The 138,017-nt window shown below is 54.0% G+C and overlaps 5 protein-coding genes and 7 long non-coding RNA genes across 18 annotated transcripts; 4 read left to right on the top strand and 8 right to left on the bottom strand.

Moving 5' to 3' along the window:
• The first annotated feature begins 20,338 nt into the window (after positions 1-20,338).
• LOC140844580 (uncharacterized) lies at positions 20,339-23,233 on the top strand. Its single transcript, XR_012123118.1, has 3 exons — positions 20,339-20,622; positions 21,374-21,985; positions 23,079-23,233. It is a non-coding gene; the product is annotated as an uncharacterized lncRNA (long non-coding RNA).
• An 11,202-nt stretch (positions 23,234-34,435) lies between these two features.
• LOC140844581 (uncharacterized) lies at positions 34,436-35,374 on the bottom strand. Its single transcript, XR_012123119.1, has 3 exons — positions 34,842-35,374; positions 34,698-34,731; positions 34,436-34,504 (listed from the first exon to the last, which is right to left on the bottom strand). It is a non-coding gene; the product is annotated as an uncharacterized lncRNA (long non-coding RNA).
• Positions 35,375-35,443: 69 nt separating this feature from the next.
• On the bottom strand, positions 35,444-42,025 carry LOC140844577 (anthrax toxin receptor 2-like). Of its 2 annotated transcripts, XM_073217473.1 has the most exons (5): positions 41,618-42,025; positions 40,263-40,360; positions 38,861-39,710; positions 36,850-36,918; positions 35,444-36,153 (listed from the first exon to the last, which is right to left on the bottom strand). In XM_073217473.1, exons 3-5 carry the CDS (start codon positions 39,043-39,045, stop codon positions 36,078-36,080), a joined length of 330 nt encoding a protein of 109 aa, XP_073073574.1. In that variant the 5' UTR covers positions 39,046-39,710; positions 40,263-40,360; positions 41,618-42,025; the 3' UTR covers positions 35,444-36,077. The 2 variants fall into 2 exon arrangements, with proteins under 2 accessions (XP_073073574.1, XP_073073573.1); XM_073217472.1 differs by lacking the exon at positions 41,618-42,025 and having other exon boundaries at positions 40,263-41,277.
• A 5,006-nt stretch (positions 42,026-47,031) lies between these two features.
• On the top strand, positions 47,032-51,703 carry LOC140844579 (uncharacterized). The gene is made up of 5 exons (XR_012123117.1): positions 47,032-47,139; positions 48,918-49,163; positions 49,321-49,529; positions 50,623-50,804; positions 51,567-51,703. It is a non-coding gene; the product is annotated as an uncharacterized lncRNA (long non-coding RNA).
• Positions 51,704-52,949: 1,246 nt separating this feature from the next.
• On the bottom strand, positions 52,950-62,910 carry LOC140844578 (anthrax toxin receptor-like). The gene is made up of 12 exons (XM_073217474.1): positions 62,385-62,910; positions 62,241-62,274; positions 61,168-61,247; positions 61,017-61,085; positions 60,569-60,649; positions 60,420-60,480; positions 59,789-59,881; positions 58,612-58,681; positions 57,939-58,029; positions 56,189-56,413; positions 54,656-54,742; positions 52,950-53,175 (listed from the first exon to the last, which is right to left on the bottom strand). Exons 1-12 carry the CDS (start codon positions 62,403-62,405, stop codon positions 52,957-52,959), a joined length of 1,131 nt encoding a protein of 376 aa, XP_073073575.1. The 5' UTR covers positions 62,406-62,910; the 3' UTR covers positions 52,950-52,956.
• Positions 62,911-62,986: 76 nt separating this feature from the next.
• On the bottom strand, positions 62,987-77,647 carry LOC140844576 (anthrax toxin receptor 2-like). 2 transcript variants are annotated; one of them, XR_012123116.1, is made up of 5 exons: positions 77,008-77,647; positions 67,808-67,905; positions 66,406-67,255; positions 64,395-64,463; positions 62,987-63,696 (listed from the first exon to the last, which is right to left on the bottom strand). XR_012123116.1 is itself a non-coding variant. In XM_073217471.1 (4 exons), exons 2-4 carry the CDS (start codon positions 66,588-66,590, stop codon positions 63,621-63,623), a joined length of 330 nt encoding a protein of 109 aa, XP_073073572.1. In that variant the 5' UTR covers positions 66,591-67,255; positions 67,808-68,573; the 3' UTR covers positions 62,987-63,620. The 2 variants fall into 2 exon arrangements, 1 of the variants encoding a protein (XP_073073572.1); XM_073217471.1 differs by lacking the exon at positions 77,008-77,647 and having other exon boundaries at positions 67,808-68,573.
• Positions 69,670-74,638, bottom strand: LOC140844575 (uncharacterized). Its single transcript, XR_012123115.1, has 2 exons — positions 74,048-74,638; positions 69,670-71,175 (listed from the first exon to the last, which is right to left on the bottom strand). It is a non-coding gene; the product is annotated as an uncharacterized lncRNA (long non-coding RNA).
• Positions 77,648-82,425: 4,778 nt separating the features above from the next.
• LOC140844574 (uncharacterized) lies at positions 82,426-88,318 on the top strand. 3 transcript variants are annotated; one of them, XR_012123114.1, is made up of 5 exons: positions 82,426-82,533; positions 84,316-84,561; positions 84,719-84,927; positions 86,021-86,202; positions 86,965-88,318. It is a non-coding gene; the product is annotated as an uncharacterized lncRNA (long non-coding RNA). The 3 variants fall into 3 exon arrangements; XR_012123112.1 differs by having other exon boundaries at positions 86,021-88,316; XR_012123113.1 differs by having other exon boundaries at positions 85,917-87,162.
• Positions 88,319-88,347: 29 nt separating this feature from the next.
• LOC140844573 (anthrax toxin receptor-like) lies at positions 88,348-137,669 on the bottom strand. Its single transcript, XM_073217470.1, has 15 exons — positions 137,226-137,669; positions 135,229-135,297; positions 99,032-99,103; positions 97,792-97,873; positions 97,648-97,681; positions 96,575-96,654; positions 96,424-96,492; positions 95,976-96,056; positions 95,827-95,887; positions 95,187-95,279; positions 94,010-94,079; positions 93,337-93,427; positions 91,587-91,811; positions 90,054-90,140; positions 88,348-88,573 (listed from the first exon to the last, which is right to left on the bottom strand). The coding sequence occupies exons 1-15, from the start codon at positions 137,408-137,410 to the stop codon at positions 88,355-88,357; spliced, it is 1,518 nt and encodes a 505-aa protein (XP_073073571.1). The 5' UTR covers positions 137,411-137,669; the 3' UTR covers positions 88,348-88,354.
• Positions 105,110-110,078, bottom strand: LOC140844572 (uncharacterized). The gene is made up of 2 exons (XR_012123111.1): positions 109,488-110,078; positions 105,110-106,615 (listed from the first exon to the last, which is right to left on the bottom strand). It is a non-coding gene; the product is annotated as an uncharacterized lncRNA (long non-coding RNA).
• Positions 117,866-123,754, top strand: LOC140844571 (uncharacterized). 3 transcript variants are annotated; one of them, XR_012123110.1, is made up of 5 exons: positions 117,866-117,973; positions 119,752-119,997; positions 120,155-120,363; positions 121,457-121,638; positions 122,401-123,754. It is a non-coding gene; the product is annotated as an uncharacterized lncRNA (long non-coding RNA). The 3 variants fall into 3 exon arrangements; XR_012123108.1 differs by having other exon boundaries at positions 121,457-123,752; XR_012123109.1 differs by having other exon boundaries at positions 121,353-122,598.
• On the bottom strand, positions 123,784-133,744 carry LOC140844570 (uncharacterized). The gene is made up of 11 exons (XM_073217469.1): positions 133,219-133,744; positions 133,075-133,108; positions 132,002-132,081; positions 131,851-131,919; positions 131,254-131,314; positions 130,623-130,715; positions 129,446-129,515; positions 128,773-128,863; positions 127,023-127,247; positions 125,490-125,576; positions 123,784-124,009 (listed from the first exon to the last, which is right to left on the bottom strand). The coding sequence occupies exons 1-11, from the start codon at positions 133,237-133,239 to the stop codon at positions 123,791-123,793; spliced, it is 1,050 nt and encodes a 349-aa protein (XP_073073570.1). The 5' UTR covers positions 133,240-133,744; the 3' UTR covers positions 123,784-123,790.
• Positions 137,670-138,017: the final 348 nt, after the last annotated feature.

Raw genomic sequence — 138,017 nt, 5'->3', positions numbered from 1 at the left:
TTGCTGGGAAGCCCCTTGACGCACATGCAAAGTAGTAACAAAGTGGAGCCTCCAAAGAGTCCCCTTCAGCCCTGGCCTGCTTGGGTTGGGCATCTTTATTCAAGACAAGATTTCTCAAACTCAGCACTTTTGCTCTTTTAGACTGGAAAGGTCTCTGCTGGGGGCAGGGAGGAGGCTGGGTACTGTAGGGTGTTTATCACAAGCATCCCTTGTCTCCATCCACTGGATTTTTAGCAGCAAACTCCCACCCAATTATGATAACCAAAAATGTCTCAACATTACAGAACATCCCTTAGGGGGCAAATGCTCTGGTTTGAGAACCACTTGCTCAAGGGAGCAGCCAGACAGGGCTGCTTACGTGTGGATTTCCATGATTTCCTCAGCAGTCACGTGACCTATTTTTCCTGCCCCCACCCTGGTTCCCCCTGGAGCCCCTGGAACAGCAGCGTGGGTCCTCTTTGCGCCACCTACAGGAAAGGAATCTGAGGGTGGGAGGGGAAAACCAAGGAAGAAATGCCATTATGTGCTACAACCAGGTCGTCCCATGATCCCCTGGAAGTTCAGCCTGAGGGCTGTGCCTTGAGGGAACATTAGAGCCAGAGCTTGGCAGGAAGAGCCCTTCCAGCAGGAAAAGGCTGACGTCCCCTCCAGGACCAGAGGCTAAATCTTTGACCTGATACACCTAATTCCCCTCACACACTCCATGTGTGTTTCACGAATACCACTGCGCTTTGATCCAGGGTCAGAGAGATAAGCCAGCACCCCTGTCCCCAAGGAGCTCACAGTCTAACAGGGAGACAGATGAGGTGAACACTGTCTACAGCAAAGCGTGCTAAGGTTGGCAGGTAAGCACAAAGCACCCGGCTCGTCCAGTCTGAGGGGAGTATAAATCAGCCTGGCAGAGAGGTAAGGGGGCGAGTGCATTCCAGGCACGGCAACCAGTATATGCAAGGGCCCTGAGGCAGGACAAAACCTGGGAGACCACTCTGAGAGCTTCCTCATGAATGATGATGGGGTGACAGGGGGAAGTGGGAAGGCAGAACCACTCCCATCATGAAGGCCCTGGGTACCCACAGGCTTGGGCAGCACCCAGCAGGGGTTAAGGAGCCCAGAGAACTTTACATAGAAAGGCATGGACGTAGCGCTGGGTTTAGAGAGTCCCCCGCATGGAGGAGGGGCGCGAGGGGGAGCATGGAGGTGGGAAGGGGAAGAGGGAGACCAGGGCCGAGAAGCTCTCTGCAGCAATCCAGGCAACAACGAGGGGGGCAAGGTGACAGTGGCGACGGAGAGGTTAGAGAGGGAAGGGACAGGATTTCATGCGTAGACGTAGCGGGAGAGAGGTAGGAGTCAGGCTCCCGGCTTGGCCCACCAGCTGTGGCCGAGCAGAGACTCGGCTTGGATATGCTGGATTCCAGGTGCCTTTTGACCTGCAGGTGGCGCTGCCTAGGCAGTTGGAGAGACAGATCTGGGGCGCCAGAGAGAGACTGGGGGGTGGGGGGGTCGTGGATGGAGCGAGGCAGGGGCTGAAGCCGCGCAGGCAGAGGCCGTCCTGAGGAAGGACGGGTCACGTGCAGAGCCGGTCCGAGGCTGAGCCCGGCGGGAGCTGCGCCGGGTGTGGCGCCCAGCCCAGGCTGGCAGGCACCCTCCTCCCACCACAGGAGGCAGCGGCAGGCCCCAAACAGCACTGCACAGCACAGCCGCTGGGCAACACAGAGGCAAGGAAACAGAGGAGCAAGGAATTCTCTATTTCAAGGGCTTCCGGGTCCAGGCAGCCTCAGGAGAGGCAGAAATGAGCTCCCAGCATTCCCGGCTTAACAGGGAAAGTGAGACCCTGGCATCCTCAGAGCTCGGCCCCTTGAGGCCCCCCTGGTCACACAGAATGTGGTGGCTCGGGGAGGGCATGTGGGCCCCAAGCACCTACTCCTGGGCAAGCCCCAGTGCCCCTGCAGGACATAGTTACCGTCCCCGGAGGGCAGCATGCTGTCCGTGCTGCGGGGGACGCTGTGGGCTGTGGGAAGGTTGGGTCCCCGCCTTCCAGGACGTTGGCTCTGTGGGCATCCCAGCAATAAGGAGACGTGAGTCAGGCCTGCTCAGAACTGAGCACCTTTCACCTTGGCGAAGGTGTCCGGTATCTACTCTGGACCTGGGCAGGCCAGAAAATGAAGTGTCTGAGAGGCTCAATGGGTCTCCTCGCTGTTTGGTAACAGGACTCACTGCCTCCCAGTCTCTGGCCTCACCACCTGCCTGGACCTTCCTGGTCACGTGGAGCGCAGCCCAGCAGAGGTGGGGACTGCAGCAGCCCCCTGCCACAAGGCCTCCTCTTCTGCTGGTCTGCTGTGCACCCTGCCCTAGCTCCTCTCTCAGCTCGGCCACAGGTGGGGCTTTGGACACCATGGGGGAGGAGATGTGGGGAGCAGGCCCGGCCAAAGAGGGGGTCCTTCCCTTCCCTGCTCAACTAGCAGGTAACAACCTTTCAGAAAACATTCCAGCTGCCAGTGCTCAGGCCACCAGCCTGGTGGGCATGGACACCCACCCAGCCTCAGCCAAGGCCAGTGGGAGCCTTTAACGGATTGTCAACCCTTCCCTCCACTGCAGGACCGATGCATGCCCAGTATGCAGCGCCTGAAGGATTCAAAGGTTGATTGCTTTACTGGGAAGGAAATGTTCCTGTTTCCTGGAGCAATTCCACAAGGAGCCTGCGCGATATGAGCACTGAATCTTGTCCTTTGAGAACCACCTTTTGGCTTCCCCCGACCCGGGGATTCCCGGGATACTAACACGGTGACATCAAAGGGTATGACGCTGCTGTTGCCTGCACCCCCTTTCCCAGGGAAGGAGCCCGAGGCGTTTCTCTTTGAAGCCAAGGAGCCTCTGATACAGGAAAAACACTTACAAAACAACAGTGTTGGTTGAGACAGTGGGTTCTGCTTCCCCGGTCCATGCGTTCAGGGGCCTGACCCACCGACGTCGTAGTGTAATGAAAGAGCCCTCTTTGATTTTAAACCGAGAGCAGTTAGTTGTAATCTTTTCTCTGTAAAACTGAAAATGCAAAGAAATTATGAACATTTTTGTTTATTCGGACTAATATATTAAACTAACCAACTCCTGAAGCGTGTTCAGGCTCCTGTGCATCGCTCTTTAATAAGCCAAGGGACCGGGCACTTCAGAGAACAGGCTGCGTCTCAGGGTCTAATTCAGAGCCTTTCAATTCATCTGTGAACCTGCTGCTACTTTTCAGAGTGAAATGAAGGCTCTAGGGGATAAGTGACTGCAGGGCAGACTTCTAACCGGGGTCAGCCTTGAAGGGAACACCCTAAACAAGAACGCACCGCCCCAAAGGGCCCACGTTCCTTCTCCATCGCCAAGCCCGAGGGCAGGACAGCATTTTTAGGACATCCAAATCCAGAGATGTCCCGCTCACCTATTCAAACCTCATTCTTTTATGCAACAAACATGTCACGAGCCCTTTCATGTGCCAGGCACTGAAGATGAAAGAGGAGACAGGAGTGACCCCTGCCCTCAGGATAAGAATGAGAAGCAGCTATGAAGAGCAAGACATGAGAGCCTTGAGGGGTGAACACAAGTTTGCCAAGAGGAGAGAGGGAAGCCCTCGGCAGTTCCTGAAGAGTGATGGGGCCTCGGGCGGGGCGGGAGTGGCGGGCGAGCGGGAGTGGACAGGCGGTCAGAGTGGCCACAGCACGGGGCCTCCGTAGGCACGGAGGAGGGATGAGGCTGAGCGGGTGGCTCAGGGCCAGGAGGCGGAGGGTCTTGAGGGCCCATCAGAGGCATGTGGGCTCAAATGTAAAGTCAGGAGGTTTTGAGCGGGGACATGACATTATCAGGCTTGAGCTATTGCAGCATAAATGGGGTAACTATGGAACACGGCCTCGGATCACAGAGGAGCACAGGGGCCTGCTGGGGGCCTGTCATGGTCATTAGGCACAAGGGCCTGGCGCAGGGGTGTGTCAGCGGAGGCGGCGAAAGGGGCTGCTTTGGAAATCCATGTCTGAGGTACATGAACAGGACTTGGGGACCATGATGCAGGGGAAGGGGCGGGTGTTGGTTTCCTTCTAGGAGGCTGTGTACGTGACTGTGCCCTTGGTCAGGAGGAAAACACAGGAGGCAGTGTAGGATTTTACGAAAAAGAGAATTAGGTCTGTTTGGGCCGTACTGAGTCTTTACAGGGTCTGGGTAAATCCTCTGAACAAAAGGTGCTTTCCAGAAGTTGCCCTGGCCTGTGTACAGACAGCTGCCCTGGCTGGGGCACCTGTGGGAGGACGAGCAGGCACCGGGGGCAGCAGCCTCCTCTCACAGGCATCTGCACCTGAGGACCTGTGCCGGTGCCCCCCACGTCGCCTGGGGTGGGTGTCGCTCGTCTGGAAGCAGGGGATTCTTTACAGTTGAGGCCTTTTGTACAGCCCAGCTTACCTTGCCTGTGACTGCAAGATGCCCTGTGTTGCCTTGGTGAAAATATTCATGACATGATGTGCCTAGAAGTTCTTGTGGTAAATATGCCAAAATAGCTGTTGCTCTAGAAGGGAATTATTTAAAAAAAGAAAAAGCCATTCAGACAAATGCATCTCCGTGCTGGATGAACCCCATTACAGCCACTGAGAATGAGGCCAAAGCTGGGTGATTTTCAGAGGCCTTACTAGGTGGATTATTTTTTAATGCAAAAAAAATTAACCAAGGCTATAGAAACAGAGCAAAGATGCCTTCCAAGGGGCTGTTATCACAAGAACTCAAATTTCAGGTTTAAAAATGGGAACTCTATTAGCTGTATAAAAATGTGGTAGAATCTAAACCCCAGTGCAAAACCTCCGTTTCACTGCCTACTTCTTATCACGATAACCGAACACCAAATGCGCCAGCGGTGGGGGCCGCGAGGGCCTTGAAAATCAGCTGTCTCGTTGTCTAGCATTTAGTGACTATTTCTAATAGCAGGAAAAACTACTGGCCTGTGAATATTCTTAAAGAGGAAGTAGAGAGCAGTGGAACACTTGCGGCATCTGGGTTCTTAGCTCAGGTCTACTACCAGTCAGCTGGGAGTCCTGGAGGAGGCCAGTTTCCAGCCAGGCCTCAGTTCCCCATCCGTAAAAAATGAGATTGGACTAGAACAGAGCTGTCCAACAGAACTTCCTGCTATGACGGAAATGTCCTATATTTACGTCATTAGCCACATGTGCTGTGGAGTACTTGAAATGTGGCTAGTGAGCCTGAGGAATTGAATTTTTAACTTTATTAAGTTAAAACTGAATAGCCATATGAGATTACTATAGCCAATGAATACTGCATTGGGCAGCCTGGGGCTAGATATTCCTGAATTCTTATGGGAATTTAAGTCCTACAGCCAGAATTCTAATCACAGTAATGGTCCCGGAACATTCTATATGCTCAGCACGCTATGCCTGCTATTTCTCTTTTGGCCATGGACATCAAGCCACCCTACTTAATTGTCTCTACATTTTTACTTATATTAAGAATGATAGAGAAAATCCCTGTATTTATGATGATCTTCTTATGGGTCTCATTTTTTAGTACAGATTCCCATTACTTCCTTCTCTCTCTCTTTTTTTAATTGAAGTATAGTTGAAAAACAATATATTGGATTCAGGTACACAATATAGTGATTTGACAATTATACATGTCACTAAATGTTCACCATAATAAGGGTGGTTACCACCTGTCACCATACAAAGACTTTACAATATTACTAATATTCCCTACACTGTCCTTTCATCCCCATGATTATTTTATGATTGGAAGCTCTCTTTCTCTATACTTAGGCAAGCCAGCTGATGGCCCAGTCTTCTCTGCTCTACAGGGCTGAGAATCCTCTGTCATCATTGTTTGAGGGAAACATGGAGGCTCTTACCCCTCGTCTACAAAAACGAACTTCCCGTCTATTGGGCGCCGAGAAGCGTATTCCATAGATTTCACCCTGATGTCCCCGTTCACCGGTTGTGGGACCACGTGAGAATGCAGTCGTCCAATTGCGATGAGGCAGCTGAGATTACACCCCTCGTTGTCTGGCTCGTTGTCCTTGTCCAGGCCCATCTTTGTGGGTGGCCAGCTTTTCAGGTAGCCTGTGCTGTGGATTGTGCAGAAGCGTTTCCGATCTGCTGGAAAGCAAAGTCTGCAGTGAGTGCCAGGGTGACTTTGGGGCATGAGGCATAGGCAGCTTCTGGTGAGTGTGGGGCAGGTAGGAATTTAAAACACAAGAAGCAGCTTTACTCTCCAGAGCTGAGCATCTCCTGAGAGAGGAAGACAGAAAATCGGTAACGATCCGCAGCGTCCTTTGTGCTGAGAGGAGCCAGTGGTACTAAGGGCTTCGCATGTACCGAAGGAGGGAACACATCTACCTGGGCAGAGGAGCGCTGCCCGGAAACACGCACGGGGAGCAGGAAGGACGAGGACTGGCCGAGGGACCAGAACGTGCAGAGGCTGAGAACGTGCAAGGGCACAGGGCCATGTCCCACGCAAGGAACAGCAGAGCGCTCTGTGGGGCTGAGTGGGAGGGGAGGGGCTGGGGGAGGGGAGGCAGGCCCGGAGCAGGTGCAGGGGCCCTGGGTCATCTGCCAGCAAGTGTGCTCGCGTCCCTCAGATGGGAAAAGGAGAGCTTCCGAAGGTGTGCAGGGCGGGAAGCAGCGAGGCCGGCATGTGGACGCTCTCCGACCAGGAGGATGGGTGAACTGGCAGATTAAAGCCCAGCAGAGGGACCACAGTCAGCAATAGGGAATGAGGACTGTACTGGGGCGGTGCAGGGAGATGCCGGGGCAGGGGGGGAGGCGGGAGGAGTTTCTGAGAGCTGTCGGGGTTTGTACGAACATCAAACTGGGGTATGAAGGACAGACAATGCAACCGTCTGGACAGAGTGGCTGCTGACGCTCACTCGGGGCAGCAGGGCACAGAGTGTGTTTCAGGAGAAGGAGAGACGATTTCAGCTGGAACAGGGCAGGTGTAGGACACCTGTGCGCTTCGGCAGTAAATAAATCCTTATGGACTATTTCTGGAGCATCGAGTCTGCTCCAGTTACTGGGGAACAGTGGGAAACAAACCAGATATGGCTTTGTGGACTTTAACCAGCTAAAGGGCGAGATAGACTTTAAATAAGTACATAACTGCAACTATAAGAATGTGCTGAAAAGAAAACCTGCAGGGTGCTATTAGGACATTAGGGGCCTGAGGTGGGCAGCGACAGACATTGACGTCCAGCTCTAAGGATGAGTTGTGGTGAGCCAGTGAGGGGAGCTGGTGGCAAGGGAGGGGCGGATTCCAACTGGAGATGACAGTGGGCAGAGAGGCCTTGGATGGCAAGGGGGCTGAGGCAGTGAAAAGCAGTTGGCATGGTTCAGATGTCCATAGTGGTTCAGGGTGTCAGGGGATGGCTGCACGGTCAGGTTAAGGATTTTGAACTTCTCTGCAAGAGCGATGGAGAACATTGAAGGGTTTTAAACAGAAGACTGATGCAAAGATTTCCATCTAAAAAGATCACTTTGGCTGTTGTGTGGAGGGATGGATATTCATGAGATCTGGTGAGAACCAAAGGTTGCTTAGATCTGAGTAATAGAAGTAAACATGGAGATGGATAAATGTTTCAGGTAACTTCTGCAGGAGGAATTCCCTGGCGTGCAGGACTTCCCACTGGATCAGGAGGTGCCTCCCAGGGTCCTAGTATGTGCAATGAGATAATGGTGGTGCCATTAACGTCAGAGAAGCTTGCTTGTACGTATATCACATTTGAGATGCCCTTCACTTATCTAATGGGCAGTTAATTAATGGATCTGGAGTTCAAAAGAGAAGTCTGGGCCAGAAAAAGAAACCAGAAAGGTATTGGCTTGTAAATGGCACTGAAAGCTAAGGGAGTAGATGACGTTACCTGTGGGTCAAGTGTAGGCAGAGTAGAGAAGGCAGCTCAGGACAGAAGAGTAAGAGGGGTCAGAAGGACCCAAGGAGAGCCTGGGGTGGCAGAAGACGGGGGAGACAGGAATGTGGTCATGGAATCCTCAGGAAGAAAGCACTTCACGACACGGGGAAAATGAAGGCACGTGCTGCTTTCAGCATGAAGGTCATTGGTAAACTTCGTGACAGTAACTTTGGTGGACTGGTGGGCTGCTCGGGGAGGAGGGGGAACCGTGGCCGGGAGTCATCTGTCCCAACCACATTAACACCAGCAGAACTGAAACAGGAAATCTTCCCATGAATCTGTCATCATGACAACCATCAGGACGTTCCCCCCTCTGGGTATCCTGACAGCCCTGGTCCGGGACTGCCCCACACTGCAGGGGAAGGAGGGGACCGGGGGCTCCTGGCTGGGGTACCACGGTCTGCTGCCCTGGCCGGTTAGGAACCAGTGAACCAGCACCCTGCTCAGAGCTCCACTGCAGGAAGCCAACCTGACCTGTAACGGGGCTTCAAAGAACTATTAAACAGTTACTTTTTTTCTTTGAGCAGGTGGAGGGGAAATGCTTGTTTTCAGTCTTTACTGAAGGCCTGTTACTCTTCATCTTGCAGAGGAAAGAACGCTGTGCTCCAGAACATGGCCGAGACGGCCCAGGGGTTGCATCCGTCTTAACTGGAAGTCCGGCTGCAAATCAACACACAAAACGTGATGAACTGAGGGCGATGTTGCCTGTCAGGAGGGTGAGCGTGACCTTGCAGGAGGCCTTCTCCCTGCCTCATGTTTACGACGACGACATTAGAACCACATTTCTCCTCAGTTTAGGCCTTAGAAGATGCAAAGGCGCAGGCGCACTGCCAATCTCAAATGTTTCTGGATCACATAGAAAGAGGCTGCTGAACGAATGGACTAGATGATCTGGGGTAGGGGGAGGAATCACCGCGTGGGGCTCCTGCGGAGCAGGCGCTTATGGCTGAGAAGGGAAGATGGAAATTCACCATGAAAAGATTAATAATGATACCAGGTGATGTATAATTGGATCCAAATGAATGGCAGAGACCGTCTGTGCTTCCCAGAGGAGGAAGAACTTGGGCTGGGACCTGAAGGATGGGTAAGATTTAGACATCAGAATGGGAAGGAGGAGGCAGGATCGCCTTAAGTTCTCAGACCTGGCTGTACGCTCGAACCCCGGGGATGATTTATCAGCCCTCATTCTGGGTGTGTGCTGTCCAGTGCAGGGGCCACTGGCTATCGGCAGCATGGGACACCTGGAATGTGGCTATTCTGGCTGGAAGTGTCTGTAAGCGCGAATACACACAGGATTTCAAGGATTTAGTACAAAAAAGAAAAGAATGTAAAACTTCATTTTGGATATCAGATGTAATAAAGTAGAATATTAAAATCAATTTAATATTTGTTTTTACTTTTTTTTAATGGGGCTACAAGAAAATTTAAACTCTAACAGTGGCTTTTATCTGTGGCTTGCATCATGTTTCCACTGGACTATGCTGTTCTAGACCAACTGCCTTAGCCCGTCTGGAGGAGGAGCAGGGCTGTGATTCCCGTGGAAACACTAGCTACTTGTCGGCGCAGAGGCCGGGCGGCAGATCACGTCCGGGGGGAACAAGAACCCCCGGCCCACCACAGGACCAACCATCACGGGAGCGCTGCTGCCCAGGGCTCCTTCTGGGTCTCCTCTCCGACCCAACCCCTCACTGCCATGCCGGTGCCAACTCACTCCTGCAGTGCCAGGCAGCCTGCGGCCCAGGGCGGAGTCCGTCACTGTGTTCCCACGGACGGGCGGAAGGAGTGGGACCCGTGGCCCAGCCCTGCACTGCCCTGACATTTCACTCCAGCAGCACCTGGCAGGCCCCACCGCACCACCCCTCTGCACCTGGCCACAGATCGGGTCCCTCCCTCTCCTCCTCTGTCACCTGTCAAACATTAACCATCTTTTCAAACCTACCTCCCCCATCACCTACTTGGGGAGGCCTGTCATTGCACCCACAAGAACTGGTCAGCAGATCCCTGTGTCCTGTATTATTTCCGCGGCTGCATCTGTTATGCAGGGTGCTGTCTGTCTCCTGGTCATCCTGACTACATGGCCAGAGCCTTAAAGGCAAGGCCACATGTCATTCACCTTTTCCCCCTCAGGTCACTAGAAAAGTACCAGGGCCTAGGTACCAGGGAACACACTAAGCTCCTTGGAAGAAAAGGAGCGCCTTAATGAAAAGGCTGGTTTAAAGGAGATTATTCTGGTGATGTTCTCCTCTGGGGATTAAAATGGAAGCTGGAAACGCCCAGGGCCTTGACGGCACTGGTCCACAATATCACAACGTTGATACTGTGCTTACTGTGTACGAGAAACTGTCTCATGTGCTTTATTTATTTTAATATATTTTATCCAACAACCCGATGAAATAGGTACTATTTTGTAGATAGGGAAGCTGAGGCACAGAGAGCTCATACACTTGCTAAGGTCGTTCAGCTGGTAAGTGGTGAGCCAGGACACAGCCCGGCAATCTGACCCCAGAGGTCACCCTGGTACCTGTGGAGCCCACAGCTGCCCATGGAACCAGAGGAGAGCCAGGAATGGACGCAGGGGCAGGATGCCGCAGGCAAGGCTGTGGATGGTGGTCCCGCTTCTGCGAGGAGGAGGCCAGGAGGCGGGGGCCAGTCTAACGAGGACCCACTCTGGTCACAGAAATGTCATTTATATTCAAGTCCTCTTACTTTTAGGAAGCTGCGTGTGTGCAACTCCCATAAACACAGGTGGTTTTGGGTGGGGAGGTGAGGTGCAAATCAAATTGTGGGAGCCCTTTAAACTCAGGAGCATACCAGTAAGAATTTCTAGATTCTGAAAAAAAAAAATCACTGAAAATCAAAAAGAATCAAAGTAGCTATCTTTCCTTTCAACAAATTTGGACATTGAACTTTCCCTTGTTTATGTAAAAAAAAGCAAAAACACCTGCAAAGGGAGGCAGGTAACTCCATTTAGCTTAAGACAGCACCTGTGACCCCAACGAAGGGCAGAGAGGCTGCCGCGCACGCGCTGCCCTGCTGGCCGGTGCCCAGCACTCTGAGCGGCTGCGGAGGACCCCCTCCGTGCTCACTGTTGGCGTCCGTGAGCCGCTCCCCGGGTGCGGTGCTGACGAGGGGCGCTGCTCCTTGACTTTGGCTGTATCTTTTGGAGGTAGGTAGTCAAACAAACTCTGACCAATCAGATCATTCTGTGGGGAGGAAGCATTAACAATGGCAAGTCACTCACAGGTGGAATATTCCAACAAGGGCTTTGCCTTTAGTTTGTGTTTTTAGTCTTGAGAATTTCAAATATTTTCTATGTGAGCACATACACACGTGCAATCACTGCCTAGAGACAGACACAGCGGGCAAGGCACTGGGAACGCGGTTTTGAGAACGCATGAGGGAAAAGGGGCTCAGGTATATAAATAACCCATGTGCCTCTAAGGCAAGGCTCTCAGCTTGTGAGTTCGTTGTTTATTTCTGATGCCCACAGATTCCCCTCTAAGACCTCAGGAGGAGGAATGCGGTGTGTGGGCTCTGTTTATAGCTCCCCTAAGCTTTCTGTTCATAAGCAAGTTGTGTTACCCTATAGGCCTCAATAGCCTGATCTGTCAGCACATATAGTAAAATTTCCTCCAAAACTTTGCTTGAATACTAAGAAGAACAAAACACTTTGAAAATATTAAATTCACATTAATTTTGATGTGCATAAATGTTATTTTGACTCTTTAATTCTTTTGCCTTACCAAGTTTCCATGCAAAGCATATGAAGGAATGAATAAGTGAATGAGTGGTGAATGAAAACTCTAGGGACATCACAGGTGAAAAGGTGTGCTCTAGAAGCTTCCATAAATGTTGATCCTGGTTGATCCTATAAACAATCATAAAAGATGGATTACTACAGTCCTTTCTTTAGAGGAAGCTGAGGTTCAATAGAGCTAAGAAATGACATACCAATGCAAACACAGTATGGGTAGATTTCCAATTTCCAATTCCCTAGTATTGTATTCTTTACCTACCTCTTCTCCTCGTCAGATAGCACCTCACCCCCGACCCCCACCCCACAGTTGTGCAATATTTATTTTGTAGCAAAAGAAAGTTATAAAGCTGCGGCTGAGATCAGTCAGACCTTCCAATGGGGAAACATGGGGCACATAAAATTTTTTTTCTAAGTTTAAAGTCGTTTCTCTGTTAAGAAATTAAGAATTTTCTAGAAGAAAGATTGGGTGGGGGAACATCACAAGTCTTTCCCATGTGACTTGAATACTCAAATCATTCTGAAATGTGGGGTGACCTTTGTGGCTGCTGTGAGGCTGCCCAGCACTAATAGGAACGTGAACAATTGAGGATCTTGAAGACAGACTCAGAGACAAAGAAGATCTTTCCTCGATCACATCCTATGACACAAAAACCCACCTGCTGCCTAATCAGGAGAAATGAATAATCAATCTATCACCCTTAAGGAAACACGATTTGTAGTCATTGTGACAGCAAATAAGGATTTGTTCTCTAAGTAGCCAGTGCACAGGGATGCACTCATTGACAGCTTCACAAGTATCCAGAAAACGTGCTTCAACCAGATGCCTTAGGAGAATAAGAAGATTATTTCAAGGTGGACATATACATATATATCATCTAATGATTGCAGGCAAAAGCCCTTAATTTGTGACTGTCCCCCTCAGGAGGGGCATCAACAATGGAAATGTAATTTGCTGCCACCGCTGTAGCAACAGAGCCACAGGAGCTCCCACCAGGCTTCTCTGCAAGAGAAAAGCTAGAAAAGCCTTGAGTCAGCCAAATTCTGCAGCCCCCAGTTCTGTCATAATACAGCCTTGGGTGGCTTTGGAACTAAGGTCAGGAGGGCTGAGAACTCACGTGGAAGTGACAGTGTGGCTGGAGGCAGGAAGGACCGACTTAGAGAATCTGCTCCAGGGAGCAGAGCATTCCACATGTCCAGCCTTCAGCGGCAACCTGCACTGCAGTCAGGGTCCCTCTAAGAGGCCGGGCACAGCCCAAGAAGGAATCACCAAGCCAGGTCTCCTATGTAGGGCCCGCGAGTCTGGGGAGGGCAAGCTGTTAAAAACTGGGCAAAAACTGTAGCCTTGATTTGCTTTCTAATACCTCCAAAGTTCCCTTCAGGTTAAGTGCAGTCAGCGGAAAGCTGAAAGCCCGCTGAGCCTGAGAGAGCCAGGGCCAGAGGCCACACCAGGCTAAGGCCCCCCTTCCCTTTCCTTAGGATGCGGTGGTGTTGAGACGACTGCTAGACAGGGGCCAGCCTCGCAGAGCCTCTTCCAGACCCGGGACTCTAAGCAGGCTGAGCCCGAACCCAAGCTCAGCCGGACCAGAAACAGGACGGCTCAGAGGCACAATGAGGCCCAGGCTCACCTTGCATTTTCCATCCTTCCTTGGTGCTCTGTGGATTCTAACCGGCGGGGGGGTGGGGGGGGAAGAAAAAGATAAAAACGCAATGCCCTGGAGAGTAACTGCTAAGTTATACATTTATTTTCTTTCCTGTTTAAATAATTGCCCCGTTTCAGCCCTGCCAACTATGACACCCAAAAGCCGTTAGTGTGAGCCGCCCTGGGGGCTGGGGGCCAATCCTGAGCCAGGTTCACGGCCTCCTAGCTTGTCCCCATTGAGGACAAGGGTGGCACCTGCTTCAAGTAACAGCGTGTAATTAGGCCAAGAAAATGGCCGTAAGGACACAGAAGCTCAGATGACCAGTTTCCTGGTCCCTTCCATGGGGGTCATCTTTGTCTGTGTCCATGCTTTCTCTGAAAAACCAAGAGAGAATGTGACTGTTAAGAAGGGCACACAGAATCGCTTCTTACCGTAATGCAGAGGCTCTCAGTTATCCAGAAACGGAACAGAAAGCTCAAATAGCCACAGTACTGGTCACTGACGTATTAGTCAAACAAGCACAACTTGAGCCTACTGTAAAACTATGACTGGTTTTCCAGATTATGCAAAATTCTATATAGTCTCAGTTAGGCTTGTGTGTTACCGTATATTTCACCACAGTTTGTTTGAAAATTGAGAACCCAGAGCATTTCTGGAGGCCCTGGTTAACCAAAGTATCCAAATAACTAGCATCTCCCCGCCTCCCTCACCCGGCACGAGTCGAGCTTATCCACCCGCAGGACACGTCAGGCATCCGGCACGCGTGTGCGCACACAGGCCTGTAGGGGAGGGAGAGCCTGTGTTCCTGCAGACAAGAACCAAAAGGCAGAGGCCTTAGCCTACCCGAGGCACGGCGGCCCACGTTCTGGTTCGCAGCCAGGGGGGAGACCCCAGGCCCGAGAAGCTGGGACAGAGGAGCGGAGGGGGGCTGAGGGTCCTGAGCTCACAGCAGGGATCTGCCTCATTCTCACAGACCCCAGAACTCCAGCTTTCACAGCCCCTGTGGTGCAGTAGGAACTAGCCTGTGATGCTCACAGGAGGGGACTCCAACCTCCCTGGAGTCGGCGTGCACCCTTCTCCAGCCCCTAAAATAGCAGAAGGTCTCTGCCCCCTGGGCCTGTCTCCTTTCTCCTGTACCCCATTAGAAAGCAGGGATTATGGCTCTTCAAACAATGTCATCCCAAGGGCACCAACAACTTTCCCAGAAGCACTGTCATATCATGGAAATTCTAGAATGGCAGTTCCCAGCCAGGCACCCTTGATTTCCTCCCAGGCAAAGAGTTTCTCTACCTAGTCCTAAAGTAGAGAGGAAGTCATGCAGGCCACAGAGGAAAATGAGGACTCCCAGTTTGTGTTGTGTCTGCCCTCTGAGGTCAAGGTCATCACTTTAGGTGAAGGGAACTTCCACCTAACAAGTATGACTCAACACATTAAAATGATAGGGACAGGGATTATGGCTGCTGAATTAACAAGGTCTCCACGAGTTACATAAGAGTGACAAACTGGGATGCATGAGGGAAACCTGAAAGTCTTCTGTGGTGACAAGGTTGGAAACCATAGCTCCAGACAGCAGAGGTCTTAGAGTATGTCCGCAGCTCCACTAGCACTTGCCCGAAACACGGGGTCCGTGGGAAACAGCCCCTGGATCCCTGCTGGGGAGCTATTGCTGTGGAAGAGCACCCTCTCTGCCCTCACACCTGTTCTCCATCCCCAGGGCACTGGCTCTCTCAATCCTCTGGGATAACTTACACGGCGATCATAGTGTCTCCTAGTGGGCACCTGACCTCCAGCCGCTGGGCTCCCCAAGTCTGACCTGTGACCTTCGGCAGGAAGGACACCTGCTGAGGGGGGCACCTCCTTGGAGATTCTCCCTCACTGAACAAAAGAAACATCTTCACTCCTCACTCTTAAATGGACATTTGAATAAGATTCCACACAGTTGCCTCCACAAAACCAAACATACCTTTGAATGTTCTACACAGCCTTGTTCCCTAGGTGTGCGTACAGATACAGATGAGCTGACTGTAAGTGTGAACATTTACTCACTCAAAAGAGAAGTCATCAAGTTTAAAAAGAAATGAAGGTACTATGTAATATAACGGGCACACACTAATTTACATAATGTTCAAGGCCAATATGAATGTTGCCCTTTTGCTCTCAGAGACCTGAGGCTCATTCCACCACCATGACGAAGCAACCGCTGTCTTCCTCCGACAGAGGCCCCCAGGCAAAGCTCTTGTCACCACTGAAATCACATCCAGAGGCTTACCCATCTTGCCGAAAGGACCAAAGAAAGATAAAGAAAGGGGTAAAAGGCAGAACTGGGCTTTAAGGCTCTTCTTTTTCCCTTGAGGTGGGACAGTTTGGGGGCAAGAGGGGAGAGTGAGCACCTTAGCCGTGCTGGAGGTTCCCTCCGCTTGCGGGCAGGGAGATGATCAGCGCAGCCCCTAGAGCCCGAGTGTTCACACCCACCCCTTCGTCCAGGAGAAACAGGAGCGGGCCCCTCAGAGCTCATGCCCGGGACTGACGCCGAGCCCAAGCAGAGGCGGGTGACCCGCACAGGCCTTATTGGCAGTCCGTAGAGCTGCCCTTCCATTTGCGGCTGCAATCCATGCCACTGGTGCCCAGGGGGCCAGACAGGAGGTCGGTGGTGCCCGGCGACATGAAATCACTGATTGTTGAGGAAATGTCCATTCTCTGGACCGCCCTTGGAGGTCTGGGGTCAGTACGAGGAACACAGAGGCGTGTGTGTTTATGTCTACCTCTCTCCTAAGGTGGTGGAGGCTGGGGTGCTGTGGAGGGACAGGGTGCTCATTTACTGCACCCCCACATCCCCCACCCAGCCAACCAGAACAGGGACAAGGTCAAACAGGAGCGTCATAGCTTTAGTATACGTTACTTCCGCTCGCCAGCTTGCTTATCTGATGAAGACTTGAGGCTCAGAGAGTCAGAGCGGCTTCTGCTCAGCCCCGGCTAGACTGTGGGCGAGCTAAGCAGGACCCCAGGCTCCTGGCGGCCCAGCCCCATGCTCCTTCCAGTGAGGGGACCAGCTGTCCCAGGTGTTCTGACAGGCTTAACTTTCTTTTCTTCTAATCAATACATCTGACCAATGAAATAAATTTGACTTACTTGTGATCTTTGTATTTTTGTTACGACTTTTGTAAAAGTTGTAGGAAGGCAGAAAATAATCCTTTCCCAAACGAAGTCACACTTGGGAGTCAAGAAAATAGAGTCCCTCTCTCTCACCCACCCAGGCAGAGTCTGTCCTGTCTTCCCCAGCTGTCCTGTACCCGGCATCCCCTGCAAGGAGATCCTGGCACATGGGCTGAAAACACTGTAGGTAAACTGGCTGGACACTTTGAGAATTCACATTTCAAAAGCACGAAGCCAGCCCCGGGAGGCTGACGAGTACCAGGCGAGGGCCTCCAACGCCAAGCCGAAGAGGACCGTGTACTGCCCAGTCGGGTCCACGCTCCACACTGAGTAACTGCGGCTGTCACTCCCTCTCTCTGGGCCCGACTTTAGGTCTTGTTATCACTTCTATGCTCACAGGTTCGTGAACCAGGCCCTCCTGGTCAGGTGGGTGCCAATATTTCACTTTCACAACCATTGTCAGAGTAAACATCATCCTGCATAAAACTCTGTGTATTTGAGCTTTTATCTCTCACAAGTTTCTAAAAGTAGGACTGAAGTTCAAAAAGGGACACACATTGTACATTTGTTCCCATAATTGCAGAAGGACAGCCCCTGCTGGGTGGCCAGGGACCTCCCCGTCGCTAAATCCAGGGCGGGCCCTCCCCTCCCTTCTTGCTCCCTGCCCTGCCGGCAGCCCCTGAGAGAGCTTGTGCCCCTCCTGGTCTCCAGGCCTGGGGAGGCCGTCATCTCACCGTTCTCCCCCTGCTTCAGTGGCCGGCCACTCCTCTCTGGTCTACTTTGCTGGTTCCCCCTCATCTCTGTCCCCTCTAACTGCAAGTCCCACGGATGTCCTAGGACCTCCTCTCCGCTTATACTCCCTCCTTCCACAAACGCCCTGTCTAGTGTCACTGCTTCAAATACTATCCGTGCTGACGACTCCCAGACTTACATCTCTAGCTGGACCTCTCCCCGAATTCCAAACTTGTATGGCTCACATCTCCCTGACACCTCCCTTCGCATATACAACAGACACCTCAAACTGCAGCGCCCTTGACCAAAGCCTTGGTGCCCCCACGCCGCGCCTCAGAGTCACGCTCGCTAAGTGGTGCTTCATTCCTGGAAGTCCGCCCGACTGCTTCCTTTCACAGCCTGCGCCCAACCCATCAGCAATCCTGTCAGCTCAACGTTCAAAATCAAAAACCAAAAATTCATTTGTATTTTTTTCCTTTCTATTTCTTTTGCCTTTATATTTCTGCTCGAAGGTCCTCTCATCAGTGAAGCTTCCCTGAATATCCATAGAATGCAGCTGCCCCTTCAGCACTCTCTAAGCATCCCTACCCCACTGAATTTTTTTCTATAGCCCTTACCAATCTGGCCAACACTGACCAGCCTCTTTCTCTAGTGCTGGCCGTCCTCCCCATCAGACTCGGCATCAGAGGAGCAGGGACTTCGTTTTGGTTTATTGCTTGTACCCTTAGTGCCTAGAACTTCCTAGTACGTAATAAGTACTCAAATAGATGTTGAACGAATGAATGAGTGAACTTGTACGTCAGGAATATTAACTCTTTGTTCATCACAGATGTTGATGTTGCAAATACTCCACCTCCTTGTGCCTTTTGCTTATGATATTTGTATGAACTACTAAAACTGATGTTTTAAAAAGCATTTTCTCAACCCAAATAAAGATAGTCTTCTCTTCACTGATATTTTTATAAGTTTCTTATTTATGAAATTTAATCCATTTGGAAGTTATTTGGGGTTCATTATCTAAAGTTGGGAATTTCTTAATTTCCCTCCAATAGATAGGCAACTGTCCCCACAACATTTACTAGACCATACATCCTGTCACCAGTCATCTGAAATGCCACGGTGATGTATTGTCTACTTTTGGACATTCTGTTCTGTCCCTTTGATCTAGTTATTTCCCTCAGGCCTTATATTTAGGACCAAGAAATCTTGATTTTTAGAATAGACTTGAAGACTGATGGCTTGGGTCTGCTATTTGCTCAATTTCCTTCCTATTGGAGGTGCTTGAGAAGGCTTGTTTTAAGAGTGCTGGTTGAGCAAATTGTGGAGTGGGTCCACCACCATGTGACAGTTCTCCCTGCATAAAACTCAGGGCAGCCCCAGGGCCAGCTCTTTATCTGAGTGGGGGCATCTGGAAACCTGGTCCTGACTCTTCTCTGAGTTGTATAGACACAGAGCTAGACCGAGGCCATGCGGGTATTTTCTTTAGTGCCCATATATTCCACTTGTTCACCATGGGGGCATTTAACTGCATATTCTGTGAATCAAGTGACAGGTACATAAGAGATTTCAGCCTCATGCAGGATTCGGAAGGCAAGATACTACAGTAGGCAAAAGATGTGATCTGGAGACAAAGCCTGAGTTCAAATCCAACGTCCAACACTTACTTGCTGGGCCTCACGGAAAAATAGGGCTAATAAGAGACCTGTGTCAGTTGGATGCATTCAGCTGAAAGCAACACAAAACTCAACTAACAGTAAAGACATTAAATTATTTTATATTTCAGAAAGGTCTAGAGGTAGGCAGCTGGTAAAGCCCCTCAACTCTACCACCTGAGACCTAGGCTCTCTCCATTTTGCCCCCTCTTCTGTGTGCCGGCCTTCGGGCGCTCTGTGACACCCCACCGATACTCCTGACGCTTGGGACCTTTGCTCCTGGGCTTCTGACCGCCCCAGATCAATCTGGAGCTGTCACTGCTCGGAGGACGGGCAGGCGCCCGTGGCCCATAGTAGTCTGAACTGCCCTTCCCTATTCTTTGCTCCCTCACTGTGTAAATGTACATCCAAGCCCTCTGTTGTGTGACTTTCTGGGGTCAATAGAAGGTCAGAGGGCATAATGCAAGCCTGTGTTTTAAATGTGCTTTTGTGATTGACTCACATCTTGCACTCCACTGACTTGACAAGAGAAAAGCAACTTCCACATACGGAATTCTTCCTCAGTCTGGGCCCCAGAGCAAGGACACTGGACCAGAACTGAACACAATGAGAAGACTGGAGCCCTGCCAATCCCTGTCGAGGCCGACCTGGATCAGCCAGACCAGAGCCAACTTCCAGCTCCAAAGAATGAAAATAAGTGGTGGTGATTGTAGAGCATTGAGATCTTGGGGATGTTGTTACACAGCAAAAACTGATGATCGCAGGACGTTTTTTAGGTCTTCACCAATGTGGGATTATATCAGTCTTTAGCAGGATCAATGATCTTTTACCAAAATTCAGAAGTGTGAGGAAATGTAGTTTATCTGTAAGCAATGTTGTCTTTCTGACAACCCTCATCCACTGGGCAGGAGTGAAAGCTGGAGCTGTTCAGCCCAGTGCAATCGAAGAAACGGGCTGTTCAGATGCTTTTCAGTCTCTCTAGTCATAAATGCTCATGGTCTCAGACATCTCAGAAGTCTTCCCTGCTCCCAGGCTTCCTGCCAAGTAGCTGCTGAAGTTTCATGGAGAGAAAGAAGAGGTCTACCTGATGTCCTAGGGGACAGGCATTAGAGAGGAACTGGGTTGTCATGCCTTTAGTGTCCTTGGCTCCTCTGGCTCATGGGTCGATGTGTATTTGGTTACAGTCACCCTGCTGGCCTTTGGTTCATCTCAATAGCTGGAGTATTTCTTGGGTCTCCCTTGGCTGGTTCTGATCTCATTGCTACTTACGAGCAGAAGCAACCTCCCTGTGGTTCTGGAAAGCCCAGTGGACCCCCTAAATGTCCACCACGTCCTTCATCTAGTCCCTGACCCAAGCTGTCCCAACCACATGCTGTCCATTCGTTATCTTCTTGTCACACTGTGCCCCATGCTAGGTCCATGGCTCAGCTCAGTAACTACCTGGGGAAGGACTAGAGGGGGAGGCCTTACCTCCTTGCCAGGTCACCCTAATTTGCCCACTCATCTAAATTAGACACAAGTTTGTGCCAATTTAGGAAAGTTCTTCCATTTTCTAGATGTTTTTGAAGCCGTTTCCCCAATTCCACGTTAAGCCTCTATGATTCCAGCTTTGCTCTCCTGACTCCTCCCGGCTTTCCTCTTCTTCGATCCCCACGCCAAGAAGGGGCAGGATTCTCGTTCCTCTTACATCCTATCCTTGACCTCATGACACTAGTTGCCACATTAGAACATCGGAGTTCCTTTCAGAAGCATTCCTTTGAGGTAGGTGTGATTATCACCATTATAGTCAGATGAGGATATTAGACAAGAAATTGAATTACCTCCTTCTTTAGTAGAATGTTGACTCTAGATCTGGATCTTGATTATGTTAAACGGGAGCTAAGCGAATATTATTCTTCCCTTAGAGTCCAGATTTCAAGCCTATTGCATTGCTAGAAAATCCTTTTGAATTTCAGTAGATGCATAATAAATGCATAATTAGCTCTTTTCTTCTCTTTATATTCCTGCTGAAACAATCCTAACCTCCTCACAAGCAGCTTGATGCCACAACCAAAAAAGGGGGAAGTCACTTCGTTTCTGAGGGCAGAGATCAAAGGACATCAGTAGTTTCTCCATACATTACCTGTTCCAGCTCCCAGCTTCCACCCGACTTACCTACTCCAAAGTCTAGTGAATTTTTATCTAGTTCTTTGAATGTGTACATGCAGATGTGAGTCAGTGTGTGTGTCTGTTTGTGCACACATGTATCAGTGTTTATGTATATATGTGACAGTGTTGAAAAAAATCAACTCTTGAATTATTCTTCCAAAGCTGTTTTTTTTATCATGCCTCGAGTCTTTGGATTTTAACATCCCAAAGAAAAAATTTTGACTCATTTATAATTGGTGTTCTACGGTCATTCATTTCTAGAGATAATAAACCCAGAACCCCCTTTTTTTGTGATTGGCATAGGGACAGGGGTTACCAGAATATAGGATAGTAAGTTCATGTTTTTAAAATCTTGTATCTGCAGGATCCAAGGCAATGGCAATAGGGATGAAAGAGAGGACAGTGGAGGTGTGGCCCAACCAAACTGCCCCTGAGCCGCCCAGCCTGCTGTCTACCTCGCTGTCTTCCTTGAGTCATCACCCTGGTTCCCCAACCTCCAAATGCAGGAAAATGAAGCCAAGATATTTTTGAGTCGCAACCCTACGCTCAACAATATGTTTTGTACTTTCCTGTATGTGTCCTCATTTTTTCCTCAGAGCAATCCTCTGAGGTAGGTAGCAGCATTCTCATTTTTTAATGATGAAGGAGCACAGACCAAAAGAGGTTGGATACCTCATCCAAAGCTCCACAGCTAAAACACGAAAGAGGTGGAGTCCAAACCCTGCCCCCTGGGCCTGCTGACCTCACCATCCATTCCCTACGTATAGGTAAGGGCGCCTCATGAGGGCATGCACTGACACCACACGGGGCGGAGCGGAGACACTAGAGGCGGCGGCAGCAGCTGCAACATGTTTGGGACTCTGAAATCTGAGAAGTAAATTGTGACTAGTTTAGCCGATTGGGGAAAGCAGAGAAGCAATCAGATTTACATCACAAAAGCTGCAAAAGGAATCAGTGACACTAGTCACCTATGGAGGTGAGTATGGGGCTAAAAACAGAATGTTTGGTTGAAAGTCCACTTAACCCGATACCTCTCCTCTGAGAGCAAGTGTGTGACTTCCCTGCCTCGACCAGCACAGGTCTGAGAATTTATACCATGAAAAGCACCAATTATAGAGTCTCTGGTCAGGGGGACCCCAGAAGTCAAGGGTGTCATCCTGAAATAGGAAGATTAAGTGAAAGTTTAGTCTCCCACTGAATGTCAAGACTCCCAGCCGGTCCTCCCCTGGAACCCTGGTTAATCTTCTGGTAATCCTTGAACCAGAGAGCTCAGAACTCAGGCAGCCAGGCTGGAACCCTCCAGACAAGAGATGTCCAGAAAAATATGGACAAAAGGAAAAAACAAAAGAATACAGATGGGAGTTCCCAAGTAACAGCCCAGCCAGGTCGCCACAGCAGACATCACTGCCCGCCCCCCGCTAACGGCCTGGGCAGCCCCGCTTCAGTGAACTGCTGCTGACGTCTAACTGCCAGTATCTGGCTCTCTTTTGCCTGATAGTCTCTCCAAAGCCAGGGAAGGCTGCTCTGTGGGGTTCATAGCAGGCCAGAAGTGCTGGGGAATTACTACCCTCCTCCCTGGGAGCAGCTGCCAGCCGCTGACTGTGAGGATGTCACGTGCACACACACACAGTTTCCTTGTCCTTGCACACATGAACTCTGACATGTATGTTTGCCACCATTTCCCCAAAATCTCTATGCAGAGCTAAGCCTTAGACATGCTCAGTCCCTCAGTCACAGTCAGCATGGTGACCGCCTTCTCTCCCCTGATCCCTTCCCTGCTCCCCTCTGCGTGTCTCCACTGAGTGACTCCATGTGCACACATGACTCAGGGTCTCTTGGGGAACCCGAACTAAGAGGAAAAACAGGTTTTATGCCAAGATCAAGAGCTAGAATGTCATCCACTGGAGGAAAGAACACAGTGAAGCAATGACTTCAAATTTCTGAGGGAATATTTTTCCAATATAGGACTCTGTAAGCAACTAAGCAATGACTTACGTGTGAGAACGGCATACATACATTTTCAGACATGCAAGACCTCGAAGCTTTGCTTCCCATGCCCCTTTTCTCAGGAAACTTTTAGAAGCGGTTTCCTGCTCCACCAGGACAAGGAAATAAAGATGACTTGGTACGTATGAAACAGGAGATCCAACACAGGAGAGGAGGGAGCGGTCTCCCAGGAAGGCCGTGAGGGGCGTGCCGAAGCCCACAGCTGTTCAGCAGGGCTGGAGGGGAGCCGGTCCCACTGGAGCAGGTGAGGACTGAGAGAAGGGATGTCATTCAGAGTACGTGACAGGCTACTGAGTGTGTCTGCGCAAACTGGGGAATATTTGGGGGTTATAGAGTAATGAACGGTAAGCACATGCAAACAGTACACAAAAGGACATTTATTAGATCAAGGGGAACGGAGAGGTTATGCAGCGAGTCACGCCTGTGCAGTCGTAACAGCTGTATTGGACGGATGGGATGAGACAAGAGCCGATGAGGTTGGGGGAGGGGGTTTCTACAACAAGCCCCAGAGAACTGTTTGGACCTTTACACCGTGTGCATGAATAACTTTGATAACAATAAATAAAACTATGAAATTAGTAACAAAACAAACAGCTCAAGTAAAATAAAGACCGGGACCTCTAAACAGGAATGGAGGTGAAACTAGGGATCAGCGACCTGTTGTTTTTTGTGAAAGTCTCAAAAAATAATGGGATTTTTTTGTTTTTGCTTCTTCCTTAACATTTTTGATTGACGTAGAACATACATACCCAAAGTGCACATATCATAAATATACTGCTTGACTTTTTTTCACAGTGTGAGCACAACTTTGCAACTACCACTCAGATCAGGGGACAGTTACAGTATATTCTTATCAGACAGCCCCATGGACCCCCATCCAATCACTGTCCCCAAGGGTGAGACCCTCCTGACTCTGACATCATAGATTAACATCCACTATTTTGTATTTTATACAAATAAGAGCCACACAGTGTGTCATCCTTCGTGTCTGACTTCCTCCATTCAGTGTCATGTCAGTGAGACTCACCCATGGTGTGTGTGCGGTTGCAGAGTCGTGGTCCACCCGGTTTCATTCCGTGATACCCCGTAGTGAGAATACGCCACGATTCACCTGTTCTCCTGTTAATGGCGTCCGTACGGTTTCCAGTCTGGAGCCACTGCGGTGCTTCTACTGGTGCAGCTATAAACATTTTAGTGAATGTTTTTGCTCGACATTATATATGTATTTCTGTGGGATATATATACCTCAGAATGGAATTGCTTGGCCATGGGATTCATGTATGCTCAGTTTGGACATTGCCAGACAATCTTCCAAAGTGATTCACCAATTTGCATTCCCACCAACGGTGTAAAAGAGTTCCAGTTGCTCCACGTCCTGGCCAACTCTTGCTGCTGGTGATGTTTTTCATATCAGTCATTCTGGGGACATGTGGTGGTATTGCATTGTGGTTTTAGTAAACATCTCTCTGATGACTAATGAAACTGAGTACTTTTTCATCGATGTATTGGCCACTTGAATGTCATCCTTCATGAAGTGTCTCTGCAAGTTTTTTGCTCATTTTTTATTGTGTTTTCTGTCTTCTGTTGATTAGTAGAAATTCTTCATTATTTCCTTATTGGTCTTTTGTTGCCTATATGTATTGGGAATATTTTCACTCATTCTGTGGGTTAACTTTTATTTTTGAACTTACAAAATACAAAATACAAAAATAAAAGGAAGACCCAAATATGCTCTCAATAATATGGGTGAATGTAGTAACCACAGTTTTTCATGTGAAACCTTCATGAGAGTGTCTATCAATAATACCTTAATAAAAATAAAAAATAAAATAAATAAAAGGGACTTACATCAAGCCCCAGAGCAACCTGGGATGATAACTAAGGGTCTGATACTCCTCAAGTGGCAGGTAACAAATCCTACCATTTGCAGCAACATGGATGGAGCTGGAGGGTATTATGCTCAGTGAAATAAGCCAGGCGGAGAAAGACAAGTACCAAATGATTTCACTCATCTTTGGAGTCTAAGAACAAAGCAAAAACTGAAGGAGCCTAACAGCAGCAGATTCACCGAACCCAAGAATGGACAGACTAACAGTTACCAAAGGGAAAGGGTCTGTGGGGGATGGGTGGGAAGGGAGGGATAAGGGGAGAAATGGGCATTATGATTAGCACACTAATGTGGGGGGGCACGGGGAGGGCAGCACATCACAGAGAAGACAAGCAGTGGTTCCAGAGCATCTTACTATGCTGATGGTCAGTGACTGTAATGGGGTATGTGGGAGGGACTCGATAATGGGGACAATCTAGTAACCACAGTGTTGCTCATGTAAGTGTATATTAATCATACCAAAATATTAAAAAAACAATATGGGGATTTGGGTGCCGTAGAGATCGCGTCATGGGTTGAGACTTTCAGAGCTGCTTTCCAGAGCATCCAGGTTGCAGCAGGTATGAATGGCATCATTCCGCTGGCAGCGAATGGGTTGCTCACCCTGGCAACATGAGCAGATTCTGCTGAAGTGGGAGCAATGGCAGCTGGGTCGATGGTAGATCCATGTGCCGCAGGACAACGACTCACAGTGGGGCATCATTAGGGGGACGGCAGAATCACACCTCTGGGGAGAAGAGGAGAGAGAGAGAAAGTTACTGAGAGGCCACTGGAATTGGGGGCTGAAGGCTGTGGTTTCCCTCACTCCTGGGGTTGCCAGGTTCCTTGTCTTCTCAAGCCCACCCTTGTCCTGCTGGCCCGAGTTCCATGGATACACCCCTAGGTCTGCCTAGCGGCACCGTGTAGCGTGCTAACATCGGGCTTCCGAGAAACTGTCTGTCCCGCATCGAGCCTCAGAGCGCAGTCTGCCCATATCCTGTCCTGGGCGCCTCTGTCTCTGGCCGGAAGTCCACTCTCCCCTTCCTGTGTGCCTACTGCCTGGCTGGGCCCTTGGCCTCCCTGCTCAGGCCTCCTCAAGCGTCTCGTCTCCCCTGGGAACCTGGCTCTGCCTTATCCTACTCCAGGCCTCACACAATCACCCTCCCCGAGAAGCAGCTCCTGGCAGCTGCCACCTTCAGCTGTGCTTCCCCTCTGCCCGGGCCTCCAGCCCTGGGGCCCAGCTGGCTTGCTAGACTCCTCACCACCACGCCCCGCCCTTGTCAGCAGCCTGGCCTGCGTGCACGCAAAGCCTGTGACCCTGCCCTGCATGGGGCAGGCACTGTGGCAGAAAGACCCCCAGCAAGGGGCTTCTATCTCTGGCAGGTGTGTTTTGGGCTCCCCGGGGCCCCACACTTCCTGCAGGGAGAGCAGGATGGCTCTCAGCTACCCCTTGATGCTTAGGAGGACTTAATGGATCTGTCAAAACTAATGTAGAATCAGGGAGACGGGGGCAGAGCCTGACAGACACCGCAGGGCTCTTTCTTTCTCAACACCTGCAACCGGGAGCCCATCCACCCCTGTCATCTCCGGGCCTTGCGGGACGGGGTTCTCCTCACTGCATGGGGCCCAGGTTCTGGGGTGGGGGGTACTTCAGGCCCCTCCTCCAGGTGCCCGTCTCCCTTCCTCAGTGGGTTCCCGGGACCCTGCAGTCCTCTCCCTCACTCTGCTGAGGGGACGTCTGCAGGAGCAGCAGGTGACACTCTCTTTTTGGGGAGTGTTCATGGCAGGAGGAACTCGGCACAGAACTTCCCTGGCTTTTCCTGACCTGGGCGAGCTGTGCCGTCCCGTGTGTTCTCACCAATCCACCCAAGGGCCGAGGAAGCCTGAGCTTGGCTGGAGCGGACGACAAGCTCTGCCAGCACCGCGGACGGGCACCTGTCGGCAGCCACCCACATCCAGAAGCCTGGGCCCGTGATAAGGGGAGACCCGGGGGCGGGGACCAGCTGGGGGTGGGGAATATGGGCCCTCACGCCTTTTCTCTGTCCCAGGCCTCTAGGGCCCGGATGGTGTCCTTACTGTGGTGCCGGGTGATCAAAGCCCAGCACCCATAACCTCACCACCACAGAAGCCAGGCCTTCTGGGCCCGTGTCTGTGGGGCAGGAGCCGCCTGCCCCTGGCCGCCCTCGGCCCAGCCTGGGGCATCAGCACCTGTCTAGGGCCCTTCTCACCTCTGGTTCCTTCATCTTCTCTTTATCAGGATTCCTACAGCACGATCCAATGACCGAGGGGCACTTCTGGGCCAGTGCGGCTGGGCTCTAGAAGGAGAAAACAGTGTCTGCTTCTTGGCGGGCAGCTCCTGGGGTAGGGACACTGTGGCTGTTGCCCTACACCTGTCACTTCCTGGCCACTCCGCCAGTGTTTGCTGGGAGAACTCAAGGACCGAGGGGCAGCACCGTGTCCCTTAGGAGAGAGCCGCCCTAGTGCAAACCCGGCAACTCTTAGTTTGCAAATGAGGCTGCTCCCCAAAAGGGCAAGAAATTCTATCACCTCGCCTTCGTTCCCGGGGCAGCCCTCCTTAGAGAAGCCTGGCTCTGGCTCAGCCGTGCACACAGGAGGGGGCCTGCTCTGCAGCAGAGGGACAGAGCAGGGCCTTGGGTGTCCACCTGAGGGCTCGCTGCATGTGGGTCTGTGGCCGGCTGGCTCCACCTGCCTGCACTGAGCCCACCCTTCCCCGTGGGTCCCCGGGCAGACATTCAGCCTAGGATGCCTGGTGCTGCTGCAGGCGTCTAACAGGGGGTTTTCATCAGCACCCTGTATGTCTTATGAAGACAAGAGATCCTCCCCTTCCCTTCCTGCTCCTCCCCGCTTCCTCCGCACACCCTGAACCGCCCCTGTGCCCGGCCCTCAGGGAAGTCCACCCGGCACCCTGGCTTCCTGTCCTCAGGCCCCCAGTGTGCAGACCTCAGGCCTTCCGGCATCTTGCTGGGGCTGCCCCCTCACACCCCCGGGGTCCTTCCTCCCACAGTGCTCCCGCGCCTGCCCTTGGGAGCCCAGCTAGCCGGGCCTCTGCACCCGCCCTACCCGGGGCCCGCCTCTGCCCTCTGCTGTTGCCCTGGTTAGGCAGCAGAATGGCCACATGCCATGAAGGTGACATTTTTCCCCAGTACCCCAGGGACCAAGGCCCATCGAGACACCAGTCCTGGAGCTGCCATGGCAGGAATGGGGCCACTTCACTTCTGTTCCCTGCCCAGACTGGCGCCCAGCACGACCGGGTCCTGAGTAGTGACTGGGAAGGAAGGACAGGGCTCCAGAGATGGGCAGAGGCCATGTGTGTTTTTAAAGGCACAGCTGCCCCAGAGGAGAGCAATCGGGGGGCACCTGGCCCTCCCTTTGGGGCCATCGCTGCCCAGGCAGGGTCTGTGCTTTCCTCCAATCCACAGCAGAGGCCCCTCCCTGGCCTTTGTCCCTGTGGGTCCTTCAGAAGCCTGAGTCAGGGCCTGGGGTCACTTCTCCTCAGGGGTAGGGCTGCTCACAGGTCCCCTCTCTGGGCCAAGCCTGAGGCACAAAGCCCCTCAGAGGCCAGGCTGTGTGCCCAGGAATGGGAGGGCAGCTCTGAGGCTCCATGTGCGCAGGTGATGACCTCAGAACTGACGGGAACCTTCCCACAGGCGGAATCCCGGGGCAGCCAGGAGTCCCCATACTTTGGGGGGCTGGCTGGGGAGTGCCTGGGCCACAGGGCTGTGTAGTCAGGGGTCACTCACACTTTTACTGCGCCATCGCCAGATACAGCAGCAGCACAGCACCAGGAAAAAGGGCAGCGTCAGGAGGGGCACAGCCCAGTAGAGAGAGTGTAAACTGAGGAACACCCCTCTGGGAGGCCCTCCATCTGGCTGAGTATCCTCTGCGTCTTCCGGCCCACCATCTGGAAGGGCTCTTCGTTGGGCAGGCGGTGGTGTGGCACCCAGTAGGGCAGGTGGGGTCCCCTCCTGAGGAAAGCACACGTGCTAAGTCCTCGTGCACCTGGGCAGCTTCCTGTGGTGCCCGTCACTTGGCATCCCACCCCACACCTCCAAATCCACCTTTCCCCCTTACACTCAGATTGCCCCACTCTGAGAGGCCACAGCGGGACTAGGAGCCAGGGGCTGGGCCCTGAGGGCCCCTGAAGCACCCTGCGCCACAGACCCTGCTCAGAGGCTCTGACCCAGAACCCTGCCAGGGTGTCCGGCGTCCTCCGTGCTGGGCCACAGGCAGCGCCCACTGCATGCCCGGGCTGACAGCACAGGGGCCTGGGGAGGTGCCCCCCAGTGAAGGCACACAGGGGGTACAGGGGGGCTCCTGGGGCCGGGATGAAGGGGGACTACAGCATCAGGGCAGCACCCTGGGTCTATCTCCCCATAGCCTGGCCCTCCCTGGCCCCTTCCCAGAGCTGCTCAGCCCCTCTGAGCTGCACTTCCACATCCGGAGGAGCGAGTGAGGGGACACCTGTGAGGTTTAGGGTTCATAGCCCATCCTGGTACAGGGCAGGCCCGTAGGGAATGGGGGCTTCTGTCCTGTTCTTACTCATAGTCACGGAGAAGCCCACTGCATCTGTGCAGTCAGGGGCTGCAAGGCCTGAACCGGTCACCAAAGTGCGATGCTTCAGGGAAGGGGGAGAGGGACAGGGCGAGGTGGACTCCGTGCCAAGGAGGCGGGGCCGAGGAGAGGGGAGGCCAGGCCAGGGCTGGGGGGAAGCCACTGTGCTGGGAGTAGACACCGGTTGGCTCCTGAGTTCTTCTCCCAATGTGCCTGTTGAAGGGCGCTTGTCACCAGGTGGGACCCCAATGGGCAAGTGGGTCAGTTCCGTCTGCTGCCCGGAGCAGACATCCAGGGATAAGTATAAACAGACATGCCCAGGAGTGTCAGTGCTGTCGGAAGCCAGGCTTGGGGGCAGGGGCTGTACCCACAGCAGGGCCGGAGCACCAGTGCAGTGGAAATTCACCTCCACTACGCAGGGCCACAGGGGGTCCCAGCCTCCAGGGCTCCTGGGTCTGGGACCCCAGTTTTGAGGGCCTGGACTTTAGCTCCCTGCACACAGCCTCCAGCCTCCACCCCCACCTAAGCCAGACCCAGAGGGAGCTCTGAACTCCCCACCAGGAGACCCAGGCCAGGGAGGCGGCAAGGTGGAAGTCATGGGGCCCCTCTCAGCACTGTCCCAGAGTCTGCTTGGAGCTCCAAGTGCGGGGTGCCATGTGCCTTCAGGGAACCTGGGCTTGCAACAGGGCAGAGGAGCTGCACAGCCGCAGACACCTTCACAGGGGTACCCCCAGGACACTTCTGCAGCCTGAGCGGGGGCACCGCTCCCCAGGGAAAGGCTCAGGGGCTGCCGTGGCTGTGAGGTGCTGCCCAGGTGCCCAGCTGCCCAAGCGACTTGCTTGGCCTGCCCTGGACACTGTTCCTGCCTTTGGCTTCCCAGTGTGTCTCCCTGTCTGGGGATGGACAGAGTACAGTCCCAGGGGGTGGCAGCAGTCTCACCCTGGACATCGCACAGGTCCTCCTGCTGATCTCTAAATCCTTCTTGATGAAGGTGAGGCCATTATCCAGGCTGATATCGATGAGGACGGCGCTAGAACACAGAAAGGGCAGATGGTTACCTGCAGCCCAGTCGGTGACCCGCAGCCCAGACAGCACCGTGCATGCGCTTGGCTAAACCTGCTCCCGACCGTGGTCCTCGTTGTAACGGCTCTGATCAGCGGGCCTTCAGGACCCCGAGTAGGGGGCAGCACGGGGCAGGAGGGCCCACCCCAGGGGAGATGAGGCCCCCTGTGCAATGAAGGCTGAGCAGGCCGTGAGGAGCCCTGCAGGGCCCAGATGCCCTCGTGGCCACGGGCCAAGTGGCGAGGCGGGCTGTTTGGTGTCACCTCCCAAACTCTTTTCCATGACAGAGCATGCTGGCTTGGCCCTGAAAGGTGCCTGGGCCACAGGTACCGTCCCTGGGGCCCGGCACCTCCTGCATCCTGCCCTCCTTGACAGAGCCTGGGTGACAGGGGATCACAGCCCCTCAGGGGACCACCCGCATAGGTGGGTGCAGAGGAAGCCCTGAGCCCTCCCAGAACTGGTGTGAGCAGCTCCTCCAGAGGACGCATCACGCACGCTGGTCCCGCCATAGTGCCCATAACTGACCACATTCCCTGAGCTTTACGCTTACCGGCCCTGATTATTCATCTCCAGTCCTGGGCAGGTAATGGAGGTGTCTTCCACCGATACAGCCTTCATTCCTGGAAGAAAGTGACACGCAAATAATGTCAATGGACATGTCCCCACATCCCCGACGCCCCTCCTGTGGCCCTTGGCAAGCAGAGCTCGCCCCTTGGCGGATGTCGGCTCCCGTTCTCTGCCTGCCTGGGAGCACCTGCCTCACAACAAGTGCCGTGCTGCTGACCCGACTGTCAGATCAGCTGCGACCTTCTGAACATTCTTACCCCTTTGTTGGAGCTCAGAATGAAAACTCAATGCTAAGTATGCTCAGGGGAAAGGATTGGTGTCTGGGTGGGGAAAGGCTAGGAGTAAATGGGCAAAAATACCCAAAGCGGTGCAAACTGACTTTCCCATTGGATGTGCCCAGTCCGGAGAGGAGGAGGATGGGACGGCAGCCCAGCACGCAGAGGGGCCTGGACAGGCATGAGCGACTGGAAAGGAGTTTTCAAACCAGTATTACATGCACGGGATGAATTCCCATTTAGGAGTGTCCTCTCTAATTTCTCTTAAGAGTGTCTTTCACTTCCTTGGTTAGGTTCATTTCTAGGTATTTTATTCTTTTTGATGCAGTTGTGAATGGAATTGTTTTCCTGATTTCTCTTTCTGCTAGTTCATCATTAGGGTATAGGAATGCAACAGATTTCTGTGTACTAATTCTGTATCCTGAGACTTGGCTGAATTCAGATATTAGTTCTAGTAGTTTTGGAGTGGAGCCTTTAGGGTTTTTTATGGCATCATCTTTCAATCTCAAGTGAACACACCATCCTGGCAGACCTGGCAGAGACTCAGAGCCCTGGGGCTGCGTCGACTTCCCTCCCACAGACTAATGGACTCGAGTCCTTGCCTCCCAAGGGAAGGGAGAGCCCAGGAAAGGGTGGGGGTGCATCTCTTAGGGTGCACCCCACCCCACACCCCGCCAGGGCTACAGGACAGGCTGCTCCCGGGGGTATGACGGTGCTGGGGATCGATTCAGTCCTGGGCACGAGCGGCAGGTGCCCAGGCGATCAGCCAGTGACCCCTTCCACCGTCCATGCTACTGGTTTTTGGGGTGTGCACAGTGAATGGCCAGCATGGGCCCTGATTTGCTGGGGGACAGCTGCCACCGGGGGACAGGAGGGGCTGCTTACGGATGATTTCCTTCCCAGTGCGAAACTGACAGACAACGTCATCGTTGCGAACGCCCTGCAAACCTTTTCCAATAACCTTGACGGTCTTTTTCCCTGCAAGAGTAATATCCAGACGTCTGTGTGGGGAAGCGCGGCGGTATTTCCCTCAGATCACGGCTATGGCAGGCCACCCCCACAACAGATTTCCCATGAACCTTTGGAGCGTGCAGCTGTAGCTGAACCCACATCTGGGCAACCCCCTGGCCAAATCTCCTTTCGGTCATTGATGGCGTACTCCCGGGAGCCTGGGCTGGGTGCAGCCTTAGGTGCCTCTCCCCACTTCCCATGACCCATGAAGTCCATCCATTAAAGGCCCCCAGCCTAGTTTCCTCCATAGGCGCAAACCCAGCCAGGGGTTTCTGCTCTGAAATCCCAACGTGCCCCCTCATGGGTGCAGGCACGGACCAGGCAACGGTGACATTATACACATTCACACCACACGTGCCACACACACACACACACACACACACGGTGCGCTCATACACACCACACAGACTGGAACCACATACAACACTCCCACCACACACATGGCACATTCACAAAACACACACACACACACTCCTGCGTTTACAACAGCGACCCCAGTTATTACCTCTAGTGCAGAGAGAGGAGAAGTCCAGAGACGTAATCTCTACACAAGACCTGGCTATGAGCTGCAGTAGAGAGAGAGAGAGGAGTGGCAGGGTCACGGGCGTGGACGGCGGGGGCGCGGAGTGCAGCCCCCTCCATGCCCCTCACTCACGGGGTCAACGATGTCTTCCAGTCCGCTGTACCCACTGTCCGTTGCAAACACATGACCCTCTTCGCCAGCAATTTCCAGGAGCTGAAAGGGAGAGGAGACAGCCTGGGCCCACAGCCAGGGGTGATGACCCAGAGGTCCCCATCCCAGGACACAGACACGGAGGGCTACACCCTGGCACCTCCAGCAGCCCACGCTCAGGGGAGGGAAAACACTTCCACGCTCACCTCTGCTGTGCAGGTCTTACACAACACTTGCTACTCATTCTGAACGGCCACCTTGCACATCTTTCAACTCCCTGGGCCCAGCCTCAGCGGACAGGCCCCCCCGTACTCCCCAGGGACCTCCTGGGGGGTGGAGGCCCATCGTCTGGGCGACCCTGAGAGCGCCGTCTTTGAAGCTTTCCCCTGCGAGGCTCCCAAGGGACCCCCCCTTCGCTGCTCAGAATTACCTGGTATTTCTGGGAATCTTCCACACCCACGAAATACAGAGTTGCCCCCAACTGCCTGGATTTTTCAGCCTGAGAAAGAGGAAGTGTTGGGTATAATAAATTTGGTCCAAATATGTGGACACAAAGGCTGGTAACAATGGGCTTAACTCACTTCAACTTTTGTCTCCGCAAAGGATTCTGGTAGGAGTGGTCCACCTGTCAGCGCGATGATGAGGCTGGGGACCCTCTCTCCTGCGGGAGAGGCAGGGCGTGACTGGGTCAATGAGAGCAACGGCCACAGGCTTCCAGGACCCGAGCACTGCTCCCCACGCCTCACCCTCCTGGGGAGAGGCCACCCCGACCTGAGCACCTGCCACCCACATGCCTGGAAGGCTTTGCAGCTTATCATGCAACAAGGAGGGCCTCCAGCCCAGGACCCACTTTGCAGATGAGGAGACTGAGCCCAGCTTAGGGTTCCTCCTACAGAACTGTCACTTCTCCCAGATGGCACAACCTTAGCCCTGAAAGGCAACGCCAGCAATTTCACAGGACAAGCACCAGCCTTCCAGGAGAGCAAAAACAGGAGGGGGCACCCCTACTGTGCGCGACTCCCGCCCGGCCACGCAGGCCCGTTCCAGCTCTGGGCCTCACCCACAGCTCTCCCGCGGGCACCTGCACACCCAGGCTCAGGGCTCGAGTAAGAGGCAGGTGAGCAGTAGAACCCCTCCCAGGCTCAGTGCCTCTCCCGGGGCCACACAGCTTCCCTAGACCCTACAGCCAAGGTGAGGATGCTCCTGGGACAGGCACAGTCGCTCACACTGCGGGAGACCCAGAGCAGGAGCCTCAGCCCAAGGGCAGGAGCTGGAGGGAGAAGGAGTCAGGGCGGAGCGCCTGCTCAGCAGGGGGAAGCGCGGGCTCCCTCCTCACCCTGAGGCCCCGCCGCTCCAGGACCCTCTGGGTCTCCCCCTCTCTCCTTCCTGCAGCCCGGCTCCAGGGCCAGCGCCCCCCACTTCCTAGGAACCATGGCGTCGTCCGCGTGACCCCTGGCTGTGCTGCGGAACATCACGGGGTGGCTTTCAGCCCCACCCCTCAGAGCGGGAGGCTGCCGCTCAGAGAGGGCAAGCAGCTGGTCCCGGCGTCAGCGCCAGGACGCGGCCTGGGCAGGGCCGCCCCGGCCTCAGGAAGGCCCAGGCCTGGCTCTTTCCCGGGACTCCACCGCCAGGAAGGAGGAAGCAGCTCCCTTACCTGCAGCACGTGTTCTTTCCATCTGCTCATTCGCCTGCAGCAAAAGGAAGGAAGATGTTGGGGGGGGACAGTGAGACGACCCAGTGATGACCCTCTGCCAACCTCATAAAGCAGAGGCACATCCCAGAAATCTAGATTCCGTACCCTTTTCAATCCGTGCTGCATATTTATGGCTCCTGAAGGTATGACATTCAACAGATCGACAAGACCAGTGTTTATTTTATTTCTGAAAAGAAAAAATCAGAGCAGGTGGGAGATGGAATGAGGGGTTGCCTCTTACAAGCGGCCCCAGGCTGTCCTTGTCCGTCTGCACGAGCAGCCCTTCCGGGACGGGTGAGGGCCACGTCAAGCAGCCCTGGCCCGGCCCTCTGCCCCGTGCCTTTGGCATTGGCTGGCCTGGTTCCCACCGTCCCAGTCCCGTATCCGGTGAGTGGGGTGGGGAGGGCACGCGTCTGTCTAGCCCCATAGGTGTGGCCTGGGCTCTCTGCGCTCAGCTCTGTCTAAGCCGTGCAGAACTGGGGACCTCACCCCGGGATACACCCTGACTGCCCCCGGTGAGTATGGGGAGATGCCAAGTGTGATTCCATCACAGTGTGACTGGCAGCACGACCGCCCCCCGGGGGCCCTGGTGAGGGCACACTGTTCTCCCACCCTTAAGGCAGAGCTTGGGAAGGTCACCGTGGCCCCTCCTGTCCACGGGCCCTGGGCCCCTCCAGTGCACGGTCCTCGGGCCGTCTGCTGCTCCTCCCACTCCCAGCCATTTTCCTCCATGAGAATCTGAACCTCCCTGCTACTCAGAAGCTCCATCCCCTCCCGCCTCCCGCCTAGACCCTCCTGGGATGCAGGCCCACGGGGCCTTCCTCCAGCACCCTGCCCCAGCCTGGTGTTCAGGACCCACTCCTGGGCTCCCCTCACCAGACTCAGGGGGAACACGCTCCCCTCCACTGCAGCACCCACACTTGGGTGATACCATCCGTTCGTCCCTGGTTCTGACTGTCCCCTCTTCCCCAGTGGCCCGGGGCAGAAAGTGACACACAACCGCAGGTGCCAGGCTGTGTCCCTAGAGGCCCCCACATCTGCTCCACCTGATCTGGGAATCTTCGCAGTCGGCCTGCTCTAGGGAAAGGGTAGAGCACGGAGGGCTGGGCTCGGAGGGGAGGAGTCTGCCTACCAGCACAGGGTCCGGCCAGGGCCAGTGCACAGGGGGCAGCGGGGCCCCCGTGGCCAGGGCTGAAGGTCAGGGTGGGCAGAGAGGGGAGGGCCCAGGACACCGTGCCTTCACACCCGTGCGCTCCTCGGTGTGGCTCAGGGGCCCCCTCTGCTCCCTGGCCCTCCCTGTGGCCTGATCGCTGGGTCTGCTCTAGGGGATCAATGAAACACTTACCTGTCCGAGGTCAGCTGCATATTGACATGGCCGTGCATCGAGTACGTAATGAATGACATGCGTTGTTCAGGGCTTGGGAGGAAACATGGGCATTTGAGTGTTTCACACAGGCTGATGTGCAACAGGCAGGGGGCGCCCCCCAAGTTCCCTGCTCTCCGTTCTGTCTCTTAGTGTGGAGCCCATTTCCTGGACTCCACAAGTTCTCATCACTTTAGTGAAGGATCATGAGGCCCGGCAGGCGCGCAGCCCTCCTGTCAGAGTGCGGCAGAGCGCCCTGCGGACCCAAAGCCCGGAAGTCTGTTTCCCTCTCTGCCTCTCTCTCTCTCTCACTCACACACACGCGCACAGGGCTGCTGCGTGCACAGGAGACAGGCAGCTACCTGCTCTTCACGAGGGCCTCCCTCGCTGGCCGCCCCTCTCCCCTCCTGACAGATTCTTGGTCCTTTCCCTTCTCCTCCTCCCTGGACGATCTTCCCCACCTCCCTCCCCCTCGCCTCAAAGAAATTATGCTCCCTCCTCAGCCATTCATATTTCCTAATCTGTGAGGGCCTCCAGGGAAGATGTGCCCCTGAAAACAAGGACAGACCCCCAGGAAGGAGCCACGCAGGGCTGCAGAGATCTTAGGAAACAAGTGTGATCTGTCCTTCTCTCCTGTTTGGAACACTGCCCTGAGCTTTGCGACCTGAGGCAGGCCCGGGTCTACTGCATCTAAACAGCAAGGCACTCAGAGAGGAAAACGCCCTGCAACACAGAGCTGAAGAGCCGTACTTTTTAAATCTGTTCACCAAATCCCGCACAAAGCTCTGTGTGAACATCCAGTTGTGTACACCTTGTGATCTGAAAAAGAAGAAGACGTGAGTCAGAGACGGAGGTGCATGTATCATGTGAGCAGAGTTGCTGCCTTCCCTGCCTTCCACAGGCCCTTAGCAGGCTCCTCCGTGAGGGCCCCCAGCTCCTGAAATAGCTGAAGCCACCACAGCACCGGGAGAGAAATCACTGGGTTACCCTCGTGGTGACTTCATTCAATGTGAGTGGCAGCCACTGACCGATCCACCCTGCGTGGGAGGGGACAGGGGACTTCTCGGATGAGGGGCTTTGGTGGCAAACACGGGTGGTTGATCCTGCTACCTGGGAATGTTAGGAAATGAGGAGGGATGCATTGGTCGGTAAAGCCTCCAGATTCTATAACACAAGAATGTGAGAGCTCACAGGCAGCCACAGGGCCCTACGTTCCCCAGCAAGGAGGCAGTAGGGAACAGGGCAGACGCGTGGGCTTCTGGCACTCAGGGCTCCAGCCACGATTCAGTGCCCCCCTCCTAAATGAGAATGGAGACACGGGCATCAATAGGCAGCTCCACAATTAAACCTCGAGGCCAAAACATCCTGGTGATATAACTCTTCTGGGAGAGTGGAAGTACAGAGCAGAATCATATAAGGGAGCTGAGATGTAACAAAGCTAAATTCTCTTCTTCCCCAGTAAGGAGATCACAGAGAATATGTAACCTCAAGCAGCAAGAAACAGCATAAAGTATAAACATGCTGTAGTGTATAAACACGTTATTAGATACATGGTCACAATGTCAAAAAAATAAAATCTGGAATACTTGCAAATGGCTGTCTCTGAAGAGGAGGATCAGAAGGGGGTGGTGTGGGCAAGAGCCTCAAGGTGTGTGTGTGTGTGTGTGTGTGTGTGTGCGTGTGTGTGTGTGTGCGTGTGTGTGCGTGTGCGCGCGTGTGTGTGCGTGTGTGTGCGTGCGTGTGTGTGTGTGTGCGCATTTCTAATGTGTTCTATCTTAAATTTATGTTCAAGCATTTCCTTGATAAATTTAAAAATGAAATTACAGACAAACTAGTGGCATGAAGTGTGAAAAAGACAGACTTGGAAGCTCTAAACCTTAGTTTCCACAAAGAAACACTGACCAAACAGAGGCTTAAACTGGAAACACTATACTTCCATGGAAAACAATCTACAAAGGTAGGCAGAAACCGAGGGAAAAAGAAACAAGAAAATATAAGAGGAGCAGAAAGCAAACAATAAGATGATACAGCCAGGCCTTACACACCAAGCATCACTCTAAATGTGTGTGGCACCGGGTGGCTGAGTACATAATAAAACCCAAATATTTGCTGCTTACAAAAGACTCATTCAGTTCTAAAGATATATGTCGGTTAAAAGTGAAGTGATAGAAGAAATTCTATGCAAGCGGAAATCAGAAGAAATCAGCCATAGTTAAATCAGATAAAATAGGCTTTAAGCCAAAAATGGTAACAAGAGCCAGTGAAACAGGATTCTGGGTAAATGGTGGAGTAGAGAGAGCCTGAAGTCACCTTCTCCACCAGATCTACACTTACACGCAGAGTCTTTCACCCTGAAGAAGAGTGGAGACTGAAGTGACCACCACCTTTTATACAGAGAGGGACGGAAAGATCACGCACACATGGAACCCCAAAGCAGCAGGAGACACAGAGACGCAGGAACCCCAGGAACCCCAATCCCAGCACAGCAATTTCCCCGCCTGCTGATTAAGGGGCATGCAGGCCACAGATCTGGGCCATGTGGTTGGAGGGACTGAGTCCTCTAGAAACCACATGGTGGCCTTCAATCCTTTTCAAGAGGAAAGTCCCAGGGAACAAATGCCTGGGGCATTCTTTCTGCCCCAGGGAGTCCGCAGATGTGATCGGACAGTCCCTGCTTCCCTCTCTCAGAGCCTGGGGCCCCCTACTGACCCCAGGGACAGCACTGTTCTATGGCAGCGACTAGAGCAGGTGGGCCACTCACGAGTCTAGGACGAAGTACACGTCGTAAGTGCTCCAGCAGGATTCCCCATCTGCTGGGCTCTCCTGGAGCCTGGAGCTGGGGTCGTGACCTTGGTCCTGGGTGGGGTAGCGGAGGGTGCTCCTGGTGGTCGGGAGCGGAGATGGCGGCAGCAGCAGCAGGAACACCACCAGCATGGGGCCCCGCATCCTGGGGCCGCTGTTCTTGCCTCGGCCCAGTCCCTGGGGGCCCAGGCGGGCCCCGTAAACTGCAGGCCACCTCAGGCTAACACCTCCTCTGCTTCCTCGCGTGCTCAGGGTCCTCGGCACTCCCGACCTCAGCTCTACTCACGCTCTGATCAGTATACCTTGCACCTGCCAGCAGCCACCTGATACCTGCCCTGTGGGTCCAAGTAGCAAGTGGTGGGCTGTGGGGTGATGGCCCCGCTACTTATGCACCTTCACCCCGCCCTGCTGACGTAGGTCCATTATGATGGACAATAGGTTGCCCTGGTGACCTTGTGAACTGCAGCTCTGCCCGGTGCTCTCCCTGTGGGCATCCCCAGGCAGGAGTTTGAAGGGGCAGTAAGATGAGGCCTCCATTTGTCCCTTATCCCAAACCCTCCCAGGGAGTCTACAATTTCAAGGAAACCCGGCCCTTTGGTAAACTGACAGAGGGCAGCTGAGGGGGCCTCCACACAGACATCACTGAGTGTGGGGAGGTGGAGAGAAGAATGCTCTAAGTTTATTTGTGGGGACACTGAAGTCACCCAAGGGATAGAAGGATCTAGAAGAAGGCTGTGAAAGCAGGCCAGTGTCCTTTGTGAATGCGGGACATTCCAGTTATCTGCTCTGTGTATTGAACCATCGCAGACCTAGGGACATAAAGCAGAAAAATTTCATATGCGCACAGGTTCTGTGGATTAGAAATTCAGAGATGTCTGAGCGGGCACGGGTTGACTTTCCTCCATGGAAAACCCACTTGCTCTTTCATGTAAATTCTGGAATCATATCATACATTCTCCACTCTCCTAAACCTCTCTTAGTATTTTAGCAAAACAAAGTTACATATGTAGATACATTTGGAGGGATTTGAATCTGCTGTCTGGACCACTCCCACCAGGGAACATCAGGCACCCGCCCTGCTTCCCTCCTTCGGGGCAAAACCAGCCACGGGTTTCTGATCTGAAATGCCCAGGTGCCCCCTACTGGGTGCAGGCAGGGGCGCACAGAGGGGGACGCAGCTCTGAGGGCCACCCTGCCCCAATCCCAGCGTGGGCTGCAGTGAAGGCTACTCCCTGGTGCCCGGCGGTGCTGGGGACGGATTAGTTCCTGGGTGTCACTGGCAGGTGTCCAAGCTGGGCTCACTGTGGGGAGGCAGCCCGATGCGGGACGGTTGTCACTGGAGGAAAGGAGGGCCTACTTACCGGGAATTTCTTGTTACCAAATCTGAATTGACAAATAACTTCCTCCCTGTTGTCTACATCTTGGAAGCCTTTTCCGATAACCTTCGATTTCTCGTTAACTGCAACAGTAACATCCATATGTCTGTGCGAGGAAGGGCTGAAGTGTTTTCCTCAGATCACAACTATGGCAGGCGGCCCCCAAAACAGAACTCCCAGGAACTTGTGAGGATGTGCCTGCATCTGAACCAGCCCCCGGCCTACTTCCCTCCATAGGTGCAAACCCAGCCAGGGGTTTCTGCTCTGAAATCCCAAGGTGCCCCCTAATGAGTGCAGGCAGGGACCAGGCAACCCCGACATAACTGAGAGAGGAGCTGAGACCTCCTGGTGAGTCACCCTGGGTCATGTCTGAGCTGCACACGCACACCTGGGGGCCTGGGGACTTTCTGTCGCCTGGAGTCAATTGTCTATTCCTCCCCCCACCCCCGTCTTTCTGGGGGCCTACGGCAGAATGGAAGCCAGAGAATCCAGACCGGTGCTTGAGGAAAGAGAATGTGGGGTTTCAATAGGGTACGTGGCTTCCCCCAACACCTGGCAGTCAGAGGGTCAGGATCTGCTGTCCGTGCCCAATCCAGGGCCACAGAGGATGCCACCTCTGCTCTAGACCCGGCTGAACAGCTGTCACGCAGCTCCTCTGGAATGCCCTGGGCTCTTGTTTTCAACGCGTGGGGCTGTGACTGCTGAGCCTGAAACCCTAGAGGGGACCTGGCTGGCCTGAGCCTCGTGGGGAAGTTTGGCCACAGCCTCTACTCGCATGTCTGAGACACGCAGGGAGTGTGGCAGTGAGCCTATCAAACAAGACCACCTGCCCAGCCCCCCAGGTGGGCTGAGTGCTTGTCTGCTGAAGAGGACATTAAGAATCTTCCTCACTTCCTGCCTTTTCCTATGTTGTTTATTGCTGGGCCTGCGTCCCAAATTCCTCCCATCTCCTCCCATCTCGCATACCACCAGGCACAGTGTGGTGGACAGTAAGTGTATCTGTGTGTGTGTGTGTGTGTGTGAGAGAGACACACACACACAGACACACACCCATCTCCTCCCATCTCACATACACACACACACCCATCTCCTCCCATCTCCCATACCACCAGGCACAGTGTGGCTGAACAGTAAGTGTATCTGTGTGTGTGTGTGTGTGTCAGAGAGAGAGACACACACACACACACACACACACACACACACACACACACACACACACACACACACACACATTTCACATATTGTTAAATGAATGAGATGAATACACTCCCAAAGTCTAATGAGCCCTGCACCGGCCCAAAACTTCCGGAGAAAACGCCAGTGTTGGGGCGGCTCCGTACTTCAAGCTGCTGCTGTTGGGAGGCGGCGAGGTCTGCGTGGGAGCAGGCAGCGGGGTCCCCGGGAAGGGCGGCCCTCTGCGGGTGGTGCGCGGAGTCTGAGGCCGGAGGCGGGGGCGGCCGGCGGCGCAGGGCCCCGGCGGTGTCAGCCCGCGGAGGTGCCGCCCCAGCGGCGGGGACAGGCGGGCGAACTGGGGATCCGCGGAGCCTGGCGCTGATGGCACCCGCTGGGGGCACGGAGTCGTCGGTAGCGGCCGCCACCGCCCTCCTACGACGCTGCGCTCCCAACAGCCGCTCCCGCCGCCCACCGACACGGCCCGAGGCTGCCAACCCCAGTCCTGGGGCCGCCGCCCCCTCTTCCCAAGCCGCCCGCCGCCCGTGCCCGCCCGCGCCGCCTCCCGCCTCCGCCCCGCGCTGCCACCCTGCGGGCCCTGCTCTGAGGCACATCTAACTCAGAAAGGGTCAGCAGACAGTCTCCAGTGCCGGGGGTCCTGACGGGGCATTGGGAGGCTTCACGGGGGAGATGAGGGGACAGGGCAACATTCCAGGCATTGCTCACAGTTTAAACCGGGCTTAGCCCCGGGGGGGCGCTGTGATCCTCGGCAGGGAGCAGCTGTGAACTTGGAGTGCTCTAGGCACCGGAATCTGGCGGGATATGTTCAGTGGAGGCCATATGAGGGTGGCAGGGGTCGGCAGCCCCTGGAGAGACTATGGGCGGCAAGAAATTGGAGAAAATGTCAGGGGCTGAATCGTCAGCAGTCATCTGTGGAGTACCTGCTACGGGGTTTCCTGGGTCCTGGGAACCAGCCCCTGCCTCCTGGCAAATTGCACCTTGGGGGAGACCCACAGCCAGTACAATGGTGGAGAGAAACGCCCAGCAGGCTGCTTAGAGGGAGCAGAGGGCGCCTAACTACGACTGGGGGGCATGTGCCCAAACCAGGGGACAAGGGAGAGACCACGTGAAGGGAGGGCGGCTTTGCAGGCAGAGGGAGCAGCCTGTGCACAGCCTGAGCGAGTCTGAGGATCTAAGGAAGGCCAGGGCTGAGAGACAACTGCACACCAGCCAGGTGGTCAAGGGCGCAAAGGGCTCATTGGAACCATTCACACAAACCACATGCTCAGTTTTCAGCATCCTTTTGGCCCTCGGAGGCCTGGGTTACATCTCCTTGCATTGCATCCCACGCACACACTGCAAGCATCCTTCAGAGAGGAGAGTTCCGTTTTCTGCAAGGTTATACGAAGGGACTGCAGGCCTGAGCTCTCCCATGCACTCGCTGTGTGACCCTGGACAAGGCACTTTACCTCTCTGTGCCTTGGTTCCATTATCTGTAAAATGGGGGTTGGCCTAGTATCTCCCTCATGGTGTCTTTGTGAAAATTAAGACATTAAAGGACCTAGCAGTTTCCTGGCAGATAGGAAGGGCTTAAAAAATGGAAGATGCCATATGATGAACAATTCCATGTCCAAATGACCATCTAAGAAGGTGGAAGTAGTGAGAAATGTGTGTCTCAAAGTATAAGCCGAGGTAGTGGGGGCTATACCTGGTCAGGGTGTAGTGGGTAGAAGAGTTTTCCATCAAGAAGCAAAGCCTTTGTGTCTAGGGGGAGAAAGCCTGGCTTGGAAATCCTCCCTGGCTGGGCAATCTATTGTTTTATCCTTTGTCACCAATGAACCCTGCCGACTGTCACCAATTATCTTGCCAATGGGTTTCAGCCCCGGGCAAGTTCACTATGGTTCAATGTGACCAAAGAAATGACAGTAGAGTGTTCTTGGGGTGAAAGGGTTATACCCAACTTTATTTCCACGGTGGCAGGTCAATCGCTAATATCCATCACTCAGCGTGAGTCTGCAGGAAGCAAGCCGGTCTCTGCCTCTGGGCCTCTCTGCCCGCAGTCATCCCGCACAGCCGTCCTCTGGGCCTCTGTCCTCAGCGCTGCCACCACGCCAGTTCTCTGATCTGCTCTCCTGCACCTTGCAGCCGTGCCACCGTATCACCCAGAGCCCTAGGCAGTGCTCTTTATGTAGAGTCAGTAGCAACGTATTGCTCACACGTGTGTAGTGAGCAAGCCAGCCAGGGCCAGTTGAGGATCCTGGCCACAGGAACGTTGATTTTATCCACACACGGAAGCTGCTGTCCCTCCAGACCAGACTGCACAGACCTGGGTCAAAGCTCACGTGGGTGAGGCTTGGCCTACACCCCAAGGTCTCCTTAGGCCTGTGGGAATTCATGGTGGTAAGTAGGGGAAATATTGGCAAAAATGCTTTCTAAAAATATCCTTGCAGGGAAGGGACAGGAAGTTGTGAATTTGTAAAGAACAATGACTGCTCTTCCCACTGGTGTGGCAAATCTGTAAAGGTGAGTAGATCACAAAAAACACCCTTGCACATGCACACCTGCTACCTGGAGTTTTCTTAGGGTTGATGAAAGAATTGGAAACAGCAGGACTGCCAACTCAGCCACGAACAGCTCTAAGCTCCTTAAGACAGAAAACAGGAACTGGTGAAAATGTAAGGCCACAGAAGGTGTTGGGGGTGCAGCAGGGAGATAAAAGTGTCCCTGGGGTGAGGGGCCTGGGTCCCCACACAATGCTACCCTGGTGTGACAAGCAAGGACCGGCTTCTGGCAGGCTCGAGGAGCAGAGGCCCATTGTAGGAGACTGGTCAACCCTGCAGGGGCCTGAGGCCAGGGAGGTCTGCCTCCCCAAACAGGTGCTGTCAGCCAGGGTGACTGGGGGTGCCCAGGACCAGTCCAGAGAGAACTCAGCAGGCCCCAAGCCCCAGTGACCTGGCTGTGCTTCCTCTGAGAAGCATCCTCAGCAAGACATCAGAGCGTCTTTGGGCCACATCCAGGCCACTGGGGTTGGGAAGTCAGATCCCGGGTGGGGACGAGCCGTGCTCACTCGTGCCTGTGCGATTCGCCTGGGGCACGCCTAGTGGCTTTGTCCTCCTGACCTGCTCCACGAGGTGGCCCCCAGCCCACAGTTCAAAGAGGCCTGAGGCACCCTGGAGACAGTGGGAAGTGAGGGGCCTGCCACCTGCGGCACCTTGGCCCTCAGAGGGAAGAGGACAGGGGACAGGGTTCTCTGGGGCTTGAGGAAGAAGGAAAGGGGAGCAGGGTCCAGGGTCCACAGGGGAAGAGCAGGAGGCCCACACGGGCCTCAGCTGCAGTTCTCTGCCCGAGACAGGGCAGGGTCGGCTGTGCGGCAGCAGGGCGGCCCCCCTGCCTGCATATTCTTCACAAGATGCGCTCATGACTCACGCAGAGAGCAAGGCTGAGTCTGGGGAAAATGAAATTCATAATGAAAGACTTTAGCATGATGATAATGTAAATCTAATAATAAAGTTTATAGCAGTAATGTGTGTTTGTTGTAGAAAGTTCAAAGAAAGCAAATAAAAGAAAACAAGAACTCCACTATGCACAGCTCAAATCACTAAGCGAATATAAATATCAAATATTTAATGTGCTCTTCCAGTATTTTAATGCATTTTAAATTCGTTGAGATTTGTAAAAGTGCATATTTGCAATCCTTGTTTTCACTTCAATTGTAACACGAGCATCTTCCTGCGTTGTCATAAACTCTTCGAAAGGGTCGTTTTTAAGAGCAGCCCAATCAGCATGAGTATTCCGTGGCTGCCCATGCTGTCCCCAGTGCTGAACATCTAGGTGGTTTACAGTTTTTGCCTCAAAGACCACATTTATACATATTTGCATTCTTTTGGATTTTTTTTCTTAGGATAGTTTCCAAAGAGTAAATTAATGGACCAAAGTATGACCAGTTTGCAGGCTTTTGGTTCTCATTGCTCACCTTTGTTCTGAAAGGGCTATACGGGGCTTCTCTTCAGGTGGGACCAGGCAGAATCTGCCCTCACTGCCCATCGCCCCCGGAGGGTCAGGAAGTGACTCCAGTGCCCCCACCCCCCGCCACAACCGCCCGCGTTAGAGGCGCTGCCTTTGCTCCGGGGGCCACAGGTGCAGCTGTTGAGCAGCAAGGGCCCCATGTAACTCAGGTTCCCTAGCACCTGGGGAAGGTGGGAGCGAGAAGCAGTGTTTCTGTGGGAATAACCTAGGGACTGTGAGTAAAGACACTGAAAAAGAGAGCGGCTGGGTAGACACGGGAGATGACCCATCAATCCCCGACGGCTAGCGGCCCAACACCGTGAAGATGTGAGCGCAGAGCATCCTGAGACGGGGGCGTGACGGAGAGTCCAGCAGCTCAGTGGGCATGTGGACCTTGAGTTCCAGTCGCTGAAGCCCAGAAGCCCTTGCGGAGTCCGGTTCCTGAGCACTAACAGCGCCGAGGCCCTCAGGCCGGAGCAGGCTGCTGAGTGCCCCCGGGACCTGCCGACCTTCGTCCTCAGGAGGGCAGCCGGACTTCCCGGGCTCCCTGCAGCGAGGTGTGGCCGGCGGCCGTCCCTGTGAAGGGCGGGGCGCGCCTCCCTCCCTCTCCTCTTCCTGCCTCGAAGGCGGCTGGGATGCCTGGTGCTTGAGAAGCCATTCTGAGCCGTGTGGTGAGCCCATGTGCTCAAGACGGCAGAGCAAAAAGTGCCGCTCCTCCTGGACCGGTGGCCTCCCGAGAAACAGACAGACTTAATGAAGCCACTACAGTTTGTGGCGGTTTTCTGTCCCTCCACCTTGGCGGTGTTTGTCCACATTTGCTCCATCAGAGTTGCACAGGGTCTGTGCTGCCAGACGCCCCCCCCCCTCCCGCCTCTGCCACCTCACAGGTCGGCCCTGGTCCTGTCCCAGCCTGCCGTGGGGCCCCCAAGCAGAAGTGTGGGTGGGGCCATGCTATCCCGGGAGAGCCTGGGGTGGCCCGTTTCAAGTCCGGATCAACCCAGGCTTGCATGGGCTGCGTAGTGCTGCCCCCCGACACTAGGGGAGCTCCTAACTCCCGTGACGTCGGGGCGCCTCCCTGCCGGCCACGCCCCCACACGCAGCTCAGCGTCTCCGTGTGCCTTGCCCAGCTGAGCTCCTGCCCCGAGTCCCAGCTTCACCCCAACCTCCTCCGGGGGCAGTTACTGTCTCCCAAAGGACAGGCCCGCCCTGGGGGCCTGGAGCCGTCTGCGGCTGACCCACAGGAAGCGGTGAAGCCGCCCCTCGGTCCTGCAGCCCAGGGCCAGCCCCCCGTCCTAAGGACCCCGAGGCTGCCCTCCCCACCGGGCCCACAAAGCCTAGGCTCAGGCCGGGAGAAGGCTGGGTTCTTGGGCATCTGCCCCACCCTCGGCCCTCCCGCCGCGGTTTCTCCTCTTAGGGGATCGGCCTCGGAGGCTGATGAGGTTGGGGTCCTGGGGTCAGCAAGGAGGACTGAGGCAGCCCCCCCCAATGAACGGGAAGCGTCCCCGCAGGTGGGGGCGACGGCCTCCGGAGGCGGGAGGGGTCCCCGGAAGGCGCCAGGGAAGGGCAGGGGCGTGGCGGGAGCAGGTGGCAGGGGCGGGGAGGGAGCGGCGAGCCCCACGCGGAAGTCAGGGCGGGCGCACACCGGGCCGCCAGCCGCTGCCGACTCCGCGGGGCCGCGGCCATGCAGGTGAGTCGGCCGCGCTGCACCGGCTGCGCACCGACCCCTGCCCCCGCCGCCGCCCGCCCCGGCCACGCCGCGCACCTGCAAGGCGTCGGTGGGGGCCCCTGCATCGCACAAGGCTGAGGAGAGGGTGGCCACAGCCAGACAGAACCCAGGTCACTGGTGTCAAGGCAGGACAGGGAAGGGCAGCTGTCCTCCTGCCCAGCCAGAGACTGTGGTTCCAGGCCGGGCTGTTAGTGAGCGTGTGGGACCCAGGTGGGGAGGGCGTGTCCACCCTCGCGCGCGCCCTGAGTCTAGGCAGGTCCCCAGACCTTGCAGCTTTGCCCTGCAAACGGGGAGGGGAATGTGGCTTACTAGGTAGGGACGCCCAGGGTGGCCCATTGCATTGGGTCCTCTGCCTCCTGGGGGTTCTGCCACCGGAGGGGTGCTTATGGGTCAATGTGTATTTGGTTACAGTCACCCTGCTGGCCTTTGGTTCATCTCAATAGCTGGAGTATTTCTTGGGTCTCCCTTGGCTGGGTCTGATCTCATCGCTACTTACGAGCAGAAGCAACCTCCCTGTGGTTCTGGAAAGCCCAGTGGACCCCCTAAATGTCCACCACGTCCTTCATCTAGTCCCTGACCCAAGCTGTCCCAACCACATGCTGTCCATTCGTTATCTTCTTGTCACACTGTGCCCCATGCCAGGCCCATGGCTCAGCTCAGTACCTACCTGGGGAAGGACTAGAGGGGGAGGCCTTACCTCCTTGCCAGGTCACCCTAATTTGCCCACTCATCTAAATTAGACACAAGTTTGTGCCAATTTAGGAAAGTTCTTCCATTTTCTAGATGTTTTTGAAGCCGTTTCCCCAATTCCACGTTAAGCCTCTATGATTCCAGCTTTGCTCTCCTGACTCCTCCCGGCTTTCCTCTTCTTCGATCCCCACGCCAAGAAGGGGCAGGATTCTCGTTCCTCTTACATCCTATCCTTGACCTCATGACACTAGTTGCCACATTAGAACATCGGAGTTCCTTTCAGAAGCATTCCTTTGAGGTAGGTGTGATTATCACCATTATAGTCAGATGAGGATGTTAGACAAGAAATCGAATTACCTCCTTCTTTAGTAGAATGTTGACTCTAGATCTGGATCTTGATTATGTTAAACGGGAGCTAAGCGAATATGATTCTTCCCTTAGAGTCCAGATTTCAAGCCTATTGCATTGCTAGAAAATCCTTCTGAATTTCAGTAGATGCATAATAAATGCATAATTAGCTCTTTTCTTCTCTTTATATTCCTGCTGAAACAATCCTAACCTCCTCACAAGCAGCTTGATGCCACAACCAAAAAAGGGGGAAGTCACTTCGTTTCTGAGGGCAGAGATCAAAGGACATCAGTAGTTTCTCCATACATTACCTGTTCCAGCTCCCAGCTTCCACCCGACTTACCTACTCCAAAGTCTAGTGAATTTTTATCTAGTTCTTTGAATGTGTACATGCAGATGTGAGTCAGTGTGTGTGTCTGTTTGTGCACACATGTATCAGTGTTTATGTATATATGTGACAGTGTTGAAAAAAATCAACTCTTGAATTATTCTTCCAAAGCTGTTTTTTTTATCATGCCTCGAGTCTTTGGATTTTAACATCCCAAAGAAAAAATTTTGACTCATTTATAATTGGTGTTCTACGGTCATTCATTTCTAGAGATAATAAACCCAGAACCCCCTTTTTTTGTGATTGGCATAGGGACAGGGGTTACCAGAATATAGGATAGTAAGTTCATGTTTTTAAAATCTTGTATCTGCAGGATCCAAGGCAATGGCAATAGGGATGAAAGAGAGGACAGTGGAGGTGTGGCCCAACCAAACTGCCCCTGAGCCGCCCAGCCTGCTGTCTACCTCGCTGTCTTCCTTGAGTCATCACCCTGGTTCCCCAACCTCCAAATGCAGGAAAATGAAGCCAAGATATTTTTGAGTCGCAACCCTACGCTCAACAATATGTTTTGTACTTTCCTGTATGTGTCCTCATTTTTTCCTCAGAGCAATCCTCTGAGGTAGGTAGCAGCATTCTCATTTTTTAATGATGAAGGAGCACAGACCAAAAGAGGTTGGATACCTCATCCAAAGCTCCACAGCTAAAACACGAAAGAGGTGGAGTCCAAACCCTGCCCCCTGGGCCTGCTGACCTCACCATCCATTCCCTACGTATAGGTAAGGGCGCCTCATGAGGGCACGCACTGACACCACACGGGGCGGAGCGGAGACACTAGAGGCGGCGGCGGCAGCAGCAACATGTTTGGGACTCCGAAATCTGAGAAGTAAATTGTGACTAGTTTAGCCGATTGGGGAAAGCAGAGAAGCAATCAGATTTACATCACAGAAGCTGCAAAAGGAATCAGTGACACTAGTCACCTATGGAGGTGAGTATGGGGCTAAAAACAGAATGTTTGGTTGAAAGTCCACTTAACCCGATACCTCTCCTCTGAGAGCAAGTGTGTGACTTCCCTGCCTCGACCAGCACAGGTCTGAGAATTTATACCATGAAAAGCACCAATTATAGAGTCTCTGGTCAGGGGGACCCCAGAAGTCAAGGGTGTCATCCTGAAATAGGAAGATTAAGTGAAAGTTTAGTCTCCCACTGAATGTCAAGACTCCCAGCCGGTCCTCCCCTGGAACCCTGGTTAATCTTCTGGTAATCCTTGAACCAGAGAGCTCAGAACTCAGGCAGCCAGGCTGGAACCCTCCAGACAAGAGATGTCCAGAAAAATATGGACAAAAGGAAAAAACAAAAGAATACAGATGGGAGTTCCCAAGTAACAGCCCAGCCAGGTCGCCACAGCAGACATCACTGCCCGCCCCCCGCTAACGGCCTGGGCAGCCCCGCTTCAGTGAACTGCTGCTGACGTCTAACTGCCAGTATCTGGCTCTCTTTTGCCTGATAGTCTCTCCAAAGCCAGGGAAGGCTGCTCTGTGGGGTTCATAGCAGGCCAGAAGTGCTGGGGAATTACTACCCTCCTCCCTGGGAGCAGCTGTCAGCCGCTGACTGTGAGGATGTCACGTGCACACACACACAGTTTCCTTGTCCTTGCACACATGAACTCTGACATGTATGTTTGCCACCATTTCCCCAAAATCTCTATGCAGAGCTAAGCCTTAGACATGCTCAGTCCCTCAGTCACAGTCAGCATGGTGACCGCCTTCTCTCCCCTGATCCCTTCCCTGCTCCCCTCTGCGTGTCTCCACTGAGTGACTCCATGTGCACACATGACTCAGGGTCTCTTGGGGAACCCGAACTAAGAGGAAAAACAGGTTTTATGCCAAGATCAAGAGCTAGAATGTCATCCACTGGAGGAAAGAACACAGTGAAGCAATGACTTCAAATTTCTGAGGGAATATTTTTCCAATATAGGACTCTGTAAGCAACTAAGCAATGACTTACGTGTGAGAACGGCATACATACATTTTCAGACATGCAAGACCTCGAAGCTTTGCTTCCCATGCCCCTTTTCTCAGGAAACTTTTAGAAGCGGTTTCCTGCTCCACCAGGACAAGGAAATAAAGATGACTTGGTACGTATGAAACAGGAGATCCAACACAGGAGAGGAGGGAGCGGTCTCCCAGGAAGGCCGTGAGGGGCGTGCCGAAGCCCACAGCTGTTCAGCAGGGCTGGAGGGGAGCCGGTCCCACTGGAGCAGGTGAGGACTGAGAGAAGGGATGTCATTCAGAGTACGTGACAGGCTACTGAGTGTGTCTGCGCAAACTGGGGAATATTTGGGGGTTATAGAGTAATGAACGGTAAGCACATGCAAACAGTACACAAAAGGACATTTATTAGATCAAGGGGAACGGAGAGGTTATGCAGCGAGTCACGCCTGTGCAGTCGTAACAGCTGTATTGGACGGATGGGATGAGACAAGAGCCGATGAGGTTGGGGGAGGGGGTTTCTACAACAAGCCCCAGAGAACTGTTTGGACCTTTACACCGTGTGCATGAATAACTTTGATAACAATAAATAAAACTATGAAATTAGTAACAAAACAAACAGCTCAAGTAAAATAAAGACCGGGACCTCTAAACAGGAATGGAGGTGAAACTAGGGATCAGCGACCTGTTGTTTTTTGTGAAAGTCTCAAAAAATAATGGGATTTTTTTGTTTTTGCTTCTTCCTTAACATTTTTGATTGACGTAGAACATACATACCCAAAGTGCACATATCATAAATATACTGCTTGACTTTTTTTCACAGTGTGAGCACAACTTTGCAACTACCACTCAGATCAGGGGACAGTTACAGTATATTCTTATCAGACAGCCCCATGGACCCCCATCCAATCACTGTCCCCAAGGGTGAGACCCTCCTGACTCTGACATCATAGATTAACATCCACTATTTTGTATTTTATACAAATAAGAGCCACACAGTGTGTCATCCTTCGTGTCTGACTTCCTCCATTCAGTGTCATGTCAGTGAGACTCACCCATGGTGTGTGTGCGGTTGCAGAGTCGTGGTCCACCCGGTTTCATTCCGTGATACCCCGTAGTGAGAATACGCCACGATTCACCTGTTCTCCTGTTAATGGCGTCCGTACGGTTTCCGGTCTGGAGCCACTGCGGTGCTTCTACTGGTGCAGCTATAAACATTTTAGTGAATGTTTTTGCTCGACATTATATATGTATTTCTGTGGGATATATATACCTCAGAATGGAATTGCTTGGCCATGGGATTCATGTATGCTCAGTTTGGACATTGCCAGACAATCTTCCAAAGTGATTCACCAATTTGCATTCCCACCAACGGTGTAAAAGAGTTCCAGTTGCTCCACGTCCTGGCCAACTCTTGCTGCTGGTGATGTTTTTCATATCAGTCATTCTGGGGACATGTGGTGGTATTGCATTGTGGTTTTAGTAAACATCTCTCTGATGACTAATGAAACTGAGTACTTTTTCATCGATGTATTGGCCACTTGAATGTCATCCTTCATGAAGTGTCTCTGCAAGTTTTTTGCTCATTTTTTATTGTGTTTTCTGTCTTCTGTTGATTAGTAGAAATTCTTCATTATTTCCTTATTGGTCTTTTGTTGCCTATATGTATTGGGAATATTTTCACTCATTCTGTGGGTTAACTTTTATTTTTGAACTTACAAAATACAAAATACAAAAATAAAAGGAAGACCCAAATATGCTCTCAATAATATGGGTGAATGTAGTAACCACAGTTTTTCATGTGAAACCTTCATGAGAGTGTCTATCAATAATACCTTAATAAAAATAAAAAATAAAATAAATAAAAGGGACTTACATCAAGCCCCAGAGCAACCTGGGATGATAACTAAGGGTCTGATACTCCTCAAGTGGCAGGTAACAAATCCTACCATTTGCAGCAACATGGATGGAGCTGGAGGGTATTATGCTCAGTGAAATAAGCCAGGCGGAGAAAGACAAGTACCAAATGATTTCACTCATCTTTGGAGTCTAAGAACAAAGCAAAAACTGAAGGAGCCTAACAGCAGCAGATTCACCGAACCCAAGAATGGACAGACTAACAGTTACCAAAGGGAAAGGGTCTGTGGGGGATGGGTGGGAAGGGAGGGATAAGGGGAGAAATGGGCATTATGATTAGCACACTAATGTGGGGGGGCACGGGGAGGGCAGCACATCACAGAGAAGACAAGCAGTGGTTCCAGAGCATCTTACTATGCTGATGGTCAGTGACTGTAATGGGGTATGTGGGAGGGACTCGATAATGGGGACAATCTAGTAACCACAGTGTTGCTCATGTAAGTGTATATTAATCATACCAAAATATTAAAAAAACAATATGGGGATTTGGGTGCCGTAGAGATCGCGTCATGGGTTGAGACTTTCAGAGCTGCTTTCCAGAGCATCCAGGTTGCAGCAGGTATGAATGGCATCATTCCGCTGGCAGCGAATGGGTTGCTCACCCTGGCAACATGAGCAGATTCTGCTGAAGTGGGAGCAATGGCAGCTGGGTCGATGGTAGATCCACGTGCCGCAGGACAACGACTCACAATAGGGCATCATTAGGGGGTCGGCAGAATCACACCTCTGGGGAGAAGAGGAGAGAGAGAGAAAGTTACTGAGAGGCCACTGGAATTGGGGGCTGAAGGCTGTGGTTTCCCTCACTCCTGGGGTTGCCAGGTTCCTTGTCTTCTCAAGCCCACCCTTGTCCTGCTGGCCCGAGTTCCATGGATACACCCCTAGGTCTGCCTAGCGGCACCGTGTAGCGTGCTAACATCGGGCTTCCGAGAAACTGTCTGTCCCGCATCGAGCCTCAGAGCGCAGTCTGCCCATATCCTGTCCTGGGCGCCTCTGTCTCTGGCCGGAAGTCCACTCTCCCCTTCCTGTGTGCCTACTGCCTGGCTGGGCCCTTGGCCTCCCTGCTCAGGCCTCCTCAAGCGTCTCGTCTCCCCTGGGAACCTGGCTCTGCCTTATCCTACTCCAGGCCTCACACAATCACCCTCCCCGAGAAGCAGCTCCTGGCAGCTGCCACCTTCAGCTGTGCTTCCCCTCTGCCCGGGCCTCCAGCCCTGGGGCCCAGCTGGCTTGCTAGACTCCTCACCACCACGCCCCGCCCTTGTCAGCAGCCTGGCCTGCGTGCACGCAAAGCCTGTGACCCTGCCCTGCATGGGGCAGGCACTGTGGCAGAAAGACCCCCAGCAAGGGGCTTCTATCTCTGGCAGGTGTGTTTTGGGCTCCCCGGGGCCCCACACTTCCTGCAGGGAGAGCAGGATGGCTCTCAGCTACCCCTTGATGCTTAGGAGGACTTAATGGATCTGTCAAAACTAATGTAGAATCAGGGAGACGGGGGCAGAGCCTGACAGACACCGCAGGGCTCTTTCTTTCTCAACACCTGCAACCGGGAGCCCATCCACCCCTGTCATCTCCGGGCCTTGCGGGACGGGGTTCTCCTCACTGCATGGGGCCCAGGTTCTGGGGTGGGGGGTACTTCAGGCCCCTCCTCCAGGTGCCCGTCTCCCTTCCTCAGTGGGTTCCCGGGACCCTGCAGTCCTCTCCCTCACTCTGCTGAGGGGACGTCTGCAGGAGCAGCAGGTGACACTCTCTTTTTGGGGAGTGTTCATGGCAGGAGGAACTCGGCACAGAACTTCCCTGGCTTTTCCTGACCTGGGCGAGCTGTGCCGTCCCGTGTGTTCTCACCAATCCACCCAAGGGCCGAGGAAGCCTGAGCTTGGCTGGAGCGGACGACAAGCTCTGCCAGCACCGCGGACGGGCACCTGTCGGCAGCCACCCACATCCAGAAGCCTGGGCCCGTGATAAGGGGAGACCCGGGGGCGGGGACCAGCTGGGGGTGGGGAATATGGGCCCTCACGCCTTTTCTCTGTCCCAGGCCTCTAGGGCCCGGATGGTGTCCTTACTGTGGTGCCGGGTGATCAAAGCCCAGCACCCATAACCTCACCACCACAGAAGCCAGGCCTTCTGGGCCCGTGTCTGTGGGGCAGGAGCCGCCTGCCCCTGGCCGCCCTCGGCCCAGCCTGGGGCATCAGCACCTGTCTAGGGCCCTTCTCACCTCTGGTTCCTTCATCTTCTCTTTATCAGGATTCCTACAGCACGATCCAATGACCGAGGGGCACTTCTGGGCCAGTGCGGCTGGGCTCTAGAAGGAGAAAACAGTGTCTGCTTCTTGGCGGGCAGCTCCTGGGGTAGGGACACTGTGGCTGTTGCCCTACACCTGTCACTTCCTGGCCACTCCGCCAGTGTTTGCTGGGAGAACTCAAGGACCGAGGGGCAGCACCGTGTCCCTTAGGAGAGAGCCGCCCTAGTGCAAACCCGGCAACTCTTAGTTTGCAAATGAGGCTGCTCCCCAAAAGGGCAAGAAATTCTATCACCTCGCCTTCGTTCCCGGGGCAGCCCTCCTTAGAGAAGCCTGGCTCTGGCTCAGCCGTGCACACAGGAGGGGGCCTGCTCTGCAGCAGAGGGACAGAGCAGGGCCTTGGGTGTCCACCTGAGGGCTCGCTGCATGTGGGTCTGTGGCCGGCTGGCTCCACCTGCCTGCACTGAGCCCACCCTTCCCCGTGGGTCCCCGGGCAGACATTCAGCCTAGGATGCCTGGTGCTGCTGCAGGCGTCTAACAGGGGGTTTTCATCAGCACCCTGTATGTCTTATGAAGACAAGAGATCCTCCCCTTCCCTTCCTGCTCCTCCCCGCTTCCTCCGCACACCCTGAACCGCCCCTGTGCCCGGCCCTCAGGGAAGTCCACCCGGCACCCTGGCTTCCTGTCCTCAGGCCCCCAGTGTGCAGACCTCAGGCCTTCCGGCATCTTGCTGGGGCTGCCCCCTCACACCCCCGGGGTCCTTCCTCCCACAGTGCTCCCGCGCCTGCCCTTGGGAGCCCAGCTAGCCGGGCCTCTGCACCCGCCCTACCCGGGGCCCGCCTCTGCCCTCTGCTGTTGCCCTGGTTAGGCAGCAGAATGGCCACATGCCATGAAGGTGACATTTTTCCCCAGTACCCCAGGGACCAAGGCCCATCGAGACACCAGTCCTGGAGCTGCCATGGCAGGAATGGGGCCACTTCACTTCTGTTCCCTGCCCAGACTGGCGCCCAGCACGACCGGGTCCTGAGTAGTGACTGGGAAGGAAGGACAGGGCTCCAGAGATGGGCAGAGGCCATGTGTGTTTTTAAAGGCACAGCTGCCCCAGAGGAGAGCAATCGGGGGGCACCTGGCCCTCCCTTTGGGGCCATCGCTGCCCAGGCAGGGTCTGTGCTTTCCTCCAATCCACAGCAGAGGCCCCTCCCTGGCCTTTGTCCCTGTGGGTCCTTCAGAAGCCTGAGTCAGGGCCTGGGGTCACTTCTCCTCAGGGGTAGGGCTGCTCACAGGTCCCCTCTCTGGGCCAAGCCTGAGGCACAAAGCCCCTCAGAGGCCAGGCTGTGTGCCCAGGAATGGGAGGGCAGCTCTGAGGCTCCATGTGCGCAGGTGATGACCTCAGAATTGACGGGAACCTTCCCACAGGCGGAATCCCGGGGCAGCCAGGAGTCCCCATACTTTGGGGGGCTGGCTGGGGAGTGCCTGGGCCACAGGGCTGTGTAGTCAGGGGTCACTCACACTTTTACTGCGCCATCGCCAGATACAGCAGCAGCACAGCACCAGGAAAAAGGGCAGCGTCAGGAGGGGCACAGCCCAGTAGAGAGAGTGTAAACTGAGGAACACCCCTCTGGGAGGCCCTCCATCTGGCTGAGTATCCTCTGCGTCTTCCGGCCCACCATCTGGAAGGGCTCTTCGTTGGGCAGGCGGTGGTGTGGCACCCAGTAGGGCAGGTGGGGTCCCCTCCTGAGGAAAGCACACGTGCTAAGTCCTCGTGCACCTGGGCAGCTTCCTGTGGTGCCCGTCACTTGGCATCCCACCCCACACCTCCAAATCCACCTTTCCCCCTTACACTCAGATTGCCCCACTCTGAGAGGCCACAGCGGGACTAGGAGCCAGGGGCTGGGCCCTGAGGGCCCCTGAAGCACCCTGCGCCACAGACCCTGCTCAGAGGCTCTGACCCAGAACCCTGCCAGGGTGTCCGGCGTCCTCCGTGCTGGGCCACAGGCAGCGCCCACTGCATGCCCGGGCTGACAGCACAGGGGCCTGGGGAGGTGCCCCCCAGTGAAGGCACACAGGGGGTACAGGGGGGCTCCTGGGGCCGGGATGAAGGGGGACTACAGCATCAGGGCAGCACCCTGGGTCTATCTCCCCATAGCCTGGCCCTCCCTGGCCCCTTCCCAGAGCTGCTCAGCCCCTCTGAGCTGCACTTCCACATCCGGAGGAGCGAGTGAGGGGACACCTGTGAGGTTTAGGGTTCATAGCCCATCCTGGTACAGGGCAGGCCCGTAGGGAATGGGGGCTTCTGTCCTGTTCTTACTCATAGTCACGGAGAAGCCCACTGCATCTGTGCAGTCAGGGGCTGCAAGGCCTGAACCGGTCACCAAAGTGCGATGCTTCAGGGAAGGGGGAGAGGGACAGGGCGAGGTGGACTCCGTGCCAAGGAGGCGGGGCCGAGGAGAGGGGAGGCCAGGCCAGGGCTGGGGGGAAGCCACTGTGCTGGGAGTAGACACCGGTTGGCTCCTGAGTTCTTCTCCCAATGTGCCTGTTGAAGGGCGCTTGTCACCAGGTGGGACCCCAATGGGCAAGTGGGTCAGTTCCGTCTGCTGCCCGGAGCAGACATCCAGGGATAAGTATAAACAGACATGCCCAGGAGTGTCAGTGCTGTCGGAAGCCAGGCTTGGGGGCAGGGGCTGTACCCACAGCAGGGCCGGAGCACCAGTGCAGTGGAAATTCACCTCCACTACGCAGGGCCACAGGGGGTCCCAGCCTCCAGGGCTCCTGGGTCTGGGACCCCAGTTTTGAGGGCCTGGACTTTAGCTCCCTGCACACAGCCTCCAGCCTCCACCCCCACCTAAGCCAGACCCAGAGGGAGCTCTGAACTCCCCACCAGGAGACCCAGGCCAGGGAGGCGGCAAGGTGGAAGTCATGGGGCCCCTCTCAGCACTGTCCCAGAGTCTGCTTGGAGCTCCAAGTGCGGGGTGCCATGTGCCTTCAGGGAACCTGGGCTTGCAACAGGGCAGAGGAGCTGCACAGCCGCAGACACCTTCACAGGGGTACCCCCAGGACACTTCTGCAGCCTGAGCGGGGGCACCGCTCCCCAGGGAAAGGCTCAGGGGCTGCCGTGGCTGTGAGGTGCTGCCCAGGTGCCCAGCTGCCCAAGCGACTTGCTTGGCCTGCCCTGGACACTGTTCCTGCCTTTGGCTTCCCAGTGTGTCTCCCTGTCTGGGGATGGACAGAGTACAGTCCCAGGGGGTGGCAGCAGTCTCACCCTGGACATCGCACAGGTCCTCCTGCTGATCTCTAAATCCTTCTTGATGAAGGTGAGGCCATTATCCAGGCTGATATCGATGAGGACGGCGCTAGAACACAGAAAGGGCAGATGGTTACCTGCAGCCCAGTCGGTGACCCGCAGCCCAGACAGCACCGTGCATGCGCTTGGCTAAACCTGCTCCCGACCGTGGTCCTCGTTGTAACGGCTCTGATCAGCGGGCCTTCAGGACCCCGAGTAGGGGGCAGCACGGGGCAGGAGGGCCCACCCCAGGGGAGATGAGGCCCCCTGTGCAATGAAGGCTGAGCAGGCCGTGAGGAGCCCTGCAGGGCCCAGATGCCCTCGTGGCCACGGGCCAAGTGGCGAGGCGGGCTGTTTGGTGTCACCTCCCAAACTCTTTTCCATGACAGAGCATGCTGGCTTGGCCCTGAAAGGTGCCTGGGCCACAGGTACCGTCCCTGGGGCCCGGCACCTCCTGCATCCTGCCCTCCTTGACAGAGCCTGGGTGACAGGGGATCACAGCCCCTCAGGGGACCACCCGCATAGGTGGGTGCAGAGGAAGCCCTGAGCCCTCCCAGAACTGGTGTGAGCAGCTCCTCCAGAGGACGCATCACGCACGCTGGTCCCGCCATAGTGCCCATAACTGACCACATTCCCTGAGCTTTACGCTTACCGGCCCTGATTATTCATCTCCAGTCCTGGGCAGGTAATGGAGGTGTCTTCCACCGATACAGCCTTCATTCCTGGAAGAAAGTGACACGCAAATAATGTCAATGGACGTGTCCCCACATCCCCGACGCCCCTCCTGTGGCCCTTGGCAAGCAGAGCTCGCCCCTTGGCGGATGTCGGCTCCCGTTCTCTGCCTGCCTGGGAGCACCTGCCTCACAACAAGTGCCGTGCTGCTGACCCGACTGTCAGATCAGCTGCGACCTTCTGAACATTCTTACCCCTTTGTTGGAGCTCAGAATGAAAACTCAATGCTAAGTATGCTCAGGGGAAAGGATTGGTGTCTGGGTGGGGAAAGGCTAGGAGTAAATGGGCAAAAATACCCAAAGCGGTGCAAACTGACTTTCCCATTGGATGTGCCCAGTCCGGAGAGGAGGAGGATGGGACGGCAGCCCAGCACGCAGAGGGGCCTGGACAGGCATGAGCGACTGGAAAGGAGTTTTCAAACCAGTATTACATGCACGGGATGAATTCCCATTTAGGAGTGTCCTCTCTAATTTCTCTTAAGAGTGTCTTTCACTTCCTTGGTTAGGTTCATTTCTAGGTATTTTATTCTTTTTGATGCAGTTGTGAATGGAATTGTTTTCCTGATTTCTCTTTCTGCTAGTTCATCATTAGGGTATAGGAATGCAACAGATTTCTGTGTACTAATTCTGTATCCTGAGACTTGGCTGAATTCAGATATTAGTTCTAGTAGTTTTGGAGTGGAGCCTTTAGGGTTTTTTATGGCATCATCTTTCAATCTCAAGTGAACACACCATCCTGGCAGACCTGGCAGAGACTCAGAGCCCTGGGGCTGCGTCGACTTCCCTCCCACAGACTAATGGACTCGAGTCCTTGCCTCCCAAGGGAAGGGAGAGCCCAGGAAAGGGTGGGGGTGCATCTCTTAGGGTGCACCCCACCCCACACCCCGCCAGGGCTACAGGACAGGCTGCTCCCGGGGGTATGACGGTGCTGGGGATCGATTCAGTCCTGGGCACGAGCGGCAGGTGCCCAGGCGATCAGCCAGTGACCCCTTCCACCGTCCATGCTACTGGTTTTTGGGGTGTGCACAGTGAATGGCCAGCATGGGCCCTGATTTGCTGGGGGACAGCTGCCACCGGGGGACAGGAGGGGCTGCTTACGGATGATTTCCTTCCCAGTGCGAAACTGACAGACAACGTCATCGTTGCGAACGCCCTGCAAACCTTTTCCAATAACCTTGACGGTCTTTTTCCCTGCAAGAGTAATATCCAGACGTCTGTGTGGGGAAGCGCGGCGGTATTTCCCTCAGATCACGGCTATGGCAGGCCACCCCCACAACAGATTTCCCATGAACCTTTGGAGCGTGCAGCTGTAGCTGAACCCACATCTGGGCAACCCCCTGGCCAAATCTCCTTTCGGTCATTGATGGCGTACTCCCGGGAGCCTGGGCTGGGTGCAGCCTTAGGTGCCTCTCCCCACTTCCCATGACCCATGAAGTCCATCCATTAAAGGCCCCCAGCCTAGTTTCCTCCATAGGCGCAAACCCAGCCAGGGGTTTCTGCTCTGAAATCCCAACGTGCCCCCTCATGGGTGCAGGCACGGACCAGGCAACGGTGACATTATACACATTCACACCACACGTGCCACACACACACACACACACACACACGGTGCGCTCATACACACCACACAGACTGGAACCACATACAACACTCCCACCACACACATGGCACATTCACAAAACACACACACACACACTCCTGCGTTTACAACAGCGACCCCAGTTATTACCTCTAGTGCAGAGAGAGGAGAAGTCCAGAGACGTAATCTCTACACAAGACCTGGCTATGAGCTGCAGTAGAGAGAGAGAGGAGTGGCAGGGTCACGGGCGTGGACGGCGGGGGCGCGGCGTGCAGCCCCCTCCATGCCCCCTCACTCACGGGGTCAACGATGTCTTCCAGTCCGCTGTATCCGGTGTCCACTGCAAGCACATGACCCACTGTGCCAGCAATTTCCAGGAGCTGAAAGGGAGAGGAGACAGCCTGGGCCCACAGCCAGGGGTGATGACCCAGAGGTCCCCATCCCAGGACACAGACACGGAGGGCTACACCCCGGCACCTCCAGCAGCCCCCGCTCAGGGGAGGGAAAACACTTCCACGCTCACCTCTGCTGTGTAGGTCTTACACAACACTTGCTACTCATTCTGAACGGCCACCTTGCACATCTTTCAACTCCCTGGGCCCAGCCTCAGCGGACAGGCCCCCCCGTACTCCCCAGGGACCTCCTGGTGGGTGGAGGCCCATCGTCTGGGCGACCCTGAGAGCGCCGTCTTTGAAGCTTTCCCCTGCGAGGCTCCCAAGGGACCCCCCTTTCGCTGCTCAGAATTACCTGGTATTTCTGGGAATCTTGCACACCCACGAAATACAGAGTTGCCCCCAACTGCCTGGATTTTTCAGCCTGAGAAAGAGGAAGTGTTGGGTATAATAAATTTGGTCCAAATATGTGGACCCAAAGGCTGGTAACAATGGGCTTAACTCACTTCAACTTTTGTCTCCGCAAAGGATTCTGGTAGGAGTGGTCCACCTGTCAGCGCGATGATGAGGCTGGGGACCCTCTCTCCTGCGGGAGAGGCAGGGCGTGACTGGGTCAATGAGAGCAACGGCCACAGGCTTCCAGGACCCGAGCACTGCTCCCCACGCCTCACCCTCCTGGGGAGAGGCCACCCCGACCTGAGCACCTGCCACCCACATGCCTGGAAGGCTTTGCAGCTTATCATGCAACAAGGAGGGCCTCCAGCCCAGGACCCACTTTGCAGATGAGGAGACTGAGCCCAGCTTAGGGTTCCTCCTACAGAACTGTCACTTCTCCCAGATGGCACAACCTTAGCCCTGAAAGGCAACTCCAGCAATTTCACAGGACAAGCACCAGCCTTCCAGGAGAGCAAAAACAGGAGGGGGCACCCCTACTGTGCGCGACTCCCGCCCGGCCACGCAGGCCCGTTCCAGCTCTGGGCCTCACCCACAGCTCTCCCGCGGGCACCTGCACACCCAGGCTCAGGGCTCGAGTAAGAGGCAGGTGAGCAGTAGAACCCCTCCCAGGCTCAGTGCCTCTCCCGGGGCCACACAGCTTCCCTAGACCCTACAGCCAAGGTGAGGATGCTCCTGGGACAGGCACAGTCGCTCACACTGCGGGAGACCCAGAGCAGGAGCCTCAGCCCAAGGGCAGGAGCTGGAGGGAGAAGGAGTCAGGGCGGAGCGCCTGCTCAGCAGGGGGAAGCGCGGGCTCCCTCCTCACCCTGAGGCCCCGCCGCTCCAGGACCCTCTGGGTCTCCCCCTCTCTCCTTCCTGCAGCCCGGCTCCAGGGCCAGCGCCCCCCACTTCCTAGGAACCATGGCGTCGTCCGCGTGACCCCTGGCTGTGCTGCGGAACATCACGGGGTGGCTTTCAGCCCCACCCCTCAGAGCGGGAGGCTGCCGCTCAGAGAGGGCAAGCAGCTGGTCCCGGCGTCAGCGCCAGGACGCGGCCTGGGCAGGGCCGCCCCGGCCTCAGGAAGGCCCAGGCCTGGCTCTTTCCCGGGACTCCACCGCCAGGAAGGAGGAAGCAGCTCCCTTACCTGCAGCACGTGTTCTTTCCATCTGCTCATTCGCCTGCAGCAAAAGGAAGGAAGATGTTGGGGGGGGACAGTGAGACGACCCAGTGATGACCCTCTGCCAACCTCATAAAGCAGAGGCACATCCCAGAAATCTAGATTCCGTACCCTTTTCAATCCGTGCTGCATATTTATGGCTCCTGAAGGTATGACATTCAACAGATCGACAAGACCAGTGTTTATTTTATTTCTGAAAAGAAAAAATCAGAGCAGGTGGGAGATGGAATGAGGGGTTGCCTCTTACAAGCGGCCCCAGGCTGTCCTTGTCCGTCTGCACGAGCAGCCCTTCCGGGACGGGTGAGGGCCACGTCAAGCAGCCCTGGCCCGGCCCTCTGCCCCGTGCCTTTGGCATTGGCTGGCCTGGTTCCCACCGTCCCAGTCCCGTATCCGGTGAGTGGGGTGGGGAGGGCACGCGTCTGTCTAGCCCCATAGGTGTGGCCTGGGCTCTCTGCGCTCAGCTCTGTCTAAGCCGTGCAGAACTGGGGACCTCACCCCGGGATACACCCTGACTGCCCCCGGTGAGTATGGGGAGATGCCAAGTGTGATTCCATCACAGTGTGACTGGCAGCACGACCGCCCCCCGGGGGCCCTGGTGAGGGCACACTGTTCTCCCACCCTTAAGGCAGAGCTTGGGAAGGTCACCGTGGCCCCTCCTGTCCACGGGCCCTGGGCCCCTCCAGTGCACGGTCCTCGGGCCGTCTGCTGCTCCTCCCACTCCCAGCCATTTTCCTCCATGAGAATCTGAACCTCCCTGCTACTCAGAAGCTCCATCCCCTCCCGCCTCCCGCCTAGACCCTCCTGGGATGCAGGCCCACGGGGCCTTCCTCCAGCACCCTGCCCCAGCCTGGTGTTCAGGACCCACTCCTGGGCTCCCCTCACCAGACTCAGGGGGAACACGCTCCCCTCCACTGCAGCACCCACACTTGGGTGATACCATCCGTTCGTCCCTGGTTCTGACTGTCCCCTCTTCCCCAGTGGCCCGGGGCAGAAAGTGACACACAACCGCAGGTGCCAGGCTGTGTCCCTAGAGGCCCCCACATCTGCTCCACCTGATCTGGGAATCTTCGCAGTCGGCCTGCTCTAGGGAAAGGGTAGAGCACGGAGGGCTGGGCTCGGAGGGGAGGAGTCTGCCTACCAGCACAGGGTCCGGCCAGGGCCAGTGCACAGGGGGCAGCGGGGCCCCCGTGGCCAGGGCTGAAGGTCAGGGTGGGCAGAGAGGGGAGGGCCCAGGACACCGTGCCTTCACACCCGTGCGCTCCTCGGTGTGGCTCAGGGGCCCCCTCTGCTCCCTGGCCCTCCCTGTGGCCTGATCGCTGGGTCTGCTCTAGGGGATCAATGAAACACTTACCTGTCCGAGGTCAGCTGCATATTGACATGGCCGTGCATCGAGTACGTAATGAATGACATGCGTTGTTCAGGGCTTGGGAGGAAACATGGGCATTTGAGTGTTTCACACAGGCTGATGTGCAACAGGCAGGGGGCGCCCCCCAAGTTCCCTGCTCTCCGTTCTGTCTCTTAGTGTGGAGCCCATTTCCTGGACTCCACAAGTTCTCATCACTTTAGTGAAGGATCATGAGGCCCGGCAGGCGCGCAGCCCTCCTGTCAGAGTGCGGCAGAGCGCCCTGCGGACCCAAAGCCCGGAAGTCTGTTTCCCTCTCTGCCTCTCTCTCTCTCTCTCACTCACACACACGCGCACAGGGCTGCTGCGTGCACAGGAGACAGGCAGCTACCTGCTCTTCACGAGGGCCTCCCTCGCTGGCCGCCCCTCTCCCCTCCTGACAGATTCTTGGTCCTTTCCCTTCTCCTCCTCCCTGGACGATCTTCCCCACCTCCCTCCCCCTCGCCTCAAAGAAATTATGCTCCCTCCTCAGCCATTCATATTTCCTAATCTGTGAGGGCCTCCAGGGAAGATGTGCCCCTGAAAACAAGGACAGACCCCCAGGAAGGAGCCACGCAGGGCTGCAGAGATCTTAGGAAACAAGTGTGATCTGTCCTTCTCTCCTGTTTGGAACACTGCCCTGAGCTTTGCGACCTGAGGCAGGCCCGGGTCTACTGCATCTAAACAGCAAGGCACTCAGAGAGGAAAACGCCCTGCAACACAGAGCTGAAGAGCCGTACTTTTTAAATCTGTTCACCAAATCCCGCACAAAGCTCTGTGTGAACATCCAGTTGTGTACACCTTGTGATCTGAAAAAGAAGAAGACGTGAGTCAGAGACGGAGGTGCATGTATCATGTGAGCAGAGTTGCTGCCTTCCCTGCCTTCCACAGGCCCTTAGCAGGCTCCTCCGTGAGGGCCCCCAGCTCCTGAAATAGCTGAAGCCACCACAGCACCGGGAGAGAAATCACTGGGTTACCCTCGTGGTGACTTCATTCAATGTGAGTGGCAGCCACTGACCGATCCACCCTGCGTGGGAGGGGACAGGGGACTTCTCGGATGAGGGGCTTTGGTGGCAAACACGGGTGGTTGATCCTGCTACCTGGGAATGTTAGGAAATGAGGAGGGATGCATTGGTCGGTAAAGCCTCCAGATTCTATAACACAAGAATGTGAGAGCTCACAGGCAGCCACAGGGCCCTACGTTCCCCAGCAAGGAGGCAGTAGGGAACAGGGCAGACGCGTGGGCTTCTGGCACTCAGGGCTCCAGCCACGATTCAGTGCCCCCCTCCTAAATGAGAATGGAGACACGGGCATCAATAGGCAGCTCCACAATTAAACCTCGAGGCCAAAACATCCTGGTGATATAACTCTTCTGGGAGAGTGGAAGTACAGAGCAGAATCATATAAGGGAGCTGAGATGTAACAAAGCTAAATTCTCTTCTTCCCCAGTAAGGAGATCACAGAGAATATGTAACCTCAAGCAGCAAGAAACAGCATAAAGTATAAACATGCTGTAGTGTATAAACACGTTATTAGATACATGGTCACAATGTCAAAAAAATAAAATCTGGAATACTTGCAAATGGCTGTCTCTGAAGAGGAGGATCAGAAGGGGGTGGTGTGGGCAAGAGCCTCAAGGTGTGCGTGTGTGTGCGTGTGTGTGTGTGTGCGTGTGTGTGCGTGCGTGTGTGTGTGTGTGCGCGCGTGTGTGTGCGTGTGTGTGCGTGCGTGTGTGTGTGTGTGCGCATTTCTAATGTGTTCTATCTTAAATTTATGTTCAAGCATTTCCTTGATAAATTTAAAAATGAAATTACAGACAAACTAGTGGCATGAAGTGTGAAAAAGACAGACTTGGAAGCTCTAAACCTTAGTTTCCACAAAGAAACACTGACCAAACAGAGGCTTAAACTGGAAACACTATACTTCCATGGAAAACAATCTACAAAGGTAGGCAGAAACCGAGGGAAAAAGAAACAAGAAAATATAAGAGGAGCAGAAAGCAAACAATAAGATGATACAGCCAGGCCTTACACACCAAGCATCACTCTAAATGTGTGTGGCACCGGGTGGCTGAGTACATAATAAAACCCAAATATTTGCTGCTTACAAAAGACTCATTCAGTTCTAAAGATATATGTCGGTTAAAAGTGAAGTGATAGAAGAAATTCTATGCAAGCGGAAATCAGAAGAAATCAGCCATAGTTAAATCAGATAAAATAGGCTTTAAGCCAAAAATGGTAACAAGAGCCAGTGAAACAGGATTCTGGGTAAATGGTGGAGTAGAGAGAGCCTGAAGTCACCTTCTCCACCAGATCTACACTTACACGCAGAGTCTTTCACCCTGAAGAAGAGTGGAGACTGAAGTGACCACCACCTTTTATACAGAGAGGGACGGAAAGATCACGCACACATGGAACCCCAAAGCAGCAGGAGACACAGAGACGCAGGAACCCCAGGAACCCCAATCCCAGCACAGCAATTTCCCCGCCTGCTGATTAAGGGGCATGCAGGCCACAGATCTGGGCCATGTGGTTGGAGGGACTGAGTCCTCTAGAAACCACATGGTGGCCTTCAATCCTTTTCAAGAGGAAAGTCCCAGGGAACAAATGCCTGGGGCATTCTTTCTGCCCCAGGGAGTCCGCAGATGTGATCGGACAGTCCCTGCTTCCCTCTCTCAGAGCCTGGGGCCCCCTACTGACCCCAGGGACAGCACTGTTCTATGGCAGCGACTAGAGCAGGTGGGCCACTCACGAGTCTAGGACGAAGTACACGTCGTAAGTGCTCCAGCAGGATTCCCCATCTGCTGGGCTCTCCTGGAGCCTGGAGCTGGGGTCGTGACCTTGGTCCTGGGTGGGGTAGCGGAGGGTGCTCCTGGTGGTCGGGAGCGGAGATGGCGGCAGCAGCAGCAGGAACACCACCAGCATGGGGCCCCGCATCCTGGGGCCGCTGTTCTTGCCTCGGCCCAGTCCCTGGGGGCCCAGGCGGGCCCCGTAAACTGCAGGCCACCTCAGGCTAACACCTCCTCTGCTTCCTCGCGGGCTCAGGGTCCTCGGCACTCCCGACCTCAGCTCTACTCACGCTCTGATCAGTATACCTTGCACCTGCCAGCAGCCACCTGATACCTGCCCTGTGGGTCCAAGTAGCAAGTGGTGGGCTGTGGGGTGATGGCCCCGCTACTTATGCACCTTCACCCCGCCCTGCTGACGTAGGTCCATTATGATGGACAATAGGTTGCCCTGGTGACCTTGTGAACTGCAGCTCTGCCGGGTGCTCTCCCTGTGGGCATCCCCAGGCAGGAGTTTGAAGGGGCAGTAAGATGAGGCCTCCATTTGTCCCTTATCCCAAACCCTCCCAGGGAGTCTACAATTTCAAGGAAACCCGGCCCTTTGGTAAACTGACAGAGGGCAGCTGAGGGGGCCTCCACACAGACATCACTGAGTGTGGGGAGGTGGAGAGAAGAATGCTCTAAGTTTATTTGTGGGGACACTGAAGTCACCCAAGGGATAGAAGGATCTAGAAGAAGGCTGTGAAAGCAGGCCAGTGTCCTTTGTGAATGCGGGACATTCCAGTTATCTGCTCTGTGTATTGAACCATCGCAGACCTAGGGACATAAAGCAGAAAAATTTCATATGCGCACAGGTTCTGTGGATTAGAAATTCAGAGATGTCTGAGCGGGCACGGGTTGACTTTCCTCCATGGAAAACCCACTTGCTCTTTCATGTAAATTCTGGAATCATATCATACATTCTCCACTCTCCTAAACCTCTCTTAGTATTTTAGCAAAACAAAGTTACATATGTAGATACATTTGGAGGGATTTGAATCTGCTGTCTGGACCACTCCCACCAGGGAACATCAGGCACCCGCCCTGCTTCCCTCCTTCGGGGCAAAACCAGCCACGGGTTTCTGATCTGAAATGCCCAGGTGCCCCCTACTGGGTGCAGGCAGGGGCGCACAGAGGGGGACGCAGCTCTGAGGGCCACCCTGCCCCAATCCCAGCGTGGGCTGCAGTGAAGGCTACTCCCTGGTGCCCGGCGGTGCTGGGGACGGATTAGTTCCTGGGTGTCACTGGCAGGTGTCCAAGCTGGGCTCACTGTGGGGAGGCAGCCCGATGCGGGACGGTTGTCACTGGAGGAAAGGAGGGCCTACTTACCGGGAATTTCTTGTTACCAAATCTGAATTGACAAATAACTTCCTCCCTGTTGTCTACATCTTGGAAGCCTTTTCCGATAACCTTCGATTTCTCGTTAACTGCAACAGTAACATCCATATGTCTGTGCGAGGAAGGGCTGAAGTGTTTTCCTCAGATCACAACTATGGCAGGCGGCCCCCAAAACAGAACTCCCAGGAACTTGTGAGGATGTGCCTGCATCTGAACCAGCCCCCGGCCTACTTCCCTCCATAGGTGCAAACCCAGCCAGGGGTTTCTGCTCTGAAATCCCAAGGTGCCCCCTAATGAGTGCAGGCAGGGACCAGGCAACCCCGACATAACTGAGAGAGGAGCTGAGACCTCCTGGTGAGTCACCCTGGGTCATGTCTGAGCTGCACACGCACACCTGGGGGCCTGGGGACTTTCTGTCGCCTGGAGTCAATTGTCTATTCCTCCCCCCACCCCCGTCTTTCTGGGGGCCTACGGCAGAATGGAAGCCAGAGAATCCAGACCGGTGCTTGAGGAAAGAGAATGTGGGGTTTCAATAGGGTACGTGGCTTCCCCCAACACCTGGCAGTCAGAGGGTCAGGATCTGCTGTCCGTGCCCAATCCAGGGCCACAGAGGATGCCACCTCTGCTCTAGACCCGGCTGAACAGCTGTCACGCAGCTCCTCTGGAATGCCCTGGGCTCTTGTTTTCAACGCGTGGGGCTGTGACTGCTGAGCCTGAAACCCTAGAGGGGACCTGGCTGGCCTGAGCCTCGTGGGGAAGTTTGGCCACAGCCTCTACTCGCATGTCTGAGACACGCAGGGAGTGTGGCAGCTGAGGGCAGGGCTGAGAGCCCAGAGCGCGGCAGGTGCCGGCACTCCTGGGAACGGTGCACAGCGCCCCTCTGCTCCGTGCATCGTCCCCTGCCTTGCGTCCCTGCTGCCCTGCAGGCCCTGCTCTTGACCGCTTGTCCTCTTGTAGGAACTACAGCTCCCAGGGGTCTGGTTCACCCTGGGAATTGTAGGTAAGTGGGGGCAGGAGGATGGTTTCCGGGTTTTGAGCAGAAGAGATGTTGAGGTAAAGGACTGTGCTCTGCCCAGACAGCTGCTCCCTTTACATGCTATCTGCCCTCACCCTGTGCCTCCACCAGTAAGAACCCCAAGGAGAAAGTGACCCCAAGAGTGAGCACAGCCGGCTTGCAGGCAGCTGTACTTCCCCCGCTGCACTCCCGCTGCCCACCGGCTCTGAGAGCGCAGAGGGACCTGCCGCCCCAGGACAGAGACAGATCCTTTCTGGAAGGGAGGGCACTCTTTCTGGGAGAACAGTTACATACCAGGCTGCCTGGGCTCCAAGGACAGGGGACTGAAGGCGGGCGGCTCCCCGGGAAGGCCAGGTGGAGCTGGGCGGTGAGGAAGGGTGGCTGACCACCAGGACTGGCAGGGGCACAGAGGGAGGTGCCTGCCCTGGGGCGGCCAGGTGGGGGCTAGGGCACCACGTGCTGCCCAGCGCAGGTTTGTGGAGAGAATTCCCACACTGTGCACCCACTGTTCACCTGTGTGTCCCCTGCCTGCAGCAATTCTACTGCTGGGACTGATCCCGGGAGAAACCCTGCCCCACGCCCGCAGAGAGGTGCGCTTGGGAAAGCCCCCCAGGGCGGCTTGTAGCAGCGTCTCCTTCAGAACGATCTTACTAGTGGAGACTAATGACATTAATTTGGTCCTTCAACGTACCGGACTGCTGTGCAGATGGCTGCAAATTACAGGACTTACAAACCAGCAACAAATGGAGGAGAAAAGTCGAATTAGAAATAATTGGGAGCAGACCAGGTGTTGGATTCCCCTGAGGAAGGCGCCGCCCCAAATCACTCACCAAAGACGTTTCTTGATGCAACAAGCAAGAGGAATTTATTCGGAAGCCAACTAGTTGGGGTCCAAGTCAGCCTGTCGCAGCAGGTCTCAACGAGGACCCTGAGTACTTACAACTAAGTGGTTATATAGGATTTTCTGAGGCATTTAGCCCTAGAGATTTACCATGGTTACAGATTATGTTGTAGTAACAAGATAACAATACTACATAGCAAGATAACAATACTACAAAGGCAGTAATTTTTCAAACCTACGATTTCTGAGTTGGTGCCACGTCCTGGGGGTGTAGCAAGGTAGGGTCAGCTTTTATGTTTAACTAACCGAAAGGTTAGCGCTGCCAGTAGTCATGATTGATTAACTTGTTTTTCCAGAGGAGTTACCTGGTTTCAGTTGTTCCCTCTGAGTCATATATCAGAATGGCTTTTTGGGCTTCAAGATGGCTACTCTTAGGCTAACTTATTTCTCAGGGAGGTTGGGGTCCTACATTCCCCACTTCTTTTTCTGAACATTCTAATCATGGAATGTTGGTTTCTTCTTGATGTGTGAGGGTATGATACTGTTGTCTCAGCATTAGCACCTGCACAGCACTTACTCTTTCTCTAATAAAGGTTATTACTCGATTTAAAATGCAGGGACCTAAGGTGAGGAGCAATATAAAAATAAGCAGGGGTCCTGTCAAGGTGGATATTAGAGTTGTAAGCCATGGGGATCTAGAGAACCAGGATTCAAACAGGCTCTGGTTAGCTTCTCGTTCTCGCTTTCGCTGATCTAATCTTTCTCTCAGTTTAGACATTGAGTCTCTTACTACTCCAGTATGGTCTGCATAGAAGCAACATTCTTCTTTTTGAGCTGCACACAATCTACTTTCTTTTAGAAATAGTAAATCTAACCCTCGTCTATTTTGCAGCACTACTTCAGAGAGAGAGGTTAGGGACTTTTCAAGTTTAGAAATAGACTGTTCTATAGTTCTCAAATCTTCATCGATAGCTATTCTTAGTCCTTCGTAATGTTGGTTTCCTTGTATAATTGCAGCTGCCCCTGGTCCTACTCCGGCTGCGACTCCTACTCTTAGTAATACAGCTAGAGTGAGTGAGACTGGCTCTCTTTTATACTTTAGTTTAGGTTCTAATTCTGCCACGAATGATAAGTCATCATGATACATTAGTCTGGGTACTAACTGGACCATGATACAGAAATCACGGGAGGAGTTGAAGGCAGAAGTAGAGACACATGGGGTCACTCCAGTGTTACAAGCCCACCATCTCTTGGGAGGAGGGATTAAATACCTGTTTTTACCAGGGAAGGCTATGGGTATGGTCTCATTCTTTCTTCTACAGATAGAGACTCTAGCTGCTGCTAGGAAAAGGGGCGATGACCGCTCTGGCTGCTTCGTGCTGAGAAGGGGGCGCAGTAAAGGGTGCAGCTAGGTCTCCATCACTGGTCAGTTGAGAGGGCTTCAGAAGGCTGGTGCTTCTATTCTGGGTTTCATTTTTATTACTATTTGCAGTTTTGTGGCTTCTAGGCAAGATAAAACAAATTGTGTTATTAGGTTATGTAGCAACATCTGGAGTTGGATTTTTTATTCTGGAAGGAGGCTACATTATTGAAACGATACTTCTCTCTAAAATCACTCTCATTTTTAAACTCTGGAGGGATCAAGTAGAGAGAAGGATGTTTCAATTCTGCTCATAAAGATAGTCATTTACTAAACTGTTGTCAGTTTAAGAGAACAAGGTTAAAACATTTTACCAGCAACATTTGAAACAAAAAGACACAAAATCATTTTCTTTAGTTTATGTAATCTTATGTAACTAATACCTGTTCTGCTGAAATCTAGTTCTTTACCAGTTTAGGGATAATACTATAAATGACAAAAGACTTACAAATGACAATGGTTAAAGATCTGATGAGAGCTTACTGTAAAACAGTTGACATAAGGAAATTCTGATATTTCTGTAATACAAAACATTTAGTAACAAAGTTTAGCATCATTCTCTTTGACAGTGCTTTCCTGGTAAATAAATATATATATATCAGATAAATAAGCCAAATTAGTCAAATACTTTCTCTAGTGAGAAAAAATTCTTCTGACATGTTCCAGGGGCCCTCTGGAAAATATCAGAGTTAACTAGAGGTAAAAGCACCTTTTTGCATTTAATTTTTTTAGAACTATCATTACACATTTATTGTCTATATACTCAGCACAGTAAACAAGATATCTTAAAAAGTGGGGCAGCAGGGGAGATTGCTGCTGTCAATTTTTAAAGACAACATACAGAAAGTCAAACTAATTCTAGGTTACTAAGCATTCTTGAGAGAATGGTAGCAGATGGTAGATTCTTCTGCTTTCATCTTCAGGAGGGGAAAAAAGCTACAATAAGAATTCATATTTAGCTGAAAGAACTGTCTAAACTCAAGGCAGAGTATAATATCACCAGGCATACAAAAGACTTGTTAGAGATACATACAAAGAATGAATATGGCTATAGTCAAATTCAACTTAAAAGTTAATAAGAACATAACTCAGCATAAGTGTCTAAGACCAGATACAAAAAAGCAGAGAAAGTGCTTAAGTTTACAGGTCTTCCCTGAAAGCTTCAAGAATGTTTTACTCTTTAATAGTAGATATAAGCTGCTATGCAAATTCTATTAAAAGCTCTAAGATTATTTGCATTAAAAAATATGGAGAGTCCCCCATGTTTTTTTTAAAAACATACAGCATATAAATTAAACAAGAAGACCTGGTGGTTCTCAAAAAATCTATTACAACTTTTCTCAAAAGTGGTCACACGTTCGTCTATCTAAACCTTTACAGTGAAACCTGTTTTTCTGGGAGAAACATAATCTTGTCCAGATTCTACAGTTTAATAAATTTTGGTTTGTTAACTAAGTGCATTTAATCAGCTGAAAAAAGCTTTGTTACTATTCTGCTTAGGAATTCAATTTTTCAGGCCATGCAATCATTTTTAATAACAAAATATTTCAAAGGCAAATAAAGGTTATACAGTTGTTAACAAACTTTAGCTTTTAGTCTCTTTAACATTACGATTTCATGGCAACTCACTGAGACTTTAAGCATGAGAAACTGCTGTGATCTTTCAACATTAAGAGCAGACTAACAGTTAAAGAAAACTGTTTAACTGGAAATGAGATTTTAATTTTGCTGTGCACTTGATATCAAGACTCACTTGCTTTAATTTCACTAGGCACGACTATATCTGTAAGAATATAGTAATTTATTCTTCATTTGCCCCATGGTCCCAAGCACATAAGCCGGTGAGAATTATGCCTGGGCTTGCCTGCGGCTTGACTGGGTTTATCTCCCTAACCCTTCCCCCAAAGCAACAGGCTGAGCGGATCTTCTACAACAAAAGGCACCACGCTGTTTTCTCTCTTTGTCTCTCTTTAAATAAATAGCTGTACTTTAGAACAAAGTTACTTTCTTTTATCACAAAACACATTCTACAATTTCTGCAACCATGAGCTTCACAGCACAATCTCCCAGCAAACACAGAGCACATCTTCTCAACTTAACAAAACTCTAAGGCTTTAAGTTACTACAAAGATTCTCAGGCTGCAGGTAGGCATACACACTGCAACACACAATTAAAAAGGTGTTCACTTGCCACACTTATCCAGTTCACTTACCTGCAACAACTATGCTAGCCTACTCACAAGACCCCCACTGAACACTAGACAAAGCCAAGCTTCTAAGCATTCTATTCTTAAAAGATTTAGCAGATAACATGACTCAAATGACTCTAGGTAAACTCAGGCAGCCGACAACTACCAGGACATGCCCGCCTCAGGCAAACTCAAATTAGCATTAATGCTTAACACTTTTTTATCAGGTTTTCTGGAAGTTTTAGAACACTCAATTTTCACAAGCGCTTGTCTTTAAATCAATTTCATTAATACCATCCGGAGGTAGAAAGATATATTCATTTACACACTTAGGGGGTTGTCTGAGTCTGTCCCATTGTCAGTATAACAATTATTAGGCACATGAAAGACACAAAAAACAGAGACACACACAGATTAGACACACAGCGGCCGCTTTTTGTTTTTTCTCAGATTTTCAAACAGAAACCGAAAGGAATCAGAGGGTTGATATTCCTGGCACCTGAAAATCAACCCTATCTCATCAGATTCACCTTGCCAGAAAAACAGACGGGAGGCTACCAGGCGTCCCTGGCCTCCCAACCTCCCCGAGGCGTCCCCCAGGGTTGCAGCCTGCGGTGCTCCTAGTACGTCTACCGACCGCAGTCTCGACCCCTTTACGGGATCGGGACAGCTGCCAGACAGTGGGTACCCCTTTTCAGAATTCTGACCGGTCTCACTGAAAAACAGAAGACAGAACACAGACAACTCAAGGCGCCACTAATCTTACCTCTTCCTCCAAGAGCGACTTCGGGAGTGAAGCGGGGTGAACGCATGATCCCGGACGAGCCCCCAAATGTTGGATTCCCCTGAGGAAGGCGCCGCCCCAAATCACTCACCAAAGACGTTTCTTGATGCAACAAGCAAGAGGAATTTATTCGGAAGCCAACTAGTTGGGGTCCAAGTCAGCCTGTCGCAGCAGGTCTCAACGAGGACCCTGAGTACTTACAACTAAGTGGTTATATAGGATTTTCTGAGGCATTTAGCCCTAGAGATTTACCATGGTTACAGATTATGTTGTAGTAACAAGATAACAATACTACATAGCAAGATAACAATACTACAAAGGCAGTAATTTTTCAAACCTACGATTTCTGAGTTGGTGCCACGTCCTGGGGGTGTAGCAAGGTAGGGTCAGCTTTTATGCTTAACTAACCGAAAGGTTAGCGCTGCCAGTAGTCATGATTGATTAACTTGTTTTTCCAGAGGAGTTACCTGGTTTCAGTTGTTCCCTCTGAGTCATATATCAGAATGGCTTTTTGGGCTTCAAGATGGCTACTCTTAGGCTAACTTATTTCTCAGGGAGGTTGGGGTCCTACACAGGGAAACTCAAGGAAGCTCTGAAAGTAAGTAGTGGGCAGGAAGGAAAGAGTCAGGAAAACTACACAGACACAGAAGCTCAAACAACACACTGCAGCCGGCAGCCTCCACGCTTCAACTGCTTCAACGGCTGTTGAGGGCAGCGCTCGGGTTTTCACAACTAACTAGGATGTGCCTGGAGGTGATATCAAGCCATTTAAAGGAGATTAAACGCCTTACACGGGTTTTAAAAGGACATGAAAGCACATAATTAATCTTGGAAGGATTCCTGTCCCAAGTCATTTGTCGCCACAAATCTTTTTACATGTTCAAAAGTTAACTCACTACAAAATTCAGATGAGGAGTTTCTCCGGATGCATGCGCCAAGGAACCTCTGCAATTACACCAGCAATTTTTTAAACAAACTGTGCAGTGTTTCAGGGTGACAGCCTAAGACAGCATCATTTCCCTAAGAGGTAAAAACAAGATAAAGTCTTGGCCCTCATCGCTCTTAAGTGTTTTTCATCTGCCAGACAGACGCAAACGTGTGCCAGTAGATCTCTTCCCGCCTCAACTTCCTACATCCTGAAGGCAGTAAGAAGCGACAAATGCCTGTTCCTCACTGCAGAGCTGACAACCCCCAAATGACGATTTTACATAATAAAAGATGTTTACTGAGGCTTACAGATTCCCTGGTCACCCGCTTCAAAGGCAGCTGGCAAATAACAGATCCAAAGATTAGCAAATTAAGGCCAGTAAACAATTTCCCTAAGGAGAATGCTAGCTCTCTTGGGCCTCTGGTACTTCCCGAGACACCCAGAAAATAGCAGATGAAAAAAGACTAAATCCGATGGCAGCTGAACAAGAAAACAGACTGTGCCAACCTGGACTCACTCTACCACCACTGAAGCAGCTTCCATGGGCCCTGCCTAGAGAAACACGGGTGCATTCTGGCAGTGATCACCCGCTGTCCAGCCCAAGGGGGGTCGGCACTCCCCAGTTAAAGGCATTCACCTTACCACAAACAGAAACTACAAAATCTCATCTGTAAGGGCCCTAAACCCTACGACATTATAGACAATTTTAACTCTACAAGTTCTCTTACAGAGTTGAACACCCAAAAGTGAGTGCGAGGCGGTCTTCAGTCAGTAGCCCCGGCTCCTCTTTCTGCGTCTGCCTCTGCATGAATCAAGTGACCTGGAGAAAGTTCTCTCATCTCTTTATTTATCCCCTTTTCCCTGCCAGGTACAAAATTAGGTCAAAGCCACCAATTCTTTTGGAAAATAAAATGAATTTCTTAGATTGGTTATGTCTACACTGTCATGCAAATACCTCCTGGCCACTGCGCAGCTGTAGCCAACCCTCAAGTACGTACGATGCGGCTCGTGCCCATATTAACGCAGGAAACTGTGCACCTTTACTCTGCACAGGAAACACCCTTCCCGGAGAGGCCGGCAGACCCAGGGGCTTCCTGAACAGGCTCCTTTAGGGGTCCCCAGTTTCAAATGTGGAAATCCTTAGCAAATTAACATGCCATGCAAGTTACAAGAGCATACACTATTTTTTCATTAAGGAAAACCAAACAACCTGTCTGGCGCACTAATGTTGGGGGGACGTTGTGTATTTTCCTCGGTTCTTGTCCCTGGCGCGACAAAGACATGAAGGGCAGAGACACAGTAGTGGAGCAGAGCACAGGTTTTATTTAAAGTTCCTTAAAGAGAGAAAAAGTGCAGCAGGCAACCTCAGCGAGGAGAGGCGCCTTGAAAGGTTGGAGAAAGTTTAAGATTAAAAGGTTACACACTTAGAAAGTGTGGGCGACCTCAGAGAGAGGAGTGCCCTGAAAGGTTGGGGGTTCCCCCTTTTAAGGATTTTTCAGGAATGTGATCATGGGCTGAGGGTGCAGACCTGTTAAGCGGTCCCTGAATATTTAAAATTAACTTAATACAGGAAGTTTACTGCTCTGATTTCTCCTGAGATAACTGGCCTCTGGGTCTGAGAGCCTATCAAACAAGACCACCTGCCCAGCCCCCCAGGTGGGCTGAGTGCTTGTCTGCTGAAGAGGACGTTAGGAATCTTCCTCACTTCCTGCCTTTTACTGTGTTGTTTATTGCTGGGCCTGCGTCCCAAATTCCTCCCATCTCCTCCCATCTCGCATACCACCAGGCACAGTGTGGCTGGACGGTAAGTGTATCTGTGTGTGTGTGTGTGTGTGTGTGTGTGTGTGTGTGTGTGTGTGTGTGTGTGTGTGTGTGAGAGAGAGACACACACACACACACACACACATTTCACATATTGTTCAATGAATGAGATGAATACATTCCCAAAGTCTAATGAGCCCTGGACCGGCCCAAAACTTCCGGAGAAAACGCCAGTGTTCGGGTCGCTCCGTACTTCAAGCTGCTGCTGCTGGGAGGCGGCGAGGTCTGCGTGGGAGCAGGCAGCGGGGTCCCCGGGAAGGGCGGCCCTCTGCGGGTGGTGCGCGGAGTCTGAGGCCGGAGGCGGGGGCGGCCGGCGGCGCAGGGCCCCGGCGGTGTCAGCCCGCGGAGGTGCCGCCCCAGCGGCGGGGGCAGGCGTGCGAACTGGGGGTCCGCGGAGCCCGGCGCTGATGGCATCCGCTGGGGGCACGGAGTCGTCGGTAGCGGCCGCCACCGCCCTCCTACGACGCTGCGCTCCCAACAGCCGCTCCCGCCGCCCACCGACACGGCCCGCGGCTGCCACCCCCAGTCCTGGGGCCGCCGCCCCCTCTTCCCAAGCCGCCCGCCGCCCGTGCCCGCCCGCGCCGCCTCCCGCCTCCGCCCCGCGCTGCCACCCTGCGGGCCCTGCTCTGAGGCACATCTAACTCAGAAAGGGTCAGCAGACAGTCTCCAGTGCCGGGGGTCCTGACGGGGCATCGGGAGGCTTCACGGGGGAGATGAGGGGACAGGGCAACATTCCAGGCATTGCTCACAGTTTAAACCGGGCTTAGCCCCGGGGGGGCGCTGTGCTCCTCGGCAGGGAGCAGCTGTGAACTTGGAGTGCTCTAGGCACCGGAATCTGGCGGGATATGTTGAGTGGAGGCCATATGAGGGTGACAGGGGTCGGCAGCCCCTGGAGAGACTATGGGCGGCAAGAAATTGGAGAAAATGTCAGGGGCTGAATCGTCAGCAGTCATCTGTGGAGTACCTGCTACGGGGTTTCCTGGGTCCTGGGAACCAGCCCCTGCCTCCTGGCAAATTGCACCTTGGGGGAGACCCACAGCCAGTACAATGGTGGAGAGAAACGCCCAGCAGGCTGCTTAGAGGGAGCAGAGGGCGCCTAACTACGACTGGGGGGCATGTGCCCAAACCAGGGGACAAGGGAGAGACCACGTGAAGGGAGGGCGGCTTTGCAGGCAGAGGGAGCAGCCTGTGCACAGCCTGAGCGAGTCTGAGGATCTAAGGAAGGCCAGGGCTGAGAGACAACTGCACGCCAGCCAGGTGGTCAAGGGCGCAAAGGGCTCATTGGAACCATTCACACAAACCACATGCTCAGTTTTCAGCATCCTTTTGGCCCTCGGAGGCCTGGGTTACATCTCCTTGCATTGCATCCCACGCACACACTGCAAGCATCCTTCAGAGAGGAGAGTTCCGTTTTCTGCAAGGTTATACGAAGGGACTGCAGGCCTGAGCTCTCCCATGCACTCGCTGTGTGACCCTGGACAAGGCACTTTACCTCTCTGTGCCTTGGTTCCATTATCTGTAAAATGGGGGTTGGCCTAGTATCTCCCTCACGGTGTCTTTGTGAAAATTAAGACATTAAAGGACCTAGCAGTTTCCTGGCAGATAGGAAGGGCTTAAAAAATGGAAGATGCCATATGATGAACAATTCCATGTCCAAATGACCATCTAAGAAGGTGGAAGTAGTGAGAAATGTGTGTCTCAAAGTATAAGCCGAGGTAGTGGGGGCTATACCTGGTCAGGGTGTAGTGGGTAGAAGAGTTTTCCATCAAGAAGCAAAGCCTTTGTGTCTAGGGGGAGAGAGCCTGGCTTGGAAATCCTCCCTGGCTGGGCAGGGCAATCTATTGTTTTATCCTTTGTCACCAATGAACCCTGCCGACTGTCACCAATTATCTTGCCAATGGGTTTCAGCCCCGGGCAAGTTCACTATGGTTCAATGTGACCAAAGAAATGACAGTAGAGTGTTCTTGGGGTGAAAGGGTTATACCCAACTTTATTTCCACGGTGGCAGGTCAATCGCTAATATCCATCACTCAGCGTGAGTCTGCAGGAAGCAAGCCGGTCTCTGCCTCTGGGCCTCTCTGCCCGCAGTCATCCCGCACAGCCGTCCTCTGGGCCTCTGTCCTCAGCGCTGCCACCACGCCAGTTCTCTGATCTGCTCTCCTGCACCTTGCAGCCGTGCCACCGTATCACCCAGAGCCCTAGGCAGTGCTCTTTATGTAGAGTCAGTAGCAACGTATTGCTCACACGTGTGTAGTGAGCAAGCCAGCCAGGGCCAGTTGAGGATCCTGGCCACAGGAACGTTCATTTTATCCACACACGGAAGCTGCTGTCCCTCCAGACCAGACTGCACAGACCTGGGTCAAAGCTCACGTGGGTGAGGCTTGGCCTACACCCCAAGGTCTCCTTAGGCCTGTGGGAATTCATGGTGGTAAGTAGGGGAAATATTGGCAAAAATGCTTTCTAAAAATATCCTTGCAGGGAAGGGACAGGAAGTTGTGAATTTGTAAAGAACAATGACTGCTCTTCCCACTGGTGTGGCAAATCTGTAAAGGTGAGTAGATCACAAAAAACACCCTTGCACATGCACACCTGCTACCTGGAGTTTTCTTAGGGTTGATGAAAGAATTGGAAACAGCAGGACTGCCAACTCAGCCACGAACAGCTCTAAGCTCCTTAAGACAGAAAACAGGAACTGGTGAAAATGTAAGGCCACAGAAGGTGTTGGGGGTGCAGCAGGGAGATAAACGTGTCCCTGGGGTGAGGGGCCTGGGTCCCCACACAATGCTACCCTGGTGTGACAAGCAAGGACCGGCTTCTGGCAGGCTCGAGGAGCAGAGGCCCATTGTAGGACAGTGGTCAACCCTGCAGGGGCCTGAGGCCAGGGAGGTCTGCCTCCCCAAACAGGTGCTGTCAGCCAGGGTGACTGGGGGTGCCCAGGACCAGTCCAGAGAGAACTCAGCAGGCCCCAAGCCCCAGTGACCTGGCTGTGCTTCCTCTGAGAAGCATCCTCAGCAAGACATCAGAGCGTCTTTGGGCCACATCCAGGCCACTGGGGTTGGGAAGTCAGATCCCGGGTGGGGACGAGCCGTGCTCACTCGTGCCTGTGCGATTCGCCTGGGGCACGCCTAGTGGCTTTGTCCTCCTGACCTGCTCCACGAGGTGGCCCCCAGCCCACAGTTCAAAGAGGCCTGAGGCACCCTGGAGACAGTGGGAAGTGAGGGGCCTGCCACCTGCGGCACCTTGGCCCTCAGAGGGAAGAGGACAGGGGACAGGGTTCTCTGGGGCTTGAGGAAGAAGGAAAGGGGAGCAGGGTCCAGGGTCCACAGGGGAAGAGCAGGAGGCCCACACGGGCCTCAGCTGCAGTTCTCTGCCCGAGACAGGGCAGGGTCGGCTGTGCGGCAGCAGGGCGGCCCCCCTGCCTGCATATTCTTCACAAGATGCGCTCATGACTCACGCAGAGAGCAAGGCTGAGTCTGGGGAAAATGAAATTCATAATGAAAGACTTTAGCATGATGATAATGTAAATCTAATAATAAAGTTTATAGCAGTAATGTGTGTTTGTTGTAGAAAGTTCAAAGAAAGCAAATAAAAGAAAACAAGAACTCCACTATGCACAGCTCAAATCACTAAGCGAATATAAATATCAAATATTTAATGTGCTCTTCCAGTATTTTAATGCATTTTAAATTCGTTGAGATTTGTAAAAGTGCATATTTGCAATCTGTGTTTTCACTTCAATTGTAACACGAGCATCTTCCTGCGTTGTCATAAACTCTTCGAAAGGGTCGTTTTTAAGAGCAGCCCAATCAGCATGAGTATTCCGTGGCTGCCCATGCTGTCCCCAGTGCTGAACATCTAGGTGGTTTACAGTTTTTGCCTCAAAGACCACATTTATACATATTTGCATTCTTTTGGATTTTTTTTCTTAGGATAGTTTCCAAAGAGTAAATTAATGGACCAAAGTATGACCAGTTTGCAGGCTTTTGGTTCTCATTGCTCACCTTTGTTCTGAAAGGGCTATACGGGGCTTCTCTTCAGGTGGGACCAGGCAGAATCTGCCCTCACTGCCCATCGCCCCCGGAGGGTCAGGAAGTGACTCCAGTGCCCCCACCCCCCGCCACAACCGCCCGCGTTAGAGGCGCTGCCTTTGCTCCGGGGGCCACAGGTGCAGCTGTTGAGCAGCAAGGGCCCCATGTAACTCAGGTTCCCTAGCACCTGGGGAAGGTGGGAGCGAGAAGCAGTGTTTCTGTGGGAATAACCTAGGGACTGTGAGTAAAGACACTGAAAAAGAGAGCGGCTGGGTAGACACGTGAGATGACCCATCAAACCCCGACGGCTAGCGGCCCAACACCGTGAAGATGTGAGCTCAGAGCATCCTGAGACGGGGGCGTGACGGAGAGTCCAGCAGCTCAGTGGGCATGTGGACCTTGAGTTCCAGTCGCTGAAGCCCAGAAGCCCTTGCGGAGTCCGGTTCCTGAGCACTAACAGCGCCGAGGCCCTCCGGCCGGAGCAGGCTGCTGAGTGCCCCCGGGACCTGCCGACCTTCGTCCTCAGGAGGGCAGCCGGACTTTCCGGGCTCCCTGCAGCGAGGTGTGGCCGGCGGCCATCCCTGTGAAGGGCGGGGCGCGCCTCCCTCCCTCTCCTCTTCCTGCCTCGAAGGCGGCTGGGATGCCTGGTGCTTGACTAGCCATTCTGAGCCGTGTGGTGAGCCCATGTGCTCAAGACGGCAGAGCAAAAAGTGCCGCTCCTCCTGGACCGGTGGCCTCCCGAGAAACAGACAGATTTAATGAAGCCACTACAGTTTGTGGCGGTTTTCTGTCCCTCCACCTTGGCGGTGTTTGTCCACATTTGCTCCATCAGAGTTGCACAGGGTCTGTGCTGCCAGACGCCCCCCCCCTCCCGCCTCTGCCACCTCACAGGTCGGCCCTGGTCCTGTCCCAGCCTGCCGTGGGGCCCCCAAGCAGAAGTGTGGGTGGGGCCATGCTATCCCGGGAGAGCCTGGGGTGGCCCGTTTCAAGTCCGGATCAACCCAGGCTTGCATGGGCTGCGTAGTGCTGCCCCCCGACACTAGGGGAGCTCCTAACTCCCGTGACGTCGGGGCGCCTCCCTGCCGGCCACGCCCCCACACGCAGCTCAGCGTCTCCGTGTGCCTTGCCCAGCTGAGCTCCTGCCCCGAGTCCCAGCTTCACCCCAACCTCCTCCGGGGGCAGTTACTGTCTCCCAAAGGACAGGCCCGCCCTGGGGGCCTGGAGCCGTCTGCGGCTGACCCACAGGAAGCGGTGAAGCCGCCCCTCGGTCCTGCAGCCCAGGGCCAGCCCCCCGTCCTAAGGACCCCGAGGCTGCCCTCCCCACCGGGCCCACAAAGCCTAGGCTCAGGCCGGGAGAAGGCTGGGTTCTTGGGCATCTGCCCCACCCTCGGCCCTCCCGCCGCGGTTTCTCCTCTTAGGGGATCGGCCTCGGAGGCTGATGAGGTTGGGGTCCTGGGGTCAGCAAGGAGGACTGAGGCAGCCCCCCCCAATGAACGGGAAGCGTCCCCGCAGGTGGGGGCGACGGCCTCCGGAGGCGGGAGGGGTCCCCGGAAGGCGCCAGGGAAGGGCAGGGGCGTGGCGGGAGCAGGTGGCAGGGGCGGGGAGGGAGCGGCGAGCCCCACGCGGAAGTCAGGGCGGGCGCACACCGGGCCGCCAGCCGCTGCCGACTCCGCGGGGCCGCGGCCATGCAGGTGAGTCGGCCGCGCTGCACCGGCTGCGCACCGACCCCTGCCCCCGCCGCCGCCCGCCCCGGCCACGCCGCGCACCTGCAAGGCGTCGGTGGGGGCCCCTGCATCGCACAAGGCTGAGGAGAGGGTGGCCACAGCCAGACAGAACCCAGGTCACTGGTGTCAAGGCAGGACAGGGAAGGGCAGCTGTCCTCCTGCCCAGCCAGAGACTGTGGTTCCAGGCCGGGCTGTTAGTGAGCGTGTGGGACCCAGGTGGGGAGGGCGTGTCCACCCTCGCGCGCGCCCTGAGTCTAGGCAGGTCCCCAGACCTTGCAGCTTTGCCCTGCAAATGGGGAGGGGAATGTGGCTTACTAGGTAGGGACGCCCAGGGTGGCCCATTGCATTGGGTCCTCTGCCTCCTGGGGGTTCTGCCACCGGAGGGGTGCTTATGGGTCAATGTGTATTTGGTTACAGTCACCCTGCTGGCCTTTGGTTCATCTCAATAGCTGGAGTATTTCTTGGGTCTCCCTTGGCTGGGTCTGATCTCATCGCTACTTACGAGCAGAAGCAACCTCCCTGTGGTTCTGGAAAGCCCAGTGGACCCCCTAAATGTCCACCACGTCCTTCATCTAGTCCCTGACCCAAGCTGTCCCAACCACATGCTGTCCATTCGTTATCTTCTTGTCACACTGTGCCCCATGCCAGGCCCATGGCTCAGCTCAGTACCTACCTGGGGAAGGACTAGAGGGGGAGGCCTTACCTCCTTGCCAGGTCACCCTAATTTGCCCACTCATCTAAATTAGACACAAGTTTGTGCCAATTTAGGAAAGTTCTTCCATTTTCTAGATGTTTTTGAAGCCGTTTCCCCAATTCCACGTTAAGCCTCTATGATTCCAGCTTTGCTCTCCTGACTCCTCCCGGCTTTCCTCTTCTTCGATCCCCACGCCAAGAAGGGGCAGGATTCTCGTTCCTCTTACATCCTATCCTTGACCTCATGACACTAGTTGCCACATTAGAACATCGGAGTTCCTTTCAGAAGCATTCCTTTGAGGTAGGTGTGATTATCACCATTATAGTCAGATGAGGATGTTAGACAAGAAATCGAATTACCTCCTTCTTTAGTAGAAGGTTGACTCTAGATCTGGATCTTGATTATGTTAAACGGGAGCTAAGCGAATATGATTCTTCCCTTAGAGTCCAGATTTCAAGCCTATTGCATTGCTAGAAAATCCTTCTGAATTTCAGTAGATGCATAATAAATGCATAATTAGCTCTTTTCTTCTCTTTATATTCCTGCTGAAACAATCCTAACCTCCTCACAAGCAGCTTGATGCCACAACCAAAAAAGGGGGAAGTCACTTCGTTTCTGAGGGCAGAGATCAAAGGACATCAGTAGTTTCTCCATACATTACCTGTTCCAGCTCCCAGCTTCCACCCGACTTACCTACTCCAAAGTCTAGTGAATTTTTATCTAGTTCTTTGAATGTGTACATGCAGATGTGAGTCAGTGTGTGTGTCTGTTTGTCTGTGCACACATGTATCAGTGTTTATGTATATATGTGACAGTGTTGAAAAAAATCAACTCTTGAATTATTCTTCCAAAGCTGTTTTTTTTATCATGCCTCGAGTCTTTGGATTTTAACATCCCAAAGAAAAAATTTTGACTCATTTATAATTGGTGTTCTACGGTCATTCATTTCTAGAGATAATAAACCCAGAACCCCCTTTTTTTGTGATTGGCATAGGGACAGGGGTTACCAGAATATAGGATAGTAAGTTCATGTTTTTAAAATCTTGTATCTGCAGGATCCAAGGCAATGGCAATAGGGATGAAAGAGAGGACAGTGGAGGTGTGGCCCAACCAAACTGCCCCTGAGCCGCCCAGCCTGCTGTCTACCTCGCTGTCTTCCTTGAGTCATCACCCTGGTTCCCCAACCTCCAAATGCAGGAAAATGAAGCCAAGATATTTTTGAGTCGCAACCCTACGCTCAACAATATGTTTTGTACTTTCCTGTATGTGTCCTCATTTTTTCCTCAGAGCAATCCTCTGAGGTAGGTAGCAGCATTCTCATTTTTTAATGATGAAGGAGCACAGACCAAAAGAGGTTGGATACCTCATCCAAAGCTCCACAGCTAAAACACGAAAGAGGTGGAGTCCAAACCCTGCCCCCTGGGCCTGCTGACCTCACCATCCATTCCCTACGTATAGGTAAGGGCGCCTCATGAGGGCACGCACTGACACCACACGGGGCGGAGCGGAGACACTAGAGGCGGCGGCGGCAGCAGCAACATGTTTGGGACTCCGAAATCTGAGAAGTAAATTGTGACTAGTTTAGCCGATTGGGGAAAGCAGAGAAGCAATCAGATTTACATCACAGAAGCTGCAAAAGGAATCAGTGACACTAGTCACCTATGGAGGTGAGTATGGGGCTAAAAACAGAATGTTTGGTTGAAAGTCCACTTAACCCGATACCTCTCCTCTGAGAGCAAGTGTGTGACTTCCCTGCCTCGACCAGCACAGGTCTGAGAATTTATACCATGAAAAGCACCAATTATAGAGTCTCTGGTCAGGGGGACCCCAGAAGTCAAGGGTGTCATCCTGAAATAGGAAGATTAAGTGAAAGTTTAGTCTCCCACTGAATGTCAAGACTCCCAGCCGGTCCTCCCCTGGAACCCTGGTTAATCTTCTGGTAATCCTTGAACCAGAGAGCTCAGAACTCAGGCAGCCAGGCTGGAACCCTCCAGACAAGAGATGTCCAGAAAAATATGGACAAAAGGAAAAAACAAAAGAATACAGATGGGAGTTCCCAAGTAACAGCCCAGCCAGGTCGCCACAGCAGACATCACTGCCCGCCCCCCGCTAACGGCCTGGGCAGCCCCGCTTCAGTGAACTGCTGCTGACGTCTAACTGCCAGTATCTGGCTCTCTTTTGCCTGATAGTCTCTCCAAAGCCAGGGAAGGCTGCTCTGTGGGGTTCATAGCAGGCCAGAAGTGCTGGGGAATTACTACCCTCCTCCCTGGGAGCAGCTGTCAGCCGCTGACTGTGAGGATGTCACGTGCACACACACACAGTTTCCTTGTCCTTGCACACATGAACTCTGACATGTATGTTTGCCACCATTTCCCCAAAATCTCTATGCAGAGCTAAGCCTTAGACATGCTCAGTCCCTCAGTCACAGTCAGCATGGTGACCGCCTTCTCTCCCCTGATCCCTTCCCTGCTCCCCTCTGCGTGTCTCCACTGAGTGACTCCATGTGCACACATGACTCAGGGTCTCTTGGGGAACCCGAACTAAGAGGAAAAACAGGTTTTATGCCAAGATCAAGAGCTAGAATGTCATCCACTGGAGGAAAGAACACAGTGAAGCAATGACTTCAAATTTCTGAGGGAATATTTTTCCAATATAGGACTCTGTAAGCAACTAAGCAATGACTTACGTGTGAGAACGGCATACATACATTTTCAGACATGCAAGACCTCGAAGCTTTGCTTCCCATGCCCCTTTTCTCAGGAAACTTTTAGAAGCGGTTTCCTGCTCCACCAGGACAAGGAAATAAAGATGACTTGGTACGTATGAAACAGGAGATCCAACACAGGAGAGGAGGGAGCGGTCTCCCAGGAAGGCCGTGAGGGGCGTGCCGAAGCCCACAGCTGTTCAGCAGGGCTGGAGGGGAGCCGGTCCCACTGGAGCAGGTGAGGACTGAGAGAAGGGATGTCATTCAGAGTACGTGACAGGCTACTGAGTGTGTCTGCGCAAACTGGGGAATATTTGGGGGTTATAGAGTAATGAACGGTAAGCACATGCAAACAGTACACAAAAGGACATTTATTAGATCAAGGGGAACGGAGAGGTTATGCAGCGAGTCACGCCTGTGCAGTCGTAACAGCTGTATTGGACGGATGGGATGAGACAAGAGCCGATGAGGTTGGGGGAGGGGGTTTCTACAACAAGCCCCAGAGAACTGTTTGGACCTTTACACCGTGTGCATGAATAACTTTGATAACAATAAATAAAACTATGAAATTAGTAACAAAACAAACAGCTCAAGTAAAATAAAGACCGGGACCTCTAAACAGGAATGGAGGTGAAACTAGGGATCAGCGACCTGTTGTTTTTTGTGAAAGTCTCAAAAAATAATGGGATTTTTTTGTTTTTGCTTCTTCCTTAACATTTTTGATTGACGTAGAACATACATACCCAAAGTGCACATATCATAAATATACTGCTTGACTTTTTTTCACAGTGTGAGCACAACTTTGCAACTACCACTCAGATCAGGGGACAGTTACAGTATATTCTTATCAGACAGCCCCATGGACCCCCATCCAATCACTGTCCCCAAGGGTGAGACCCTCCTGACTCTGACATCATAGATTAACATCCACTATTTTGTATTTTATACAAATAAGAGCCACACAGTGTGTCATCCTTCGTGTCTGACTTCCTCCATTCAGTGTCATGTCAGTGAGACTCACCCATGGTGTGTGTGCGGTTGCAGAGTCGTGGTCCACCCGGTTTCATTCCGTGATACCCCGTAGTGAGAATACGCCACGATTCACCTGTTCTCCTGTTAATGGCGTCCGTACGGTTTCCGGTCTGGAGCCACTGCGGTGCTTCTACTGGTGCAGCTATAAACATTTTAGTGAATGTTTTTGCTCGACATTATATATGTATTTCTGTGGGATATATATACCTCAGAATGGAATTGCTTGGCCATGGGATTCATGTATGCTCAGTTTGGACATTGCCAGACAATCTTCCAAAGTGATTCACCAATTTGCATTCCCACCAACGGTGTAAAAGAGTTCCAGTTGCTCCACGTCCTGGCCAACTCTTGCTGCTGGTGATGTTTTTCATATCAGTCATTCTGGGGACATGTGGTGGTATTGCATTGTGGTTTTAGTAAACATCTCTCTGATGACTAATGAAACTGAGTACTTTTTCATCGATGTATTGGCCACTTGAATGTCATCCTTCATGAAGTGTCTCTGCAAGTTTTTTGCTCATTTTTTATTGTGTTTTCTGTCTTCTGTTGATTAGTAGAAATTCTTCATTATTTCCTTATTGGTCTTTTGTTGCCTATATGTATTGGGAATATTTTCACTCATTCTGTGGGTTAACTTTTATTTTTGAACTTACAAAATACAAAATACAAAAATAAAAGGAAGACCCAAATATGCTCTCAATAATATGGGTGAATGTAGTAACCACAGTTTTTCATGTGAAACCTTCATGAGAGTGTCTATCAATAATACCTTAATAAAAATAAAAAATAAAATAAATAAAAGGGACTTACATCAAGCCCCAGAGCAACCTGGGATGATAACTAAGGGTCTGATACTCCTCAAGTGGCAGGTAACAAATCCTACCATTTGCAGCAACATGGATGGAGCTGGAGGGTATTATGCTCAGTGAAATAAGCCAGGCGGAGAAAGACAAGTACCAAATGATTTCACTCATCTTTGGAGTCTAAGAACAAAGCAAAAACTGAAGGAGCCTAACAGCAGCAGATTCACCGAACCCAAGAATGGACAGACTAACAGTTACCAAAGGGAAAGGGTCTGTGGGGGATGGGTGGGAAGGGAGGGATAAGGGGAGAAATGGGCATTATGATTAGCACACTAATGTGGGGGGGCACGGGGAGGGCAGCACATCACAGAGAAGACAAGCAGTGGTTCCAGAGCATCTTACTATGCTGATGGTCAGTGACTGTAATGGGGTATGTGGGAGGGACTCGATAATGGGGACAATCTAGTAACCACAGTGTTGCTCATGTAAGTGTATATTAATCATACCAAAATATTAAAAAAACAATATGGGGATTTGGGTGCCGTAGAGATCGCGTCATGGGTTGAGACTTTCAGAGCTGCTTTCCAGAGCATCCAGGTTGCAGCAGGTATGAATGGCATCATTCCGCTGGCAGCGAATGGGTTGCTCACCCTGGCAACATGAGCAGATTCTGCTGAAGTGGGAGCAATGGCAGCTGGGTCGATGGTAGATCCACGTGCCGCAGGACAACGACTCACAATAGGGCATCATTAGGGGGTCGGCAGAATCACACCTCTGGGGAGAAGAGGAGAGAGAGAGAAAGTTACTGAGAGGCCACTGGAATTGGGGGCTGAAGGCTGTGGTTTCCCTCACTCCTGGGGTTGCCAGGTTCCTTGTCTTCTCAAGCCCACCCTTGTCCTGCTGGCCCGAGTTCCATGGATACACCCCTAGGTCTGCCTAGCGGCACCGTGTAGCGTGCTAACATCGGGCTTCCGAGAAACTGTCTGTCCCGCATCGAGCCTCAGAGCGCAGTCTGCCCATATCCTGTCCTGGGCGCCTCTGTCTCTGGCCGGAAGTCCACTCTCCCCTTCCTGTGTGCCTACTGCCTGGCTGGGCCCTTGGCCTCCCTGCTCAGGCCTCCTCAAGCGTCTCGTCTCCCCTGGGAACCTGGCTCTGCCTTATCCTACTCCAGGCCTCACACAATCACCCTCCCCGAGAAGCAGCTCCTGGCAGCTGCCACCTTCAGCTGTGCTTCCCCTCTGCCCGGGCCTCCAGCCCTGGGGCCCAGCTGGCTTGCTAGACTCCTCACCACCACGCCCCGCCCTTGTCAGCAGCCTGGCCTGCGTGCACGCAAAGCCTGTGACCCTGCCCTGCATGGGGCAGGCACTGTGGCAGAAAGACCCCCAGCAAGGGGCTTCTATCTCTGGCAGGTGTGTTTTGGGCTCCCCGGGGCCCCACACTTCCTGCAGGGAGAGCAGGATGGCTCTCAGCTACCCCTTGATGCTTAGGAGGACTTAATGGATCTGTCAAAACTAATGTAGAATCAGGGAGACGGGGGCAGAGCCTGACAGACACCGCAGGGCTCTTTCTTTCTCAACACCTGCAACCGGGAGCCCATCCACCCCTGTCATCTCCGGGCCTTGCGGGACGGGGTTCTCCTCACTGCATGGGGCCCAGGTTCTGGGGTGGGGGGTACTTCAGGCCCCTCCTCCAGGTGCCCGTCTCCCTTCCTCAGTGGGTTCCCGGGACCCTGCAGTCCTCTCCCTCACTCTGCTGAGGGGACGTCTGCAGGAGCAGCAGGTGACACTCTCTTTTTGGGGAGTGTTCATGGCAGGAGGAACTCGGCACAGAACTTCCCTGGCTTTTCCTGACCTGGGCGAGCTGTGCCGTCCCGTGTGTTCTCACCAATCCACCCAAGGGCCGAGGAAGCCTGAGCTTGGCTGGAGCGGACGACAAGCTCTGCCAGCACCGCGGACGGGCACCTGTCGGCAGCCACCCACATCCAGAAGCCTGGGCCCGTGATAAGGGGAGACCCGGGGGCGGGGACCAGCTGGGGGTGGGGAATATGGGCCCTCACGCCTTTTCTCTGTCCCAGGCCTCTAGGGCCCGGATGGTGTCCTTACTGTGGTGCCGGGTGATCAAAGCCCAGCACCCATAACCTCACCACCACAGAAGCCAGGCCTTCTGGGCCCGTGTCTGTGGGGCAGGAGCCGCCTGCCCCTGGCCGCCCTCGGCCCAGCCTGGGGCATCAGCACCTGTCTAGGGCCCTTCTCACCTCTGGTTCCTTCATCTTCTCTTTATCAGGATTCCTACAGCACGATCCAATGACCGAGGGGCACTTCTGGGCCAGTGCGGCTGGGCTCTAGAAGGAGAAAACAGTGTCTGCTTCTTGGCGGGCAGCTCCTGGGGTAGGGACACTGTGGCTGTTGCCCTACACCTGTCACTTCCTGGCCACTCCGCCAGTGTTTGCTGGGAGAACTCAAGGACCGAGGGGCAGCACCGTGTCCCTTAGGAGAGAGCCGCCCTAGTGCAAACCCGGCAACTCTTAGTTTGCAAATGAGGCTGCTCCCCAAAAGGGCAAGAAATTCTATCACCTCGCCTTCGTTCCCGGGGCAGCCCTCCTTAGAGAAGCCTGGCTCTGGCTCAGCCGTGCACACAGGAGGGGGCCTGCTCTGCAGCAGAGGGACAGAGCAGGGCCTTGGGTGTCCACCTGAGGGCTCGCTGCATGTGGGTCTGTGGCCGGCTGGCTCCACCTGCCTGCACTGAGCCCACCCTTCCCCGTGGGTCCCCGGGCAGACATTCAGCCTAGGATGCCTGGTGCTGCTGCAGGCGTCTAACAGGGGGTTTTCATCAGCACCCTGTATGTCTTATGAAGACAAGAGATCCTCCCCTTCCCTTCCTGCTCCTCCCCGCTTCCTCCGCACACCCTGAACCGCCCCTGTGCCCGGCCCTCAGGGAAGTCCACCCGGCACCCTGGCTTCCTGTCCTCAGGCCCCCAGTGTGCAGACCTCAGGCCTTCCGGCATCTTGCTGGGGCTGCCCCCTCACACCCCCGGGGTCCTTCCTCCCACAGTGCTCCCGCGCCTGCCCTTGGGAGCCCAGCTAGCCGGGCCTCTGCACCCGCCCTACCCGGGGCCCGCCTCTGCCCTCTGCTGTTGCCCTGGTTAGGCAGCAGAATGGCCACATGCCATGAAGGTGACATTTTTCCCCAGTACCCCAGGGACCAAGGCCCATCGAGACACCAGTCCTGGAGCTGCCATGGCAGGAATGGGGCCACTTCACTTCTGTTCCCTGCCCAGACTGGCGCCCAGCACGACCGGGTCCTGAGTAGTGACTGGGAAGGAAGGACAGGGCTCCAGAGATGGGCAGAGGCCATGTGTGTTTTTAAAGGCACAGCTGCCCCAGAGGAGAGCAATCGGGGGGCACCTGGCCCTCCCTTTGGGGCCATCGCTGCCCAGGCAGGGTCTGTGCTTTCCTCCAATCCACAGCAGAGGCCCCTCCCTGGCCTTTGTCCCTGTGGGTCCTTCAGAAGCCTGAGTCAGGGCCTGGGGTCACTTCTCCTCAGGGGTAGGGCTGCTCACAGGTCCCCTCTCTGGGCCAAGCCTGAGGCACAAAGCCCCTCAGAGGCCAGGCTGTGTGCCCAGGAATGGGAGGGCAGCTCTGAGGCTCCATGTGCGCAGGTGATGACCTCAGAATTGACGGGAACCTTCCCACAGGCGGAATCCCGGGGCAGCCAGGAGTCCCCATACTTTGGGGGGCTGGCTGGGGAGTGCCTGGGCCACAGGGCTGTGTAGTCAGGGGTCACTCACACTTTTACTGCGCCATCGCCAGATACAGCAGCAGCACAGCACCAGGAAAAAGGGCAGCGTCAGGAGGGGCACAGCCCAGTAGAGAGAGTGTAAACTGAGGAACACCCCTCTGGGAGGCCCTCCATCTGGCTGAGTATCCTCTGCGTCTTCCGGCCCACCATCTGGAAGGGCTCTTCGTTGGGCAGGCGGTGGTGTGGCACCCAGTAGGGCAGGTGGGGTCCCCTCCTGAGGAAAGCACACGTGCTAAGTCCTCGTGCACCTGGGCAGCTTCCTGTGGTGCCCGTCACTTGGCATCCCACCCCACACCTCCAAATCCACCTTTCCCCCTTACACTCAGATTGCCCCACTCTGAGAGGCCACAGCGGGACTAGGAGCCAGGGGCTGGGCCCTGAGGGCCCCTGAAGCACCCTGCGCCACAGACCCTGCTCAGAGGCTCTGACCCAGAACCCTGCCAGGGTGTCCGGCGTCCTCCGTGCTGGGCCACAGGCAGCGCCCACTGCATGCCCGGGCTGACAGCACAGGGGCCTGGGGAGGTGCCCCCCAGTGAAGGCACACAGGGGGTACAGGGGGGCTCCTGGGGCCGGGATGAAGGGGGACTACAGCATCAGGGCAGCACCCTGGGTCTATCTCCCCATAGCCTGGCCCTCCCTGGCCCCTTCCCAGAGCTGCTCAGCCCCTCTGAGCTGCACTTCCACATCCGGAGGAGCGAGTGAGGGGACACCTGTGAGGTTTAGGGTTCATAGCCCATCCTGGTACAGGGCAGGCCCGTAGGGAATGGGGGCTTCTGTCCTGTTCTTACTCATAGTCACGGAGAAGCCCACTGCATCTGTGCAGTCAGGGGCTGCAAGGCCTGAACCGGTCACCAAAGTGCGATGCTTCAGGGAAGGGGGAGAGGGACAGGGCGAGGTGGACTCCGTGCCAAGGAGGCGGGGCCGAGGAGAGGGGAGGCCAGGCCAGGGCTGGGGGGAAGCCACTGTGCTGGGAGTAGACACCGGTTGGCTCCTGAGTTCTTCTCCCAATGTGCCTGTTGAAGGGCGCTTGTCACCAGGTGGGACCCCAATGGGCAAGTGGGTCAGTTCCGTCTGCTGCCCGGAGCAGACATCCAGGGATAAGTATAAACAGACATGCCCAGGAGTGTCAGTGCTGTCGGAAGCCAGGCTTGGGGGCAGGGGCTGTACCCACAGCAGGGCCGGAGCACCAGTGCAGTGGAAATTCACCTCCACTACGCAGGGCCACAGGGGGTCCCAGCCTCCAGGGCTCCTGGGTCTGGGACCCCAGTTTTGAGGGCCTGGACTTTAGCTCCCTGCACACAGCCTCCAGCCTCCACCCCCACCTAAGCCAGACCCAGAGGGAGCTCTGAACTCCCCACCAGGAGACCCAGGCCAGGGAGGCGGCAAGGTGGAAGTCATGGGGCCCCTCTCAGCACTGTCCCAGAGTCTGCTTGGAGCTCCAAGTGCGGGGTGCCATGTGCCTTCAGGGAACCTGGGCTTGCAACAGGGCAGAGGAGCTGCACAGCCGCAGACACCTTCACAGGGGTACCCCCAGGACACTTCTGCAGCCTGAGCGGGGGCACCGCTCCCCAGGGAAAGGCTCAGGGGCTGCCGTGGCTGTGAGGTGCTGCCCAGGTGCCCAGCTGCCCAAGCGACTTGCTTGGCCTGCCCTGGACACTGTTCCTGCCTTTGGCTTCCCAGTGTGTCTCCCTGTCTGGGGATGGACAGAGTACAGTCCCAGGGGGTGGCAGCAGTCTCACCCTGGACATCGCACAGGTCCTCCTGCTGATCTCTAAATCCTTCTTGATGAAGGTGAGGCCATTATCCAGGCTGATATCGATGAGGACGGCGCTAGAACACAGAAAGGGCAGATGGTTACCTGCAGCCCAGTCGGTGACCCGCAGCCCAGACAGCACCGTGCATGCGCTTGGCTAAACCTGCTCCCGACCGTGGTCCTCGTTGTAACGGCTCTGATCAGCGGGCCTTCAGGACCCCGAGTAGGGGGCAGCACGGGGCAGGAGGGCCCACCCCAGGGGAGATGAGGCCCCCTGTGCAATGAAGGCTGAGCAGGCCGTGAGGAGCCCTGCAGGGCCCAGATGCCCTCGTGGCCACGGGCCAAGTGGCGAGGCGGGCTGTTTGGTGTCACCTCCCAAACTCTTTTCCATGACAGAGCATGCTGGCTTGGCCCTGAAAGGTGCCTGGGCCACAGGTACCGTCCCTGGGGCCCGGCACCTCCTGCATCCTGCCCTCCTTGACAGAGCCTGGGTGACAGGGGATCACAGCCCCTCAGGGGACCACCCGCATAGGTGGGTGCAGAGGAAGCCCTGAGCCCTCCCAGAACTGGTGTGAGCAGCTCCTCCAGAGGACGCATCACGCACGCTGGTCCCGCCATAGTGCCCATAACTGACCACATTCCCTGAGCTTTACGCTTACCGGCCCTGATTATTCATCTCCAGTCCTGGGCAGGTAATGGAGGTGTCTTCCACCGATACAGCCTTCATTCCTGGAAGAAAGTGACACGCAAATAATGTCAATGGACGTGTCCCCACATCCCCGACGCCCCTCCTGTGGCCCTTGGCAAGCAGAGCTCGCCCCTTGGCGGATGTCGGCTCCCGTTCTCTGCCTGCCTGGGAGCACCTGCCTCACAACAAGTGCCGTGCTGCTGACCCGACTGTCAGATCAGCTGCGACCTTCTGAACATTCTTACCCCTTTGTTGGAGCTCAGAATGAAAACTCAATGCTAAGTATGCTCAGGGGAAAGGATTGGTGTCTGGGTGGGGAAAGGCTAGGAGTAAATGGGCAAAAATACCCAAAGCGGTGCAAACTGACTTTCCCATTGGATGTGCCCAGTCCGGAGAGGAGGAGGATGGGACGGCAGCCCAGCACGCAGAGGGGCCTGGACAGGCATGAGCGACTGGAAAGGAGTTTTCAAACCAGTATTACATGCACGGGATGAATTCCCATTTAGGAGTGTCCTCTCTAATTTCTCTTAAGAGTGTCTTTCACTTCCTTGGTTAGGTTCATTTCTAGGTATTTTATTCTTTTTGATGCAGTTGTGAATGGAATTGTTTTCCTGATTTCTCTTTCTGCTAGTTCATCATTAGGGTATAGGAATGCAACAGATTTCTGTGTACTAATTCTGTATCCTGAGACTTGGCTGAATTCAGATATTAGTTCTAGTAGTTTTGGAGTGGAGCCTTTAGGGTTTTTTATGGCATCATCTTTCAATCTCAAGTGAACACACCATCCTGGCAGACCTGGCAGAGACTCAGAGCCCTGGGGCTGCGTCGACTTCCCTCCCACAGACTAATGGACTCGAGTCCTTGCCTCCCAAGGGAAGGGAGAGCCCAGGAAAGGGTGGGGGTGCATCTCTTAGGGTGCACCCCACCCCACACCCCGCCAGGGCTACAGGACAGGCTGCTCCCGGGGGTATGACGGTGCTGGGGATCGATTCAGTCCTGGGCACGAGCGGCAGGAGTCCAGGCGCCCAGTCAGTGACCCCTTCCACCGTCTGTGCTGCTTGTTTTTGGGGTGTGCACAGTGAATGAACAGCATGGGCCCTGGTTTGCTGGGGGACAGCTGTCACCAGGGGACAGGAGGAGCTGCTTACGGATGATTTCCTTCCCAGTGCGAAACTGACAGACAACGTCATCGTTGCGAACGCCCTGCAAACCTTTTCCAATAACCTTGACGGTCTTTTTCCCTGCAAGAGTAATATCCAGATGTCTGTGTGGGGAAGGGCGGCGGTATTTCCCTCAGATCACAGCTATGGCAGGCCGCCCCCACAACACATTTCCCATGAACCTTTGGAGCGTGCAGCTGTAGCTGAACCCACATCTGGGCAATCCCCTGGCCAAATCTTCTCCTTTCGGTCATTGATGGCGTACTTCCGGGAGACTGGGCTGGGTGCAGCCTTAGGTGCCTCTCCCCACTTCCCATGACCCATGAAGTCCATCCATTAAAGACCCCCAGCCTAGTTCCCTCCATAGGTGCAAACCCAGCCAGGGGTTTCTGCTCTGAAATCCCAACGTGCCCCCTAATGGGCGCAGGTAGGGACCAGGCAACGGTGACATTATACACATTCACACCACACGTGCCACACACACACACACACACACACACACACACGGTGCGCTCATACACACCACACAGACTGGAACCACATACAACACTCCCACCACACACATGGCACATTCACAAAACACACACACACACACTCCTGCGTTTACAACAGCGACCCCAGTTATTACCTCTAGTGCACAGAGAGGAGAAGTCCACAGACGTAATCTCTACACAAGACCTGGCTATGAGCTGCAATAGAGAGAGAGAGGAGTGGCAGGGTCACGGGCGTGGACGGCGGGGGCGCGGCGTGCAGCCCCCTCCATGCCCCCTCACTCACGGGGTCAATGATGTCTTCCAGTCCGCTGTATCCAGTGTCCGTTGCAAACACATGATCCGCTTTGCCAGCAATTTCCAGGAGCTAAAAGGGAGAGGAGACAGCCTGGGCCCACAGCCAGGGGTGATGACCCAGAGGTCCCCATCCCAGGACACAGACACGGAGGGCTACACCCTGGCACCTCCAGCAGCCCACGCTCAGGGGAGGGAAAACACTTCCACCCTCACCTCTGCTGTGTAGGTCTTACACAACACTTGCTACTCATTCTGAACGGCCACCTTGCACATCTTTCAACTCCCTGGGCCCAGCCTAAGCGGACAGGCCCCCCCGTACTCCCCAGGGACCTCCTGGTGGGTGGAGGCCCATCGTCTGGGCGACCCTGAGAGCACCGTCTTTGAACCTTTCCCCAGCGAGGCTCCCAAGGGACCCCTCAGTCCCTCCTCAGAATTACCTGGTATTTCTGGGAATCTTGCACACCCACGAAATACAGAGTTGCCCCCAACTGCCTGGATTTTTCAGCCTGAGAAAGAGGAAGTGTTGGGTATAATAAATTTGGTCCAAATATGTGGACACAAAGTCTGGTAACAATGGGCTTAACTCACTTCAACTTTTGTCTCCGCAAAGGATTCTGGTAGGAGTGGTCCACCTGTCAGCGCGATGATGAGGCTGGGGACCCTCTCTCCTGCGGGAGAGGCAGGGCGTGACTGGGTCAATGAGAGCAACGGCCACCGGCTTCCAGGACCCGTGCACTGCTCCCCACACCTCACCCTCCTGGGGAGAGGCCACCCCGACCTGAGCACCTGCCACCCACATGCCTGGAAGGCTTTGCAGCTTATCATGCAACAAGGAGGGCCTCCAGCCCAGGACCCACTTTGCAGATGAGGAGACTGAGCCCAGCTTAGGGTTCCTCCTACAGAACTGTCACTTCTCCCAGATGGCACAACCTTAGCCCTGAAAGGCAACGCCAGCAATTTCACAGGACAAGCACCAGCCTTCCAGGAGAGCAAAAACAGGAGGGGGCACCCCTACTGTGCGCGACTCCCGCCCGGCCACGCAGGCCCGTTCCAGCTCTGGGCCTCACCCACAGCTCTCCCGCGGGCACCTGCACACCCAGGCTCAGGGCTCGAGTAAGAGGCAGGTGAGCAGTAGACCCCCTCCCAGGCTCAGTGCCTCTCCCGGGGCCACACAGCTTCCCTAGACCCTACAGCCAAGGTGAGGATGCTTCTGGGACAGGCACAGTCGCTCACACTGCGGGAGACCCAGAGCAGGAGCCTCAGCCCAAGGGCGGGAGCTGGAGGGAGAAGGAGTCAGGGCGGAGCGCCTGCTCAGCAGGGGGAAGCGCGGGCTCCCTCCTCACCCTGAGGCCCCGCCGCTCCAGGACCCTCTGGGTCTCCCCCTCTCTCCTTCATGCAGCCCGGCTCCAGGGCCAGCGCCCCCCACTTCCTAGGAACCATGGCGTCGTCCGCGTGACCCCTGGCTGTGCTGCGGAACATCACGGGGTGGCTTTCAGCCCCACCCCTCAGAGCGGGAGGCTGCCGCTCAGAGAGGGCAAGCAGCTGGTCCCGGCGTCAGCGCCAGGACGCGGCCTGGGCAGGGCCGCCCCGGCCTCAGGAAGGCCCAGGCCTGGCTCTTTCCCGGGACTCCACCGCCAGGAAGGAGGAAGCAGCTCCCTTACCTGCAGCACGTGTTCTTTCCATCTGCTCATTCGCCTGCAGCAAAAGGAAGGAAGATGTTGGGGGGGGACAGTGAGACGACCCAGTGATGACCCTCTGCCAACCTCATAAAGCAGAGGCACATCCCAGAAATCTAGATTCCGTACCCTTTTCAATCCGTGCTGCATATTTATGGCTCCTGAAGGTATGACATTCAACAGATCGACAAGACCAGTGTTTATTTTATTTCTGAAAAAAAAAAATCAGAGCAGGTGGGAGATGGAATGAGGGGTTGCCTCTTACAAGCGGCCCCAGGCTGCCCTTGTCCGTCTGCACGAGCAGCCCTGCCGGGACGGGTGAGGGCCACGTCAAGCAGCCCTGGCCCGGCCCTCTGCCCCGTGCCTTTGGCATTGGCTGGCCTGGTTCCCACCGTCCCAGTCCCGTATCCGGTGAGTGGGGTGGGGAGGGCACGCGTCTGTCTAGCCCCATAGGTGTGGCCTGGGCTCTCTGCGCTCAGCTCTGTCTAAGCCGTGCAGAACTGGGGACCTCACCCCGGGATACACCCTGACTGCCCCCGGTGAGTATGGGGAGATGCCAAGTGTGATTCCATCACAGTGTGACTGGCAGCACGACCGCCCCCCGGGGGCCCTGGTGAGGGCACACTGTTCTCCCACCCTTAAGGCAGAGCTTGGGAAGGTCACCGTGGCCCCTCCTGTCCACGGGCCCTGGGCCCCTCCAGTGCAGGGTCCTCGGGCCGTCTGCTGCTCCTCCCACTCCCAGCCATTTTCCTCCATGAGAATCTGAACCTCCCTGCTACTCAGAAGCTCCATCCCCTCCCGCCTCCCGCCTAGACCCTCCTGGGATGCAGGCCCACGGGGCCTTCCTCCAGCACCCTGCCCCAGCCTGGTGTTCAGGACCCACTCCTGGGCTCCCCTCACCAGACTCGGGGGGAACACGCTCCCCTCCACTGCAGCACCCACACTTGGGTGATACCATCCCTTCGTCCCTGGTTCTGACTGTCCCCTCTTCCCCAGTGGCCCGGGGCAGAAAGTGACACACAACCGCAGGTGCCAGGCTGTGTCCCTAGAGGCCCCCACATCTGCTCCACCTGATCTGGGAATCTTCGCAGTCGGCCTGCTCTAGGGAAAGGGTAGAGCACGGAGGGCTGGGCTCGGAGGGGAAGAGTCTGCCTACCAGCACAGGGTCCGGCCAGGGCCAGTGCACAGGGGGCAGCGGGGCCCCCGTGGCCAGGGCTGAAGGTCAGGGTGGGCAGAGAGGGGAGGGCCCAGGACACCGTGCCTTCACACCCGTGCGCTCCTCGGTGTGGCTCAGGGGCCCCCTCTGCTCCCTGGCCCTCCCTGTGGCCTGATCGCTGGGTCTGCTCTAGGGGATCAATGAAACACTTACCTGTCCGAGGTCAGCTGCATATTGACGTGGCCTTGCGTCGAGTATGTAATGAATGACATGCGCTGTTCAGGGCTTGGGAGGAAACATGGACTTGTGAGCAACTATACACACAGGGTGAAAGTGATGCTGATGTGCAACAGGCAGGGGGCGCCCCCCAAGTTCCCTGCTCTCCGTTCTGTCTCTTAGTGTGGAGCCCATTTCCTGGACTCCACAAGTTCTCATCACTTTAGTGAAGGATCATGAGGCCCGGCAGGCGCGCAGCCCTCCTGTCAGAGTGCGGCAGAGCGCCCTGCGGACCCAAAGCCCGGAAGTCTGTTTCCCTCTCTGCCTCTCTCTCTCTCTCACTCACACACACGCGCACAGGGCTGCTGCGTGCACAGGAGACAGGCAGCTACCTGCTCTTCACGAGGGCCTCCCTCGCTGGCCGCCCCTCTCCCCTCCTGACAGATTCTTGGTCCTTTCCCTTCTCCTCCTCCCTGGACGATCTTCCCCACCTCCCTCCCCCTCGCCTCAAAGAAATTATGCTCCCTCCTCAGCCATTCATATTTCCTAATCTGTGAGGGCCTCCAGGGAAGATGTGCCCCTGAAAACAAGGACAGACCCCCAGGAAGGAGCCACGCAGGGCTGCAGAGATCTTAGGAAACAAGTGTGATCTGTCCTTCTCTCCTGTTCAGAACACTGCCCTGAGCTTTGCGACCTGAGGCAGGCCCGGGTCCACTGCATCTAAACAGCAAGGCACTCAGAGAGGAAAACGCCCTGCAACACAGAGCTGAAAAGCCGTACTTTTTAAATCTGTTCACCAAATCCTTCAGAATGCTCTGTATGTACATCCAGTTGACTACACTGCGTGATCTGAAAAAGAAGAAGACGTGAGTCAGAGACGGAGGTGCATGTATCATGTGAGCAGAGTTGCTGCCTTCCCTGCCTTCCACAGGCCCTTAGCAGGCTCCTCCGTGAGGGCCCCCAGCTCCTGAAATAGCTGAAGCCACCACAGCACCGGGAGAGAAATCACTGGGTTACCCTCGTGGTGACTTCATTCAATGTGAGTGGCAGCCACTGACCAATCTGCCCTTCGTGGGAGGGGACAGGGGACTTCTCGGATGAGGGGCTTTGGTGGCAAACACGGGTGGTTGATCCTGCTACCTGGGAATGTTAGGAAATGAGGAGGGATGCATTGGTCGGTAAAGCCTCCAGATTCTATAACACAAGAATGTGAGAGCTCACAGGCAGCCACAGGGCCCTACGTTCCCCAGCAAGGAGGCAGTAGGGAACAGGGCAGACGCGTGGGCTTCTGGCACTCAGGGCTCCAGCCACGATTCAGCGCCCCCCTCCTAAATGAGAATGGAGACACGGGCATCAATAGGCAGCTCCACAATTAAACCTCGAGGCCAAAACATCCTGGTGATATAACTCTTCTGGGAGAGTGGAAGTACAGAGCAGAATCATATAAGGGAGCTGAGATGTAACAAAGCTAAATTCTCTTCTTCCCCAGTAAGGAGATCACAGAGAATATGTAACCTCAAGCAGCAAGAAACAGCATAAAGTATAAACATGCTGTAGTGTATAAACACGTTATTAGATACATGGTCACAATGTCAAAAAAATAAAATCTGGAATACTTGCAAATGGCTGTCTCTGAAGAGGAGGATCAGAAGGGGGTGGTGTGGGCAAGAGCCTCAAGGTGTGTGTGTGTGTGTGTGTGTGTGTGCGTGTGTGTGCGTGCGTGTGTGTGCGTGCGTGTGTGTGTGTGTGCATGTGCGTGTGTGTGCGTGCGTGTGTGTGTGTGTGCGCGCATTTCTAATGTGTTCTATCTTAAATTTATGTTCAAGCATTTCCTTGATAAATTTAAAAATGAAATTACAGACAAACTAGTGGCATGATGTGTGAAAAAGACAGACTTGGAAGCTCTAAGCCTTAGTTTCCACAAAGAAACACTGACCAAACAGAGGCTTAAACTGGAAACACTATACTTCCATGGAAAACAATCTACAAAGGTAGGCAGAAACCGAGGGAAAAAGAAACAAGAAAATATAAGAGGAGCAGAAAGCAAACAATAAGATGATACAGCCAGGCCTTACACACCAAGCATCACTCTAAATGTGTGTGGCACCGGGTGGCTGAGCACATAATAAAACCCAAATATTTGCTGCTTACAAAAGACTCATTCAGTTCTAAAGATATATGTCGGTTAAAAGTGAAGTGATAGAAGAAATTCTATGCAAGCGGAAATCAGAAGAAATCAGCCATAGTTAAATCAGATAAAATAGGCTTTAAGCCAAAAATGGTAACAAGAGCCAGTGAAACAGGATTCTGGGTAAATGGTGGAGTAGAGAGAGCCTGAAGTCACCTTCTCCACCAGATCTACACTTACACACAGAGTCTTTCACCCTGAAGAAGAGTGGAGACTGAAGTGACCACCACCTTTTATACAGAGAGGGACAGAAAGATCACGCACACATGGAACCCCAAAGCAGCAGGAGACACAGAGACGCAGGAACCCCAGGAACCCCAATCCCAGCACAGCAATTTCCCCGCCTGCTGATTAAGGGGCATGCAGGCCACAGATCTGGGCCATGTGGTTGGAGGGACTGAGTCCTCTAGAAACCACATGGTGGCCTTCAATCCTTTTCAAGAGGAAAGTCCCAGGGAACAAATGCCTGGGGCATTCTTTCTGCCCCAGGGAGTCCGCAGAGAGTCTGTTCCTTGAATGTGACCGGACAGTCCCTGCTTCCCTCTCTCAGAGCCTGGGGCCCCCTACTGACCCCAGGGACAGCACTGTTCTATGGCAGCGACTAGAGCAGGTGGGCCACTCACGAGTCTAGGACGAAGTACACGTCGTAAGTGCTCCAGCAGGATTCCCCATCTGCTGGGCTCTCCTGGAGCCTGGAGCTGGGGTCGTGACCTTGGTCCTGGGTGGGGTAGCGGAGGGTGCTCCTGGTGGTCGGGAGCGGAGATGGCGGCAGCAGCAGCAGGAAGACCACCAGCATGGGGCCCCGCATCCTGGGGCCGCTGTTCTTGCCTCGGCCCAGTCCCTGGGGGCCCAGGCGGGCCCCGTAAACTGCAGGCCACCTCAGGCCAACACCTCCTCTGCTTCCTCGCGTGCTCAGGGTCCTCGGCACTCCCGACCTCAGCGCTACTCACGCTCTGATCAGTATACCTTGCACCTGCCAGCAGCCACCTGATACCTGCCCTGTGGGTCCAAGTAGCAAGTGGTGGGCTGTGGGGTGATGGCCCCGCTACTTATGCACCTTCACCCCGCCCTGCTGACGTAGGTCCATTATGATGGACAACAGGTTGCCCTGGTGACCTTGTGAACTGCAGCTCTGCCCGGTGCTCTCCCTGTGGGCATCCCCAGGCAGGAGTTTGAAGGGGCAGTAAGATGAGGTCTCCATTTGTCCCTTATCCCAAACCCTCCCAGGGAGTCTACAATTTCAAGGAAACCCGGCCCTTTGGTAAACTGACAGAGGGCAGCTGAGGGCGCCTCCACACAGACATCACTGAGTGTGGGGAGGTGGAGAGAAGAATGCTCTAAGTTTATTTGTGGGGACACTGAAGTCACCCAAGGGATAGAAGGATCTAGAAGAAGGCTGTGAAAGCAGGCCAGTGTCCTTTGTGAATGCGGGACATTCCAGTTATCTGCTCTGTGTATTGAACCATCGCAGACCTAGGGACATAAAGCAGAAAAATTTCATATGCGCACAGGTTCTGTGGATTAGAAATTCAGAGATGTCTGAGCGGGCACGGGTTGACTTTCCTCCATGGAAAACCCACTTGCTCTTTCATGTAAATTCTGGAATCATATCATACATTCTCCACTCTCCTAAACCTCTCTTAGTATTTTAGCAAAACAAAGTTACATATGTAGATACATTTGGAGGGATTTGAATCTGCTGTCTGGACCACTCCCACCAGTGAACATCAGGCACCCGCCCTGCTTCCCTCCTTCGGGGCAAAACCAGCCACGGGTTTCTGATCTGAAATGCCCAGGTGCCCCCTACTGGGTGCAGGCAGGGGCGCACAGAGGGGGACGCAGCTCTGAGGGCCACCCTGCCCCAATCCCAGCGTCGGCTGCAGTGAAGGCTACTCCCTGGTGCCCGGTGGTGCTGGGGACGGATTAGTTCCTGGGTGTCACTGGCAGGTGTCCAGGCTGGGCTCACTGTGGGGAGGCAGCCCGATGCGGGACGGTTGTCACTGGAGGAAAGGAGGGCCTACTTACTGGGAATTTCTCGTTACCAAATCTGAATTGACAAATAACTTCCTCCCTGTTGTCTACATCTTGGAAGCCTTTTCCGATAACCTTCGATTTCTCGTTAACTGCAACAGTAACATCCATATGTCTGTGCGAGGAAGGGCTGAAGTGTTTTCCTCAGATCACAACTATGGCAGGCGGCCCCCAAAACAGAACTCCCAGGAACTTGTGGGGATGTGCCTGCATCTGAACCAGCCCCCGGCCTACTTCCCTCCATAGGTGCAAACCCAGCCAGAGGTTTCTGCTCTGAAATCCCAAGGTGCCCGCTAATGAGTGCAGGCAGGGACCAGGCAACCCCGACATAACTGAGAGAGGAGCCAAGACCTCCTGGTGAGTCACCCTGGGTCATGTCTGAGCTGCACACGCACACCTGGGGGCCTGGGGACTTTCTGCCGCCTGGAGTCAATTGTCTAACCCTCCCCCCACCCCCGTCTTTCTGGGGGCCTACGGCAGAATGGAAGCCAGAGAAGCCAGACCCGTGCTTGAGGAAAGAGAATGTGGGGTTTCAACAGGGTACGTGGCTTCCCCCAACACTTGGCAGTCAGAGGGTCAGGATCTGCTGTCCGTGCCCAATCCAGGGCCACAGAGGATGCCACCTCTGCTCTAGACCCGGCTGAACAGCTGTCACGCAGCTCCTCTGGAATGCCCTGGGCTCTTGTTTTCAACGCGTGGGGCTGTGACTGCTGAGCCTGAAACCCTAGAGGGGACCTGGCTGGCCTGAGCCTCGTGGGGAAGTTTGGCCACAGCCTCTACTCGCATGTCTGAGACACGCAGGGAGTGTGGCAGCTGAGGGCAGGGCTGAGAGCCCAGAGCGCGGCAGGTGCCGGCACTCCTGGGAACGGTGCACAGCGCCCCTCTGCTCCGTGCATCGTCCCCTGCCTTGCGTCCCTGCTGCCCTGCAGGCCCTGCTCTTGACCGCTTGTCCTCTTGTAGGAACTACAGCTCCCAGGGGTCTGGTTCACCCTGGGAATTGTAGGTAAGTGGGGGCAGGAGGATGGTTTCCGGGTTTTGAGCAGAAGAGATGTTGAGGTAAAGGACTGTGCTCTGCCCAGACAGCTGCTCCCTTTACATGCTATCTGCCCTCACCCTGTGCCTCCACCAGTAAGAACCCCAAGGAGAAAGTGACCCCAAGAGTGAGCACAGCCGGCTTGCAGGCAGCTGTACTTCCCCCGCTGCACTCCCGCTGCCCACCGGCTCTGAGAGCGCAGAGGGACCTGCCGCCCCAGGACAGAGACAGATCCTTTCTGGAAGGGAGGGCACTCTTTCTGGGAGAACAGTTACATACCAGGCTGCCTGGGCTCCAAGGACAGGGGACTGAAGGCGGGCGGCTCCCCGGGAAGGCCAGGTGGAGCTGGGCGGTGAGGAAGGGTGGCTGACCACCAGGACTGGCAGGGGCACAGAGGGAGGTGCCTGCCCTGGGGCGGCCAGGTGGGGGCTAGGGCACCACGTGCTGCCCAGCGCAGGTTTGTGGAGAGAATTCCCACACTGTGCACCCACTGTTCACCTGTGTGTCCCCTGCCTGCAGCAATTCTACTGCTGGGACTGATCCCGGGAGAAACCCTGCCCCACGCCCGCAGAGAGGTGCGCTTGGGAAAGCCCCCCAGGGCGGCTTGTAGCAGCGTCTCCTTCAGAACGATCTTACTAGTGGAGACTAATGACATTAATTTGGTCCTTCAACGTACCGGACTGCTGTGCAGATGGCTGCAAATTACAGGACTTACAAACCAGCAACAAATGGAGGAGAAAAGTCGAATTAGAAATAATTGGGAGCAGACCAGGTGTTGGATTCCCCTGAGGAAGGCGCCGCCCCAAATCACTCACCAAAGACGTTTCTTGATGCAACAAGCAAGAGGAATTTATTCGGAAGCCAACTAGTTGGGGTCCAAGTCAGCCTGTCGCAGCAGGTCTCAACGAGGACCCTGAGTACTTACAACTAAGTGGTTATATAGGATTTTCTGAGGCATTTAGCCCTAGAGATTTACCATGGTTACAGATTATGTTGTAGTAACAAGATAACAATACTACATAGCAAGATAACAATACTACAAAGGCAGTAATTTTTCAAACCTACGATTTCTGAGTTGGTGCCACGTCCTGGGGGTGTAGCAAGGTAGGGTCAGCTTTTATGTTTAACTAACCGAAAGGTTAGCGCTGCCAGTAGTCATGATTGATTAACTTGTTTTTCCAGAGGAGTTACCTGGTTTCAGTTGTTCCCTCTGAGTCATATATCAGAATGGCTTTTTGGGCTTCAAGATGGCTACTCTTAGGCTAACTTATTTCTCAGGGAGGTTGGGGTCCTACATTCCCCACTTCTTTTTCTGAACATTCTAATCATGGAATGTTGGTTTCTTCTTGATGTGTGAGGGTATGATACTGTTGTCTCAGCATTAGCACCTGCACAGCACTTACTCTTTCTCTAATAAAGGTTATTACTCGATTTAAAATGCAGGGACCTAAGGTGAGGAGCAATATAAAAATAAGCAGGGGTCCTGTCAAGGTGGATATTAGAGTTGTAAGCCATGGGGATCTAGAGAACCAGGATTCAAACAGGCTCTGGTTAGCTTCTCGTTCTCGCTTTCGCTGATCTAATCTTTCTCTCAGTTTAGACATTGAGTCTCTTACTACTCCAGTATGGTCTGCATAGAAGCAACATTCTTCTTTTTGAGCTGCACACAATCTACTTTCTTTTAGAAATAGTAAATCTAACCCTCGTCTATTTTGCAGCACTACTTCAGAGAGAGAGGTTAGGGACTTTTCAAGTTTAGAAATAGACTGTTCTATAGTTCTCAAATCTTCATCGATAGCTATTCTTAGTCCTTCGTAATGTTGGTTTCCTTGTATAATTGCAGCTGCCCCTGGTCCTACTCCGGCTGCGACTCCTACTCTTAGTAATACAGCTAGAGTGAGTGAGACTGGCTCTCTTTTATACTTTAGTTTAGGTTCTAATTCTGCCACGAATGATAAGTCATCATGATACATTAGTCTGGGTACTAACTGGACCATGATACAGAAATCACGGGAGGAGTTGAAGGCAGAAGTAGAGACACATGGGGTCACTCCAGTGTTACAAGCCCACCATCTCTTGGGAGGAGGGATTAAATACCTGTTTTTACCAGGGAAGGCTATGGGTATGGTCTCATTCTTTCTTCTACAGATAGAGACTCTAGCTGCTGCTAGGAAAAGGGGCGATGACCGCTCTGGCTGCTTCGTGCTGAGAAGGGGGCGCAGTAAAGGGTGCAGCTAGGTCTCCATCACTGGTCAGTTGAGAGGGCTTCAGAAGGCTGGTGCTTCTATTCTGGGTTTCATTTTTATTACTATTTGCAGTTTTGTGGCTTCTAGGCAAGATAAAACAAATTGTGTTATTAGGTTATGTAGCAACATCTGGAGTTGGATTTTTTATTCTGGAAGGAGGCTACATTATTGAAACGATACTTCTCTCTAAAATCACTCTCATTTTTAAACTCTGGAGGGATCAAGTAGAGAGAAGGATGTTTCAATTCTGCTCATAAAGATAGTCATTTACTAAACTGTTGTCAGTTTAAGAGAACAAGGTTAAAACATTTTACCAGCAACATTTGAAACAAAAAGACACAAAATCATTTTCTTTAGTTTATGTAATCTTATGTAACTAATACCTGTTCTGCTGAAATCTAGTTCTTTACCAGTTTAGGGATAATACTATAAATGACAAAAGACTTACAAATGACAATGGTTAAAGATCTGATGAGAGCTTACTGTAAAACAGTTGACATAAGGAAATTCTGATATTTCTGTAATACAAAACATTTAGTAACAAAGTTTAGCATCATTCTCTTTGACAGTGCTTTCCTGGTAAATAAATATATATATATCAGATAAATAAGCCAAATTAGTCAAATACTTTCTCTAGTGAGAAAAAATTCTTCTGACATGTTCCAGGGGCCCTCTGGAAAATATCAGAGTTAACTAGAGGTAAAAGCACCTTTTTGCATTTAATTTTTTTAGAACTATCATTACACATTTATTGTCTATATACTCAGCACAGTAAACAAGATATCTTAAAAAGTGGGGCAGCAGGGGAGATTGCTGCTGTCAATTTTTAAAGACAACATACAGAAAGTCAAACTAATTCTAGGTTACTAAGCATTCTTGAGAGAATGGTAGCAGATGGTAGATTCTTCTGCTTTCATCTTCAGGAGGGGAAAAAAGCTACAATAAGAATTCATATTTAGCTGAAAGAACTGTCTAAACTCAAGGCAGAGTATAATATCACCAGGCATACAAAAGACTTGTTAGAGATACATACAAAGAATGAATATGGCTATAGTCAAATTCAACTTAAAAGTTAATAAGAACATAACTCAGCATAAGTGTCTAAGACCAGATACAAAAAAGCAGAGAAAGTGCTTAAGTTTACAGGTCTTCCCTGAAAGCTTCAAGAATGTTTTACTCTTTAATAGTAGATATAAGCTGCTATGCAAATTCTATTAAAAGCTCTAAGATTATTTGCATTAAAAAATATGGAGAGTCCCCCATGTTTTTTTTAAAAACATACAGCATATAAATTAAACAAGAAGACCTGGTGGTTCTCAAAAAATCTATTACAACTTTTCTCAAAAGTGGTCACACGTTCGTCTATCTAAACCTTTACAGTGAAACCTGTTTTTCTGGGAGAAACATAATCTTGTCCAGATTCTACAGTTTAATAAATTTTGGTTTGTTAACTAAGTGCATTTAATCAGCTGAAAAAAGCTTTGTTACTATTCTGCTTAGGAATTCAATTTTTCAGGCCATGCAATCATTTTTAATAACAAAATATTTCAAAGGCAAATAAAGGTTATACAGTTGTTAACAAACTTTAGCTTTTAGTCTCTTTAACATTACGATTTCATGGCAACTCACTGAGACTTTAAGCATGAGAAACTGCTGTGATCTTTCAACATTAAGAGCAGACTAACAGTTAAAGAAAACTGTTTAACTGGAAATGAGATTTTAATTTTGCTGTGCACTTGATATCAAGACTCACTTGCTTTAATTTCACTAGGCACGACTATATCTGTAAGAATATAGTAATTTATTCTTCATTTGCCCCATGGTCCCAAGCACATAAGCCGGTGAGAATTATGCCTGGGCTTGCCTGCGGCTTGACTGGGTTTATCTCCCTAACCCTTCCCCCAAAGCAACAGGCTGAGCGGATCTTCTACAACAAAAGGCACCACGCTGTTTTCTCTCTTTGTCTCTCTTTAAATAAATAGCTGTACTTTAGAACAAAGTTACTTTCTTTTATCACAAAACACATTCTACAATTTCTGCAACCATGAGCTTCACAGCACAATCTCCCAGCAAACACAGAGCACATCTTCTCAACTTAACAAAACTCTAAGGCTTTAAGTTACTACAAAGATTCTCAGGCTGCAGGTAGGCATACACACTGCAACACACAATTAAAAAGGTGTTCACTTGCCACACTTATCCAGTTCACTTACCTGCAACAACTATGCTAGCCTACTCACAAGACCCCCACTGAACACTAGACAAAGCCAAGCTTCTAAGCATTCTATTCTTAAAAGATTTAGCAGATAACATGACTCAAATGACTCTAGGTAAACTCAGGCAGCCGACAACTACCAGGACATGCCCGCCTCAGGCAAACTCAAATTAGCATTAATGCTTAACACTTTTTTATCAGGTTTTCTGGAAGTTTTAGAACACTCAATTTTCACAAGCGCTTGTCTTTAAATCAATTTCATTAATACCATCCGGAGGTAGAAAGATATATTCATTTACACACTTAGGGGGTTGTCTGAGTCTGTCCCATTGTCAGTATAACAATTATTAGGCACATGAAAGACACAAAAAACAGAGACACACACAGATTAGACACACAGCGGCCGCTTTTTGTTTTTTCTCAGATTTTCAAACAGAAACCGAAAGGAATCAGAGGGTTGATATTCCTGGCACCTGAAAATCAACCCTATCTCATCAGATTCACCTTGCCAGAAAAACAGACGGGAGGCTACCAGGCGTCCCTGGCCTCCCAACCTCCCCGAGGCGTCCCCCAGGGTTGCAGCCTGCGGTGCTCCTAGTACGTCTACCGACCGCAGTCTCGACCCCTTTACGGGATCGGGACAGCTGCCAGACAGTGGGTACCCCTTTTCAGAATTCTGACCGGTCTCACTGAAAAACAGAAGACAGAACACAGACAACTCAAGGCGCCACTAATCTTACCTCTTCCTCCAAGAGCGACTTCGGGAGTGAAGCGGGGTGAACGCATGATCCCGGACGAGCCCCCAAATGTTGGATTCCCCTGAGGAAGGCGCCGCCCCAAATCACTCACCAAAGACGTTTCTTGATGCAACAAGCAAGAGGAATTTATTCGGAAGCCAACTAGTTGGGGTCCAAGTCAGCCTGTCGCAGCAGGTCTCAACGAGGACCCTGAGTACTTACAACTAAGTGGTTATATAGGATTTTCTGAGGCATTTAGCCCTAGAGATTTACCATGGTTACAGATTATGTTGTAGTAACAAGATAACAATACTACATAGCAAGATAACAATACTACAAAGGCAGTAATTTTTCAAACCTACGATTTCTGAGTTGGTGCCACGTCCTGGGGGTGTAGCAAGGTAGGGTCAGCTTTTATGCTTAACTAACCGAAAGGTTAGCGCTGCCAGTAGTCATGATTGATTAACTTGTTTTTCCAGAGGAGTTACCTGGTTTCAGTTGTTCCCTCTGAGTCATATATCAGAATGGCTTTTTGGGCTTCAAGATGGCTACTCTTAGGCTAACTTATTTCTCAGGGAGGTTGGGGTCCTACACAGGGAAACTCAAGGAAGCTCTGAAAGTAAGTAGTGGGCAGGAAGGAAAGAGTCAGGAAAACTACACAGACACAGAAGCTCAAACAACACACTGCAGCCGGCAGCCTCCACGCTTCAACTGCTTCAACGGCTGTTGAGGGCAGCGCTCGGGTTTTCACAACTAACTAGGATGTGCCTGGAGGTGATATCAAGCCATTTAAAGGAGATTAAACGCCTTACACGGGTTTTAAAAGGACATGAAAGCACATAATTAATCTTGGAAGGATTCCTGTCCCAAGTCATTTGTCGCCACAAATCTTTTTACATGTTCAAAAGTTAACTCACTACAAAATTCAGATGAGGAGTTTCTCCGGATGCATGCGCCAAGGAACCTCTGCAATTACACCAGCAATTTTTTAAACAAACTGTGCAGTGTTTCAGGGTGACAGCCTAAGACAGCATCATTTCCCTAAGAGGTAAAAACAAGATAAAGTCTTGGCCCTCATCGCTCTTAAGTGTTTTTCATCTGCCAGACAGACGCAAACGTGTGCCAGTAGATCTCTTCCCGCCTCAACTTCCTACATCCTGAAGGCAGTAAGAAGCGACAAATGCCTGTTCCTCACTGCAGAGCTGACAACCCCCAAATGACGATTTTACATAATAAAAGATGTTTACTGAGGCTTACAGATTCCCTGGTCACCCGCTTCAAAGGCAGCTGGCAAATAACAGATCCAAAGATTAGCAAATTAAGGCCAGTAAACAATTTCCCTAAGGAGAATGCTAGCTCTCTTGGGCCTCTGGTACTTCCCGAGACACCCAGAAAATAGCAGATGAAAAAAGACTAAATCCGATGGCAGCTGAACAAGAAAACAGACTGTGCCAACCTGGACTCACTCTACCACCACTGAAGCAGCTTCCATGGGCCCTGCCTAGAGAAACACGGGTGCATTCTGGCAGTGATCACCCGCTGTCCAGCCCAAGGGGGGTCGGCACTCCCCAGTTAAAGGCATTCACCTTACCACAAACAGAAACTACAAAATCTCATCTGTAAGGGCCCTAAACCCTACGACATTATAGACAATTTTAACTCTACAAGTTCTCTTACAGAGTTGAACACCCAAAAGTGAGTGCGAGGCGGTCTTCAGTCAGTAGCCCCGGCTCCTCTTTCTGCGTCTGCCTCTGCATGAATCAAGTGACCTGGAGAAAGTTCTCTCATCTCTTTATTTATCCCCTTTTCCCTGCCAGGTACAAAATTAGGTCAAAGCCACCAATTCTTTTGGAAAATAAAATGAATTTCTTAGATTGGTTATGTCTACACTGTCATGCAAATACCTCCTGGCCACTGCGCAGCTGTAGCCAACCCTCAAGTACGTACGATGCGGCTCGTGCCCATATTAACGCAGGAAACTGTGCACCTTTACTCTGCACAGGAAACACCCTTCCCGGAGAGGCCGGCAGACCCAGGGGCTTCCTGAACAGGCTCCTTTAGGGGTCCCCAGTTTCAAATGTGGAAATCCTTAGCAAATTAACATGCCATGCAAGTTACAAGAGCATACACTATTTTTTCATTAAGGAAAACCAAACAACCTGTCTGGCGCACTAATGTTGGGGGGACGTTGTGTATTTTCCTCGGTTCTTGTCCCTGGCGCGACAAAGACATGAAGGGCAGAGACACAGTAGTGGAGCAGAGCACAGGTTTTATTTAAAGTTCCTTAAAGAGAGAAAAAGTGCAGCAGGCAACCTCAGCGAGGAGAGGCGCCTTGAAAGGTTGGAGAAAGTTTAAGATTAAAAGGTTACACACTTAGAAAGTGTGGGCGACCTCAGAGAGAGGAGTGCCCTGAAAGGTTGGGGGTTCCCCCTTTTAAGGATTTTTCAGGAATGTGATCATGGGCTGAGGGTGCAGACCTGTTAAGCGGTCCCTGAATATTTAAAATTAACTTAATACAGGAAGTTTACTGCTCTGATTTCTCCTGAGATAACTGGCCTCTGGGTCTGAGAGCCTATCAAACAAGACCACCTGCCCAGCCCCCCAGGTGGGCTGAGTGCTTGTCTGCTGAAGAGGACGTTAGGAATCTTCCTCACTTCCTGCCTTTTACTGTGTTGTTTATTGCTGGGCCTGCGTCCCAAATTCCTCCCATCTCCTCCCATCTCGCATACCACCAGGCACAGTGTGGCTGGACGGTAAGTGTATCTGTGTGTGTGTGTGTGTGTGTGTGTGTGTGTGTGTGTGTGTGTGTGTGTGTGTGTGTGTGAGAGAGAGACACACACACACACACACACACATTTCACATATTGTTCAATGAATGAGATGAATACATTCCCAAAGTCTAATGAGCCCTGGACCGGCCCAAAACTTCCGGAGAAAACGCCAGTGTTCGGGTCGCTCCGTACTTCAAGCTGCTGCTGCTGGGAGGCGGCGAGGTCTGCGTGGGAGCAGGCAGCGGGGTCCCCGGGAAGGGCGGCCCTCTGCGGGTGGTGCGCGGAGTCTGAGGCCGGAGGCGGGGGCGGCCGGCGGCGCAGGGCCCCGGCGGTGTCAGCCCGCGGAGGTGCCGCCCCAGCGGCGGGGGCAGGCGTGCGAACTGGGGGTCCGCGGAGCCCGGCGCTGATGGCATCCGCTGGGGGCACGGAGTCGTCGGTAGCGGCCGCCACCGCCCTCCTACGACGCTGCGCTCCCAACAGCCGCTCCCGCCGCCCACCGACACGGCCCGCGGCTGCCACCCCCAGTCCTGGGGCCGCCGCCCCCTCTTCCCAAGCCGCCCGCCGCCCGTGCCCGCCCGCGCCGCCTCCCGCCTCCGCCCCGCGCTGCCACCCTGCGGGCCCTGCTCTGAGGCACATCTAACTCAGAAAGGGTCAGCAGACAGTCTCCAGTGCCGGGGGTCCTGACGGGGCATCGGGAGGCTTCACGGGGGAGATGAGGGGACAGGGCAACATTCCAGGCATTGCTCACAGTTTAAACCGGGCTTAGCCCCGGGGGGGCGCTGTGCTCCTCGGCAGGGAGCAGCTGTGAACTTGGAGTGCTCTAGGCACCGGAATCTGGCGGGATATGTTGAGTGGAGGCCATATGAGGGTGACAGGGGTCGGCAGCCCCTGGAGAGACTATGGGCGGCAAGAAATTGGAGAAAATGTCAGGGGCTGAATCGTCAGCAGTCATCTGTGGAGTACCTGCTACGGGGTTTCCTGGGTCCTGGGAACCAGCCCCTGCCTCCTGGCAAATTGCACCTTGGGGGAGACCCACAGCCAGTACAATGGTGGAGAGAAACGCCCAGCAGGCTGCTTAGAGGGAGCAGAGGGCGCCTAACTACGACTGGGGGGCATGTGCCCAAACCAGGGGACAAGGGAGAGACCACGTGAAGGGAGGGCGGCTTTGCAGGCAGAGGGAGCAGCCTGTGCACAGCCTGAGCGAGTCTGAGGATCTAAGGAAGGCCAGGGCTGAGAGACAACTGCACGCCAGCCAGGTGGTCAAGGGCGCAAAGGGCTCATTGGAACCATTCACACAAACCACATGCTCAGTTTTCAGCATCCTTTCGGCCCTCGGAGGCCTGGGTTACATCTCCTTGCATTGCATCCCACGCACACACTGCAAGCATCCTTCAGAGAGGAGAGTTCCGTTTTCTGCAAGGTTATACGAAGGGACTGCAGGCCTGAGCTCTCCCATGCACTCGCTGTGTGACCCTGGACAAGGCACTTTACCTCTCTGTGCCTTGGTTCCATTATCTGTAAAATGGGGGTTGGCCTAGTATCTCCCTCACGGTGTCTTTGTGAAAATTAAGACATTAAAGGACCTAGCAGTTTCCTGGCAGATAGGAAGGGCTTAAAAAATGGAAGATGCCATATGATGAACAATTCCATGTCCAAATGACCATCTAAGAAGGTGGAAGTAGTGAGAAATGTGTGTCTCAAAGTATAAGCCGAGGTAGTGGGGGCTATACCTGGTCAGGGTGTAGTGGGTAGAAGAGTTTTCCATCAAGAAGCAAAGCCTTTGTGTCTAGGGGGAGAGAGCCTGGCTTGGAAATCCTCCCTGGCTGGGCAGGGCAATCTATTGTTTTATCCTTTGTCACCAATGAACCCTGCCGACTGTCACCAATTATCTTGCCAATGGGTTTCAGCCCCGGGCAAGTTCACTATGGTTCAATGTGACCAAAGAAATGACAGTAGAGTGTTCTTGGGGTGAAAGGGTTATACCCAACTTTATTTCCACGGTGGCAGGTCAATCGCTAATATCCATCACTCAGCGTGAGTCTGCAGGAAGCAAGCCGGTCTCTGCCTCTGGGCCTCTCTGCCCGCAGTCATCCCGCACAGCCGTCCTCTGGGCCTCTGTCCTCAGCGCTGCCACCACGCCAGTTCTCTGATCTGCTCTCCTGCACCTTGCAGCCGTGCCACCGTATCACCCAGAGCCCTAGGCAGTGCTCTTTATGTAGAGTCAGTAGCAACGTATTGCTCACACGTGTGTAGTGAGCAAGCCAGCCAGGGCCAGTTGAGGATCCTGGCCACAGGAACGTTCATTTTATCCACACACGGAAGCTGCTGTCCCTCCAGACCAGACTGCACAGACCTGGGTCAAAGCTCACGTGGGTGAGGCTTGGCCTACACCCCAAGGTCTCCTTAGGCCTGTGGGAATTCATGGTGGTAAGTAGGGGAAATATTGGCAAAAATGCTTTCTAAAAATATCCTTGCAGGGAAGGGACAGGAAGTTGTGAATTTGTAAAGAACAATGACTGCTCTTCCCACTGGTGTGGCAAATCTGTAAAGGTGAGTAGATCACAAAAAACACCCTTGCACATGCACACCTGCTACCTGGAGTTTTCTTAGGGTTGATGAAAGAATTGGAAACAGCAGGACTGCCAACTCAGCCACGAACAGCTCTAAGCTCCTTAAGACAGAAAACAGGAACTGGTGAAAATGTAAGGCCACAGAAGGTGTTGGGGGTGCAGCAGGGAGATAAACGTGTCCCTGGGGTGAGGGGCCTGGGTCCCCACACAATGCTACCCTGGTGTGACAAGCAAGGACCGGCTTCTGGCAGGCTCGAGGAGCAGAGGCCCATTGTAGGACAGTGGTCAACCCTGCAGGGGCCTGAGGCCAGGGAGGTCTGCCTCCCCAAACAGGTGCTGTCAGCCAGGGTGACTGGGGGTGCCCAGGACCAGTCCAGAGAGAACTCAGCAGGCCCCAAGCCCCAGTGACCTGGCTGTGCTTCCTCTGAGAAGCATCCTCAGCAAGACATCAGAGCGTCTTTGGGCCACATCCAGGCCACTGGGGTTGGGAAGTCAGATCCCGGGTGGGGACGAGCCGTGCTCACTCGTGCCTGTGCGATTCGCCTGGGGCACGCCTAGTGGCTTTGTCCTCCTGACCTGCTCCACGAGGTGGCCCCCAGCCCACAGTTCAAAGAGGCCTGAGGCACCCTGGAGACAGTGGGAAGTGAGGGGCCTGCCACCTGCGGCACCTTGGCCCTCAGAGGGAAGAGGACAGGGGACAGGGTTCTCTGGGGCTTGAGGAAGAAGGAAAGGGGAGCAGGGTCCAGGGTCCACAGGGGAAGAGCAGGAGGCCCACACGGGCCTCAGCTGCAGTTCTCTGCCCGAGACAGGGCAGGGTCGGCTGTGCGGCAGCAGGGCGGCCCCCCTGCCTGCATATTCTTCACAAGATGCGCTCATGACTCACGCAGAGAGCAAGGCTGAGTCTGGGGAAAATGAAATTCATAATGAAAGACTTTAGCATGATGATAATGTAAATCTAATAATAAAGTTTATAGCAGTAATGTGTGTTTGTTGTAGAAAGTTCAAAGAAAGCAAATAAAAGAAAACAAGAACTCCACTATGCACAGCTCAAATCACTAAGCGAATATAAATATCAAATATTTAATGTGCTCTTCCAGTATTTTAATGCATTTTAAATTCGTTGAGATTTGTAAAAGTGCATATTTGCAATCTGTGTTTTCACTTCAATTGTAACACGAGCATCTTCCTGCGTTGTCATAAACTCTTCGAAAGGGTCGTTTTTAAGAGCAGCCCAATCAGCATGAGTATTCCGTGGCTGCCCATGCTGTCCCCAGTGCTGAACATCTAGGTGGTTTACAGTTTTTGCCTCAAAGACCACATTTATACATATTTGCATTCTTTTGGATTTTTTTTCTTAGGATAGTTTCCAAAGAGTAAATTAATGGACCAAAGTATGACCAGTTTGCAGGCTTTTGGTTCTCATTGCTCACCTTTGTTCTGAAAGGGCTATACGGGGCTTCTCTTCAGGTGGGACCAGGCAGAATCTGCCCTCACTGCCCATCGCCCCCGGAGGGTCAGGAAGTGACTCCAGTGCCCCCACCCCCCGCCACAACCGCCCGCGTTAGAGGCGCTGCCTTTGCTCCGGGGGCCACAGGTGCAGCTGTTGAGCAGCAAGGGCCCCATGTAACTCAGGTTCCCTAGCACCTGGGGAAGGTGGGAGCGAGAAGCAGTGTTTCTGTGGGAATAACCTAGGGACTGTGAGTAAAGACACTGAAAAAGAGAGCGGCTGGGTAGACACGTGAGATGACCCATCAAACCCCGACGGCTAGCGGCCCAACACCGTGAAGATGTGAGCTCAGAGCATCCTGAGACGGGGGCGTGACGGAGAGTCCAGCAGCTCAGTGGGCATGTGGACCTTGAGTTCCAGTCGCTGAAGCCCAGAAGCCCTTGCGGAGTCCGGTTCCTGAGCACTAACAGCGCCGAGGCCCTCCGGCCGGAGCAGGCTGCTGAGTGCCCCCGGGACCTGCCGACCTTCGTCCTCAGGAGGGCAGCCGGACTTTCCGGGCTCCCTGCAGCGAGGTGTGGCCGGCGGCCATCCCTGTGAAGGGCGGGGCGCGCCTCCCTCCCTCTCCTCTTCCTGCCTCGAAGGCGGCTGGGATGCCTGGTGCTTGACTAGCCATTCTGAGCCGTGTGGTGAGCCCATGTGCTCAAGACGGCAGAGCAAAAAGTGCCGCTCCTCCTGGACCGGTGGCCTCCCGAGAAACAGACAGATTTAATGAAGCCACTACAGTTTGTGGCGGTTTTCTGTCCCTCCACCTTGGCGGTGTTTGTCCACATTTGCTCCATCAGAGTTGCACAGGGTCTGTGCTGCCAGACGCCCCCCCCCTCCCGCCTCTGCCACCTCACAGGTCGGCCCTGGTCCTGTCCCAGCCTGCCGTGGGGCCCCCAAGCAGAAGTGTGGGTGGGGCCATGCTATCCCGGGAGAGCCTGGGGTGGCCCGTTTCAAGTCCGGATCAACCCAGGCTTGCATGGGCTGCGTAGTGCTGCCCCCCGACACTAGGGGAGCTCCTAACTCCCGTGACGTCGGGGCGCCTCCCTGCCGGCCACGCCCCCACACGCAGCTCAGCGTCTCCGTGTGCCTTGCCCAGCTGAGCTCCTGCCCCGAGTCCCAGCTTCACCCCAACCTCCTCCGGGGGCAGTTACTGTCTCCCAAAGGACAGGCCCGCCCTGGGGGCCTGGAGCCGTCTGCGGCTGACCCACAGGAAGCGGTGAAGCCGCCCCTCGGTCCTGCAGCCCAGGGCCAGCCCCCCGTCCTAAGGACCCCGAGGCTGCCCTCCCCACCGGGCCCACAAAGCCTAGGCTCAGGCCGGGAGAAGGCTGGGTTCTTGGGCATCTGCCCCACCCTCGGCCCTCCCGCCGCGGTTTCTCCTCTTAGGGGATCGGCCTCGGAGGCTGATGAGGTTGGGGTCCTGGGGTCAGCAAGGAGGACTGAGGCAGCCCCCCCCAATGAACGGGAAGCGTCCCCGCAGGTGGGGGCGACGGCCTCCGGAGGCGGGAGGGGTCCCCGGAAGGCGCCAGGGAAGGGCAGGGGCGTGGCGGGAGCAGGTGGCAGGGGCGGGGAGGGAGCGGCGAGCCCCACGCGGAAGTCAGGGCGGGCGCACACCGGGCCGCCAGCCGCTGCCGACTCCGCGGGGCCGCGGCCATGCAGGTGAGTCGGCCGCGCTGCACCGGCTGCGCACCGACCCCTGCCCCCGCCGCCGCCCGCCCCGGCCACGCCGCGCACCTGCAAGGCGTCGGTGGGGGCCCCTGCATCGCACAAGGCTGAGGAGAGGGTGGCCACAGCCAGACAGAACCCAGGTCACTGGTGTCAAGGCAGGACAGGGAAGGGCAGCTGTCCTCCTGCCCAGCCAGAGACTGTGGTTCCAGGCCGGGCTGTTAGTGAGCGTGTGGGACCCAGGTGGGGAGGGCGTGTCCACCCTCGCGCGCGCCCTGAGTCTAGGCAGGTCCCCAGACCTTGCAGCTTTGCCCTGCAAACGGGGAGGGGAATGTGGCTTACTAGGTAGGGACGCCCAGGGTGGCCCATTGCATTGGGTCCTCTGCCTCCTGGGGGTTCTGCCACCGGAGGGGTGCTTATGGGTCAATGTGTATTTGGTTACAGTCACCCTGCTGGCCTTTGGTTCATCTCAATAGCTGGAGTATTTCTTGGGTCTCCCTTGGCTGGGTCTGATCTCATCGCTACTTACGAGCAGAAGCAACCTCCCTGTGGTTCTGGAAAGCCCAGTGGACCCCCTAAATGTCCACCACGTCCTTCATCTAGTCCCTGACCCAAGCTGTCCCAACCACATGCTGTCCATTCGTTATCTTCTTGTCACACTGTGCCCCATGCCAGGCCCATGGCTCAGCTCAGTACCTACCTGGGGAAGGACTAGAGGGGGAGGCCTTACCTCCTTGCCAGGTCACCCTAATTTGCCCACTCATCTAAATTAGACACAAGTTTGTGCCAATTTAGGAAAGTTCTTCCATTTTCTAGATGTTTTTGAAGCCGTTTCCCCAATTCCACGTTAAGCCTCTATGATTCCAGCTTTGCTCTCCTGACTCCTCCCGGCTTTCCTCTTCTTCGATCCCCACGCCAAGAAGGGGCAGGATTCTCGTTCCTCTTACATCCTATCCTTGACCTCATGACACTAGTTGCCACATTAGAACATCGGAGTTCCTTTCAGAAGCATTCCTTTGAGGTAGGTGTGATTATCACCATTATAGTCAGATGAGGATGTTAGACAAGAAATCGAATTACCTCCTTCTTTAGTAGAATGTTGACTCTAGATCTGGATCTTGATTATGTTAAACGGGAGCTAAGCGAATATGATTCTTCCCTTAGAGTCCAGATTTCAAGCCTATTGCATTGCTAGAAAATCCTTCTGAATTTCAGTAGATGCATAATAAATGCATAATTAGCTCTTTTCTTCTCTTTATATTCCTGCTGAAACAATCCTAACCTCCTCACAAGCAGCTTGATGCCACAACCAAAAAAGGGGGAAGTCACTTCGTTTCTGAGGGCAGAGATCAAAGGACATCAGTAGTTTCTCCATACATTACCTGTTCCAGCTCCCAGCTTCCACCCGACTTACCTACTCCAAAGTCTAGTGAATTTTTATCTAGTTCTTTGAATGTGTACATGCAGATGTGAGTCAGTGTGTGTGTCTGTTTGTGCACACATGTATCAGTGTTTATGTATATATGTGACAGTGTTGAAAAAAATCAACTCTTGAATTATTCTTCCAAAGCTGTTTTTTTTATCATGCCTCGAGTCTTTGGATTTTAACATCCCAAAGAAAAAATTTTGACTCATTTATAATTGGTGTTCTACGGTCATTCATTTCTAGAGATAATAAACCCAGAACCCCCTTTTTTTGTGATTGGCATAGGGACAGGGGTTACCAGAATATAGGATAGTAAGTTCATGTTTTTAAAATCTTGTATCTGCAGGATCCAAGGCAATGGCAATAGGGATGAAAGAGAGGACAGTGGAGGTGTGGCCCAACCAAACTGCCCCTGAGCCGCCCAGCCTGCTGTCTACCTCGCTGTCTTCCTTGAGTCATCACCCTGGTTCCCCAACCTCCAAATGCAGGAAAATGAAGCCAAGATATTTTTGAGTCGCAACCCTACGCTCAACAATATGTTTTGTACTTTCCTGTATGTGTCCTCATTTTTTCCTCAGAGCAATCCTCTGAGGTAGGTAGCAGCATTCTCATTTTTTAATGATGAAGGAGCACAGACCAAAAGAGGTTGGATACCTCATCCAAAGCTCCACAGCTAAAACACGAAAGAGGTGGAGTCCAAACCCTGCCCCCTGGGCCTGCTGACCTCACCATCCATTCCCTACGTATAGGTAAGGGCGCCTCATGAGGGCACGCACTGACACCACACGGGGCGGAGCGGAGACACTAGAGGCGGCGGCGGCAGCAGCAACATGTTTGGGACTCCGAAATCTGAGAAGTAAATTGTGACTAGTTTAGCCGATTGGGGAAAGCAGAGAAGCAATCAGATTTACATCACAGAAGCTGCAAAAGGAATCAGTGACACTAGTCACCTATGGAGGTGAGTATGGGGCTAAAAACAGAATGTTTGGTTGAAAGTCCACTTAACCCGATACCTCTCCTCTGAGAGCAAGTGTGTGACTTCCCTGCCTCGACCAGCACAGGTCTGAGAATTTATACCATGAAAAGCACCAATTATAGAGTCTCTGGTCAGGGGGACCCCAGAAGTCAAGGGTGTCATCCTGAAATAGGAAGATTAAGTGAAAGTTTAGTCTCCCACTGAATGTCAAGACTCCCAGCCGGTCCTCCCCTGGAACCCTGGTTAATCTTCTGGTAATCCTTGAACCAGAGAGCTCAGAACTCAGGCAGCCAGGCTGGAACCCTCCAGACAAGAGATGTCCAGAAAAATATGGACAAAAGGAAAAAACAAAAGAATACAGATGGGAGTTCCCAAGTAACAGCCCAGCCAGGTCGCCACAGCAGACATCACTGCCCGCCCCCCGCTAACGGCCTGGGCAGCCCCGCTTCAGTGAACTGCTGCTGACGTCTAACTGCCAGTATCTGGCTCTCTTTTGCCTGATAGTCTCTCCAAAGCCAGGGAAGGCTGCTCTGTGGGGTTCATAGCAGGCCAGAAGTGCTGGGGAATTACTACCCTCCTCCCTGGGAGCAGCTGTCAGCCGCTGACTGTGAGGATGTCACGTGCACACACACACAGTTTCCTTGTCCTTGCACACATGAACTCTGACATGTATGTTTGCCACCATTTCCCCAAAATCTCTATGCAGAGCTAAGCCTTAGACATGCTCAGTCCCTCAGTCACAGTCAGCATGGTGACCGCCTTCTCTCCCCTGATCCCTTCCCTGCTCCCCTCTGCGTGTCTCCACTGAGTGACTCCATGTGCACACATGACTCAGGGTCTCTTGGGGAACCCGAACTAAGAGGAAAAACAGGTTTTATGCCAAGATCAAGAGCTAGAATGTCATCCACTGGAGGAAAGAACACAGTGAAGCAATGACTTCAAATTTCTGAGGGAATATTTTTCCAATATAGGACTCTGTAAGCAACTAAGCAATGACTTACGTGTGAGAACGGCATACATACATTTTCAGACATGCAAGACCTCGAAGCTTTGCTTCCCATGCCCCTTTTCTCAGGAAACTTTTAGAAGCGGTTTCCTGCTCCACCAGGACAAGGAAATAAAGATGACTTGGTACGTATGAAACAGGAGATCCAACACAGGAGAGGAGGGAGCGGTCTCCCAGGAAGGCCGTGAGGGGCGTGCCGAAGCCCACAGCTGTTCAGCAGGGCTGGAGGGGAGCCGGTCCCACTGGAGCAGGTGAGGACTGAGAGAAGGGATGTCATTCAGAGTACGTGACAGGCTACTGAGTGTGTCTGCGCAAACTGGGGAATATTTGGGGGTTATAGAGTAATGAACGGTAAGCACATGCAAACAGTACACAAAAGGACATTTATTAGATCAAGGGGAACGGAGAGGTTATGCAGCGAGTCACGCCTGTGCAGTCGTAACAGCTGTATTGGACGGATGGGATGAGACAAGAGCCGATGAGGTTGGGGGAGGGGGTTTCTACAACAAGCCCCAGAGAACTGTTTGGACCTTTACACCGTGTGCATGAATAACTTTGATAACAATAAATAAAACTATGAAATTAGTAACAAAACAAACAGCTCAAGTAAAATAAAGACCGGGACCTCTAAACAGGAATGGAGGTGAAACTAGGGATCAGCGACCTGTTGTTTTTTGTGAAAGTCTCAAAAAATAATGGGATTTTTTTGTTTTTGCTTCTTCCTTAACATTTTTGATTGACGTAGAACATACATACCCAAAGTGCACATATCATAAATATACTGCTTGACTTTTTTTCACAGTGTGAGCACAACTTTGCAACTACCACTCAGATCAGGGGACAGTTACAGTATATTCTTATCAGACAGCCCCATGGACCCCCATCCAATCACTGTCCCCAAGGGTGAGACCCTCCTGACTCTGACATCATAGATTAACATCCACTATTTTGTATTTTATACAAATAAGAGCCACACAGTGTGTCATCCTTCGTGTCTGACTTCCTCCATTCAGTGTCATGTCAGTGAGACTCACCCATGGTGTGTGTGCGGTTGCAGAGTCGTGGTCCACCCGGTTTCATTCCGTGATACCCCGTAGTGAGAATACGCCACGATTCACCTGTTCTCCTGTTAATGGCGTCCGTACGGTTTCCGGTCTGGAGCCACTGCGGTGCTTCTACTGGTGCAGCTATAAACATTTTAGTGAATGTTTTTGCTCGACATTATATATGTATTTCTGTGGGATATATATACCTCAGAATGGAATTGCTTGGCCATGGGATTCATGTATGCTCAGTTTGGACATTGCCAGACAATCTTCCAAAGTGATTCACCAATTTGCATTCCCACCAACGGTGTAAAAGAGTTCCAGTTGCTCCACGTCCTGGCCAACTCTTGCTGCTGGTGATGTTTTTCATATCAGTCATTCTGGGGACATGTGGTGGTATTGCATTGTGGTTTTAGTAAACATCTCTCTGATGACTAATGAAACTGAGTACTTTTTCATCGATGTATTGGCCACTTGAATGTCATCCTTCATGAAGTGTCTCTGCAAGTTTTTTGCTCATTTTTTATTGTGTTTTCTGTCTTCTGTTGATTAGTAGAAATTCTTCATTATTTCCTTATTGGTCTTTTGTTGCCTATATGTATTGGGAATATTTTCACTCATTCTGTGGGTTAACTTTTATTTTTGAACTTACAAAATACAAAATACAAAAATAAAAGGAAGACCCAAATATGCTCTCAATAATATGGGTGAATGTAGTAACCACAGTTTTTCATGTGAAACCTTCATGAGAGTGTCTATCAATAATACCTTAATAAAAATAAAAAATAAAATAAATAAAAGGGACTTACATCAAGCCCCAGAGCAACCTGGGATGATAACTAAGGGTCTGATACTCCTCAAGTGGCAGGTAACAAATCCTACCATTTGCAGCAACATGGATGGAGCTGGAGGGTATTATGCTCAGTGAAATAAGCCAGGCGGAGAAAGACAAGTACCAAATGATTTCACTCATCTTTGGAGTCTAAGAACAAAGCAAAAACTGAAGGAGCCTAACAGCAGCAGATTCACCGAACCCAAGAATGGACAGACTAACAGTTACCAAAGGGAAAGGGTCTGTGGGGGATGGGTGGGAAGGGAGGGATAAGGGGAGAAATGGGCATTATGATTAGCACACTAATGTGGGGGGGCACGGGGAGGGCAGCACATCACAGAGAAGACAAGCAGTGGTTCCAGAGCATCTTACTATGCTGATGGTCAGTGACTGTAATGGGGTATGTGGGAGGGACTCGATAATGGGGACAATCTAGTAACCACAGTGTTGCTCATGTAAGTGTATATTAATCATACCAAAATATTAAAAAAACAATATGGGGATTTGGGTGCCGTAGAGATCGCGTCATGGGTTGAGACTTTCAGAGCTGCTTTCCAGAGCATCCAGGTTGCAGCAGGTATGAATGGCATCATTCCGCTGGCAGCGAATGGGTTGCTCACCCTGGCAACATGAGCAGATTCTGCTGAAGTGGGAGCAATGGCAGCTGGGTCGATGGTAGATCCACGTGCCGCAGGACAACGACTCACAATAGGGCATCATTAGGGGGTCGGCAGAATCACACCTCTGGGGAGAAGAGGAGAGAGAGAGAAAGTTACTGAGAGGCCACTGGAATTGGGGGCTGAAGGCTGTGGTTTCCCTCACTCCTGGGGTTGCCAGGTTCCTTGTCTTCTCAAGCCCACCCTTGTCCTGCTGGCCCGAGTTCCATGGATACACCCCTAGGTCTGCCTAGCGGCACCGTGTAGCGTGCTAACATCGGGCTTCCGAGAAACTGTCTGTCCCGCATCGAGCCTCAGAGCGCAGTCTGCCCATATCCTGTCCTGGGCGCCTCTGTCTCTGGCCGGAAGTCCACTCTCCCCTTCCTGTGTGCCTACTGCCTGGCTGGGCCCTTGGCCTCCCTGCTCAGGCCTCCTCAAGCGTCTCGTCTCCCCTGGGAACCTGGCTCTGCCTTATCCTACTCCAGGCCTCACACAATCACCCTCCCCGAGAAGCAGCTCCTGGCAGCTGCCACCTTCAGCTGTGCTTCCCCTCTGCCCGGGCCTCCAGCCCTGGGGCCCAGCTGGCTTGCTAGACTCCTCACCACCACGCCCCGCCCTTGTCAGCAGCCTGGCCTGCGTGCACGCAAAGCCTGTGACCCTGCCCTGCATGGGGCAGGCACTGTGGCAGAAAGACCCCCAGCAAGGGGCTTCTATCTCTGGCAGGTGTGTTTTGGGCTCCCCGGGGCCCCACACTTCCTGCAGGGAGAGCAGGATGGCTCTCAGCTACCCCTTGATGCTTAGGAGGACTTAATGGATCTGTCAAAACTAATGTAGAATCAGGGAGACGGGGGCAGAGCCTGACAGACACCGCAGGGCTCTTTCTTTCTCAACACCTGCAACCGGGAGCCCATCCACCCCTGTCATCTCCGGGCCTTGCGGGACGGGGTTCTCCTCACTGCATGGGGCCCAGGTTCTGGGGTGGGGGGTACTTCAGGCCCCTCCTCCAGGTGCCCGTCTCCCTTCCTCAGTGGGTTCCCGGGACCCTGCAGTCCTCTCCCTCACTCTGCTGAGGGGACGTCTGCAGGAGCAGCAGGTGACACTCTCTTTTTGGGGAGTGTTCATGGCAGGAGGAACTCGGCACAGAACTTCCCTGGCTTTTCCTGACCTGGGCGAGCTGTGCCGTCCCGTGTGTTCTCACCAATCCACCCAAGGGCCGAGGAAGCCTGAGCTTGGCTGGAGCGGACGACAAGCTCTGCCAGCACCGCGGACGGGCACCTGTCGGCAGCCACCCACATCCAGAAGCCTGGGCCCGTGATAAGGGGAGACCCGGGGGCGGGGACCAGCTGGGGGTGGGGAATATGGGCCCTCACGCCTTTTCTCTGTCCCAGGCCTCTAGGGCCCGGATGGTGTCCTTACTGTGGTGCCGGGTGATCAAAGCCCAGCACCCATAACCTCACCACCACAGAAGCCAGGCCTTCTGGGCCCGTGTCTGTGGGGCAGGAGCCGCCTGCCCCTGGCCGCCCTCGGCCCAGCCTGGGGCATCAGCACCTGTCTAGGGCCCTTCTCACCTCTGGTTCCTTCATCTTCTCTTTATCAGGATTCCTACAGCACGATCCAATGACCGAGGGGCACTTCTGGGCCAGTGCGGCTGGGCTCTAGAAGGAGAAAACAGTGTCTGCTTCTTGGCGGGCAGCTCCTGGGGTAGGGACACTGTGGCTGTTGCCCTACACCTGTCACTTCCTGGCCACTCCGCCAGTGTTTGCTGGGAGAACTCAAGGACCGAGGGGCAGCACCGTGTCCCTTAGGAGAGAGCCGCCCTAGTGCAAACCCGGCAACTCTTAGTTTGCAAATGAGGCTGCTCCCCAAAAGGGCAAGAAATTCTATCACCTCGCCTTCGTTCCCGGGGCAGCCCTCCTTAGAGAAGCCTGGCTCTGGCTCAGCCGTGCACACAGGAGGGGGCCTGCTCTGCAGCAGAGGGACAGAGCAGGGCCTTGGGTGTCCACCTGAGGGCTCGCTGCATGTGGGTCTGTGGCCGGCTGGCTCCACCTGCCTGCACTGAGCCCACCCTTCCCCGTGGGTCCCCGGGCAGACATTCAGCCTAGGATGCCTGGTGCTGCTGCAGGCGTCTAACAGGGGGTTTTCATCAGCACCCTGTATGTCTTATGAAGACAAGAGATCCTCCCCTTCCCTTCCTGCTCCTCCCCGCTTCCTCCGCACACCCTGAACCGCCCCTGTGCCCGGCCCTCAGGGAAGTCCACCCGGCACCCTGGCTTCCTGTCCTCAGGCCCCCAGTGTGCAGACCTCAGGCCTTCCGGCATCTTGCTGGGGCTGCCCCCTCACACCCCCGGGGTCCTTCCTCCCACAGTGCTCCCGCGCCTGCCCTTGGGAGCCCAGCTAGCCGGGCCTCTGCACCCGCCCTACCCGGGGCCCGCCTCTGCCCTCTGCTGTTGCCCTGGTTAGGCAGCAGAATGGCCACATGCCATGAAGGTGACATTTTTCCCCAGTACCCCAGGGACCAAGGCCCATCGAGACACCAGTCCTGGAGCTGCCATGGCAGGAATGGGGCCACTTCACTTCTGTTCCCTGCCCAGACTGGCGCCCAGCACGACCGGGTCCTGAGTAGTGACTGGGAAGGAAGGACAGGGCTCCAGAGATGGGCAGAGGCCATGTGTGTTTTTAAAGGCACAGCTGCCCCAGAGGAGAGCAATCGGGGGGCACCTGGCCCTCCCTTTGGGGCCATCGCTGCCCAGGCAGGGTCTGTGCTTTCCTCCAATCCACAGCAGAGGCCCCTCCCTGGCCTTTGTCCCTGTGGGTCCTTCAGAAGCCTGAGTCAGGGCCTGGGGTCACTTCTCCTCAGGGGTAGGGCTGCTCACAGGTCCCCTCTCTGGGCCAAGCCTGAGGCACAAAGCCCCTCAGAGGCCAGGCTGTGTGCCCAGGAATGGGAGGGCAGCTCTGAGGCTCCATGTGCGCAGGTGATGACCTCAGAACTGACGGGAACCTTCCCACAGGCGGAATCCCGGGGCAGCCAGGAGTCCCCATACTTTGGGGGGCTGGCTGGGGAGTGCCTGGGCCACAGGGCTGTGTAGTCAGGGGTCACTCACACTTTTACTGCGCCATCGCCAGATACAGCAGCAGCACAGCACCAGGAAAAAGGGCAGCGTCAGGAGGGGCACAGCCCAGTAGAGAGAGTGTAAACTGAGGAACACCCCTCTGGGAGGCCCTCCATCTGGCTGAGTATCCTCTGCGTCTTCCGGCCCACCATCTGGAAGGGCTCTTCGTTGGGCAGGCGGTGGTGTGGCACCCAGTAGGGCAGGTGGGGTCCCCTCCTGAGGAAAGCACACGTGCTAAGTCCTCGTGCACCTGGGCAGCTTCCTGTGGTGCCCGTCACTTGGCATCCCACCCCACACCTCCAAATCCACCTTTCCCCCTTACACTCAGATTGCCCCACTCTGAGAGGCCACAGCGGGACTAGGAGCCAGGGGCTGGGCCCTGAGGGCCCCTGAAGCACCCTGCGCCACAGACCCTGCTCAGAGGCTCTGACCCAGAACCCTGCCAGGGTGTCCGGCGTCCTCCGTGCTGGGCCACAGGCAGCGCCCACTGCATGCCCGGGCTGACAGCACAGGGGCCTGGGGAGGTGCCCCCCAGTGAAGGCACACAGGGGGTACAGGGGGGCTCCTGGGGCCGGGATGAAGGGGGACTACAGCATCAGGGCAGCACCCTGGGTCTATCTCCCCATAGCCTGGCCCTCCCTGGCCCCTTCCCAGAGCTGCTCAGCCCCTCTGAGCTGCACTTCCACATCCGGAGGAGCGAGTGAGGGGACACCTGTGAGGTTTAGGGTTCATAGCCCATCCTGGTACAGGGCAGGCCCGTAGGGAATGGGGGCTTCTGTCCTGTTCTTACTCATAGTCACGGAGAAGCCCACTGCATCTGTGCAGTCAGGGGCTGCAAGGCCTGAACCGGTCACCAAAGTGCGATGCTTCAGGGAAGGGGGAGAGGGACAGGGCGAGGTGGACTCCGTGCCAAGGAGGCGGGGCCGAGGAGAGGGGAGGCCAGGCCAGGGCTGGGGGGAAGCCACTGTGCTGGGAGTAGACACCGGTTGGCTCCTGAGTTCTTCTCCCAATGTGCCTGTTGAAGGGCGCTTGTCACCAGGTGGGACCCCAATGGGCAAGTGGGTCAGTTCCGTCTGCTGCCCGGAGCAGACATCCAGGGATAAGTATAAACAGACATGCCCAGGAGTGTCAGTGCTGTCGGAAGCCAGGCTTGGGGGCAGGGGCTGTACCCACAGCAGGGCCGGAGCACCAGTGCAGTGGAAATTCACCTCCACTACGCAGGGCCACAGGGGGTCCCAGCCTCCAGGGCTCCTGGGTCTGGGACCCCAGTTTTGAGGGCCTGGACTTTAGCTCCCTGCACACAGCCTCCAGCCTCCACCCCCACCTAAGCCAGACCCAGAGGGAGCTCTGAACTCCCCACCAGGAGACCCAGGCCAGGGAGGCGGCAAGGTGGAAGTCATGGGGCCCCTCTCAGCACTGTCCCAGAGTCTGCTTGGAGCTCCAAGTGCGGGGTGCCATGTGCCTTCAGGGAACCTGGGCTTGCAACAGGGCAGAGGAGCTGCACAGCCGCAGACACCTTCACAGGGGTACCCCCAGGACACTTCTGCAGCCTGAGCGGGGGCACCGCTCCCCAGGGAAAGGCTCAGGGGCTGCCGTGGCTGTGAGGTGCTGCCCAGGTGCCCAGCTGCCCAAGCGACTTGCTTGGCCTGCCCTGGACACTGTTCCTGCCTTTGGCTTCCCAGTGTGTCTCCCTGTCTGGGGATGGACAGAGTACAGTCCCAGGGGGTGGCAGCAGTCTCACCCTGGACATCGCACAGGTCCTCCTGCTGATCTCTAAATCCTTCTTGATGAAGGTGAGGCCATTATCCAGGCTGATATCGATGAGGACGGCGCTAGAACACAGAAAGGGCAGATGGTTACCTGCAGCCCAGTCGGTGACCCGCAGCCCAGACAGCACCGTGCATGCGCTTGGCTAAACCTGCTCCCGACCGTGGTCCTCGTTGTAACGGCTCTGATCAGCGGGCCTTCAGGACCCCGAGTAGGGGGCAGCACGGGGCAGGAGGGCCCACCCCAGGGGAGATGAGGCCCCCTGTGCAATGAAGGCTGAGCAGGCCGTGAGGAGCCCTGCAGGGCCCAGATGCCCTCGTGGCCACGGGCCAAGTGGCGAGGCGGGCTGTTTGGTGTCACCTCCCAAACTCTTTTCCATGACAGAGCATGCTGGCTTGGCCCTGAAAGGTGCCTGGGCCACAGGTACCGTCCCTGGGGCCCGGCACCTCCTGCATCCTGCCCTCCTTGACAGAGCCTGGGTGACAGGGGATCACAGCCCCTCAGGGGACCACCCGCATAGGTGGGTGCAGAGGAAGCCCTGAGCCCTCCCAGAACTGGTGTGAGCAGCTCCTCCAGAGGACGCATCACGCACGCTGGTCCCGCCATAGTGCCCATAACTGACCACATTCCCTGAGCTTTACGCTTACCGGCCCTGATTATTCATCTCCAGTCCTGGGCAGGTAATGGAGGTGTCTTCCACCGATACAGCCTTCATTCCTGGAAGAAAGTGACACGCAAATAATGTCAATGGACGTGTCCCCACATCCCCGACGCCCCTCCTGTGGCCCTTGGCAAGCAGAGCTCGCCCCTTGGCGGATGTCGGCTCCCGTTCTCTGCCTGCCTGGGAGCACCTGCCTCACAACAAGTGCCGTGCTGCTGACCCGACTGTCAGATCAGCTGCGACCTTCTGAACATTCTTACCCCTTTGTTGGAGCTCAGAATGAAAACTCAATGCTAAGTATGCTCAGGGGAAAGGATTGGTGTCTGGGTGGGGAAAGGCTAGGAGTAAATGGGCAAAAATACCCAAAGCGGTGCAAACTGACTTTCCCATTGGATGTGCCCAGTCCGGAGAGGAGGAGGATGGGACGGCAGCCCAGCACGCAGAGGGGCCTGGACAGGCATGAGCGACTGGAAAGGAGTTTTCAAACCAGTATTACATGCACGGGATGAATTCCCATTTAGGAGTGTCCTCTCTAATTTCTCTTAAGAGTGTCTTTCACTTCCTTGGTTAGGTTCATTTCTAGGTATTTTATTCTTTTTGATGCAGTTGTGAATGGAATTGTTTTCCTGATTTCTCTTTCTGCTAGTTCATCATTAGGGTATAGGAATGCAACAGATTTCTGTGTACTAATTCTGTATCCTGAGACTTGGCTGAATTCAGATATTAGTTCTAGTAGTTTTGGAGTGGAGCCTTTAGGGTTTTTTATGGCATCATCTTTCAATCTCAAGTGAACACACCATCCTGGCAGACCTGGCAGAGACTCAGAGCCCTGGGGCTGCGTCGACTTCCCTCCCACAGACTAATGGACTCGAGTCCTTGCCTCCCAAGGGAAGGGAGAGCCCAGGAAAGGGTGGGGGTGCATCTCTTAGGGTGCACCCCACCCCACACCCCGCCAGGGCTACAGGACAGGCTGCTCCCGGGGGTATGACGGTGCTGGGGATCGATTCAGTCCTGGGCACGAGCGGCAGGTGCCCAGGCGATCAGCCAGTGACCCCTTCCACCGTCCATGCTACTGGTTTTTGGGGTGTGCACAGTGAATGGCCAGCATGGGCCCTGATTTGCTGGGGGACAGCTGCCACCGGGGGACAGGAGGGGCTGCTTACGGATGATTTCCTTCCCAGTGCGAAACTGACAGACAACGTCATCGTTGCGAACGCCCTGCAAACCTTTTCCAATAACCTTGACGGTCTTTTTCCCTGCAAGAGTAATATCCAGACGTCTGTGTGGGGAAGCGCGGCGGTATTTCCCTCAGATCACGGCTATGGCAGGCCACCCCCACAACAGATTTCCCATGAACCTTTGGAGCGTGCAGCTGTAGCTGAACCCACATCTGGGCAACCCCCTGGCCAAATCTCCTTTCGGTCATTGATGGCGTACTCCCGGGAGCCTGGGCTGGGTGCAGCCTTAGGTGCCTCTCCCCACTTCCCATGACCCATGAAGTCCATCCATTAAAGGCCCCCAGCCTAGTTTCCTCCATAGGCGCAAACCCAGCCAGGGGTTTCTGCTCTGAAATCCCAACGTGCCCCCTCATGGGTGCAGGCACGGACCAGGCAACGGTGACATTATACACATTCACACCACACGTGCCACACACACACACACACACACACACGGTGCGCTCATACACACCACACAGACTGGAACCACATACAACACTCCCACCACACACATGGCACATTCACAAAACACACACACACACACTCCTGCGTTTACAACAGCGACCCCAGTTATTACCTCTAGTGCAGAGAGAGGAGAAGTCCAGAGACGTAATCTCTACACAAGACCTGGCTATGAGCTGCAGTAGAGAGAGAGAGGAGTGGCAGGGTCACGGGCGTGGACGGCGGGGGCGCGGCGTGCAGCCCCCTCCATGCCCCCTCACTCACGGGGTCAATGATGTCTTCCAGTCCGCTGTATCCGGTGTCCACTGCAAGCACATGACCCACTGTGCCAGCAATTTCCAGGAGCTGAAAGGGAGAGGAGACAGCCTGGGCCCACAGCCAGGGGTGATGACCCAGAGGTCCCCATCCCAGGACACAGACACGGAGGGCTACACCCCGGCACCTCCAGCAGCCCCCGCTCAGGGGAGGGAAAACACTTCCACGCTCACCTCTGCTGTGTAGGTCTTACACAACACTTGCTACTCATTCTGAACGGCCACCTTGCACATCTTTCAACTCCCTGGGCCCAGCCTCAGCGGACAGGCCCCCCCGTACTCCCCAGGGACCTCCTGGTGGGTGGAGGCCCATCGTCTGGGCGACCCTGAGAGCGCCGTCTTTGAAGCTTTCCCCTGCGAGGCTCCCAAGGGACCCCCCTTTCGCTGCTCAGAATTACCTGGTATTTCTGGGAATCTTGCACACCCACGAAATACAGAGTTGCCCCCAACTGCCTGGATTTTTCAGCCTGAGAAAGAGGAAGTGTTGGGTATAATAAATTTGGTCCAAATATGTGGACCCAAAGGCTGGTAACAATGGGCTTAACTCACTTCAACTTTTGTCTCCGCAAAGGATTCTGGTAGGAGTGGTCCACCTGTCAGCGCGATGATGAGGCTGGGGACCCTCTCTCCTGCGGGAGAGGCAGGGCGTGACTGGGTCAATGAGAGCAACGGCCACAGGCTTCCAGGACCCGAGCACTGCTCCCCACGCCTCACCCTCCTGGGGAGAGGCCACCCCGACCTGAGCACCTGCCACCCACATGCCTGGAAGGCTTTGCAGCTTATCATGCAACAAGGAGGGCCTCCAGCCCAGGACCCACTTTGCAGATGAGGAGACTGAGCCCAGCTTAGGGTTCCTCCTACAGAACTGTCACTTCTCCCAGATGGCACAACCTTAGCCCTGAAAGGCAACGCCAGCAATTTCACAGGACAAGCACCAGCCTTCCAGGAGAGCAAAAACAGGAGGGGGCACCCCTACTGTGCGCGACTCCCGCCCGGCCACGCAGGCCCGTTCCAGCTCTGGGCCTCACCCACAGCTCTCCCGCGGGCACCTGCACACCCAGGCTCAGGGCTCGAGTAAGAGGCAGGTGAGCAGTAGAACCCCTCCCAGGCTCAGTGCCTCTCCCGGGGCCACACAGCTTCCCTAGACCCTACAGCCAAGGTGAGGATGCTCCTGGGACAGGCACAGTCGCTCACACTGCGGGAGACCCAGAGCAGGAGCCTCAGCCCAAGGGCAGGAGCTGGAGGGAGAAGGAGTCAGGGCGGAGCGCCTGCTCAGCAGGGGGAAGCGCGGGCTCCCTCCTCACCCTGAGGCCCCGCCGCTCCAGGACCCTCTGGGTCTCCCCCTCTCTCCTTCCTGCAGCCCGGCTCCAGGGCCAGCGCCCCCCACTTCCTAGGAACCATGGCGTCGTCCGCGTGACCCCTGGCTGTGCTGCGGAACATCACGGGGTGGCTTTCAGCCCCACCCCTCAGAGCGGGAGGCTGCCGCTCAGAGAGGGCAAGCAGCTGGTCCCGGCGTCAGCGCCAGGACGCGGCCTGGGCAGGGCCGCCCCGGCCTCAGGAAGGCCCAGGCCTGGCTCTTTCCCGGGACTCCACCGCCAGGAAGGAGGAAGCAGCTCCCTTACCTGCAGCACGTGTTCTTTCCATCTGCTCATTCGCCTGCAGCAAAAGGAAGGAAGATGTTGGGGGGGGACAGTGAGACGACCCAGTGATGACCCTCTGCCAACCTCATAAAGCAGAGGCACATCCCAGAAATCTAGATTCCGTACCCTTTTCAATCCGTGCTGCATATTTATGGCTCCTGAAGGTATGACATTCAACAGATCGACAAGACCAGTGTTTATTTTATTTCTGAAAAGAAAAAATCAGAGCAGGTGGGAGATGGAATGAGGGGTTGCCTCTTACAAGCGGCCCCAGGCTGTCCTTGTCCGTCTGCACGAGCAGCCCTTCCGGGACGGGTGAGGGCCACGTCAAGCAGCCCTGGCCCGGCCCTCTGCCCCGTGCCTTTGGCATTGGCTGGCCTGGTTCCCACCGTCCCAGTCCCGTATCCGGTGAGTGGGGTGGGGAGGGCACGCGTCTGTCTAGCCCCATAGGTGTGGCCTGGGCTCTCTGCGCTCAGCTCTGTCTAAGCCGTGCAGAACTGGGGACCTCACCCCGGGATACACCCTGACTGCCCCCGGTGAGTATGGGGAGATGCCAAGTGTGATTCCATCACAGTGTGACTGGCAGCACGACCGCCCCCCGGGGGCCCTGGTGAGGGCACACTGTTCTCCCACCCTTAAGGCAGAGCTTGGGAAGGTCACCGTGGCCCCTCCTGTCCACGGGCCCTGGGCCCCTCCAGTGCACGGTCCTCGGGCCGTCTGCTGCTCCTCCCACTCCCAGCCATTTTCCTCCATGAGAATCTGAACCTCCCTGCTACTCAGAAGCTCCATCCCCTCCCGCCTCCCGCCTAGACCCTCCTGGGATGCAGGCCCACGGGGCCTTCCTCCAGCACCCTGCCCCAGCCTGGTGTTCAGGACCCACTCCTGGGCTCCCCTCACCAGACTCAGGGGGAACACGCTCCCCTCCACTGCAGCACCCACACTTGGGTGATACCATCCGTTCGTCCCTGGTTCTGACTGTCCCCTCTTCCCCAGTGGCCCGGGGCAGAAAGTGACACACAACCGCAGGTGCCAGGCTGTGTCCCTAGAGGCCCCCACATCTGCTCCACCTGATCTGGGAATCTTCGCAGTCGGCCTGCTCTAGGGAAAGGGTAGAGCACGGAGGGCTGGGCTCGGAGGGGAGGAGTCTGCCTACCAGCACAGGGTCCGGCCAGGGCCAGTGCACAGGGGGCAGCGGGGCCCCCGTGGCCAGGGCTGAAGGTCAGGGTGGGCAGAGAGGGGAGGGCCCAGGACACCGTGCCTTCACACCCGTGCGCTCCTCGGTGTGGCTCAGGGGCCCCCTCTGCTCCCTGGCCCTCCCTGTGGCCTGATCGCTGGGTCTGCTCTAGGGGATCAATGAAACACTTACCTGTCCGAGGTCAGCTGCATATTGACATGGCCGTGCATCGAGTACGTAATGAATGACATGCGTTGTTCAGGGCTTGGGAGGAAACATGGGCATTTGAGTGTTTCACACAGGCTGATGTGCAACAGGCAGGGGGCGCCCCCCAAGTTCCCTGCTCTCCGTTCTGTCTCTTAGTGTGGAGCCCATTTCCTGGACTCCACAAGTTCTCATCACTTTAGTGAAGGATCATGAGGCCCGGCAGGCGCGCAGCCCTCCTGTCAGAGTGCGGCAGAGCGCCCTGCGGACCCAAAGCCCGGAAGTCTGTTTCCCTCTCTGCCTCTCTCTCTCTCTCTCACTCACACACACGCGCACAGGGCTGCTGCGTGCACAGGAGACAGGCAGCTACCTGCTCTTCACGAGGGCCTCCCTCGCTGGCCGCCCCTCTCCCCTCCTGACAGATTCTTGGTCCTTTCCCTTCTCCTCCTCCCTGGACGATCTTCCCCACCTCCCTCCCCCTCGCCTCAAAGAAATTATGCTCCCTCCTCAGCCATTCATATTTCCTAATCTGTGAGGGCCTCCAGGGAAGATGTGCCCCTGAAAACAAGGACAGACCCCCAGGAAGGAGCCACGCAGGGCTGCAGAGATCTTAGGAAACAAGTGTGATCTGTCCTTCTCTCCTGTTTGGAACACTGCCCTGAGCTTTGCGACCTGAGGCAGGCCCGGGTCTACTGCATCTAAACAGCAAGGCACTCAGAGAGGAAAACGCCCTGCAACACAGAGCTGAAGAGCCGTACTTTTTAAATCTGTTCACCAAATCCCGCACAAAGCTCTGTGTGAACATCCAGTTGTGTACACCTTGTGATCTGAAAAAGAAGAAGACGTGAGTCAGAGACGGAGGTGCATGTATCATGTGAGCAGAGTTGCTGCCTTCCCTGCCTTCCACAGGCCCTTAGCAGGCTCCTCCGTGAGGGCCCCCAGCTCCTGAAATAGCTGAAGCCACCACAGCACCGGGAGAGAAATCACTGGGTTACCCTCGTGGTGACTTCATTCAATGTGAGTGGCAGCCACTGACCGATCCACCCTGCGTGGGAGGGGACAGGGGACTTCTCGGATGAGGGGCTTTGGTGGCAAACACGGGTGGTTGATCCTGCTACCTGGGAATGTTAGGAAATGAGGAGGGATGCATTGGTCGGTAAAGCCTCCAGATTCTATAACACAAGAATGTGAGAGCTCACAGGCAGCCACAGGGCCCTACGTTCCCCAGCAAGGAGGCAGTAGGGAACAGGGCAGACGCGTGGGCTTCTGGCACTCAGGGCTCCAGCCACGATTCAGTGCCCCCCTCCTAAATGAGAATGGAGACACGGGCATCAATAGGCAGCTCCACAATTAAACCTCGAGGCCAAAACATCCTGGTGATATAACTCTTCTGGGAGAGTGGAAGTACAGAGCAGAATCATATAAGGGAGCTGAGATGTAACAAAGCTAAATTCTCTTCTTCCCCAGTAAGGAGATCACAGAGAATATGTAACCTCAAGCAGCAAGAAACAGCATAAAGTATAAACATGCTGTAGTGTATAAACACGTTATTAGATACATGGTCACAATGTCAAAAAAATAAAATCTGGAATACTTGCAAATGGCTGTCTCTGAAGAGGAGGATCAGAAGGGGGTGGTGTGGGCAAGAGCCTCAAGGTGTGCGTGTGTGTGCGTGTGTGTGTGTGTGCGTGTGTGTGCGTGTGCGCGCGTGTGTGTGCGCGTGTGTGCGTGCGTGTGTGTGTGTGTGCGCATTTCTAATGTGTTCTATCTTAAATTTATGTTCAAGCATTTCCTTGATAAATTTAAAAATGAAATTACAGACAAACTAGTGGCATGAAGTGTGAAAAAGACAGACTTGGAAGCTCTAAACCTTAGTTTCCACAAAGAAACACTGACCAAACAGAGGCTTAAACTGGAAACACTATACTTCCATGGAAAACAATCTACAAAGGTAGGCAGAAACCGAGGGAAAAAGAAACAAGAAAATATAAGAGGAGCAGAAAGCAAACAATAAGATGATACAGCCAGGCCTTACACACCAAGCATCACTCTAAATGTGTGTGGCACCGGGTGGCTGAGTACATAATAAAACCCAAATATTTGCTGCTTACAAAAGACTCATTCAGTTCTAAAGATATATGTCGGTTAAAAGTGAAGTGATAGAAGAAATTCTATGCAAGCGGAAATCAGAAGAAATCAGCCATAGTTAAATCAGATAAAATAGGCTTTAAGCCAAAAATGGTAACAAGAGCCAGTGAAACAGGATTCTGGGTAAATGGTGGAGTAGAGAGAGCCTGAAGTCACCTTCTCCACCAGATCTACACTTACACGCAGAGTCTTTCACCCTGAAGAAGAGTGGAGACTGAAGTGACCACCACCTTTTATACAGAGAGGGACGGAAAGATCACGCACACATGGAACCCCAAAGCAGCAGGAGACACAGAGACGCAGGAACCCCAGGAACCCCAATCCCAGCACAGCAATTTCCCCGCCTGCTGATTAAGGGGCATGCAGGCCACAGATCTGGGCCATGTGGTTGGAGGGACTGAGTCCTCTAGAAACCACATGGTGGCCTTCAATCCTTTTCAAGAGGAAAGTCCCAGGGAACAAATGCCTGGGGCATTCTTTCTGCCCCAGGGAGTCCGCAGATGTGATCGGACAGTCCCTGCTTCCCTCTCTCAGAGCCTGGGGCCCCCTACTGACCCCAGGGACAGCACTGTTCTATGGCAGCGACTAGAGCAGGTGGGCCACTCACGAGTCTAGGACGAAGTACACGTCGTAAGTGCTCCAGCAGGATTCCCCATCTGCTGGGCTCTCCTGGAGCCTGGAGCTGGGGTCGTGACCTTGGTCCTGGGTGGGGTAGCGGAGGGTGCTCCTGGTGGTCGGGAGCGGAGATGGCGGCAGCAGCAGCAGGAACACCACCAGCATGGGGCCCCGCATCCTGGGGCCGCTGTTCTTGCCTCGGCCCAGTCCCTGGGGGCCCAGGCGGGCCCCGTAAACTGCAGGCCACCTCAGGCTAACACCTCCTCTGCTTCCTCGCGGGCTCAGGGTCCTCGGCACTCCCGACCTCAGCTCTACTCACGCTCTGATCAGTATACCTTGCACCTGCCAGCAGCCACCTGATACCTGCCCTGTGGGTCCAAGTAGCAAGTGGTGGGCTGTGGGGTGATGGCCCCGCTACTTATGCACCTTCACCCCGCCCTGCTGACGTAGGTCCATTATGATGGACAATAGGTTGCCCTGGTGACCTTGTGAACTGCAGCTCTGCCGGGTGCTCTCCCTGTGGGCATCCCCAGGCAGGAGTTTGAAGGGGCAGTAAGATTTGTCCTCCATTTGTCCCTTATCCCAAACCCTCCCAGGGAGTCTACAATTTCAAGGAAACCCGGCCCTTTGGTAAACTGACAGAGGGCAGCTGAGGGGGCCTCCACACAGACATCACTGAGTGTGGGGAGGTGGAGAGAAGAATGCTCTAAGTTTATTTGTGGGGACACTGAAGTCACCCAAGGGATAGAAGGATCTAGAAGAAGGCTGTGAAAGCAGGCCAGTG

This window comes from Manis javanica, chromosome 11, assembly GCF_040802235.1.
Source record: "Manis javanica isolate MJ-LG chromosome 11, MJ_LKY, whole genome shotgun sequence".
Classification (NCBI taxonomy): Eukaryota; Metazoa; Chordata; class Mammalia; order Pholidota; family Manidae; genus Manis; species Manis javanica.
This window is presented reverse-complemented; position numbering and strand designations above follow the sequence as displayed.

Coding starts and splice junctions, on each gene's coding strand:
- LOC140844577 (XM_073217473.1), bottom strand. CDS start 39,045: ATGCGGGGCCCCATGCTGGTGGTGTTCCTGCTGCTGCTGCCGCCATCT. Junction 36,919..38,860: donor GTGTACTTCGTCCTAGACTC/GTGAGTGGCCCA, acceptor CTTCTTTTTCAG/ATCACAAGGTGTACACAACT. Junction 36,154..36,849: donor TTGGTGAACAGATTTAAAAA/GTACGGCTCTTC, acceptor TTTCCTCCCAAG/CCCTGAACAACGCATGTCAT.
- LOC140844578 (XM_073217474.1), bottom strand. CDS start 62,405: ATGCAGCACGGATTGAAAAGG. Junction 62,275..62,384: donor TGCAGCACGGATTGAAAAGG/GTACGGAATCTA, acceptor CTTTTGCTGCAG/GCGAATGAGCAGATGGAAAG. Junction 53,176..54,655: donor AGAAGATGAAGGAACCAGAG/GTGAGAAGGGCC, acceptor TCTTCTCCCCAG/AGGTGTGATTCTGCCGACCC.
- LOC140844576 (XM_073217471.1), bottom strand. CDS start 66,590: ATGCGGGGCCCCATGCTGGTGGTGTTCCTGCTGCTGCTGCCGCCATCT. Junction 64,464..66,405: donor GTGTACTTCGTCCTAGACTC/GTGAGTGGCCCA, acceptor CTTCTTTTTCAG/ATCACAAGGTGTACACAACT. Junction 63,697..64,394: donor TTGGTGAACAGATTTAAAAA/GTACGGCTCTTC, acceptor TTTCCTCCCAAG/CCCTGAACAACGCATGTCAT.
- LOC140844570 (XM_073217469.1), bottom strand. CDS start 133,239: ATGCAGCACGGATTGAAAAGG. Junction 129,516..130,622: donor CACTGGGAAGGAAATCATCC/GTAAGCAGCCCC, acceptor ACTTTCTTCCAG/GAATGAAGGCTGTATCGGTG. Junction 128,864..129,445: donor GAGATGAATAATCAGGGCCG/GTAAGCGTAAAG, acceptor TCTGTGTTCTAG/CGCCGTCCTCATCGATATCA.
- LOC140844573 (XM_073217470.1), bottom strand. CDS start 137,410: ATGCGGGGCCCCATGCTGGTGGTGTTCCTGCTGCTGCTGCCGCCATCT. Junction 99,104..135,228: donor TTGGTGAACAGATTTAAAAA/GTACGGCTCTTC, acceptor TTTCCTCCCAAG/CCCTGAACAGCGCATGTCAT. Junction 97,874..99,031: donor ATGCAGCTGACCTCGGACAG/GTAAGTGTTTCA, acceptor TTTTTTTTTCAG/AAATAAAATAAACACTGGTC.